The sequence below is a fragment of the Ursus arctos genome, unplaced genomic scaffold (genome assembly GCF_023065955.2).
Source record: "Ursus arctos isolate Adak ecotype North America unplaced genomic scaffold, UrsArc2.0 scaffold_15, whole genome shotgun sequence".
Classification (NCBI taxonomy): Eukaryota; Metazoa; Chordata; class Mammalia; order Carnivora; family Ursidae; genus Ursus; species Ursus arctos.
Genome location: NW_026622819.1, coordinates 39826862 through 39952020, shown reverse-complemented (window position 1 = coordinate 39952020; position 125159 = coordinate 39826862). Strand labels below are relative to the sequence as shown.

At 50.6% G+C, this 125159-nt stretch overlaps 4 protein-coding genes across 4 annotated transcripts; 1 reads left to right on the top strand and 3 right to left on the bottom strand.

Moving 5' to 3' along the window:
* Positions 1-20787: 20787 nt before the first annotated feature.
* IL17B (interleukin 17B) lies at positions 20788-26550 on the top strand (the record flags this gene model as incomplete). The annotated part of the gene is made up of 3 exons (XM_057312390.1): positions 20788-20895; positions 23729-24018; positions 26221-26550. Coding segments are annotated over 3 exons (630 nt in total), but the record flags the coding sequence as incomplete, so codon positions are not given.
* Positions 26551-31902: 5352 nt separating this feature from the next.
* On the bottom strand, positions 31903-43162 carry PCYOX1L (prenylcysteine oxidase 1 like). The gene is made up of 6 exons (XM_026510731.4): positions 43046-43162; positions 39053-39259; positions 37414-37588; positions 35571-35782; positions 33319-33459; positions 31903-32839 (listed from the first exon to the last, which is right to left on the bottom strand). The coding sequence occupies exons 1-6, from the start codon at positions 43131-43133 to the stop codon at positions 32181-32183; spliced, it is 1482 nt and encodes a 493-aa protein (XP_026366516.1). The 5' UTR covers positions 43134-43162; the 3' UTR covers positions 31903-32180.
* Positions 43163-45772: 2610 nt separating this feature from the next.
* GRPEL2 (GrpE like 2, mitochondrial) lies at positions 45773-56537 on the bottom strand. The gene is made up of 4 exons (XM_026510730.4): positions 56422-56537; positions 53780-53933; positions 52840-52921; positions 45773-49004 (listed from the first exon to the last, which is right to left on the bottom strand). The coding sequence occupies exons 1-4, from the start codon at positions 56496-56498 to the stop codon at positions 48640-48642; spliced, it is 678 nt and encodes a 225-aa protein (XP_026366515.1). The 5' UTR covers positions 56499-56537; the 3' UTR covers positions 45773-48639.
* Positions 56538-60434: 3897 nt separating this feature from the next.
* On the bottom strand, positions 60435-119656 carry AFAP1L1 (actin filament associated protein 1 like 1). The gene is made up of 19 exons (XM_026510727.4): positions 119541-119656; positions 93465-93593; positions 92361-92444; positions 91489-91586; positions 90262-90370; positions 86448-86573; positions 85580-85791; positions 83471-83650; positions 81357-81449; positions 78443-78536; positions 78048-78200; positions 76719-76930; positions 74882-75027; positions 74213-74285; positions 72321-72432; positions 69140-69304; positions 66576-66754; positions 64188-64316; positions 60435-61013 (listed from the first exon to the last, which is right to left on the bottom strand). Exons 1-19 carry the CDS (start codon positions 119554-119556, stop codon positions 60990-60992), a joined length of 2334 nt encoding a protein of 777 aa, XP_026366512.1. The 5' UTR covers positions 119557-119656; the 3' UTR covers positions 60435-60989.
* Between the last annotated feature and the right edge of the window lie 5503 nt (positions 119657-125159).

Below are 125159 nucleotides of genomic sequence, written 5' to 3'. Positions count from 1 at the left end.
TGTCTGTCCTCACTCTCCTTCAGTCTCCCAGCCCCCTGCCCTGCACCGCTGCCCCATCCCATCTCCTTCCTCGGGGCCAGGATTCCCTCCAGCACAGGGCCTTGTGCCACCCTGCGTGGGGTGGCTGAGTGTCCCCGAGGGGAGCGGGGTACTGAACCCGACGCTAGCCCTGACCTTCAGAGGCTCCTTATCTGGTAGGAAGATCTTCACCCCTGCCTCGTTCCTTCTGAGGAAAGAATTCGCTTCATGTCAGGAGGCCTGTGCATTTGTTCCCATCTTTGCCACGTCCTAGTTGGGAGGTCTGGGCACAGTTTTCTAACTGCTGCTCTGAACCTCCCTTCCTCCTCTGTGGAATGGGTAAAACCTGCCTTGCAGTGTTGCCGTGGGGGTTGGGAGGGGCACCTGCAGGCCTGGGGAAGGCTCTGGAATCAGACTTAGACGTGCTCAGCACTACCCCTGCTGCTTCCCGCGGGGGTGGTTGAGGGCGGGCTTGGGAAAGTGATCTCACATCTGTGAACTTCACTTTCCTCCTCTGTAGAATGGCGCAAGACACAGTCCCTACCTCCCGGGCTGCTGTAAAGACGAAATGAGACCATGCTTAGGAAGGGGCTAGCCCCATGCCAGCTTGTGAGTCAGCGCTCAGCAGACGTTAGGTATTATTTATGAAGGGTCATGATGCCAGACCCAACTCTCGGTAGACCCGCCGGGCCTTTCCTGTCATCCCCTTCTTTCCCGAACCAAGCACATGGGACCCAATCAGAAGCCCGTCCCTGGACAGGGAAGATCGTGGACGGGAAAGGCTTGGGACCCTCCCGCCCCACCCTGCTCCGTGTTCGAGTTTATCTCTCACCACCAACAGCTCCCGGGCTAAAGCTAAAACCAGCCCGATAGAACCGTCCGAATTATGGAAACTCCTCTTTGGAGACCACGAAACTTCAGTTATGCTTCTGTTACTCCTGCTACTGCAGAAGCATCAAAGATTTTTCTCATCAAGGCAGAAAAGAAAAACAGAAAAGCTTTCTACCAGTTGTAGAGAGACCCGCCACTTCACAACCCGAGAACCCTGTGCCTGGCCGAGCAGTGAGATGGCCGCTGGCGAGCCAGCAGGCCCTGTTACCAGGAAGCCCATCACCAGAGGTCAGCACAAGGACTTGAAGTGACCCGGAGACAGATCCTAGGACAGGAGGTGTCCCGGCACCGAACTATTTTAAAAGGCTAAGAAACGGCAGCCATTTGTGACTCAGTCTCTAGAAATCCGTCTCAGACATTTTGAAGCCTGTTTCTATTTCCTCGCATACCCTCTCTTGGGAGTTATGAGTGCTTTATGGTTATTAACCACTCTGTGAAGTGGCTTTTCTTTCCAGACTGTGGCAAAGCAGCCTTGAAATCCCTGCACTCCCAGAGGAAACAGGTCAATGAGGCCTGGGTTTAGTGTGTGTGAGTAAGGCGCCCTGGGAGGGGAAGGGGCTTCTTGTTAGGAGGTGGACATGAGAGTGTGCTTGGTGAGTTCTATGTCCTCCGAGGGCGGGTGCAGCTAGGCCAAGGGGAATCCCAACTGGGACGGTGAACCAGAGATTCACCGGACCTGGGAGAGCTGCCTTATCTCTACAGGTGATCAAGGAAGAGATTGAGGTGGTACAATTGGGACCTCCAGGGAGATAGAGTTTATATCTACGTAAGAAGGGCTTTTTAATTCAGTGGATCTACCCAGGATGGAATGGGCTAATGAGCAGTCTTGGGAAAGGGATGAGTTCTCTGTCACTAGAGGAATGTAAGTAGAGACTGGATGGCAAGTCCAGCCCAGAGATCCTATGAATTTTATCTCACACTTCGTGTTCTCACCCCCAACCTTTCCCTACCCACCTAGCCCAGACTTCATACTCATCTGACCCAAAAGGGATGACTCAGAGATGATGGGTTGGGAGATAATCATGGATTGAAAAGGGCCATACCCCTGAGTTAAAAATCAAGCTTCCTATGTTTTCTTTGGTGAGCGTAAGACTTTTGTGTCATTGATTGAGTTTGATTCTGAGAGGGAAGTAATAGTGAAGAAATGCTTAGGATTGTAATGAAGCCAATTTCTCAAAGACATTCTTTCCCTTTCTTTCTTTCTTTCTTTCTTTCTTTCTTTCTTTCTTTCTTTCTTTCTTTCTTCTTTCTTCTTTCTTTCTTTCTTTTTAAATTTGAGATGAAAAGAGAGAGACAGAGCATGAGCAGGGGGAAGGGCAGAGGGAGAGGGAGAAGCAGGCTTCCCCCTGAGCAGAGAGCCCCAACGTGGAGCTCAATCCCAGGACCCCGGGATCATGATCTGAGCCGAAGGCAGACGCTTAACTGACTGAGCCACTCAGGCGCCCCTCAAAGACATCATTTCATAGACAGCTGTCCCCAGGGTGTTATTGAGGTTAAAAATCCTGGTTCAGAAGAAAATATACGATATAATCCCATTTCAGCATATGGTGTACTACAATGAGATCCCACTTCACAGCCATTAGGGTGGCAATAATAATAATAATAATAATAGTAATAACCCCTAGATACTTAGATCGTGAACACCGATGCTCACAGCAGCATTATTCATAATAGCCAAAATGCGGAAACAACCCACGTGTCCGTCGGTGGGTGCAGGGATAAGCAATGTGGCATCTGGCACAATGAAGTACTAGCCGGTAAAAAGTACAGAATTCTGGTACATGTAACAACACGGATGAGCCTTGAGCACATCATGCTACGTGAAATAGGTCAGACCCAAAAGCACAAAGGCTGTGTGATTCCCCTTCTGTGCGATTCCTAGAATAGACAAATTCATCGAGACGGAAAGTAGAATCATGGTTGCCCGGAGCCGGCCGGAGCGGAATGGGGAGTTACTGTTTCACGGGTATAGTTACTGTGTCACTGCTTGGGATGATGAGAAAAGTTCTGGAAATGGATAGTGGTGATGGTTGTACAACACTGTGAATGTCCTAATTAGGTACTGAAAAATGGTTAAAATGGCCAATTTTATGCGACGCATATTTTACCAGAATAAAATACATGATGTGTCTGTTGGAGGGGTAAGTGTGAACGTAGCAAGGTGTCCTGCTGGAGGTTGAGTTCGTGTTTTGTCTGTCCCTGAGGCTGTTGCCCCGACAGACCGATCAGAAGGTCACTGGGAAGTGCCTGAAGGGCGTGTCTCTGGGAAGCGATGGAGCGTGAGCTTCCCATTGTCCTGGGAGAAGGAAACAGCCAACCTGTAACGGCCAGGTCGCACAGTCCTCCCAAACCTCGGCCGCGCCCTGGCACGCGAATGTTGGCAGGACATGGGACAGGCTTGCGTGGAAGGTCCTGGGTGCTTGGCTTGGAGCCCTTCCCTCGTCTGGGGGGATCAGCTTCTACCTCTGTGGCCTCTTTGGGGGTGTGGACTTGACCTACAACTTGGGATATGACTCACCGAGACCAGCTTCTGCCGGATGTTCATGTCTTTCTACCCCAGTCTGCACACCACGGCAGTGCCGGATGGGACTGGACGCTGCCCCTGCCCAAGACACCTGCAAGGACTAGGGGCCCCCAGACGCCTGTGAAGAAGGTGGCGTGAGCCTTGGAGAGAGCAGCTCTGCTGCTCATCTGACCTCTTGCTGTTACCAGCATACGGGCCTTGAACATGTGAACCCTTGGGACCAAATGGGCCACACTGACCACACCCTGAACTATGCAGAGGAACCCCCAGTAACACATGTGAGTATGCATGTGGTTGCACATGTGTATGAAAAGGCACCCTTAGGTTTTTGAGAGAATGTGGGAATTTGAGTGATTTTGCCTTACTTCATTATTGTTTTCTGCATTTGAGATTTTCCTGATTTATACTGAGCATCGATTGTTTTTCCCTATCAGAAGAAAGGGGAAGTATCACTTTTTAAAAGGCATACAGCATGGAGGTTCCTCAAAAAATTAAAAATAGAAATACCATTCGATCGAGTAATTCCACTGCTGGGTATTTACCCAAAGAAAAAGAAAACACTAATTTGAAAAGATATATGCACCCCTATGTTTATGGCAGCGTTATCTACGATAGCCAAGGTACGGGAGCAGCCCACGTGTCCCTCGACAGATGAATGATAAAGAAGAAATGCTACATCACCCAATGGAATGTTACTCAGTCATAAAAAAAGAATGAGATCTTGCCATTTGCAACAACACGGATGGACCTAGAGGGTATCATGCTAAGTGAAATAGGTCAGACTGAGAAAGACAAATATCATATGATTTCACTCAAGTGTGGAATCTAAAAAAACAAAACAAATGAATAAACAAACAGCAGAAACGGAGCCATAAGAACAGAGAACAAACGGATGGTTGCTAGCAGGGCAGGGTGGGGGGGGGAGGGTGAGCAGAAAGGGGGACGGGGAGTGGGAGACACAGGCTGGAAGAAGGGACGTCCTCAGGTCTGTTCTGCCCAAACCCTGTTGAAGCAGGAGACAGATCCACGGGCCCACTGGGCGCACTGCCTGTGATCGTTTCTTAGGGTTGTTGTAAGAAAGTATCAGAGCTGCGGGCCTTCACCAACAGAGTATTGTCTCCAAGCTCTGGAGGCTAGAAGTCCAAGAGCAAGGTGCTGGCAGGGTTGGCTCCTTCTGGAGGCTGCGAGGGACGATCTGTGTCCGGCCTCTCGTAGAGCGCTGCTGGTTTTCTGGCAGTCTTTGGTGTTCCTTGGCTTGCGATGCGTCAGCCTGCTGTCTGCCCTTATGTTCACGTGACATTCTCCCTGTGGGTGTCTGTCTCCAAATTCCGCCTTTTCATAAGGACACTAGTCATATTGGATTAAGGGTCACTCTACTCCAGTATGACCTCATCTTAACCAATCACATCTGCAATGACCCTATTTCCAAATAAGGTCAAATTCTGCCATGTTGGGGGGTAAAACTCGAACCTATGAATTTGGGGGGATACAGCTCAGCCCATAGGATGGTACTTGACGTCAGCTACAATGGAGAAGCGGAGATATGACGCTCAATCTAGAACTCTAGGAGGTCTGGGAAATGTTTGTGGCTTGTTGGATTCTGCATGAATGGAGGTACTCGAGGGCTGGGTTGGAATGGGTGTTCTGCCAGTCCACCACACCCCCCACCTAAATCCAAGATCCTCCACCCGCCTTCTCAGTCCTGGTCGTTTTGCAGCTGACAAAATTCACATCCCTGAGCACGTGAACCTGGGGTACTCAAAACAGCACTATCCTTAGAAACCAGGAGATGGGAGTCAGACCCTGGCCTTACTGACTTGTTGGGGGGACAGCCACAGCTAATCAAAACCTACCACCATCCACAATTCAGTCAACAAACCCTGCAGTGCTCACAGCCATCACCACACTCTAGAATCTGGGGCCACAGGCTGGTAATTCAGGAATTCGTTCTAGGAGGCTGTCCCGCTCCAATGTGCTTCTTTATTCTTTCTGTCCTGGGATTTTTAAAAAGATAATTGTCTTTTCCCAACCATGAGCAATTTCCTGCCACCACCATTTTTCCTTTTTGTGTCCTGGTTATTGTGTGCATGTGCAAGCCAAGCCCGACTTTCTCCTGTGATGACGGGTACATGATTAGAAGACAACGGAGCCAGGAGGCCAAGTTCTCCTCCAAGCTGTGCTGCTAACTTGCTGGGTGACTAGGACCCCCGTTTCCCCACCTGTAAGCCGGGTCATTACTTTCTGCCCACCTGGCAGAACTTGGACAGGGTCCGCAGAACTTTAGGGGAGGGATTGTGGTGTGTGGGACTGCACACAACACTCTCTTATGGAGAGGAATGAAAACTCAACTCTTAGTGGCTTCAAAACCAACGGGAATTCATTGGCTCACTTGACAGAGAAGTGCACAGGGAGATTCAGCTTTAGGCATGGCTGGATCCAGGGACTCAAACAATATTCCTGGAATCTGTCTCTGAGAATGGATCCTGGGAAAAGGAGGGAGGGAGGGAGAGAGGGAGAAGTGTGGTGTACAGAGCAAGATGGAGTCACTCATGTCAAGGAGTGACCCAAGCAGCCAAGGGTGTTGCAGCCAAGACCAGATATGCTGAAACCGGCACAAGCTGACGACACACAGAACCGATGACCCCAGGACCAGGGGACGTCTGCAAAGGCCCCAAACTGATTAAATCCCTTTAAAAAGGGAGAATTCTTGCAGCAAACTCTCAGACTTGCAAGACGCTGATCCTCTCACATCCGACCACATCAAAAAGGCAGCTGCAGCCGAAGGCTCTGCCCGATTGAAGTCCGAACAGAACCGCGATTCTCTGCTGCTGGGACATAATGAGCAGCATTGCCGAAAGCTGAGCCGGACAGACGGAGGCCTCATCCCGGCTGTGCACTCATGGACCGACCTCCCCCTTGTTGTAGCTTGTCTGTTGTGGGACTTGGGATAACGCTTTGCTTTGTGTGACGTGTAAAAAGCCACGTTAAACACGTAGGGAAACGTCACTGACTTTGGAATCTGGTACGTGCTTTATCATATGCTAACCTTGCTTTATGATTGAATAAAGCTGACATTGTGGAAAGAAGACACAACTCGTGTGTGTGCCTTCATAGCCTGCTTGCAACAGACAGGCGCTGTGAATATGCCCAGAAATAATTACGCTGTAAAGGAAACCGTGCCGAGGGATATGAGAGGTCTTGGTGAAGCGCAAGAGGGTTTCAGGAGAGGGAAGAACAAAAGCCTTCGTACATGCTTTATTCATTCGTTCAGGGTGTCAACATTAAACTCCCGTTCTGGGCTTTGCAGGGGACTAGGCCTGGGGCTCTCCAGGAGCTCACACGGCTAATGGAAAAGGCAGGGAATTTGGTCAGTACCGTAGGGACGCACCAGGCACGCCTAGAGGTCAGATCCAGTCTGGGAATCCGGGGGGCTTCTTGGAAGCAGGACGTTGGACTGGAAGAGTGAAAATAGGAAAGAGCATTCGGAACAAAAGGAACAGCATGAAGAAAAGCACCGGGCTCTGTTCAGAACTGCACAGAGGCTGACTTACCAGGTGACCCTGAGCACGTGATTTTCCCAAGCTGGGCCTCAGGTTTTCTGTTTGTACAGTAAAAGGGAGTGGACAGCTTGCTACCGAGGTAGGGAAGGAGAAAAGCATGGGACACACTGGATGGGGCTGCTTCCACCTCGGCAGGGAGAGACCTGACTCACCAGGTGACTTTCATGGCTTCACGAAGGCCACGGCCCCCGGGCCCAGCGCGGAGGAGAGGCAGGGGACAAAACGATACACCCCGCAGTAAGCAGTACTTATTATTTGAATAGGGAATATCTACACATCGTGGCCATCGGAAAGGTGTAAATGGCGTACGGTAAAACGTCGGTGCCTGCCCAAGCCCACCCTCTCATCCCAGCACCTCCCTCCCCAGAGCACATTTCTGTTACGCGGTTTTGCTTAGACTGGCAGAGGCGGGCTCTGCAGATGCTACCAAGTTCACCCCCACACACGTGCACCTACGGCCCTGGCGTGCTGTTTACACACGGCAGCACACCGTTCGCACCGTTCTGCACCTGACTTCCTTTCCTTAATCGCATACCTCGGATACTGAAGCCTGTCATTACAGAGAGGGCCGCCTCGTTCTGTCAATGGTTGGAGAGGGGCCCCCTGGGTGGATTTGCCCCACCGCAGGCCACCAGTCCTGTGTGAATGTAGGGAGGAGCATTTCAAAGCTTTGCGATCCTTTGCTAGTATCAACAATGCTGCGGAGCCCGTCCTGGTGCTTGGGGTAATTTGCATGGGGTGTCTCTGTCACAAGAAGGCCTAGAAGAGCCGTTGTTAGAGCCAAGGTCTTATGCGTTTGTGGTTCTCACATATCGCTCCAGTCCAACCCCCACCCCCACCCCCACCCCCAGGGGTGGTAACCAGTGTGTTCCTCTCTCCAGGCAGCCTCAAGGAGAGAGGGTAGGGGGATGGGACCCTGGGGAGGAGTGCAGCCCAGGGAGGGTGGAGGATGTGCTCCAAAGGGGGAGCAACCTGGAATCTGAGCAGAGACGGGGCCAGTGAGAAGTCCCTGGGGTAATGACAGCGACACAGGGGCTTGAAAAACCAAGGGTGATGTTGTGCTCACCCTGTCCGTGCCCTTCCTCCACCAACAGTTCCGTGAACGGCCTGCTGTGGCTGTAGCCTTGCTTTTCCAGGAATGGCGCTTGGGAGATGAAGGAGTGGGCGCCCTGCGGTGCCGTGTGTGTGTGTGTGTGTGTGTGTGTGTGTGTGTGTGTGTGTGAGAGAGAGAGAGACAGAGAGAGAGAGAGACAGAGAGAGAGAGAGCAGGGACAGGAGCTCAAGTTAGGGGCCAGCGCCTTGGAGAAGTAGACGTGCCAACTGAGGACTAATTCAGGAGGAACTTAAGTGCCCCTAAAACTCAAGCGACAGTAGAGAATTCCCCGCACCTGCCCAAAGTGTGGGTAGGGAGCTGAGGCCACTGGGTCTGGACATTAAAGAAAAGTGACATTGGGGCGGGCTGGGTGGCTCAGTCAGTTAAACGTCTGTCTTTGACTCAGATGATGATCCTGGGGTCCTGGGATCAAGCCCCACATTGGGCTTCCTGCTCAGCGGGGAGCCTGCTTCTCTCTCCCTCTGCCTGCCCCTCTGCCTGCTGCTCTGCCTACTTGTGCTATCAAGTAAATGAACAAGATCTATAAAAAAAAAAAAGGAAAAAAAGAAAAGTGACATTGGGCATGGAGAAGACAGTCACTTGGCTGACATGCCCAATGGCTGAGGTTCTCAGCACCTCTAAGTCTGGTGGTGTACCCCTGCCCCCCGGCGGTTCTTCCCGATCCCAGCCCACCAGAACTGCCAAGCCTCCATCAGTTGCCTTCTTGTTTCGAAAGGGCATGAGTAAGCTATTTGACTTTGGTTTCTGGGGGAGGTGAGAAAGGAGGTACTGCTGGGGTGTTTGGTGATGGTTGGGGGGGCTTCCCTGCTGCCAGTCCATCACCAGTCCATCTTTTGAGTTGGGCAATAGAGATCCTGGACCCCCACAGCCTGGGGTCTGAGACCACCAGAACGACATTCCTTCCTCGGCGCTGTTCTTTGACAGACCACCTGCCCCCAACAGCCTGTGCCCTAGACCCTGTCCTGTACTCTGTGGATCCTCCCACGGGTCCCCAAAGCAGGCAGACAGGTGGGACTTTTGGCCCCACTTTGCACATGAGTGAACCTGGGGTCTAGAGGGCAGCCCCCCAAGGAGATGCAACCTGCCCCCAGCATCGCCTCAGGGAACTTCCAGCTTCCAGCAGGCGATGTGCAAAAAAGCAAAGCCTGCTCTCCCACACCAACAGGACCCCAGAGGTGGCGGGCTGACTAAGGGGACATTAGGAGACATGGAGGGTGGACTGGCCCTCTGCCCCTTTCATGCTGTTGACCGCATATTACCAACAGCAAGTCCCATAGCGTTGGGCCATGTTGGTAAATGTTTTGTAAACATGTCTGATGCTTACTCTGTGCAAAAGTACCGAGGGAGGGGCTGGAAGTAGGGACAGATATATGTCACTAATCAGGGTGCCACACCACAGTGGGGGAATCCGGCACGGCTCGAGCCCGTCGGACCTAGGTTTGAATCCTGAATTTACCATAGTTTAATAATGAATTTACTATTTACTTGCTATCTTCACATGCCTAAATGTCCAAGCTGCTCAGAATGTGAAAGATTCAGAAAGAATGAGAGGTACTTTTGTTTCCCAATTCAGGAGAACAAGCAGGACTCAGAATCCTGGAGGCTGGGGGTCCCCTCACTCTACCCAGAGTCAAGGAGCACTAAGTTCCACATCCTGGTCCAGGACATTTTTGATTATAAAACCCTAGAAGCAAACAACAGTTGTTTAAAATAAATACATTTTATTTTAAGTAAGTTGTTTTTAAAGATTTATTTATTTATTTATTTTAGAGAGAGAAAGAGAGCGAGTGAGAGAGCATAGGGGGAAGAGCAGAGGGAGAGGGAGAGAGAGAATGTCAAGCAGACTCCCTGCTGAGCTGGGAGCTCGACAGGGGGCTGGATCTCATGACCCTGAGGTCATAACCTGAATTGAATTCAAGAGTTGGATGCTTAACTAACAGAGCCACGCAGGTGCCCCTTAAGTAAGTTGATTTTAAAAATAAATCTTTATAAATACTGTAAAGTACTATTTTACTACTATATTCTCTTAACAAATAAAAAATAGAAATTAGACAAAAGAGAAGTAAAAATAGAAGACCCTAATATTTTCCCTGAGCTTTGAATGACCCCCCACGTTGGAAACCATGAACCTAGCTCTAAGAAAGCACAGACGTGGGTTGTCCAAGGGACTTAGAGGGGCGTGTGTGGTAGCACATGTGCTAACTCGGGAACTGAGGCACTGGGGCATTTGGGACAAGGTGAGGGTTTGGGGGGTTTCCTTGAGTGGCAGGGGCCTGGGCTGAGCTTGCAATGGAGGCCTGAGTGAGGAGGGAAATGTATCTATAGGGTAGATGGGCTGGCCCTTGCATATCTTGGCCTGGGAGCCAGACCTTGGCAAGATCCCTGTACCCTGACTTGGGCTACATTGGCGGGGGGGGCTTTTCTCTTTCCCCACCCCTAGAGTCTCCTTAGATAACCCCCTTGCCTCCTTAGATGGTGAGCTTAACCATAGAGACTTAGTTACCTATTATATTATATTATTAGTTATGTAACATGAGGGTCTTCTCTTTTACTTCCATCTTTTCTAATTTCTATCTGTGTTAAGGGAATAAATATATTCCTGTAATAGTATTTTGCAGAATTTATAAAGATTTATTTTAAAAAATAACTTACTTAAAATAAAGTTATTTATTTATATAAGCGAGGAGCGCGAGCCAGCCCCTAGCCTGGAAGGGGGAGGAGGTGTGCTAAGAATGACCTGCTGTTGCAGGGGTTCAGTTTGACAGAGCACCCACAGTAACGTGATCCTGTCTCCCCCGCTTGCCCAGGAGCTCATTCCTATTCGCTGCTGCTGCATGTAAGGGTTATGCTAGGGTAATGGTTACTGGAGATAATTTCCAACTGGGAGCAACCTGGCTGGGGGGATTAGGGAAAATGAATGCCCCCTAGGCCTTGGCTTAAATCGACCCTGCTTGTCATCTCTCCCTTTGCTGCGGAGGCCTCTCCCTGCCTCACTGCCTCCACCCTGCCTGTGTCTCCCCGGCTGACACTCCTCAGGACCGAGGCGGATCCAAGCCTTCGTAAACCATTCAGGACTGTTAAAACAAATCCTATAATTAGAAGCCAGGTTTCCTAAACGAAGTGAAAAATGTAACGTTACCCTTTGTTTGTTCGCTGGGTGCTCAACGCATGTCCCATGACCCAGAGGAGCTGTGACTTTGGGTTTTCAAGAAGCCTTAATAAGGTAATGTTTATAAAGTTCTTAACTTTACAACTCTGTTGGAGGACAACTCCGTGAAATGAGGACAAGCCATAATTCCAAGGAGATTCCACCCCCATCAGCCCCCCATCCCAGCAGCGAAGAATGCTGTCCCCTCATCCTCTTCTGTGGTACGTGGAAAGCCCCAAGACTGGGACTAAAGGGAGTGGGTTCAGGCCTCAACTCTGACACTGGATTGCTCTGTGATATTGTATCCACCTCTTTCCATCTCTGGACTTGTGTTTCCCCATCTGTAAAAGAGAAGAGCTGATGAGACTCGCTAATTCTAAACGTCTCTTCTAACTTGCATAGTCTACGGTTTGATTTCTGTGTCTCTCCACCATTGGGTTTTATCTGAAGCAAGGATTCATCTCCAAATTTGACCTCCCTTCTCTGGACTTTCCAAAAGGTCTTGGTAACAAACCTTGAACAGAATAAATCTAGTTCGGGGTTGGCAAGACGCATAGATACACCTTTTCTGCCCCAGCTTTGAACCCTCAATCTTCTCCCTCATGAAATAAAATGCATGACAAAAAATGTGAAAATGACCTGTGGAAGGAAAAAGAACTCCTTAACTCTTCCAAAGAATTCAAACTGGCCGAGATGGGGAACAGTGGAAAGAGCGGGGGGTTGTGCTGTCTGGAGATGGTAGCCACGAGGAAGTTAACAATACTATGTTAACATCGTAACAGCTGACATTTATGGAGTTCTTGTCATGAACCAGACTCTGTGCTGAGGGCTTACAACCATCCTCTCTGTTAACCTCACAGCAAATCTGTGAGGTAGGTACTTTCTCACTGTCTTCATTTTACAGATACGGAACTGACACTTCAGGGTGCCTTGGTGGCTCAGTCGGTTACGTGTCTGCCTCCAGCTCAGGTCATGATCCCAGGGTCTTGGAATCGAGTTCTGCATTGGGTTCCCTGTTCAGCGGGGAGCCTGCTTCTCCCACTGCCTGCTGCTCCCCCTGCTTGTGCTCTCTCTCTGTCAAATAAATAAATAAAATCTTAAAAAAAAAAAAAAAAGAAACTGACACTTAAAGAGAGGAAAGAATTTGCTGGAAGGAAATAAGTGGTTGCAAAGACCATTCTTGACCTCTACAAACGCACGGCCTCTAAACGTCTGATCCCGTTGTGGTGCCTGGGGAAGCATCCGTCACTCTGGGCTCTGAGCGATTCCGCTGAGCAGAGCGCACTCTGGAGCGTCAGTGGGACTTGTCACAGAGGCAAGAAACACCTGTGCTGGAGTGAGCCTCCGCGATCTGGGGGATGTTTGTTACCGTAGCACATCCTGACTGACACTGCTTGTCACGGGCAGAAGGAGCAGCTTTGGTCTGCATGTTCTCCAAGAGCAGATTTGTCTCAGGAGACGGAAAGGAGCAGGGAAGTAGACATTTAAATCAAGCAGAGCCTGACAAGAGACTTGGGAGCATTTACTAGAATACCCTTGAGAAGCCAGCAAAATGACTGGAAATCCTGCTGTTGCTGAGATTTGAAGAAACGGTCTAAAACATGCAAAGATGTGTAGGGAATTCCGGAAAGATAATGTCAGAGCTGGGCCTGGGGTTGAGATAAAGGGATAGAATGCAAGGGAATCCCAAAGTGGAAGGCAAAAGTTGTGGGTACAGCTATGTAATCACCAGACTGAAGAGCCAAACAATCCCAGTTTGTCCAAGAGCACACTACTGGGGGAGAGAGAGACTGGGGTCAGCCCGACCCTAGAATTCTCTCCAGAGCTGACTCAGACAACATGGCCGCCTGGCACCAAGCCCTCTTGCCAGGCACATTTCCCTTCAGTGTAGGCTTCCTTACAGAGCACAGCCTGGCCACGTCACAGAGAATTTGGATGGACCTTGGTGCTCTGTGTATACTGCGTACTGACCCGGGTGCTCACCTCTGACCACTATGTCATTCCAAAGCTCAGTCCCCAAACTGGGGCGAAGGTTAGGGTGTTGGTCAAAAGGGGCCTCCGGGACCCAGGCTTTCATCCCACGCCCTGCCCCTTTTCTCCTCACTATGTTTCCCTTCCCTGGGCCTCATTTTTACTCTTCTGTAAAAATCTTTATATTCACACGGGTTGATACAAGGGAGTAAATAAAGTCATGGATGTAGAAGTGCTTTGTAAACTGTAGAGTGCAACACACACACAGAAGCTGTCACTCTCACCACCAGGCAATTATTGGCAGCGTCTGCTTGGGGCCTAAGGCTGCACCACCCCTGTCTCCCAGGGCCCCAAACCTTGAATTTGTCTTTAAAAAAACATTTTAAAAAAAAGTTTATTTACTTTTCTAGTAATCTTTACACCCAACATGGGGCTTGAACTCATGACCCTGAGATCGAGAGTCGCATGCTCTTCTGACTGAGCCAGCCAGGCACCCCCTTGAATCTGTCTTCTAACATTAGAACAATTATGGAGGCTTCTTTCCTGGACTTAGACTTTGGACCTGGTCAGATACCCCACCAACCATTTCTTCCTCCCTCACAAATACAATATTTATGAGAACCGAACTTTCGATAGAAATTTGGCAAGATGGTACATTCTGGAGACATTGTACCTGCTTCCACATGCCCTGAGAGCTGAGGTCATGGGCTCCAGCCATATTCACAGATGCAGGAGGTATAGGAGACTGAGAGGCGGGGCTCCCAGCCACAGTCCCTAAGCCTGGTCCCAATATCTTAATATTGCTGTATCCACCATCCTCTTTAAGAACATGGGCTCAGGAACTGTTCAAGCTGTTGACTGCTGTATGCCCAGTGCTGAGCACAGTGCCTGGCACATTATGTATTTGTCAGGAAGTGAGTGGACCCTCCTCAAGAACATTCAGGGCTCTTCACGGCCCATACCTTAAGGTCACAGCTCGTAGAGACTTACAGAGCATCCTGGGTACAAAATTTAAACTCCCACCTGGGGCAGCTTCTCATTATCCTCAGCTAACAGGATCAGACCATTGAGACAGGAGGTTGGTTGGGACCTCCTTCTAAGGGCCTGCACATTTCTTTTTTCTTTTCTTTTTTTTTTTTTTTTTTAAGATTTTATTTATTTATTTGATAGAGAGAGAGAGACAGCCAGCGAGAGAGGGAACACAAGCAGGGGGAGTGGGAGAGGAAGAAGCAGGCTCCTAGCGGAGCAGGGAGCCCGATGCCGGGCTTGATCCCAGGACCCTGGGATCACGCCCTGAGCTGAAGGCAGACGCTTAATGACTGAGCCACCCAGGCGCCCCGGGCCTGCACATTTCTGAGGCTGGTTTCTGGGTGGGGAGGCAGGCTGGGGACAGAGGCCTTGGCTACGGCCATCAAGTCTCCTCGCCAAAGGGCAGTGGGACATGTCTCGCTGCCTGTCCCCCAAGTGGTGGGTATGGGGGAACTCTCAGCGTTCCTCTTGTGCCCCAGCAAGCCCTGCCCTGGTCACAGCGGCCCCCACGCTCCTGAATCAGGCCCTGAGAAGCACGCGGGAGAATACGCCGTGTTCACAGTGTGCAAGGGGCTCCCACCTGATGACTCCAAAACACACACAGGCAAGACCCCATCCACGGATTTGCACTCACACGGACACCAAGACACACACAATGAAAGCATGGCTATTTGAGCCAGTGGCAGAAGCCAACATGTGAGGCAGACTCTGCTAAGCACCGTGGCTTTCTGCTGTGCTTGGGGAGCAGGCCTTTGAACCCAGGCTATGAAGGAATTCCCCTCCTCACCCTGCCTGCCCTGGAGGAGTCCCGTCCTGGCAACAGCCGGGAGAAACCACACTCTTGCTCCCCACCTCCGCCCAAGCCCAGGCTTCTCCCTCCCAGGTCAGGGCTCTGGGGGTCTGAGGAGCACATTTCGCATGCTGTACCCTTTTCCTGCTTCTGCTGGAGGAGGGGGCCTCCCGCCCACAATAGATGTAGACCTGCCCCGCGGGAGGAGGGGCTGACAGCTTTCAGGGAAAAGTCAGGACTCTGGAACTTGTAAGTCCAGACATCCTATAAACTCTGACGAGAGGATAAACATCCCCCGGGACTGAGGGGAGGATATGCCGGTGGGCAGGGGGCCCGGCGCCTCTGTCTGCCCCGGGGACAGGCTGTTTAGTCCACATCCCTCACGGGCCTCTGCGCTCCTTCCTGTTCCAGGTGTGGACAAGTGGAGGCAGGCAGGACAGCCCCACCTGGGAACCTGTGGCCTCGGACATAGGACTCAGACCTCTCAGGGCTGGAAGGGAGCTTTTAAAACTCAACAAGCCCAGCCCTTTCCTCTTTTTTCTTTTTCTTTTTTTTTAAGTAGGCTCCATGCCCCCATGTGAGGCTCGAGCTCACGACTGTGAGACCAAGAGGTGCACGCTCTACTGACGGAGCCAGCCAGGCACCCCCTCTTCCTGAATCTCCCCCGCACCACTCCCAACTGGTCTTCGGCCCTCTACTAAAACAACTCGGCTGAGGGGGAGCTCACATTTTCCCCAGGGCGGTCCGTTCTATGACTGGGACTCTGGCAGTTAACAAAGTTCGAGAAGAGCTGACCAGAATTGTTCTCTGCGGCCTGACTGAGCAAGAGCAAAGAATGATGTGTACCACAAAACTAAGAGCAGGGCCATTCCCTGAGCACCGTGCCAGGCACATGACATGCTGTTAAATCCCTCTCCTTTCCGGGAGGACACACACAGGCTCAGAGAGGTTAGGTCACTTGCCCAAGGTAACCCAGCTGTTGTGTGCAGGGGCGGGGGTTCAGGTCACTCTGGTTCAAAGTCAATGCTTTAAATATTAGTCTATACTGTTCTATTACCATCAAAAAGCAAAAATAGCGTACACACCCACGAAAATACCGTACACCCGACACGGGCACGGATAAAACCAACCAAATGACAATAAAAAGATTTGAAATTTGCCAAATATTAAGTACTGGTTGTGTGCCAGGCAAATAATACTTTTTATGATAAATCCATTTATTAATTTATTTATTTTTAAAAGATTTCATTTATTTATTTGTCAGAGAGAGAGCACAGGCAGGGGGACCAGGAGAGGGAGAACCAGACTCCCTACCGGGCAAGGAGCCTGATGCAGGACTTGATCCTAGGACCCTGGGATCAGGCCTTCGGCTGGAGGCAGACGCTTAACCGACTGAGCCACTCAGGCACCCCTGATAAATTCATTTAAACAAACTTAGGAGGATACTGGGGCTCACCAAGGTTAGAAGTGGTCATGGCCACATATGAGGGGCCAGGCAAGAGTCTGAGCACCATTTCTGGAGTCGGCCATCTCCCGCTATGCCGTCATTGGAGGGAAGTTCAGCATATGAAAGAGAAAACTTTTATAATTATAATTATTATTTTCAAGCACGAGAGCTTTAAAGAGCAGGATGTGTGTCCTTAGAGAGAGGATCTCCCTGCTATGAAGGTGTCCAGCTAAGGATGCTTTAAACGGGGACCCTACGCTGGTAGGGGCTGCACAAGACAACCCCTGGCTCTGAGGGTCTGTGGGTGGTGAGCGCTAGCAAGAGACGAGGTCCGGGGTCCGGGGTGGAGTCGATCTGTAATTCGGAAATGCGAGCTTGGTGTTTTCAAGGCTGGCTGCTGGGCAGAAGGGAGGCCTCAGGCACCCAGTCCCAGAGCACAAGCCCACCTCTCTGAGTCCTACCCTGACTCCCATTTCCTGGACTGCCTGCCATGGGGGAGGAGGCATTGGCACCTGGCCTGGGCGGAGGACCCTGCCGAGGTGACAGCCCCTCGGCCTGTCTCAGGGGCCGCCCATTCACCCAGGCCTTTCCCTTTTTTGAGAACTGGGAGCTTGCTGGCTGGGTCTGTTCCCACCAACAGTGTTCCCGTCCAGGGAGCTTAAAATAGTGCCTCTTGGCTGGGGCTCTGGAGTGAGCAGTGAGGCAGGCATTTGTGCAAATATGGGCCTGGGAGAAAGACTCCTACCCAGGAGGGTGGCGGGCGGGGTGGGCCGCATGGCAAGAGAGCCAAGACCTCCTGTGGAGGATGCGCCCTCCTGGCCACAGCCCCCCTCCATCTCGCAGCGGAGGCGCCTCTCAGTCTCCCGCCTCCCCAGACCTTACTGGGCCCAGCAAGTCTTTACCCTGAATCCCACAGGTCCTCCTGGCTCCAGGGTGGGCCCACTGGAAACGGGGCGGCCGCATTCTTCTGCAGATTCTATCCTTGTTCCCACCTCACAATGTCCTTCCCACCTCAGAACACTCCAGAAACATCCTCGAAGGTCCAAATCAAACTGTGTTTTCACAAGAACGGTGACCGCTGCAGCTACCTTTAATCGAGCACTTACTTTGTCGGGCGCTCTGCTAACTGCTTTCACGTGCGTTATCTCATTTGATCCTCACAACGTGCTAGCCAGGCCAAGTTATTATTCTCTCCACTGTGCAGAAGAAACTAGGGCTCAGAGAAGTCAAGTGACTGTCTCAGGATCACACAGCTATGGATTGGTAGAGGCCGGATTCAAACTCAGGTCTGTCAATCTCTAGACTCGGAACTCTCAGTCCTGGGTAATCAATCCCCCGTCCTACGGGTCCCCGCTGCTTGGGCCTCCCATTCTCCATTCCAGCATTAACACTCCATATTACAGACAGTGGTTTGAGTCATTGCATCCAATATCTTTCTTGTAAATACCTACTATGTGCCAGGAACATTGCTGGGTGCTGTGCTCATACCCTGGGAGCTCTCAGATCCCCTTGAGGACTCTGGTTTGGGCTTGGAATCAGCGACCTCCCTAGCATTCACAGTGCTGGGTGTGTGAGGGTATCAAGGTGAGGCTGAGGCAAGCATAGCCCCTCCTTGGTGACCGGCTGGACATCGCTGTGCCTCTGCTTCCCCCACTGCAGGGGACAGCAGGTACAGGAATCAGACAAACTTGCTTTGAATGCTCTGTGACTTTGGGCTCCCTGAGCCTCAGTTTCCCCATCCGTAGATGAGGCATAAAATTAGGACCTCGCTCCAGGGTGGCTGGGAGGATGTAATGACCCAATGCACACGAAGGACTCCGCACCGTGCCTGGCAGTCAGTGAGCACGCGTTAAGCAGGAGCTGTTACTATTACTCATTGCTCTCTTCTGAAAATTGCGATGTCTAGCTGACGAATGCCTAGGGCCTAGCACCTGGTAGATGCTCCCATGTGAAGGGGGTCACTCACACAGCAGAAGCCCCCCTGCATCCCGCCCCCTCACTCTCGGTGGCTGTGCCCTTCCTGCTCTGGCATGGGAGCTGTCCCCGGCACTAGACCCTAACAGTAGGGTTGCTCGGGCGGCCAGGGGCAGGCAAGGGACCCATGCCCCCTCCCCTGGTCCCCTCATTTTCAGCATCAGGGCCCACTCCAGGGAAAGGGAGGGGGGAGAACAGCCAGCCTTTTCCTCAGGGCTTGCTGTGCTCCTTGGGGCTGTGTGGCTTTCTGGTGGCGCCATCTGGTGGCGAGCACAGCACTGCTCACAGTGGGCCGGGCAGCCCAGGGCTCTGGTGGCTCTGAGTTAGACCCCCCCACTGCCCCGCCCTCTCCAGCCCTTCGGCCCCTTCCCTCATTTATGAGTGCTGGCCGGCTCCCTTGAAAACAGACCTAACGACCCCAGGGCAGAAGCCCCTGAAGCCTGAGTTCTTGTGCCTCCCCCTCAGGCCTGGGTTGGGTCCAGCGCTGGTCGGCCAGGGTGGTCGGCCAGAGTTCACACTTAGGACATCCCTGAGGGCAGATGACCCTTCAGTGGTTTCTAGAAACCTAGGCTGGAAGAAGGGACTGCCTTTCAGGCCTGCGACGGCCCAGGAATGGGAAACCCCGTGAGGGTCACTGGGCTGGTCTATGATGCCCCAAGCACCTGCCTGGGTACCCCACAGATCCCCCTCCCCAATGGGGAGGAGTCTGCTCCCCCTTCCCCACCCCAGTCCCAGCCTGGCCTGGAGCTGTGGGTGTAAACTTTGGGGGAAGAAGAGTAAGAATTAGGAGGCTGAGCCCCCCTGCTCTTGCGCCAACAGGCCTGTGAGCTTGGGTGAGGCTAACCCCTCGCTGGCCTCTGTCTCCTGTGGGGAAGTGGGGTGGGTGGGGGAACGAGGAGAGGATGTGTAAGGACTCTTGTATCCCAGATGGGCTCCTAGTTAGGTGCAGATTCCCGGGCCGGCGTTGTCAGAGCTCTGAGGCCTGGAGCCTGGAATCTATGGACAAGCACCAAAGCTGGAAGCCGGGAGTAAGTCCTGACTTTGGGATACAGAAGTGAGAGTGTGTGTGGCCAGCAGGTAGGAAAGTGTGGCAGTTTCAGGGGTCCTAGGGAGAGGAGGAACCCCCCGGCAGCCATGTCCCTGCCTTTTAATTTCCCTTTCTGTGGATGCCGGGGTGGGGGTGGGGTCCCCCCAGCTGCATGCTGGTCGGTCCCCCTGCCAGCAGCAACAGAAGGGTGGCGAAGGGGCTGCCCCCAGCCCTCACCCCCTCACGCTTGCTCTGAGGACAGTGGCGGTGGGGCTGGGGCCGCCCGGGATGGGAGTGGGGCCCTTGCTGCCTGAGGAGGTATTTTCAGAGTGCCCCTCCCTCTGGAGTTTCCAGCGATAGAATAGAGTCCTGTCTAGTATTTGACCAAATATGGTGGTATCTCTCGACCAGCCCCAGCCTCAGCCAGTTTCTCAGTTACGCTGTGGAAACCTGCCCCGGACAGATTAATCTTGTGACATTCAGGAGCGCCTCGCACTCTGTGTTCTCCCCCTCCGCCGATTCCTGTAAATGGCCAGGAAGGCCCTCAGTAAGACGGTGCAGTTCTAGATGTTTGCTCACAGTGTCCCTCCCTGTCCTCTGCACGCTCCCTCCCACCCCTCCTCCGCCTCCCTGGGTGGACTGGCTGGCTCACGTCGTCGTTGTCGGGCTGGGCTGTTCACTTGAGGTGAGAGACCTCGACCCGCGGGGCTGGTCAGTTCAGCGTGGGATTCCAGGCCTTGCAGACCCTGGGGTCACCCGAGCTCACCACAGTGTGGCCGGAGCCTGTGAGGCCCAGAGCTCTCTCAGGAGGGTGGGCCGAAGGGGTGAAGAAGGAGGGCTGGCTGAGCAAGGAGAACCGTGCTGGCTCTAATGCTAATTAGAACGGCTGATGTTTATAGTAACAGTTATGTGATTATTTCATCATCACCATTTTCATCATAAACAGCTAAGTGTTTATTGAGCACTTACTACATGCCAGCTGTCAAACACGGCTTATTTCCTTTACTCCTTTTAACAGCCCCAAGCAGTGGCCACTCTGACGACCCCCCATTCTAGAGAGGTGGGGAGTGAGACTCGGAGAGATTTCAGGAAGAAAGGGGCCAGGCCACTGTTGATTCCTGGACGTGACTCCCATTTTACAGAGCAGGAAACCGAGGCAGAGAAAGAGTCAACGTCACAGAGAGCCACACAGGGGCGGGCCGCTGGACTGAAGACCCTCGGCTCGGGGTGGGGAGCACTACGTCGGGAAGGCCGGAAGCAGCCATGAAGGCCTCACGAATTGTGACTTGGCCCGCGTGAGAGCACAGATTCAGAAACATGCTCACGGCAGCCTGGAACCGTGCAGAAAATATCCCAAGACAAACAGCACGGGGTGGGGAACAGAGCCCTGCAGCAGGAGCAGGTATGAATCCCAGCTCTGTCGTCTCTAGCCCACTGTGCCATCCCGGTCAGGTCCCTTCCTCGCTCCGGACTCAGTTTCCCTGCCTGTGAACTAAGTGGGTGGGACTCTAACGCCCCCCGGGGCCGTGGAACTCACCTGAGGCTGGCTGAGGCCGGGGTGCCTGAGGCTGTTTCCCTGGGAGATGGGCCCCGTGTCCGCTCCTGGCCGGCACACTGGAGAACATTTGCTCTCCTGACCAACGGACAGCCCGTCCCTCCTCCACCCTCACCCCCTTGCCATCCCCACAGCAAACGAAGCTGATTGTCTTAGCTGGCCCTGTGGGTGCTGGCCGGGTGGCTAGCCGCAGGCCACAGGCGGGGGTGCCACCCGCCAGGGCCCCGCTGGACACACAGGGCATTGTCCCTCAGTCCACAGCCCCTGGGCACCTCGGCCCGGATCCTGGCCCGCCCCCCACACCCCTCGCCGCCTGCCACTGCGCCAGGCCCAGCCAGCTGGGGGCCCGGGGCTCGCAGCTGATGACGAGCCCACCCAGCCACCCCCCAGCAGCCCCCTGACGAGCTATAATTGCTTCGCTCCATCCTGTTGCTGCCATTCTCTTGGCGGAGGCATCTGGGCTTCCAGGCGGGCAGCAGCTGCAGGCCAGCCGCCTGGCTCGCGGGATGGACTGGCCGCACAACCTGGTACGTGGCGCTTCCCCACCCCACCCCACCCCCACCCCATTTTAGGGCCGGAGTGTTTCGTTACTTCTTTCCTATTGATTAATGGCTGCCTCTGTTTGGCTTGGAATCTGCAGAGGCGAGCTCTCCCTCTGCCGTCTCCCCCAGGGTGAGAAAGAAACAGAGACGGGTCTCAGAGCCCGCAGCCATGGCCAACAGCTCCGGCTCCTGCACTGGGCTCAGCCCGTCCACAGGGAGGCCCTTTCAGGCCGAAGCCATCAGGGCAGATTCTGGCAAACTCCGTTATCGGGGGTTTTTGCAAAGAGTCCCCGGGGTCCTGAGATCCAGGCTGTGTGACCTTGGGCGAGTCCTTTTGTTTCTGTTTCCCAGGGAAGGGGGGCTTTGATTCTGCTCTGGGTTTCTCTGAGTGGGGAGCCAGAGTTTAAGAATGCCACGCGAGACGCTCAGATGAGAAAGCCGGTGGTTAAGGAGACATTTTTCTGCACCAGAGTCCAGGACCAAAAGGGAAGAATTCAGCGACATGAATCTCTGTGATGGATTTTGTGCCTGGCAGCGGTGCTGCCAGGAGGGGCTATGCTGAAACTTGTTTCCAAGGGTCAAGACTTGCGGGGTAGCCTGGATAGTTCAGGTGTGGGCCGTGCAGGTGGTGAGGTGAGTGACTCAGGGCAGGTAGGAGCCTGGTTAGATTCAGGGACCCGATGAAGCCCTCCTGAAGATTCCTCCCTTCTGCTGAGCTCTGGGCCCCATCCAAGTTCTGGTCCTTGTCTCCCAGGCTTGCTGAGGAGTCTGGGTTCTGCCAGGCCCCCGGGGCTTCTCCTGAGCGAGCCAGCCTTTCCTGATGCTCCCAGTTCTGCGGGAGGAGGGGGATGGCGGTTGGTGAGGTTGGATACGGATGGGTGAGGTGTGGATGGCGGGCGGCAGGCAGAGGGTTGGCTGTGGAGAGGGGAGCACAAGTGTCATGGCGTCCAATGGGGATCCTCAGCTGCGGCCTGCTGTCTCCCCACCTTCCTCTCAGGCCCCCACCTCTGCACACTATTTCAGCCTCAAGGTTTCCCCAGCAAAGCTCTTCACCAACTCAAACCTCCTTTCGTACTGCCCCCCTTCCTGTGAGATATTTAGACTCCCTCTGCCCACATCTGCCTCCCTCTTATTGCTTCAAACCTCACCTACATGCCCGCTCCCCAGAAAGGCCTTCTGGGACCAATCTACTGCCACCAGGCTAAGCGGGGTGGCCCTGATCGCTAGCCACACGCAACCCGCCTCATCACCATCAACAACGAGCCCGAGAGATTTAGGGACTGGTTTCTTGTCCACCGTGTGCTCCCTGTTCCAGAGCTACCGAAGGGCAGGGTTGGCGGCAGCCGTTCCCTGACCCAGCCACAGGGGTGTGAGATACTACGTGGAAACTGTTGCAATGTCTGTCCACACGGGGTCTGTGCTCAGTGGGGGACAGACGTATAAGAGAACCACACACACAGACTATAAGCCTGCAGTCACGCAAGGGGTGTGTGGTGTTGGGAGCCCAAGAAAGTCTGCTGAGGCACCCCTAAGTGACACTGTGCTGAGACATGAGGGGTAAGAGGCATTTAGAAGGTGAGGGGAGGCAGCACACTGCAGGGAGCAGCCTGTGCAAAGTCCCTGTGGCAGGAAGGAGCATGGTGGGAAGAAGGGCTTCAGAAAGGGCCAGAGGCTGGAGCACAGGTGTGAGAGGAAGTCCTGGGTGATCTGAGGAGGCAGAGCTCAGTTAGGGTGTTGTTACCCTGCGGGTGAACGGGGGTAAGCTGGAGGGTGACATGATCAGATTTGCATTTCAAACAGCTGTCCTTGGCCGTGGCATGGAGAACGGATTGAAGGAGCCAGGGAAGATTTGGGGAGAGCGGGTAGGAGGCTTCTGAGGGAAGTGAGGCTGGCTGCCCAGAGAAGTGGAAGGGTGGGGAGATGTTTAAGGGGTGCTACAGGAGGGACTCAGTGACGACTGTAGCCCATACACGCACGTGTGCTACACGTGTGATGGCCTGGCGGGACCAGGCCGGGCATATGGCAGGTGACGGGGGCCCCCACAGAGGCTCTCTTCCCTCTCTCCTCCCTGGGCCCTGAGTCTTGGCCCAGAGGGAGACCTGGCTCTCCTACCTTTGACGTGCGGCCTTCTTCCCCAGCTGTTCCTTCTCACCCTCTCCATCTCCCTGGGGCTGGGCCAGCCCAGGAACCCCAAAAGCAAGAGGAAGGGGCCAGGGCGGCCTGGCACCCTGGCTCCAGGGCCTCACCAGGTGCCGCTGGACCTGGTGTCACAGGCGAAGCCGTACGCCCGCATGGAGGAATACGAGAGGAGCCTCGGGGAGATGGTGGCCCAGCTGAGGAACAGCTCCGAGCCGGCCAAGAGGAAGTGTGAGGTCAACCTGCAGCTGTGGCTGTCCAACAAGCGGAGCCTGTCGCCCTGGGGCTACAGGTAGGCCGGGCCGTGCTGGGCAGCTGGGGGCAAGCCGCACACCGTGCCCACTGTCCCCACCATTGTCCTCGTCAGACCTTGGATGCAGAGGCCGGAGCGCAGGTTTGCATCCCGGCTGGGCTTCTTACTGGGTGTGCGGCTGAGGGCAAGCTCAGCCTCCCGGAGCCTCAGTTCCTCGGTGTAAGTGCAGGGCTTACAGGTTCATTCTTCGTAGGTGGGTTTGTTTTTCACTTTAAAAAATTTAAATACAATTAGCCGACCTATAGTACATCATTAGTTTCAGAGGAAGAGGTCAGTGATTCGTCAGTTGCCTGTAACGCCCAGTGCTCATCACATCACGGGCCCTCCTTAATGCCCATCACCCAGTGACCCCAACTCCCACCCACCTTCCCTCCAGTGACCCTCAATTGTTTCCCATAGACAAGAGTCTCACTTCATAGGTTTTATAGGCTTGTTATTGAATGAGCTATGGGGATTACGGTTCACGTCCCCGCCGAAGCACCTGCAAGGCTGTCACTTCCTCCACCTCAGCCTTGTGCACGCTTCCCAGTGACAGTTCTTGCAGGTGGCATGGAGTTGCTGCGGCTGCGTCTGTCTCACGTTATACTGGCACCTTCCCAGGGCCCGCATCAGAGTCATGGAAGGATTCTCGGGGCCCACGCAATCACAGTCTCCAGGAAGAGGCCCAGGAAGTGCTATTTCATACATCTCCGCGCGGTTAGGGTGCGCAGCCAGGTTTGCGGCTCAAGACCTGCCATCCCTGCTGATGGGGTCGGGGTCTCGGCTCGGCCATAGCTCTCCTTCTAGGCACAGACCCTGGCGTGCAGAAGGGGCCGAATGTCTATGTGCTAAACGAGTAATGCGGAAACAGACTAACCTGGAAGGTCCCTCACTCACAAATCAGGCCAAAGATTTTTTTTTAAGGTTTATTTGAGAAAGAGAGAGAGAGAGAGAGCAAGACCAGGAGGAGGGACGGGGCAGGGGGAGAGCGAGAATCTCAAGCAGACCCCCCGCTGAGTGCAGAGCCCAAAGGGGGGCTCAACCTCACAACCCTGAGATCATGACCTGAGCCAAAACCGAGAGTCGAATGTTTAACCAGCTGAGCCACGCAGGTGCCCCCAGGCCAAATATCTCTTAGCTGCACAACTTAGGTCCCGAGGCTGTAGAAGAACATGTTCAAGAGAACTTTCTGTGACGATGTGAAGTCTGATCTTGTAGCTTCGTGCGGCTACCGAGCCCTTGTCACGCAGCCGGGGCAACTGAGGAGCTCGTTTCGGTCATTCGTTAATTTTACATTGATTTATTTTAACTGAAGGATGGTTGACTAATTCTGATCGACTTAAATTTAAATAGCCACACGTGGCCACTGGCTACCGTATCTGCAATGTGGCAATTGGAAAGGTCCCGGAAGATCCTGCAAAGCTGGGCTTCAGACTTGACTGTGGCCTTGATTTGGGAGGGGATCTTATAAAAATGCAAGTTTTGATTCGGGAGATCTGGCGTAGGGATGAGATTTTGCATTTCTAATAAGTGGAGATGCAGATGCCTCAGGGCCACCGTCACACGGCCTCCCTCCCATTTAGCAGACCAGAAAGCTGAGGCCCGAGGAAGGCGAGGTCACAAAGTGAGTGCCTACACTCTCAGCTCGAGGAAGGAGCCTGTGTGTGCTGTCCGTCAGAGAGCACCTCATGTCTAGACAGTTTCACCCACGTGGTGGGAGTGTGAAAAGTCTGTCTTGAATGAAGAGAAACGCAGTCAGAATAGAGTCCAGGTCTCCTGACTCCTCTTCTGGTGATGATTAAGCATCGACGTGCTCATGTCATTTCCTGTGGATGAACTTTCCCGTGAATATAAACACGAGGCGGGGGAGGGGGCGGGACACAGAGAAAAGCCTTCGCTTCTTTGCGATCCCACAGTACAATCTAGTGCTGGGATGGGCAACTTGGGCATGAAAGAAGGGAACTGGGTGACTGACTGGTGACCTTGAGCCTGGATAACTTTGAGGCGGCCTTGTCTTCTAAGATCTTTGGTTTTCTCACCTGGAACCCAGAGTTCATCACTGCCCAGGCCCCCCTAGCAGAGCACAGTCTTGCTGCGGCGATGAAAACCCCAGTTAGGAAAGGTAGGGCTGTGGGGGCATAGGCACGGACTCGCCCAGTCCTGAGCACCTGCCACTCAGGGCTCTCCCCTGCCTTCTCGCAGCATCAACCATGACCCGAGCCGCATCCCTGTGGACCTGCCGGAGGCACGGTGCCTGTGTCTGGGCTGCGTGAACCCCTTCACCATGCAGGAGGACCGCAGCATGGTGAGCGTGCCCGTGTTCAGCCAGGTGCCTGTGCGCCGCCGCCTCTGCCCGCTGCCACCACGCACCGGGCCCTGCCGCCAGCGCGCCGTCATGGAGACCATCGCGGTGGGCTGCACCTGCATCTTCTGACCCGGGAGCCTGCGGGGGGCCAGAGACCAGCCTCCCTGCGCTCCCACACCCAGCAAGGCCCATGAAAAGTAAACGCTGTCTTTGGTTAAGCAAGACCTTGGGTTTGCTCCTTGTGGCTCTGAAGCCGAAACCAGGGTGGGGATGGGAGGTTGCAGGGAGGCAGATTTCGGATCAATATAAAGGAGGACAGTCCATCACTCAGAGTTCTCCAACACTGAGATAGGTTCATTTAAAAATACCGTATTCATTGCTACCATGTAGGGCAGTCACATACTTCCTTTAATTCGGGTTTATAAGCCAATTTCAAGCAAATTATTGGAGCTTGGTTGATCTAGACCTATATAGGAGCGAGCAAGCACAACTCTCCCCAAACTAGTCAAGGACACTTACAAACAAGCTCTTAGGAAGCGGTGAGTCCCAGTGTCTGGAAGGGTCCAGCTACTGCTGAGGTTCTCTGGGTCCTGGGCAACCGATCCCGGCTCTGACTGGACTAAGTGACCTATTAGGTCTCTTTCCGCTCTGAGAGTCTCTGCAGGCAGCCTTAGACGCAGAGAAGAGACTCTGGGTTGCCAAAGAGTCGGGGTTTTTCACCCGGGCCAGCCAGGCCCTGAGACTTCCCTGTGGGTATGCATTTTTCTGGGCTGGGATCCCTCGCTTTGAACTAACACTCAAGAGTTGAGAAGCGCACCGGTGTAGGCCATCCTTTCCTCCGCCTTATGTGCAAAGGGATCCGGCTAGACGGCTTGCTGATATCAGTGATTCTCAAACCTTAGCTAGCACCAGAATCATCTGGAGGGCTCCTTAAAACAAAGGTTGCTGGGCCCCGCAGGCAGTGGTTCTAATTCAGTAGTTTCCAGGTGGGAGCTGAAACTTGGCTTTCCTTTTCCTTCCTCCCTTCCTTCCTCCCTCCCTTCCTTCCTCCCTCCCTCCCTCCCTCCCTCCCTCCCTCCCTTCCTTCCTTCCTTCCTTCCTTCCTTCCTTCCTTCCTTCCTTCCTTCTTATTAAAGATTTTATTTATTTATGTTAGAGAGAGAGAGCACGCATTCAAGAGAGCATGAGTGGGCAAGAGGGGCAGAGGGAGAAGCAGACTCCCCATTGAGAGGGAGCCCAACTCGGGACTCGATCCCAGGACCCCGGGATCATGACCTGAGCAGAAGGCAGATACTTAACCGAGCCACCCAGGTGCCCCAGAAACTTGGCATTTCTAATGCAGTGGTTCCCAGGTGACACTGATGCTGTTTGCCTAGGGGCCACACTTCGAGAACCATTGGCTTTTTTTTTTTTTTTAATTTAAATTCTAGTTAATTAACATACAGTGCAATATTGGTTTCAGGAGTAGAATTTAGTGATTCATCACTTACATACCACAAGTGCCATCCTTAATACCCATCACCCATCTCGCCCATCCCGTCCCCTCCATCAACCCTCAGTTGAGAATCAGTGGCTTATATCAAGACACTCTGCTGATCAAAAAGTCACCTCGGGCTGACTTGTCCTAAAGCCCTTCAGGTTCCTGCCCCCTGGATAACTCCCTACGCTTCCCATTAGCTCCTTGCAATTCAATCCTCCCCCTGACCTCCCAGCCCCTGCAGCTAGTCCTTAATCAGCTGTTCTAGGGTCTAAAAATACCTTCCCTACCCCAAGACAGCTGAGGGGGTGAGGCTATTTTCTGAGGGTAAGAATAGCTGGCACTTCAGAGATAATTTCAATAAGAGGCCAACAGCCAATATAGGGATAATTGGCTTGGCTCCTCTACCTTCGGTTTTAGCTCTGAAAGTTTTAAGAGTCTAATTCATGAAAGGGCAATGATTAGGTATGTGCCTGTCTGGGGTGGTAAGCAACTTACCTTTTTTGGTATTGTTCTAGAGTGGATACTGGTTAAAATTACCCCAGGAAGCTTTGGCCTGGTTCCAGACACATGGAAAATAGACTTCGTGTGCCAGCCCGAGCGGATGCCTTCCGCAGCCGTTCCTCCTCCCTGGGGCTGTTCATCTCTGAGGCCCCCGCAGCCTGCTCTCCCGGCCTTAGGACTTCAGCGGCATATGAGGGACCCATGGCCTTCAAGCCTGGTTGTGGGGTGAGGGCGTGGGAAGAACGGAGCTGCAGGAGGATTGCTCTAGTCCTGGGAGACCCTGGGTTCCCTGGGGCATGGGGACAGGGTGGGGAAACTCCTCATCCAGGTGGGGCAGGCTGTCCAATTCCTACCAGGCATCAGACACACGAGGTCCTCAATAAACACTGGTTAGTTTTCTAAGGATGCTGCCTTTTCCTCCGTCTGGGCTTCGGTATTCTCATCCGTGAAATAAGCAGATGGGATTTAGGATCTTTGGGGTCTTTTCCAGGGTTACCATTCTCCAGCTTAGGAACGTGGCCTCGTGAGCCTGGGCTGGCAGCTGGTCCTTCCCAGTCCCCTGGTTCAAAGGCAGCAGCAAGGAGCTCAGGACCTTTGGAGGTCCAGGGAGAGTGCTGGGTCTACACCATGCCCAGCAACCTCCTTTGGTTGAAGCCTACGTGTGTTTCATGTTTTGCGCTATCTGGTGAGGAAGCCGCACTCCACGAGAATAGGGGCTCCATCTGCCCCCTTCAGCGCTGCGTCTCCAGCACCTAGCACGAGGTCCAGCGCTGAAGAGGGTGCGGGGCTTGGGGAATGAATGGGTGCGTGCACGTGTGCATGGAGGCCTCTAGGGGGAGTTCAAGATCTGCCCCAGCTCCTGCTGCTCCTTCAAGGTGGCTCAGCAGCGAGATTCCTCTCGCCCCTGCCATTCCTTAGTCATCCCCAGCTCTGCCCTCCACAACCTCCCCTCCCTCCAAGTGTTGAAGTGTCACTTAGGTCACCTGCTCTGGGAGTGGAGTCCCTGCAAAGAGTTTTAATGTCCACCACACTGCTCCAGGACTACTGCGGAGGAGTGGGGCCTCCGTCCTTCTTTGTTTGGCAGATTATAGGGCTCTCTCTGTCTCTGCAAATGCCCTCTCTTCTCCCAGAGGGCTGTGGGCCCTTGGGGGCTCCTGTCCTGGTCTGAGAAGGCTAGGCTGGGTCCTGGGGCCAAGGCTTTCTGCTGGTCCCCATGCTCCCTCCTGCTACCTTCAGGAATCTCTGGATTTTCCTTGCAGGCAGAGAGGGGGTGAGATCCAGCTCCTAGGACTGGGCGTGGGGAAGCAGGCCAGCAGGAAGTGTGGGCATTTTGGCCGCAGTTGGTTCTGAGCTGTTCAGGCCTGTCTACCCAGATAAAGGAAGTTCCTGAAGAACGAGCCAGCTCCGCTGCAGTCAGGCTGGGGCACAGAGCCAAGGCCGCAGCTGAGGGCTGGGGGTCAGGTGTAACTGTCCTGGTTTGCCCCTTCTGTGTGCACAGCCTTAGGACCGCGAGGGAGGCATGGTTATCAGAGACAAGTTTGAAACAGGCCTTGGTCCTCTGGCCCAATACCGATGCTCATCAAAGACACCATGACAGCCCATGGCATCTTCATTTCCAACAGAGACCATGAAAAGATGTCATCACAGATTGAGGCCACTGGCCTTGAGAAGAGGGGAGGGCACAGCCCCATCCCGCATGTGGTTGACATCGAGGGTCTCTCTAACACCCTTTCCACGTTTCCAAATTTGTAGTTTGGATGAGACCCCCTCCGCTCCAGGGGAGGGACTTGACTCTTCTAAGCCAATCAGCTTCGTTGCACCCCGTGTCCTGATGACTGGGCTAGCAGCGGAGTCGTAAGCCAATCAGCACACACGGCATTTGCTTGGCCACAGCGAATTGGTTCAGCAGGGGCCCAACTGGCCCAGAGCCGGCTTTGGTTCACAGGCCCGAGAGACCTCTTGGCAGCCGTGCTTGACCAGGAGAGAAGAAATGGGTCTGGCACGGCACAGAGCTGATGCTTGCCCCGTGCCTGGACTCCCATAACCCGTAAGACCTTTTTATTGCTGGGGCCAGTTGAAGGTTGGTTTTCTACTGCTGCAGCCAAAAGCATTCTTACTGATGTGCCAGCTTCGCGGTTCCTGTAATAACCGACAGGTACGCGCTAGGTGCACTTCAAAGGCCCCATCTTCTTCACTGCCACCACTATCACCTCGGCACAGCAAAAACTACTTCGAGGCCAGTGTGGGCCTCCACCTACTTGCGGGGCATTTTGCCCCGTGCTGAATTCAATTTTTTTTTTTTTTTAAGATTTTATTTATATATCTGAAAGAGAGAGAGAGAGGGCATGCGCCAGCAAGGGAAGGAGCAGAGGGAGGAGGAAAGAATCTCAGGCCGACTGCACTGAGCACAGAGCCCAAGGTAGGGCTCTGATCCCATGACCCTGAGATCATGACCTGAGCTGAAACCAAGTCAGATGCTTAATCGACTGAGCCACCCAGGCGCCTCTGAATTTAATTATTTTTAGGGAGAAGCTCCAGATTTAAGCCCTCTGAACTCACCAAGAGATCTTGGGTGAGTAATTTCCTCATGCTGGGCTGTTGTCACCATCTCTACAGAAAAAGGGAAGTTCGATGGATGACCCTGGGAGCCATTCCTGTTAGGAAAGCACAGTATCAGTTTGGCAGTGCTGTGTCCTCATCATTTCTGGGCCTCCCCCCAGAGCCAGATTTAATGGGTCTGGGTGGGAGCTGGGCATCGGCCTCTGTTTAATCTCGGAACTCCATCCTGACACCTTTCATCCTTTCTTCTGCTGGGATGAATGTCTGCAGGTAAGGTAGGGCTGCCCTCCACCATCTGGGAACTTGTATTCTTGCAAGAAAGATCCACCACATCACTCTTCAACCTTTGCATAATGGGTAGAATGGTCAACTCTTCCAGGTGCCAAGGAAAAGCTTTCCTCTTCCTATGGCCTGGTGTATTTCCCTTTTTCCACTGGTGGCCAGGAAGCTCAGAGTTATACTAATGGCTTCACTAACCATCTCAGTAACCATCTCTTCCTTGGGTCCCACCACCGTCATCTCTCCCAATATGCAGTGTGGTTGAGAGGCTTGGGTGGTGTCTAGGTACCTAGTTAAAAACTAGGACATATCCAGCACATGCACAGGAAATAGGAGCTATTATCAAGTCTTATGTTTTCTGATCTTCCCTTCTACTTTATTTTTAGCCATCTGGTACATGTCTCTATTTTTATTAAAGATTTTATTTATTTGAAAGAGAGAGGGCAAGAAAGAGAGAGAACGAACAGGGGGAGTAGCAGAATCTTAAGCCTACTCCCCGCTGAACGCAGAGCCTAGAGCCCAACGCAGGGCTTGATCCTAGGACCCTGAATCATGACCTGAGCTGAAATCAAGAGCCGGCAGCTCAACCGACTGAGCCCCTGAGGCGCCCTGGTACATGTGTCTCACTGTAGGTGCCGCCTGGCCTACGTTTTGGGAGTAGACCATGAAAAGCAATAAAGAATGTGATTCAGCATTCTCTGTCCTGTATTTCCTCCCAGTTATCCCCATCTTCGAGTTAGGAAACCAAGTCAGAAGCAGCTGGAGAGGATGGATTTTTATTTCTTCTTAAAAAAAATAAATAAAATGAATAGAAGCCTGAATTTCCTTCCCTTCTCTTTTTCTCCCCTTAAAAAGAAGCAAACGCTGTGAAAGTCCTTAAGATAGAGAGGCAGAGAGTGGGCCACCTGGACCCGCGCCGGAAGGAGCAGCAGCTGCACGCAGGAGGACTGGCGGCGGGCGCAGCCTGCACGGCCGTGGCCACTGTGGGATGAGCCATCTTCAGCAAGGGTGGGCGTTCCCGGGCTCCCCCCGGAGCCCTCATAGCTCCGTCTTCACCTTGTGCATCAAATCCTTTTGGTCGATCTTGTCCAGGTCCTGGTACCAGCGGTTGTAAGCCAGCAGGGCCACGTTCTTGGCAGCCACAGCCATCACCTCCACGGAGCTGGCCGCCCACTCCAGGGCATTGAGGTGGAAGAGCTGGTCGTGGAGGGCGAAGCGTGGGAGGGTGGCGTGGGAGCCGTACAGGGGGTGCGCCTGCCACTCGGCTGTCTGCACCGAGTAATAGGAGCGGAAGAGGGTCTTCAGCTGGGACCGGAGCAGGGGCTTGGGGGACTGGACTCGCCAAACGGCGGCCTCCTGAGGCTGCTTCCGCCGGAAGTTGGCCGAGATGTTGACGGGACAGATGTTGTCCAGAGAGCAGAAGAAGTTGGGGAAATCTGTAGTGAGGATGCTGGCAAAGGGGAAAAGCTTGGGGTCGGGGAAACCGAAGTAGGAAGAGTTGAGGTAGCCGTGGACCAAGGAGACCACGGTGGGCTGGAAAGAGCCCTGGGCGGCCTCGATGGGCGGGTCGAAGCCTTCAAAGGCGATGGAGCTGCTGTTGTCCAGGTGCAGGGGCGTGGCGATGACCACGATGTCATAGAAGTCGGAGCCGTTGCCCGCCTCGTTCTCGTACTCTACATAGTACAGGGGTTTCCCTTCTGGAAGGAGAGAATAGAGCACAAAAGTCCACTTATTTCTTGCCCACTACCCACTGATCTCCACCTGGCATCCAGCGCTGAGGGTCTGAGGCTCTGGGGGCAGCAGGGCTGTCAGGATGGTGGGTCCTGGGCTTTCCATGCTGGCGTGGCTGCAGAGGGAGCACTGGACTGGGAGTCAGGAGTCCCGAGCTTTTGCTGTAGCTCTGCGGCTGACTAGCTGGAGGGACTGAAGCAAGGCTGAGGCTCAAAGTCGTCCATGGTCAATCGAACGGGGCTGGCTGAATGCTGAATGCGAGACTCAGCTTTCTGGCTCTGACATTTGAATCAGGACGACAGTGCCCTCTGGTGTCAATGGGCAGTGCTGGGGCTTCCCATTGGTTTTTTGGAACCACGTGGCAGCCTCAGGGTTTAGGGAGACTGGTGGACGTGTTCCCGGTCTAGGACATGGAGTAGCGACGTGCCCTGCTCTGCTCACTCACCTGTATTTTGCAGGGTCACGGAGGTCACTGTGGCATGGATCACATTGGCCTTGGTGAGCTTCAGCAGACCGGAACAAACCAGCTTGTTGCCTCCCTCCACAGACCACAGGCTGCCCTGGGCCCCGGCTAGCGACATGGCTCCTGGGCAAAGGGGGAGAGTGGCCAGTGGGTTCTCGGAATCACTGGGCTGTGGGGCTGGAGAGTCCAGCACCATCCTACCTGCTGGGCCTCCCTCTCAGGCCAAGACTCCCCCAGCATGGGCATGGAGGGACACACATACACGAATACAACAGAATTCACAGGGCTATGACGCGAAAACATGCTCAGTGCAAGAGCCATCGATTAAAGATCACAGATGATAAGATTCGTTCCTACGGCCTGCCCAGAAGGGGCAAATCCCCGGAAACACAAAGTGTATTTACGGCTGCCCAGGGCTAGAAGGCGGGGGGTTGTCAGCGAGGCGATGGCTACAGCTATGGGGTATCCTGGAGGCCGTGAGAATGTTCTACCACGGATTGTGACAACGGAGGCACAACTCAAATCCACTTTACATCAGTGAATTGGGGGCACCTCGCTGGCTCAGTCGGTGGAACGTGTGACTTTTGATCTCAGGGTTGTGAGTTCAAGCCCCACATTGGGTCGTTGGGCATAGCGATTACTTAAAAATAAAATCTTTAAAAAAATAAATGGGTGAATTGTGTGGTATATGAATTGTATCTTGAAAGATACTCATAAGCTACTGGAAGAATGAGCAGAAGAGCCTCGCTGAGGGGACACTTGGCGGGACCGCAAGGCTGGGAAGGAGCTAGCCATGCCAGCAGCCGGAGGGGCCCCATCCTGGGCACGAGGGGGGTGCTTGTCAAATACAAACCTTTTCATTCATTTATTCAACAAAAATGGGCTGAGTGCCTCCACTGGTCCAGGCCCTGTTCTAAGGGTTTGGGATACATCAGTAAACAAAGGAGACAGAGCTTCCTGCCCTTGGGAAGCCGACATTCTAGTGGGAAGAGATGGAAGAAGTAAATGAGATAGGCGGCTAGAAGCAGACACTGCAGGGTAGAGGGACGGGCACTGCTGGGGGCAGGAGGAGGCGTCCACATGGTTGGGAACTGTGCGGTAGGGTAGCATCAATGAAAAGGAACATCTGCACAAAGTCAGAGGTTACCAGGGGAGCAAGAGTTTATCACGACTGTGTCTCAGGGAAGAATGTTCCAGGTGGAAAAAAAGCCCTAAAGCAAGAGTGCATCTGGAACGCTCCTGGGCTGGGATGAGTGAGTGGGGAGGTGGTGGGGCCTGGACCATGGAGGACCTTGCAGGCCACTGGAAGGACTCTGGCTTTTACCTGAAGGCAAGTGGGAGCCCTTGCAGAGTGTAACACATAGGTCTGATCTGATGTGTCTTTTGTTTTGAAAGGGTCATCCAGCTGATGTACTGAGAATAGCCTGCAAGGGGAAGGGGGGCAGTGGTGGGGGAGGGGGGCTTGGCAGGGGACTTGCAGTAATCCGGGTGAGGGATGCTGACAGCTCAGACCAGGGAGGAAGCAGTGGTGGGAAGCAGTCGGATTCTGGATATATGTGGAAGGCAGAGCGAATGAGATTTCTTGACATATGTGATGGATATGAGATAAAGCACGAGTCCAGGTTTTGGCTGGAGCAACAGAAAGGGGCTATTACCAACCAGGCTGGGGACACTCTCAGAGAGACAGGCTGGAGGGGAAAGGTCAGGAGCTCAGGTCTGGCCACCCTGAGTGCCCCCGGGCGCACCAGTGGAGACATAAGGGTAGCACCTGACATGTGAGCCTACAGTCCTGCAGGGAGGTCTGAGCTGGGGGTCATGCTTGGGAGTCAGTGGGTGGAACTGTGAGTAGCTGAGAGGCGGACCAAGGGCTGAGCCTGCACCTTCCATGTCGGGGGGCTAGAACAGAAGCACCCAGCCTGCGCTGGACGATGGCAGGCTGTGCACGTGCCCGCTTGCCCCAGTGGGGCAGGTCCTGAAACCAGCCCAACCAGGAGTGGTGGAAACACATTGGACCTAAGATCTGAGCTTCGCCTCCACCACCTGAGAAGTGGGGTGAACATTACCTCCTGCCAGCCTGGAGGACCAATGCCAGAATCCAATGGAGTTGAGGCAATAAGATGCTTGGGCAACTGTACTGAGCCTGGTAAGTGTGAGGTGGGTGCGGGGAGCCCAGCCTACTCTGGGCACTGTGGGCCAGGGAAGGGCAGGAGACAGGCCGAGGGCCAGAGGCTCACCGGCAAAGGCGGGCATCGCTGCAGACTGGCCATAGCTGGCCCGCAGGACGGCGGAGACGACGTCGTCGATAAAGCGCTGAGTGACGCCCACCTGGAGCAGGGACTCGGCCACGGAGCGCTGGGTCATGTTGACGAAGGCAGACTCCCCCAGCGAGTAGAGCAGCTCCTCCACGCCCGAGAAGGCATAACCATGGGCCTGGTACTTATAGATCCTGGGAGACACGCAGAGTTGGAGCCCATGTACGGAACGGCCTTTTGGCTGACCACCCACTCCCGGCTCACCGTACCTGGGAGGCCCAGCCGGGCCCCGCCCCTCCTCCCCATGTAGGGGGTGAGAGAGGAGGCTGGTTACTTGGCCTGTTTGCTAACTCTGGTGGGCCTTTCCCAACTATAGGGACAGTGCAGGAGGTAGGGCAAATACTCTGGAACCCCACTAGACCTGGCTTTGCATCATGGCTTTGCTAAAGGACAACTCTGGTACCTCTAAGAGCCACTCCCTGCCTGAGGACACAGTCCTCACCCAGAGGGGACTGCCAGGCAGCAGGCCACAGCCCACCCCCACTGACACATCCCTCCCTCCAGCAGTGTGGGCTCCACGCTGGCTTCTAGGGCCATGTTGGACCTGATGGCACCTGCCTCATGCCAATGTGGTCACACTCTGTGCCAGCCCAGCCTGGCCTCCCTTCTGGCTCAATCTGACAGGGCTCCCATGCACCCCGAGTTCCCGTCTCATCCCTCCACAGCTCCCCCAGTCTCAGGGACTAGTAGGTGCGGGGACTTGTTGGCTGATGGATTTCCAGAGGCACTGGTCTTTGAAATGCTGCCTCTGCTTGGGCTGCTTTGTCAACGTGTTGAGTCTGGTTATAACGGGACATCCAGACAGAGTTCCTCTCCCATGAAAGAAAAAAGTCAGCGTTGTCCATTTGGGTAAAATGGACAAGGGAGAAAGACATAAGAAAGAGGGGTAAGGACATTACGTTTGGGGGACATCTGGAAAGTAGAAGGTAGAGATGCCATGAAGAGCATAGGTGTGGAGGTGGAGAGAGTGGTGAAGTGCCAGGACCCAGCAAGGAGGCCGGGGGGCTATCCTGAATGTCTACGTCTGGGCCAGGAAGCAGGGAGGACCATCAGGAGAAAGCTGGAGTGCCAGTGGCGAGCGGGTGAACGGTGAGAAGTGGACAGAGTGACACTGGACATCTGAAGGAGTGGGGGAGGAGGCCGGGGCCCAAGGCGGCAAGAGGTGATGAACAAAGGAGTTTGTTCGAGATGGGAAAACTGGGGGACGGTAGGGCTTCTAAGTGCACGGCCCGGGGCTGTAGGAGGCCTGTAGATGTGCTTCATTCAGCTTATTTCTAAGATGAACTGGTTGCGTGTACTGAAAAACCAGGAGATTTCACACATCACTCTGGATTTCCAGCTGCTTCTAAAAAACTGGGAGACGTAGCCACAGGAGGTGGGCATCCCACATGGCCACAGCTGGCTCTAGCAGAGTGCTGGCCTCCGCCTGCAGATGGGGCCCTACTCCTTGGGGCACCCCACTCCCCTCTCTCCTCTTCCACCAGCTGCCTCCCAGGTAGGCCCTGGCAGGTGGCTGCATGGGCAAGCCCCGCTCCGAGCCCTCGGTTTCGCGGAGGGAAGGAACGCAGCGCGACCACACCGGAGACCCATCCCCGCACGACGGCGGCCCGGTCCTCGCGCTGGGGGCTCACCCAGAGGCAGGACTGGACCGTGAGGGGCTCTCCCCCTTCTTCTGCTTGACGGCTGGCTTTCGGGCCAGCCGGCTCCTTCCCCATCCGCCTTCCTCGCTCCCCCCGGCACCCCTCCGCGGCCCGCACCGCCGTACCTCATGAACTTCTCCATGACCTCCTCCACCCACATCTGCAGCCTCAGGAAGCTGATGCCGTAGTGCCACCAGAGGCGGAAGACGTTGAGCAGGTACCAGTCCGTCTCCTCCAGCACGAAGTGCTCCCCGCTGAAGACGGCGCTCCTGCCCACCACCTCTCGCCGGGGCCGCAGCCCTAGGGAGACAGCGCGGAGCCCCTCAGGTCCCTCTCGGAGGGCCCCCCAGGAGATCGAGCGGCACCTGAGCGACACTGAGGGTCCTCCCGAAGGATGCAAGTGGACTGGCTCCTTTAAAGGACTAGGAACACACGACGGTCTGTTGATGCTGCCGGCTTAACACGGCCCACGAACGCACTGGGCAGGCTCGTCGATAAAGACGTGGGAATGAAAATAATGTACCCATTTACAGTTGTTGTTTTTCCCAACAGGGATGCACTCCGCCACGAGTGCGGGAAATTCAGATGTCATCCCGGAATGTCCAGGGACTGACTGCTTGCTCTCGGATGGCAGCCCTGGGCACCAAGACCACCTGGACAGAGTCCCAGCTCTTCGCCACCGTCCCCACGCGACGGCTTACGGAGCGCTAAGGCTTCAGCATCTCGCTCCGGCCTCTCTCAGCCTGGGGAGAGGCAGAACAGGCGACAGCACCCCCAGTTGCAGATGCAGAAATCGAGGCTTAGGTTGTAGGACCTGCCCCAAGTCACAGGTGTTTGTTTCTTCCCCCCACCCCTTCCTGTCCCTGAGCCACTGAGTTCCCCATCGCGGAGGCCACATTCCCTCAGCAATCCTTCCAGGGATGTTTCCTGCCAGCACTCCTAAGAATGTATGTATATATCTAGGAGTTACTCCTCCGCCCCCACATACCATACACGGCTCTGCACCTTACTGACATACTGTGTCTCCGAGAATGTTCTATACTTGGGCCTAAAGGACTTCCTCAATCTGGCGGAATAGTCTGCCGTGTACTTAAACAGTATCTACTCTCAGATCCCGGAGGGTGGGCAGGTGGGTATTTTCAACCTTCTGCTACCTCAGACAACGCTGTGATGCATAACTTTGTTTGGATGCCACTTAGCACGTCTGCAAGTACACCTGCAGGGCCACTTCCGAGAAGTAGAGTTTGTGTGTCAAACACTACCCCTGTTTGTGGTTTTGCTAGATGCTGCCGGGGTTGAATCCAGCTCTTACTCATTCGCGGCGGGGCCACAGCAGAGGGGTAGACACCCCCTGAGCCTTCATTTCCTCAGATCTAACACCTGTCTTGCAGGAGGGCGGCTGGGTAGGGAGGATTGGGCGTGACATAATGCCCACATCCCACCTAGAAGGATGCCAGGTACCTGGCAAGCCCACACCATGTGGAAGCCGTTATGATTATGGCTATCGACAGGCAGCAAATTGAAAGGGAAAGAAACTGGCTGGGGAGTCAAACCTGGGTTCTAATCCCGGCTCTGCAACTAACTCACTGTGTAACCTCAGGCAAGTTCCTTCCCCTCTCTGGTCTCAGCTGCTCCATCTGTAAAACGAGGAGATTGGGCTACATGACCTTCTGGCCTTGACCTTCCGGGCCACGTGGGAGGAGCCCAATGGCTGCCGCCAGCCCTGGGCGCAACACACGGGGAGCCCGGGCACGGTGCACTCACCCAGCTGCTTGACGAAGTCCTGCATGTGCAGGCTCAGGGAGTGGAAGGAGGCGGCCCCGCTCTCATAGTGCTGCTTGTTGACAGAGATGGTGGCCAGGCGGCCGCCCACAGTCCCCTTCTCGAACACGTCGATCTGCACCCGGGGGCCGAAGTGTTGCTGGAGGAAATGGGCCACTGCAGAGCCCCCGATTCCGGCCCCAACCACGGCTGTCAGCAGGCCCGGGAGGCAAAGGAGGGGAGAGAGAGAGAGAGCACAGGCAGGCGTGAGGCCGCAGGTCCCACCCTCACCGCCCCCTGGGTTCCCTTGCATTTCACAGTTTTATCACCTTTCAAAAAGGAAATTTGCAGGCTAGTTTTTAAGTAAAGCTATTTACAAAGAGCAAAGGACAATCTGAAAATTGTCACCTACCCTAACACTCATTTTATAATGAAAAAGACACATTAGCAGGAAAGAATCTCAACATTCTGGATGGTCATTTAAAGAGAATACATTTAGTTTTACACACACTCATTACCTTGTCCCTATTTTTATTTCACTCTGAATTGGTGAAAACCCGGTCACTGCAGGTACTGTTAGGTGAGATCAGTGTTTGGAAACCACTCCTTCATCTGGGGGTTGGCAAACTACAGCCCGTGGGCCAGTCCTAGACGGGCGACTGTTTTTGCAAACAGAGCTCTCCTGGAACACATCGCCCTCTTTCTGGGGCTTGTTTATGGCTGCTTTCACGCTAGGGCGGAAGAGATGAGTAGCTGCCACAGAGACTGTACGGCCTTTGCAGCCTAAGGTATTTACTCTCTGGCCCTTCACTGAAGAAGTCAGCCAACCCTTGCTCTAGGGCAACCTACCCCCTGACACTTTAATCACTTCTACATCGGTGTTTGCCAAGACTGGAACGCACCCTGGGAAGGGCTGCTCACTACCGTGCAGGGCGCTCTATGCCGGTTTGGACTCTCGTTCCAAAGTTTCACCTTTGATGTCTTTGGGGGATCTTATCTACTGTCTTTACTACGCCTCCTGCTTTCCTGCTCTTTGCAAACTTGGTTCATAAGTCATGAGTGTTCTCATCCAAGTCGCTGATAAAATGTTCCGCTGGCGATGTGCGCTCTGAGGGGTACTAGGCACAACTGTCCGGACAGATCCCGATCTAGGGGCTCATACTCAACAGCACTGCGCAAAGACAGCAAGGCAGCCATGAAGCGACTGAACCGGACAGCCACACCGCCTGCAATTAGAGACACAGCTTTCCTCTCATCTGGCAGTCTGTCCAAACAGAAAAGGAGAAAAATCTGGTGTTGGTTTGTCCTTACTAGACCCCTGCTGGAGCCATGACAGACCCCTAGCTCCTGTAAGGAGGCAAAAAATACACGGTTCTTATGATGGGCCTCCATTTACTTATGCACTCCCTGCCCCAACTCCAGCACTCCACCTTCTTGTCTGCCTCGACTTCTTTGGCTGTGGAACTCACGACTTTGCTCTCTCACACTCGTGCCTTGGCCTACGTCGCTCCCTTTGTCAGGAAGGCTGCTGCCTTTTGCCTCGCTGCTTCTATGGCCCCATGTGCAATTACAGCTTGACTTGCCTCGCTCACAGAAGACAAGTCAGGCGTCACTCCCACTTATTGCTACAGCACGCACTCCTTCCCCGGGGCCTCGTGCTTGCACACTGCGCTCTACTGGTCCGTTTAAGGACTGAGAGCAGCTCACGAGGCCCCCAGATCCCAGCAGGCAGTAAAGCTAAGTATTTGTTGCATCTTGAAAAAACAAACCACCTCCTCCTTTTCGGTGTTTACAAAGCCATTTCCAAGAGTGCCCTTAACCTTTTTCAACCAGTGTGCTCCCCTCCCCTCCGTTTGCGACAGAGCCCCAGATTACCCATTTTTCAGAGGAACTAATATCACGAGGCCTGGAAGCTGCCCATAGGGCTAGAGGGAAGCAGAAGAGCTCACCTCATTGAGAAGCAGCTCATTCAACGCCCACAAATCGACACCCACTCCCTGGTCCATGGTAAGATGTGCTAGGGCACCAGAAAATCAAGCAGGGCTTTTGTCCTCCTGAGCTCATGCAGGGAGTGGGCAGACTCATGCACAGTGAGCTATGACCACGTGTGACCAAGTGTGACCACAGGGTTCTAGGGACTCCTGAAGAGGAAGCAACGAATTCTGCCAGAGCATGTGAAGACACAGGCGAAAGTAACGTCTAGACCAGGACCCTGGAGGACAATCGGCTTTGCCGGGCAGCGGAAACACATTCTTCCCGACGAGAACAGCGCGAGCACAGGGGTGTGTGGAACTGTGGGGGTGGGGGCTAAAGGGTCCCATGTCACACTGAGGTATTCGGATTGGACCCTGCAGCAGTCTGGGGGTGAAGCCATCGTCACAGGAAGCTCCCCATTGTCGTGCAGAGTCCAAACCACCGCAGGCGAACGGACGCTTCTGTCAGACAGCTGAGGACAATCAAAAAAGCTACTGAGCATCTCGGCATTGCCAAGTGTCCTGCCCTGGGTAACCCCTGGGGCCAGGGAGGCAGGGTCGAGGCAGGCAACCAGCTCTGCACTGCTGGAAACAGGAGTGCTGGGAGGAGGCCCTGCCCCTTCCCCAGGGGCCGGTGTGAAGTGTCTTGCTCTGTTGCCCCTTTTTGAGAGATGAAGGGAGTGCCCTGCACCTCCAGACACAGCCTGCCTAACTTCCCCATCCTTCGGAGACTGGCTCAACATCCACCTTCTCCCTGAGGTCTTCTCTGACCACCCTAGCTCTCAGGATTTTCTCTCCCCTGAAAACCCTAAACTCTCAGTCCCGAACTGATTTCTGGCGGGCTCGCCTGTCTTAACCCTTTATGGCCTCAGCTGCGGTTTTATAATCCAAAGAAGCCTTAGCACTGTAGTAGCCGGGTCTGTGGTGCTCCCACGGGACACGCCTCGCTGCCAACAAGGGTGCAGAGGGCAGCTTGTGGAGTGGGGACTCTGTCCCCCCATACTAGAAGCCTAGCATCTCTGCCTGTGGGAATCTTATATGTGAGGGACAGGAAAATCTTGAGGAGTCCTGTCGAGTTAAAATGACAATTGTTAAGAGAAATAAACTGCAAACAAATATGGAACTCTAGTCATTGAGATGCATGAGGAAGTATTTAGCAAAGTGTCCTAATGTCTGCAATTTATTTTGAAATGCATTAAGATGTAAGATGAATTAATGGGGGGGGGTGATAGTTATGTAATAACGCAAGTATAGGAGCAGTTTGCTAAGGGCAGAATCTAGGTGGTGAGTACACAGTAGCTCAGTGTATATCCAGTTCTTTCAACTCTGCTGTACATTTGAAAATCCTCAAAATAAAATATTGTAATAAAACCCAAGATGACTGCTGTTAAAAGTTCTCCACTGTCATTCAGCAAACTGATCGCCAGCAGACCTACCATGGGTTCTGTCTCCTATTCTCCCTGAGGTTTTGGTTTAGATATTCCTTCTAGGAAGCCCTCCCTGAGCCTGGTAGATGGACGAACCGCTCTTCCTATCAGGGTACCTTCTCAGCCTTACCACTGACTTCCCTGTATTGTGCAGTCTTGTCTCCACACAGCAACTACGGAGCTCTGTGCCTGCTACACGGACGGCCCTCAATAAACCTTTATGAATGACATCACCCAGACCCGGTCCTCTCTGTCATCCATCGGGGCACCTGGCGAAGAGCCAGGTCTACCGCGGATGCTCAATGCCCCTGGACCTTCTGGTGAGATCAGTGGCCAGTCCGGTCCCAAGCTTGCTCTTTTCCGCCCCAGGGAGCCGTCGCCACATGCCCATGCCACCCAGGATCAGCACCTTGCCTACCGCCAGTCCCCTTCCTCGCCCAGTCTCAGTCCCTCGCCCCTTCTCCAGCCAGTTCCTCTGACGAGGACCCTCCCTCGCCCAGCTTTCTTCTCCTTCCCCCACCCGGTTGCTCCCGGCTACGATCCTTTTCCCCTCGCAGCCCTCCCCTGCGCAGCCCCGCACCCCGTCCTTCCCGCACCGATTTTGCTGGGCCGGGCGTCTCCGCCTGTGGCGGCGGCGGCCAGGAACGCGGCCAGCGCGGCGAGGAGCCGGGCAGCGCGGGCCATGGCGGGCGGCGATCCGGACAGCACGCCTGGGCTCGGCGCTCGCGGGTTGGCGCTGGGCTCGCCGCCCCGCCCCGGCGCCCCACTGGCTGTTCCGCCTTCAGCCCGGCGGGCCCCTGCCTGTCATTGGTCGAGCAGCTGTCTTTCTCCAGCGCGAGGCGCTCATTAGCTGCATCCCTCTCGGGCAGGCTCTCTCGGTAGCCGCTTCCCCGTCCCGCCTCCTGGATGCGGCTTCCCCATTGGCTGGCTCGTCCTGCCCACGCGCAGGTGTGCGCGCTCCGGGTGCCCAGCATCAGGACCAGGGCCCGGCTGCTTTGGAGATTCATGCCAGAGGCGGCGGACCTCGGGTCCAGTCCAACCCCTGCGGGTTCCTAGCTCTCTAACGGCCGTCTCTGTGTCTCCTTCGGTTTCCCTGCTCCCCCGTTCTAGGTGGTTGTGGCAATCACGTGACATCAGGGACGTGATACCGCTTGGCAGTATCTGCCACTGCAGCAAATTGCTGACCAAGCGTGTGCGGCCATGGTGGCTAGGCGCTCCCCTCCGCGTGTGTGGAAGCAAGGGTGGGTGCTTTCGAGACTGCTGTCACTGGCGTGTATTTGCAGGTTTTACATGCAGCTTGTGTCTCTGCCTTCTGCTTAACAAAAAGGGAAGGGTTTCATCCAGTCTCCTCTCAGAGGGAGGAAAGGTAGCAAAGGAGGGAGAAGCTCCCTTTTTCAGCCTCTCAGAAAACAAGAGCAGCTCAGTGTGGTTAGTTCATTACACAGTGAAGGACAGAATACTCTAGCCGAAAATAAAGTTGGGGATGAGTTTCAGGATAAATAAGGAAAACCTTTATTTATTTATTTATTTATTTATTTATTTATTTATTTATAAAGATTTTATTTATTTGACAGAGAGAGAGGCAGCCAGCCAGAGAGGGAACACAAGCAGGGGGAGTGGGAGAGGAAGAAGCAGGCTCCTACTGGAGGATCCCGATGCGGGGCTGGATCCCAGAACACTGGGATCACACCCTGAGCTGAAGGCAGATGCTTAATGACTGAGCCACCCATACCCCCCGCCCCCGGGGAATACCCATATTTAATTCAGTCAGATTATGGCTAAGAGAAGAAACCGAAAGGCTTCAGAGGATAGTAAAAGCGCATACAGCTGGGATTCTAAGTCAGCTCTCTGAGTCGTAAAAGGGCCAAACTGGTTACTAGTTATGTGGCAGATGAACAAACATGCGTTTCTTATAATCTTAAAATCTTTTTGGCAATGTTTATGTCAGAATGTGAAACTTTTTAAGTTCATTCCCAATGACTCAGGATATTCCCTTAAATTTTTTTGTTAAATAAGCATTCCTCAATTACTTTGTGCCAAGTGCTCTTATGTGCTGACTTAATCTGATTCTTGTAGCTTTTTGGTAGGGTAAATTTTATTAACTCTAAAATTCCACTTTTTTGTCCCCACAAAAAAGGCCTCACATATTGATTACTGGACAAACCTACTTGTGCAGAAGCACAGGAACAGAGAGAAATCATTTTCCCCATAAAACATATCTATTGTTCAGGTGGTAGTGATGTTTACATTAGACCAGGAGTGAAGTTGGGTGACTATCAATTACCTATTGCTGCATAACAAACCACCCTAAAACTTAGTGGCTGCAAGTAACAGTCATTTACTTTGCCCACAAATCTGTGCTTTGGGCAGGGCTCGGTGAGGTCAGCTCATCTCTGTTCCATCGTGTCAGATGCGGCTGTTCCGCTAGGGGCTGGTTGACCCCCTTTCAAAAGGACTCGAGATGGCTGGCCAGATGGTGTTGGCTATCAGTTGAAATCTCAGCGAGGGCCCAGTTCCACTCCACGAGCTGTTTCAGTTTGCTTTTAACTTGAAGGCTGAGTTCTAAGGGTGAGCATCCAGAGATAGGATGGTTTGGGTCCAGAAACCAGCAGTCACTTCTACTACATTCTATTGGTCAACCACAAAGCCCAGATTCAAGATTTAGCGCCATGCTTTAAAACCTCCACAGCGAACTTGACCATGTCCAGTCTGAGCAGATAGTAGTAAAAGTATACTTACTAGCACTGGGAACATGGGAAGCAATGGATCAGGGAGCCACGGTGTACAGACAAGACTGGAAGAGTAATGAAATCCAAGGCCAACTTGCTGGAAAGGCTGGCTCCAAAGAGGGCCATTCAGCCAGGAGGCTACGTATGTAGAAGCGAGCTGAGCAGATGTATAGACAAAGCCAGGCAGAGCTTGGTAAGGACTCGTGGAAGCTAAAGATCTGAGTAAGGCCACATGTCAGTAACCTGGCTGAGAGGATCAGAAGTCCAGCAGTTCAAGTGAAGTGGTTGAAGCGGATACGACAATTAGAACCAAGAAGCAAGTGTAAGAAAAAGGCGATGCCAGAGAGGAAGGCAGAAACAGGAGTCCAGATCTAAGAAACACATAAGAATCAGAATGAAGCAAGGCCAAGGAGGTAGGAAAACAGACAAGACTTCGACACCAAAGCAGGATTACAATGAAAGTCTACACTGCATCCATTTGGCTGGGCCGCTGTGGGATCTCAGGGTACCTCTGCTGAGTGTCGACAAGGCGGATCAGCAGTCAATGAAGTGACCATAACGTCAATATATAGGCAGACAGAGACACTAGACACATTTACCACAGTTACGTCAGTTCAGGTTTTATTGAAGTTGCTTCTGAATATTCTATTTCACCCTTAGTTTTTCCTAGTTGACTTGCTTTAGTGTACAAGAATGTTTCTCCACTTAGATCCTTTGCCATGAAGGAGCACCAATTTACTTATCAGTATCAAACAGATTCCCTTAGGACAGCGAAGAAAATCTGTAAAAGGTTTGTAGAATCCATGCACTAAAACACCAGGGCCCCTCTTCAAGTGAGCCAAAGCTTCCTTACCTATCTGCAAGCCTACAACGTCTTTTCACTTTACCGTCAAGATGAAAGTAATGAAGAGCACAGACACAACTTTCTTGCTCCTCCGGTCTAAAAGTGTGGATTTCTTGTATTACAGGTAGAAATTTTAACACAGAAAAAAACAGAAGCTTAGAAGGAAAATAAGTCACTGTGATTAATTACACTTTTTTTTTTTCAAAGAGAAGCAGCACTTAACCAGTTTTCCCCTTTCCCTAGACTTTAGGCAGCTATAAAAACATAGGCAAAATAACATGTATAATAAAAAGTAATAAAAATAAATATTTGAGGGCCTACTGTAGTAGACAATTTACACATTTCACTTAATCCTCACAATACTGTGAGGGAATTATAAGCATTGTACAAACAAGGAAGCAGGCTCAGAAGGGTGAAATGACTGGGGCCCAAGATCACACAGGTGACTGGGCTGGGATTTATGTTCAAGTCTATGCCTCCAGAGCCTGTGCTCTATTATGCTGCTCTGGCTCCCTAAAGCCCAACTTTTTGAGATTCTTACCATTATAGCTCCATCTTCTAAATTTGCACTTTTAAGTCTGCATAACTACTGAATAATAAAAGAACCTAAAATTATTCTCAATCTACTTGCTAAAACAGGAGGTTGCAAGGAATATTAGAAAACTCTTCAAGTACTTGGAACGTTCCATACCTAAAATTATGGTTGTTCTAACTCACTGATAATAACAGCTAGTGATTCCAGAACACATAGGTAATTGTAATTGGCTCCTTTTCTTGTTGTCACCATCTGTCAATCTCAAAGGAATGAAGGCAAAAAGAAAGACAAATTCCTATTGTGAAATCCGACTGCTCATTAAATTTACAGCATGCACTTAGTGGAAAGCCGAAAGAGGTTCTGGTTTTAAAATCTTACCACCAGTCTTTTGTTTGCTTCTTAAAAGCACGCATTTTTTTTTTTAAGTATCTAATTCTGCTGGAGGTGGCAGGGCCCACTGGGGGATGGCTTTATTGACACATGTGTGGAGTGTGCTAGAACTATCTATGATGTCTTCAGAGGATAACTTTTAACACTCCACAGAATGGGGTTATAAAGTTCGAGTAGAAATGGATTTACTTTATGGATAACTAACTTAAAAAACCTGAACCTATGCAATCTGGACATCTAACAATCTTTGTCCGCTGGGGACATATTTGCATGTTCTTTATAGAACTGTTGGATCTTAAATGATTAAAGTTAATATCTAGTTACTCCTTATTCAAGTTCTCACTGAAATTTAGTTTACTAGTTTTAGACATTTTTTGAGTCCAGTCCTAAAGATGTTTTCATGCATAAGCAGCTGAAAGGGTGAGATGAGATCATCATTAAGGCCTCTTCTAACATTAAGATCCTCATAATTGACCTCCTTTCTAAAGTCTGATTGATAGGTCATTCACTTGCTCATTTATTGAACAAAACTTTTACAGAACACCAGCCATAAGCAAGACTAAAAAAAATAAAAAATAAACACATAGGCTCATTAATTCTAGGAGGTCAATAAAAGACAGCTAGATGTTAATATACCTAACACAAGACAGATACAAAAACTAGAAAATAAAGCTTATCAGTGTGAGAGGTAGTGATCTGTGAGTACCAAATAAAAAAAATTCAGCATAACTAAATGAAATGAGAAGTCACAGAAACCTAACATTTTTGTCCTGACCACCTCCCTGCATAATCTAACAAAGAATGATGAGGCAAATCTGACAAAGTGGAAGATTTAAGGGCTAGTGGAAAGAAAAGCTATAGGTAAATTACTTACATAGGCTGATTTGGGTCATTACCTACTGGTGCTGCCTTGGTTTCCCTGAAATGATTATATACCCAGGGAGGCTGAAAATAATTGGAAGGTAACTCAGCAAAGAAAACACAAGGTTTCTTGGTCATACTTGCTTGAAAGGAACCTGGTATCTTGAATTTCTTGATACTCCCTGCCTTCCAAGTCTTGCCTGAGCCTTAATTAGCCCTTGTAAATGGGAATTGGAAAAGGACAATGAGTGTGACTATGGTGTACCTGGCGGGGACTACAAAGACAAAAGATGGCTAAAAGGAAAATAAAATAAAAAAAGGGGACGTCCTAAAAATCTATGTGTATAAAAACCAACCCAAATGATCTAAATTCATATAACTCTAAAGCTTTATCATCTAAGTACCCAGATGTTGAACCAATCCCTACCATCTCCTTTTCCCATGAAATACAAGATCCTATATAATTCCTGTTTTAGGGACCATCAGAAACATTTAGTTGAAAATACATAAACATGTCCTCATTTCCACCTTTTAAAAGGATTTTCAATTGACAGTCATCAGAGTACCAATTTTAAAATAATTTTCTTAAACATATTTGGACAAAGGCCATAGGATCACTTGTCACATTGTTCAAATGCCCAACGGCAAGACTTCTGATGAGACCAAACTGGTCACATTAAATCAGTAGAGTATCTTAGAAATAAAGCCAATATGACTAAATCCAAAACAGATCACATGAAGTACCTCATGTACGATACAAACCTAGTTTAATAAATAAAGGAAACACAGGTGACTGTACTCTGGGAGAACATTCAGTTCCTCATGGCCCATTCATAGTCTTCTCTGAGACTCCACTGCCACTTCCACCCGGGCAAGTCTAATGGTGCGGCCATGAAGCTTGTAGCCATCTTGCCTTACTAATGCCACGGTGCCAGGCTGTACCCCAACACCAGCTGGCACATGACAGATGAGTTCATGCTCGTGAGGGTCATATTTGTCACCGACGGGTGTCATCTTCTCCAGGCCATGTTTGGCAAACACACTTTTCAGCTTTGCTTCTAAAAGTGATAACCCTCGGAAGATCTTCTCCAGAGTGAGCTTCTGGTCTCCAGGCTCTGTTTCCTCAGAAATGTACTCTGTAGTCTTCTCCAAAATGTCTGCCACCTCTACCAAGTCCTTACAGAAACTCTGAATTCCTAGACAAACCAGACACTTTTATTGTCTGTGAGGAAATCACTTTGTTCCTGGGGGTGGAGCATGGGGAACGCCCAGATGAGTGGCTAGTATACTTGACATCCCAGGAAGTGGGAAGATTGCCACACAGGACTCAGGGATCGTCATCAACGATTACTACCTTAACCCAACTGACAAACCAGTGTTTCGCTTGGAAGGCCTATGACTGGGAAGCCTACTACGAAAAGGGAAAAAATGATTAGAACCTAAGAACTAGGTAAGACTGCATGCAGGAGGCTCAGAAACCCGTCCTGTAAAAACTGATCACTGCTTCCTGTGTTTTCATTGCTATTCACCTTTACTACTACACCTTTACTACTATGCACATTTTGAAAATTCTTGTACATCTTAATTTTGCTAAGACATGCATTCTAGGTAGGGGCAAGATATTGGCATTTCACGGGGCAGGGGGCATTAATACAAAAGTTAGTCGATAAGACCGTGCTAAGGGAGACTCAAGAATGGTTTATTCTTGAGGAACAGGGACAGGAAAGTAAAATACTCCATAGATGAGATGAGTCTCCAACTGCCTGCTTGAAGTTACATATACTTACTGGAGACAGGCCACAAAACTTTCAAAATCTTTTTAGTCATATGAACTGTTCTAAAAGTAAACTCAGTTGTTGAGAAACCTCATTACTCCCAATGCATCATCTTGATTTTTCTTACAGAAATGTTAAGGAATGTCATCATTACAGATATTCTATGATAACAGCAAAGCCCTGGTGGGAACTAGTGAGGGGTGAAGGACTTTGTTCTTCTGGTTTTAATCCAGGGACAGTTTTGTTTTCTGTTTTTTTTTAAGATTTTATTTATTCATTTGGGGTGGGGGAAGAGTGCATGCACAAGTGGGATGAGGGGCAGAGGGAGAAGCAGACTCCCCGCTGAGGAGGGAGCCGGACTCGGGGCTTGATCCCAGGACCCCGGGATCATGACCTGAGCCGAAGTCAGTCACTTAACTGACTGAGCCACCCAGGCACCCCAATCCAGGGGTGCCATGTGTCAAAACAGGCAGCCAACTTAACTGTATTCAGAGGTAAAAAGGAAGATCACCCACAGGGAAGTGAAGAAGAGATGATAGAAAAGAAATTTCCTAGGACTTGCTCGCCTAGATTCTGGAAGGAACAACTGACAGAGGTAGGAATTCTATCTTTAACTTCTGGGTGACAGAGATCCATTATGGCATCTTGAGCAAAACAAGTGTAATAGGATTCAAATTAGTCAATAATAACGTACATAAAGGATTTGGGGTGCTGGGGCATGAAGGAATGCTGGTGTGACCTGGTATGGGGTAGGAGAGGAGGCGAAGGAGAGGAAAGAGTAAAACCAGCAGACATTTCCAGGAAACCATACTTGGTGTGATCAAAGCTCCACAAGATACCTCCCCCACCTCCATTGGCGATGGCAGCCATAAATATTAATGGCTATTAATGAAATCAGCTGAAAAGGTAGAAGAGATTTGCCAAACGCTTGAGAAGTATGCCGATTAGATCAAAACTTCACCCAAGAGAAAGGAATGTCTCATAAAGATCAATCAGGGGGTACTAAAGGTATCTCCCGGCTATTAAAAAAAGACACATACTCTAATAGGAATTTTGAAAGCGGTAAGCTTCTGGGCAGACTTGTACATTGTCACGGTACAAAGAACCCTGGCTTCTGTTCAGTCAAGTGGTATGCATTTGGGTAAACAGAAGCCCAGGTTCTCTTGTCTGTATAGCGAGGGGTTCAGTCTCTGATTCTATTCTAATTACTGTTATTTCAATAGGAAATTGGTGTCTGCACCATTTCTTGGGAGTGGGGGGTGGGGGAGAATCTTTATTCTTGGCCACTAGAAGGAAATGGCTCAAGCAAATGACTTAAGTGGCATACTGCTAGACACATTTTGCTCTCTAAATAAATTAGATTATCAGATTATTTTGCGCTTAGCTAATATTTGTTTGTTCCTGGGAACCTTATCAATTCTTGAGGAAACTGATATAACTGATACAACCCATCAAAGCTTAACTTCTGGTAAGCCAATTTACCTGCTCCCTTCAAGCAGGCAAGTCTTCCCCAGGTACCAGTTGGTTTATTTGCTACAGAAATTCCTTGTAGCTCAAAGATCAGTGAACTTTTCCTATCAAGGGCCATACAATAAATGTTTTAGGTTTTGTGGGACAAGAAGGAAAAATCAAGGATCTTCTGTAGTTGATTATTTAATAAATGAGAAAATTTATTTCTACAGATTTTTAATGAAGAAATTCAGAACTGTATTTATGGACTAACACACAGGCTGCAGTTTGCTAAGCCCTGTCCTGATGGTTGGAAATAAGACACGAAAACTTGGATGAAACATCAGTAATACAATTTGGGGGTCAGTACTTAGCTGATACTCATACATAGCCTTGAAACGTGATGCCTCTAGCACTGAATGAAAAGCAGAAGGCTATGCCAAAGCACTGGGGCCAGACGGAATGAGACAGGAATGAAGTGAACCCTATGCACAAATAGCAGATAAAATCCAGGGAACAGGAGCCAGTATGACATAGGGGAAAGAATAGACTGGGGGTCAGAAGACAATGGACTCATGTCTCATCTGTCACCAATTAACTTTTTTCAGCTCACTTGTAAAAGGAGATTGGACTACATACAATCCAAGGGCTCCTCAAGCACCTTCATTCTATGTGCAGTGAAAGTATAACGCTCTGTATGAAATTGTGAGCAAGGTGAGGAATCAGAGATTTGCCCTCTACCCTTCAATCCCTATTGTTAACACTTTCATGAACACATTTGGGACAGCATGTTGTGTTCAGAGAAGAATTTCTGAAAGACTTTATTTTTTTATTATTATTTTTAACGTGCAGCCTTCAAATGTATATATGCATTTATGATTTTATTTTTAAGTAATCTCTACACCCAACGTGCGGCTAAAACGCCTAACCCAGAGCTCAAGAGATCGCATGCTCCACTGACTAAGTCAGCCAGGTACCCTGCAAGACTTCAAACTGACCAAAAAGATTACTCAGTCATCAGTGAAAAAACAGTTGCGGTCTAGTACAACTTCCAGAGTTATCTGCTTCCATATGGTCCAAGCCTTTGGTCCAAGCCTTTGTCTTTGAGTTACTTTATAACTTAGTAAGTTGTAAATACTGATCGTAATGCCAATGATTTTTGTCCATAGTAGTGAAAGTTGTTGATTATTGCACTATGGGTATAGACTAGTTCTGCTTCTATGAAGCAAATTTTAGCATTCCTGATTGTCCATGTGTCTTGTTCTTTGGATTCTCCTCTGAACATCTTAATGATTCACTTGTTTATTAATGAGTTCAACAGAACTGATTGTATAAGCACTAGAATGTTAAGTGTACATGCTTGAAAAATAAAGTAACAAGGGTTTTGGTCAAAACAAAGGTAAGCATTATTTTAGCGAATCGTCCACCTGGCAACATTCCCAATAAAGATCTCGGAAAACATAAGGCAAGAGTGGAAGGGCAGGGTAGGATTGGTTTATGACCTAGATGTGTTTTTTACTATGTTCAGTTTGGAAAACTGCTAGTAAGTGTCCTTAAACTAAAAGGTTTTTTTTTGTTGTTGTTTTTGAGAGAGAGAGAGTGTGTGCGCCTGCATGCGGGGTGGGGAGGGGAGGGAGAGAATCCCAAGCAGGCTCCATGCCCAGTGCAGAGGCCAATTCGGGGCTCAACCTCCCGACCAATATCATGACCCGAGCAGAAACCAAGAGTCCGACGCTTAACTGACTGAGCCACCCAGGTGCCCCAAACTAAAAGGTATTTTCATTTTTATCACGAATAAATCTCTCACCAAATATCTTGGCATCTTCTACACATCTCTGGGTTCGCCGCCTTATGTTTTCACCATCGGCTACAGCTCTCTGGTATCTCACCTGACACCAAAAGCAAAGTCAAAATGATCAGAAAATACACGCTTGCTGATGGAAAAGAATGTTTTTGTTCACTTTACAAACTTCATCCTTGTGATAGGTTTTTATAAAAAAACAAAACAGGAGCTGTAGGAATCTTAGATCGGCTACTACAAATCCCAAGTCAAAGCAGCAACCTACTCTTTACAGCAGTCCTGATGGGCTGTCATTTAGCCTCCTACTCTGAACACTTAACAACAGTTTTCAAGCTCATTATCTTGAGAGAAAGCTTCCTTTTTCACACACAGCCAATACCGCCACTCTCTTTCCTTCATTGAACTGAACTCCAGGACAACAAACAGTAAATTTTAAAAATGTGTCATCTATTTGAAGGCAGTTAGCTTAGCTCCTTTAATCTTCTCCTCTTTCATTCTTATAATCCTTGATTCCTTTAATTGCTCCCCCGAGACATGCTTTCCTACCTCCCTACCATTCTGGGTGGTCTTGCTTTGGAACTACTCTAATTACCGCCCTCAAAGCGTGTTTGTCACCCGGGTACGGGAGAGTATGCCAGATATAGTCTGACTGGCAGAGTACAATGACAAACGACACACTTATACAACAAATATCTCCCGAGTTTCTACTACATGCCAGGCACTGGGAAGGTACCACAACATTAGCTATTTGTAAGTACTGTGACATCACATGTTTTTAACTACGATAGACTACTTTGTCTAATATACCTAGCAGGAGGGTGGAGATGGGGGAGAGGTAAAGAGCCAACGAGAGGAAATTTAATATAAAAAACTGAGGCAAAAACTGTACGTGGATATTTAAACCAGAGAAGGGATGTGATGTGAAGAACAGACAAAATCTACTCACTGTTAGGTCCTGGACTTCCTTCTCCAGTTTCACAGCTTTAAGCTTTAAGGCTCGTTCTGCAAGAGAGGGCCCAAGCTCATCGGGAGGGTCCTCAGAACTGCAGTCCTCACCAGCAGTTCTCTGGGTGGCAGTACTGAAAGGATGTGGGCATCCCCTAAAGTGGGAGGGAGGGGGCACATGAAGAAATGCCATCACACACAGCCAAACTGCTTGTGGTCACAGTAACAACACCAAGACTTATAAAGGGCTTACTAAGTGCCAGACACCATTGTCAGGTTTTATGTAAATCATCTTTGCATCTCACAGTGCGTGAGAGAAATTATATTATCATCTCAATTTGTTTTTTAAAGATTTTATTTTTTTGAGACAGAGAAAGCACGAGTGGTAGGAAGGGGCAGAGGGAGAGGGAGAAGCAGACTCCCAACTGACCAAGGACCCTGATGCGAGGATCCTGAGATCATGACCTGAGCCAAAGGCAGGCACTTAACCGAGTGAGCCACCCAGGTGCCCCTATCATCTCAATTTCATAAATGAGAAAACTTAGGCTCAGAGAGGCTTATGACTTGCATAAGATCACACAGCTAGTATTCTGTTGAATCAGGATACTGAACACAAGGCAGCAGAAAGAGCCAGAAGTGGGGACACAAAAGTCAGCAAAAGAAAACCAAGTTCTAATTCCCAGAACCAGCAGGGTAATATCAGAAGCGGGAATTCAAAACACAAAGCCATACATTTCTGCTTCAATCCTTCATTTTACACATGGGGAAAATTAAGCCCAGTAAAAGGCCTGTGTCAAACTGGAGTTAGGTCTAGAATTCTAAAGTTTTCATGACCACAAGCTCCTAAGTAAGGCTCTTATGAAAAAGAACCTGTGTTAAGAGAAATTCTGAGTTGGGAACTCACTTCTGTGTAAAATCAAGTCAATTAAATACTTATAAAACACTATATGTTCCAGACTGTGAACTATAAACAGGTGAATAAAATGGATCTCTGTATTCAATCATGTTTGTAATCTAGAATTTCAGACAGCTCAAATATCTGATATATAGTTATTTACAAAGGAAAAAATTTAGAGCAGGGACTACTTTACAAATCTTGGATTGTAGGAGTTCTGACTCCTCCTTCAAGGAAGTTTCCATAACACTTCCTGGATTCCCATAATTTGATTTGAAGTAAAATCAACAAAATCACTGTGTGAGTACAAAAGGTCTTTAAAACCTTTTGTACCTTTAAAACCTTTTAAAATAATTCACTCATATAAACTGGCATATATCGAAGAGCAGTCATTGAGGTGACATCCGTGCAAAGATTTAAAGCAGGTAAAATGAGTTTGTTTCAAGAACGGGGTGGGGACAGTCAGTAGAAAGCTATGGGCAAGATGGCTTTTATGTCCCAGACTTTCCAGGCCAGGCCTCAACTCAATTACTACAATCTGGTGTCAGATTGTATATGGTTCCACATTTTTGGTTCAGAAAATATGGTCACCACAGATCTGGGACAAATCACACAGGGTGAAATACCTCCTTCCAATCCTAACAAACTACACTTATCCAATTGAAAGTAGGTCAAAATACTCCCCGGGCCAGTTTAAAGAGAAAATGGTCAAAGCCCAAGTCTGAAGAGGAGAGTTGAGGCTGATCCCTTGAATTCCTCCTGCTCCAGAACTGGAGTGAGGGGAAATTTTAGATGGGAACTTCTTTCTTCTGGTCACTTCCCTACACCACAAACTGGCCAAAAGGTTTTTAAAAAGCCTGAAACCCTGAATTCAATCTTGTACCCAGGTGCTAGGTCAAGTGTGTTAAGATAAAAAGGTGACAAACGGTTAGGAGAAATTCCCGCAAAGAAATTCCTCGCAGCTTAATTTACATTCCAGAAGTCCAACCTTACTTACCCGACAATTCACTCATTTTTATTCTTTCTGAGGAAGAAACAGTCTAACAGGGAGTCGTCCCTGAGAATAATTAACATTGCTCGCTAATTAAAATTCTAGAGCCCTGACTGATTTCTAATTTGGGTTCCACGATTACAGAGTATTTGAGTTTGGCAAAGTTACTGAACTTTTCTAAACCTCAGTTTTCTCCACTGAACGGGAGAATAAATAGAACTACCCATAGAGTTCCACAGTCGGCATGATAAGTAATCAATAAAAGGTGCCGCAGCCAATAGTGAAGAGCAGCAAATAGAACTTTATAGACTCCCGAGGGCAGGTGGAAGGGCCGTTTTGGAAACCAAGCCGACCGCCCTCCTTTTACCAACAGGTAAAGTGAAGCCGAGATGACGGGAAAGGGGGGAAAGGACTGGCTTAGGGTCACACAGGGAGTGAGCGGGGAGAATCCCAATTTAACTGCAGACACCCCCGCTGGAGGGAAAGGGGCCGGGAGACGTACATCCCCAATTCAGTCGATCCTCGGGGCTGAAGAGTTCCCACCTCGCAGGAACGTGACCTCGGCTCTTTCTTGGCCTGACAAGGAGGCGCGGCTGTGTGCCTCAGTCTCCTTCTCTGTAAAATGGGGCCGTGAGCGCCGGATCGGACAGCCGAGAGGCTTGGTGGGTCATTTCGCGCCCTCCAGCCCACAACCGCCCTTCCAGCTTGCTTGTCCCGCACAATCCTCAACTCCCGACCCGCGGCCTGCCTCGCTCACCTGCCTTCGGACGCGGCACTCGAGGCCAGGAGGCGCTGCACCAGCCGCGGGACCGCCCATACGGACCGCGCAGCCATATTCCCGATCTCGGCTGACGGAGGCAGCGCACGCGCACTTGCTCCAAATGAAGAGATTAGCGAGATACCACGCTTCCCGGCAGACTTTGCGGGCGCTCCCAGCCCGGGACCCGGGGCAGGAATGCCACACTTCCGGTTATCCTGGCGCGCGCGCTGCTCCTGCCTATCCGGTGTCCCCGACGGAACGCGACACTTCCGGTCCCCTGCGGGTGGGCGCGTAGGGCGGGTTCCTCTGGCGGGGCTTAGGGTCCGTCCTGGTCGCGAAATCCGCGGCCAACCCAGGGGGGTCGCAACTGTACCTTCAAGGAGTTTACGCGAAATTGTAAACAATAAGTGAATGCAAACGCGACTTAAAGTCAAAATATGACTGGTGTTTAAAGGTGGGGGGGCGTGGTTCCCCGGAAGTCTAGAATAGGTTGTGGCCGAGTGTGGGCAGTTTCACCGGAGGAAATACTTGAACTGAAAGCTGAAGAATGAGTAGATGAAAAGAGGAGGAAAGTGGTTCAGGTAGAGGTAAACATCATCTAACAAGACCCAGTCAAGAGGGAGAGTATATTGCGAGTAAGGCGCTGAATTATTGGAGAAAAGAGGGGCAGGCAGCACAACAGAATTAGCGGAACAGATCACGCGAGGGATTTAAAAAACTTGAAGCCCGACTCCGCCATCACTCTTACCCGCTTTTTTCCTCCAGGTCCCTTGTTTTCTGACTTCGCTATGTTTTAAAATGTGTATTTTCTCATTTCCCTTCGCTAGAATGTGAGCTCCATGAGGGCAGAGATTAGTCGGTTATTGCCAATGAACGATGGAACAGTGTCTTAATGTAGTACACACAATTTTTGTACAATGAACTTGAGTCTTACTCTGATTGCAATGGGAACATGTTACAAAACCTTTACATGTTTAACGGATCGTTTTGCCTCCCGTATGATAGAGATTGCTGGGTCTAAACAAAGAGGTAGGGAGACAAGCTATTGTACTAGTCCATGCAAGGGAGGGCTGTATTCTGTCTTGAAGACCCCTTAATAGACCTTTGTAACACCCTATCTAAAGTAGCTACTATTTTAGGTGTGTCCAGCACATTTCTGGTTCCGTATTTGTTTTTTATTTGTTTTGTTTTCTTTTTGTTTGTTCTCCCAACTAGAGTTTGAGCAAGGGGGTGCGTGTCTTGTTCACAGCCGTGAATTTCTGCAATTTCTGACATCTAGTATAGTACGTATACATAATAGGTTCTCAACAAATATTTGTTGAATGGATTAATGGTTGATGTCAGTGGAGGTAGGAGGAAGTGGATCAATTTTAGAGAGATTTAGTATGGAAAACAGTCAGGAAGTGAGGATAGATTGGTGATTGGGGTTGAGGGCACTTGGAGTTGCCAAACTAGTTACTGGATAGTCCCTAAGGTCAAAAAAAATTATTTAAGGAATGAGAAGTGTGCCGTCATCAATCTAAATCTTCACCATAACATGCTTACTTTTACTGTAGCTATTCGGGTCAGATATTCTCTCTGCTTGTCTGTGAGTTCCCTGAGGACAGAGCTGGAGACTTTTACATCTTTTTATTCTATTCAAGGCCCAGCCCAAATGTGTTGTAACCAACACCTGATGTTTCCTTTTGGCCTCAGAACGGCAACATGGGTTAAGGAGGGATTATGATCCCCTTTTACATTTGAGAAAAGTGAGGCTCAGAGAGGTTGGTACACCTGCTCAGGGTCCCCCATTGAGGATCCAGGGACACTATAGAAATCTTACAGTCCCAACACTTGGCAGTGTTGGGAAAGATGGAGCTTCAAATCCACCCTAGAGCCATGAGCCTATACTTTGGAAAAACAAACAAACAAACGAAGCAAGGCATTTTAACAGATGAGGACTGGCATCTATGCTTTAGCCATTTTGTTTACACTTCTCTTAGCTAACTAACTTACACCAAATGTGCTGAGTATGTACATTCATCATTCATCTGTTTATTAAGTGCTAGTGTGCTTCTGAATGCTGCAGTGCAAGGGGAGGGGGTGGGGTAAGACATAGATGAAATGGAACCTTGGAACTAAGAGGAAGGACTGCTGGCTCCACTAATTCCGAACTGTGGGCTCCTGCAAGTTACATAACCCCTCTGGGCTTCATTTTCCTGAACTGAACTGAAACCGAACAATTTCCCGAACTGAAAACTGGGATAATAGATAATGCCAGGAAAAGTGATTAGTTAGCACCAGGACTGGCTACACAATTTAAAGGGCAAAAGGAAAATGTGACACCCCTTGTTCAAAAATTATTAAGACAGTAACGACAGGGTGCCTGGGTGGCTCAGTCGGTTAAGCGTCTGCCTTCGGCTCAGGTCATGATCCCAAGGTTCTGGGATCAAGTCCCGCATTGGGCTCCCTGCTCAGCAATGAGCCTGCTTCTCCCTCTGCCTGCCACTCGCCCTGCTTGTGCTCTCTCTCTGACAAATAAATAAATAAAATCTTAAAAAAAAATTTAAAAAGCATAACAGCAGAGCATGAAACCAAGCCCAGGACCCTCCTAATTCTTGTGACTGCACAGGTTATGTGCCCATGAAGCTGGCTTTGGCTAACACAATACCTGATGCATGAGTGCTCAATAACTTTATTATTAATTCTGTAGTAGTCCCCCTCTCAAGGACTCCCAAGATCTGTCGGTGGGAAAAAATGTTCAACCCCAAAATAACTGCGTGAGAAAGAATACACGCTGAGGACATAATTGGATGTTGGGTTTCATTCCAGGATCCACATTTTTAAAAAGAACATTAACAATCCAGATTTTGTGAGCTCTTTTTCACTGGAGATGTTTAAGTGGAATCTAGATGAAAACTGTCAGTTATGGATTAGTTGCTTTTTAGCTTTTTGATGGCTGTGATTACCATAAAAACATCGTTTCTTCAGTGGAGAGAACACAGGATTTTGAGTCAGACATTTCTTATTTAGCTTAAGAGCCACTATTGACTGAGCATTTCTATTTCTCAGATAGTGTGCAAGATGCTTCTTCCCATGTACTATCTCATTGAATTTCCCCACTAGTCTTGGGAGGAAAATGGAACTGTTAATCTGGGTTTCATAGATAAAGAAAACAAGAATCAGAGAGGTCAAGTGACTTTCCCAGACTCACCAGCTGGTCAGTGGCAGAGGCAGTGCTCAAACCTAACCCTGTCTGGATCCAGGCTCATAAGCCCTGCCTCTGCCACTGACCAGCTAGGTGATTCTGGTCGGGTTATTTTCCCTGCTCTGGTCTCCACCTACCTCAAAGGGTGGTAAAGTTTGGGTAAGGCAAAAGTGTATAAAGCCCTAGGTAAGGTGAAGTATGTGAAACCTCCAGCAAAGTGTCCAAAGGTCATTCTGGGATTTTCTTTCTCCTGGAGCTAACCTTTGAGCTCTTGACGGTTAACTGGTTTTATCTTTTTTTTAGAAGGAAATGTAAAGACCTAAAAATTGCCTACACTGTTGAGAAAGTAGTGAGTGGCACAGCAAGGAGACTGCCCAAGACTTGAGGTCCTTGCTTCCCTATGAAAGTATCAAGTGTTAGTAAAGGGCACTCCTGGCAGAAACGGCCCACCGTCCTTTGATTCTCCCTGATAGTTTGACTTGACAGCAGATACGGAAGTGCAGACTGGACAGCCCTCAAGGGCAAATATCAGGATAAAGACATAAAGAGCTTCACTTGGATTTCTAGCCCGAGTTCCTGGAGCCTGAGTGTCCTATGAAATAGATAAAGGACTTGACTGAGCACAAAGGACCCCACCGATGCCTGCAACATCCTGTGAGAAATCCATGTTCCTGTCCCTATCGCCGTGACCTGAAAATAAGTCCACGGCTGAGCCTCCCCTCGCCCGCTGTGTATCAGATCTCTAATTTGAAAACAACTCAAACACAGGGTTCTGGTAGCCGCATCTGTCTGGTTCTGAAGCACGTAAGGAATGATTGCAGAATTTGCGTGTTGTCTCTAGTTTTTATCACCTTTATGCAGGCAGGGAAATTCGGTTGATTTTGCGGCCTCTTTACGTTGCCCAGAGGTTGTCAGTGATGCCCAATCAATATGAATCCAATCGGCACACGTGTGATCAGATGATCAAGGCTTGTCTCTTTGTACTGTACTGCCTACCAATGCTTCAGCACTGTCTTCCTTTGCCCTAAAGCCTGGGAGTGGGACGCTAGAATGGGATGGAATGGCTTAATCACATGTGCTTTCATTTCTTCTTCAGAAGTGAGGGCAAAGACATTTAACAAAACCTTTACAACCGTGCAGATTTCTATCTCCCTCCACCCCCGTTTTCCACCCTCTGGGAAGTTACAAGGACGCCCTCCATGTCCCTCTTCCCTTTTACTTCTTCCCTCCCCATATTCCCTGTAATCATGCAGACAATAAAGGCTGGTCTTTAGGGTGCCCTGAAGAAGCTACTTCCAGTGTCCTGGTGTCTCCTTGTGAAAAAAGTGTTTCCAGTACAATCTTGCATTTCCTTTGGAATGAAATCTTCATCCTTTTTCTAGGTCTTCTTCATTTCCCATTCCTGAAGTCCAGAAAGACAAGACAAATCAGGTTGCTGAATATTCTAGTGTGACTTGCAGGATAAAAACATTCCACTGCACCTAATTACATAAAGATCTCCACTGGACAGATTAGAGAGCCACGGGTCCTAGTCTCATCCTCCTTCCGTAGCTGTGGTAAGTCCTTTCTCCACTCTGGGGGGCCTCATCTTTATGGGGGCTCAAATATCACAAAGTTTGTCTTTCTCAGACAAGGAAACTGAGGCCAGTCTCTGCTTGGCTCTAATGCTGGGGTGGGGTGAGGTAGGAGGCTGATGAAAGAGAAACCAAAGCAGTTTGTTGGGGTGCCTGGGTGGCACAGCGGTTAAGCGTCTGCCTTCAGCTCAGGGTGTGATCCTGGAGTTGTGGGATCGAGCCCCGCATCGGGCTCCTCTGCTGTGAGCCTGCTTCTTCCTCTCCCACTCCCCCCGCTTGTGTTCCCTCTCTCGCTGGCTGTCTCTATCTCTGTCAAATAAATAAATAAAATCTTTAAAAAAAACAAAACAAAAAACAAAGCAGTTTGTTAAGGAAGGGTGGAGGCAGGCAGCCTGCCGGGCTCCATTCTTTCCCCTGGAGCCGTGTAGGACTTCGTCTGGGAGGGATACTGAAGTCCTGGCCAGTAGTGAATGGCTTTTACCCATAAATGATGCATAGGGTTTTCAGCTCTGGAGGTGATGGTGTGAACCAGGATTAAATGGGATGGCTGGAACATTCTTGCCGGGAGGATTCCCCACTCCCAACCTGCTGGTCTTCTCCCAGTCTTCACCATCTAAACTGCAGTTGCTCAGGGCAATGACTTAGGAGTCATCCTCGATTCCTTTCTTCTCCTTATCCTCCACATCCCCATCAGCAGATCCTTCAGCTCTACCTCCAAAGCCAGACATTTCAAATCACCCCCACTACACCTTTCTCCTCTCGCATCGAGATGACTCCTAACTGGTCTCCCCTGTCCCCTTATCTGTTCTCAACATTGTTCCGGAATGGCGTTTTTTGTTTTTTGTTTTTTTTTTTTTTAGAGAGAGAGCATGTGCGAGGCAGGGCGAGGGGCAAAGGGAGAAGGAGGGAGAATATCTTAAGTAGGCGCCATGCCCAACACTGGGCTCGACCTCATGAACCTGAGATCATGACCCTAAGATCACAACCTGAGCCAAAATCAAGAGTCGGATGCTTAACCAACTGAGCCACCCAGTCACCCCCAGAATGGTCTTTTATTTTTTATTATTTTTTTTATTACTTAAAAAATTATTTATTTTTTATTTAAAAAATTTTTAAAAAGTCTTTGTCACGGAGAGAGCGAGCACAAGCAGGGGGAGCGGTGGGCAGGGGAGAAGCAGACAGAGGGAGAGGCAGGCTCCCCACTGAGCAGGGAGCCCAATGCGGGACTCCATCCCAGGACCCTGGGATCATGACCTGAGCTGAAGGCAGACGCTTAACCGACTGAGCCACCCAGGCATCCCCAGAATGGTCTTTAAAAAGGTAATTCATATCCATAGATTGTTTGCTCAAAACTTGCCAATGACTTTCCATTATGTTAGAACAAAATTCACGGTTCTTCTAATGGCCTAGAAGGATCAAAGAGAAACAAACTGGCCCACAGGCCATATCTGGCTCACTGTGTGTTTCTAACATGCATCAGCTAAGAATGGTTTTTACATTTCTAAATGTTCGAAAACAAGAGAATAATAATTTTTCTTGACATGTGAAAATTTAATCAAATTCAAATCTCAGTGTCCATAAATAAAGTTTTATTGGGACACAGCCATGTCCATCATTTGTTTACAAGTTGTCTACTTTCCTGCTACAGTGGCATAGCTGAGTCACTCTGAAAGAAACTCTGTGATCCACACGCTCTCAAATATTTACCTTTATAGACAAAGGTGGCTGATATCTAGTCTAGACGATCTAGCCTCTGGCTGGTTACTTCTCTATTCTCACGTCCTAATGCTCAGGTGTTTGTTTTCCAAGTCCACAATTTCTTTCTTTCTCTCTCTCTTTCTTTCTTTCTTTCTTTCTTTCTTTCTTTCTTTCTTTCTTTCTTTCTTTCTTTCTTTCTTTCTTTCAGATTTTGTTTATTCATTTGAGAGAGAAAGAGAGAGAGAGCATGAGCAGGGGGGAGAAGCAAGGGGAGAGGGAGAAGCAGGTTCCCTGCTGAGCAGGGAGCCCGAAGGGGGGCTTGATCCAAGAACCCTGGGATCATGACCTGAGCTGAAGGCAGATGCTTAACCGACTGAGCCACCCAGGTGCCCCTCAAGTCCACACTTTCTTATCCCCAATTCTGAAATCCAGAAAGCCCTGAAACCAGATTTTTTTCCCAAGTGTTTTGGCACAAACTCAGCTGGGGGCAAAACCTGATCTGAACTGATGTGAGGCTGTTTATAATCTACTCCACGTGGTGTGACTATTCAAATGCCTTCTTGTAGAATTCTTGACATGTTTGCTTTCAGGGTACTTCCTGAGAACTTGTTGGGGTTTTTCAGCATATGCAGTAAATGTACTATATTACCTTTCTAAAATCGCAGAAGTTAGGAACACAGCTGGCCCCAAGAGGATACTGGGCCAGTATCATGGAGTGAGCCTGGGGCTTAGAAGTGGAAGAGGCTGGTTTGCATCCCAGCACAGTGACACCCTGCATAATCTTGGGCAGGTCCTGTTACTCCCTGATCTTCCGTTTCCTCGCCTATGAAACAGAGACTTTCCTGTCTCAAAACCCACTGTAGGCTCAGAGACCAGAAAACTAAGTTTGTTAGGACTGTGTATTAAAAGTGAGTAAGTAGGGGCGCCTGGGTAGCGCAGTCGTTAGGCAGCTGCCTTCGGCTCAGGGCGTGATCTCGGCATTCCGGGATCGAGTCCCACATGGGGCTCCTCCGCTGGGAGCCTGCTTCTTCCTCTCCCACTCCCCCTGCTTGTGTTCCCTCTCTCGCTGGCTGTCTCTCTGTCAAATAAATAAATAAATAAATAAATAAAAATCTTTAGAAGTGAGTAAGTAGGTCCTGAATGAGATTTGAGGATCTTCTCTGAGCAAACTTCCTGATTGACTGCATGGATGTATTGGCAATTCTCTGCCTTTCTAACCGGCTGATTCTTGAGTTCTTGGTGAGGTTCCATAGAAAGGAGGCTGCCAGATCTCTGGATTTTAATTCGCTGAGCTATTGCTGTACCTTGGCTTTCTGTAGCACCCTTCCTTGGCTGGAGGTTACGATGGATGGGCTTCTCTTCCTCAGCTCAGAAATACAGTTGACAGGGACAGGTTGCTCTAGGGCATTGTTCTGGGGTTTATTTGCAGTTTCCTGTAGATGAGAAAAAATAGTTACATTGGCAAAGCCTAATGCTAGCTACCCACACCTGGCTTGCCCTCCAAAGAACGCAAATAGAAGGCGCTGCGCACACACGCCAGCACCAAAAGGCAAGGGGAGGCACACGCTTGAGGGCCTTGGAATAAAAGTAACGACGTCTAAAATCACCGAGCCCTCACTATGCACCAGGCTTTGCGTGGATTTGCTCATTTAGCCTTTCCAAACCTACGAGGTAGGTACTATTATTAGTCATCCTATTTTATAGATAAGGAAAATGGGAAGGTCAAGTCACTGCTCAAGGTCGCACAGCTGGTGAGTGGGAGAGCCGGGATTCAAACCCTACCGCCCTCTCTCTTCACCTCTCCCCTGTATTTCTTCTCTTCTTCTACAGTGCTCTCACCCCTTAACTTTTCCAGATAGTTGCTCAGTCCATTACTGGATGTAGTTACTGAAGTGCAGCATATTAATGGCTAAGCCTGCAGGGAATTTGAGAAGACTTCTATCTCCAAAGGCCATCAAAAAGGATGGCAAGTGGTGGGAAAAGCCCTCTGGCGTGTGAATTTCAGGGCACACTGGTGGAAGGAACAGCTGGGATGAGTGAACCACTTCCAGCTCCTCCTCCAGCCCTCTGAGAGTTTGCCTTTGTCCTTTAAGCTCTTTGTCTGTCCATGAGGTTGGAAAACCCCGTGGAGAGGAAGCAGGGGGTCAGAAGGAACAGCCTGGCTTCCCAGACGTGGGATGTGGTCTGACCAGGCAGTACTGCGGCCTCAGACAACAAAGGTAAGAATACAGTTTCCAGTGACAACTCAAACTCATCAGACAAGTTATTTCATCTCTCGGAGTCTCCATGTCCTTGTCTGAAAGCAGGCATAACTTTTATTCATTCAACAAACATTCGTGGCACTCCTATTTTGCAGACTCTGTAAAAGGGCTAAGGCTATAATGATAAAACAGACATAGTCCAATTTTTAATAAAAATACAACCTAATGGGGCAGACAGACATTAGACAAGTAAAGACACATAAATACACACACACACACACACACATCCATATACATATGTATACACAAACTGTGGCTAAGTGCTATGAGAAAGAATAACATGGACTCGCGGTAATTTAGACCAGTGGTTCCCAAATGGGGGCGATTTTGCCCTTCCAGGGAAAGTTTGACACCTTCTGGAGACATCTCTTGTTGTCAACGGGGTGTGGAGCTACTGGCATCTAGCAGGTAGACGCTTGAATGCTGTCAAGCATCCCGCAATGCATATGGCAGTCCCCTAGGAAAAGAACTATTGGCCCCAAATGTCAGTAGTGCTGAGGCTGAGACATTCAGATGGAGACAGAGATCAGCCAAATTCTCCCTGAGGAGGTCTCATTTGGGGTGAGAGCATCTACCTTGCAGGGTTGCTTGGAGCACTGGAGATAATGGATATGCAAAACCCAGAGGATGGCTTGGTACACGAGGGACCCTAAGACAGGGCACGCGTACTGGGGCTAACGCCGGGCTCTGGAGTCAGACTTCCTGGATTGGGAACCTGTCTCCCATACAACGGAGTGACCTTGAGTAAGTCCTTCAACATTTCTGACCTCCATTTCCATTTATATCCAGTGGCGCCAATACACCTAGCCCTACAGTCCTGGAATGCCGTGAAGATCGCATGAGATAATGGAGGTTAAAATGCGGGCCTATGGTTATTGTTCAACACACGTTTGTTATTCTTTTTTTTTTTTTTTTAAGATTTTATTTATTTATTTGATAGAGATAGAGACAGCCAGCGAGAGAGGGAACACAAGCAGGGGGAGTGGGAGAGGAAGAAGCAGGCTCATAGCAGAGGAGCCTGATGCGGGGCTCGATCCCACAACGCCGGGATCACGCCCTGAGCCGAAGGCAGACGCTTAACCGCTGTGCCACCCAGGCGCCCCAACACGTTTGTTATTCTTATTCAACATATCGTAGTTATAATTGTCCGTAACCCAAAGGCTACTTCTAAGATCACATTCAGGATAAAAGGTGAAGTGGCAGGTGCGGGGGAGACAGCACAGGCCAGAACTTGCTCTGGGAGTCCCCTTCCTAGCGGCGCCACCTGCTCGTTGGGAGGCTCTCTTCTGGCATGTTCCGCTCCCCTTTGGGCATCCACCTGCTCATGGGCAAGCGAGCACAACTCCTACCCCCAAAGAATGATCATGAAGGTCTGTAGCACTGAGGGGATTAAGAAGCAGCTGCCCCTGGCCCAGAAGGGCATGGACTCACCCCACTCTTGTTCTTGCAGCTCACGGAGAGCCCCAGGGCCGGGCCGCCTGCCAGGGACTGCTGCAAGCGCTCCTTCACAGCCACCAGCCGCAGCTCCAGGTCGATCCGGCGCTCCTCCTTTGCCCGACACTGAGCTTCCAGGGCAGCCACGGCCTCCTCCAGATCCTTTAACTTCGCTCCTGTGTCCAGAGACATGGGTGAGAAACAGCAGAGCCTGGCCTGGAGCCTCGGGGAATTCGGCAGGACCTCAGGTTCTGGTCTGTCCCTCCCAGAGGGCTTTTCCAGCCCTTAGTCCCGATTCAGAGATGGATTTTGGGCCTAGGGTTCCAGCTCCATGCGGAGTCGTGTGGTTTTTCCCTGCCCTGTACCGATTTCCCCACCTTCTGGATACAGAACCCTGATTTTCCCCTGGGAAACCACCTTTCTCTTCCCATTCCCTCTAGTTTGGATGGAGCTGACCTCACTTTTACTTCAAGGGGTTGGCACATAACTTAGACCTGGCCCATAATCCTGTCTCCATTTTCTGGTCATAGTGGTTGGTTTAGGGATCAAAGTTGGTCCAATCAGAGTGAATCCTGAGGCTTTTGTGGGGTCCATTGAGAGGAGAAGTTTTCTCTGCTGGGGCTGCTGTGAGGATTGGGTGAGGGCTAGAGCTGTGCAGCCATTATGCCACCATGAGGGGCACGGAATGAAGCCAACATAGAGGAAGCCGGAAGCCAGAATTGTACTTCCTGGTGACATCATTTAAATCCCTGGAACTTGCTATACCTGATTGCCCAGTTTTCCAATTTAAATTTTTCTTTTCTTTTTTCTTTCCTTTTTTTTTTTTTTAAGTAAGGTCTAAGCCCAATATAGGGCTTGAACTCATGACCCTGAGGTCAAGGTTCGTATGCTCTACCAACTGAGCAAGCCAGACACCCCTACATTCTTTTCATTTCTTTTTTTTAATGCTTTTTTTTTTTTTGAAATTTCTTTCTTTCTCTTTTTTCTTTTAAAGATTTATTTATTTGAGAGAGAGAGAGAGACAGAGTGCAGGGGGAGGGGCAAAAGGAGAGGGAGAGAAGCAGACTCCCCACTGTGCATGAAGCTCAACGCTAGGCTGGGCTCTGGGCTCAATCTCATGGCCCTGAAATCAGGACCTAAGCCGAAATCAAGAGTCCAACACTCAACCGGCTGAGCCACCCATGTGCCCCTCTTTTCATTTCTAAGCCAGTTTGACTTTGGTTTCTCTTACTTGCAACTGAGTTATAATAGAGGGTTTTACATTGACCACGGGTTGCTACTGGGATTTTGCTGCTTTTCAATCTAAACTAACAAACCTGTATTAGTATCTTACCAGGTTTAAAAGTTAGTTTCATTCATTCATTCATTCATTCATTCATTCATTCATCTATTCAATAAATACTTATTGTGTGCTTAGTGCTTTCTTTGTACCAGGTACTGTTCTAGGTCCTTGGAATAGATCAGTGAACAAAACAGGCCAAGATCCTTGCCCTTATGGAGCCCATATGTGTGTGTGTGTGTGTGTGTGTGTGTGTGTGTATATGAGAGAGAGAAAAAACAATAAAAATGATAAACATAATAAATAATCAAATGTTACAAAGTGATGTGCTATAGAAAAAAACTGAGCAGGATAAGGAGGATAGTCAGTCTGTTCCAAACTTTGTTTTGACTCTTAGAAAGTTCTGTGTATTGAGACCAAACTGCCTTCTTAAGCTTCCCTCCCTCAGATTCTGGTTCTTGGCTACACAGAAGAAGCCTTAGCCTTTAAGCTAGAAGTTCTCTGTTAGATTCATGGATTCCTAGGCAATCTGTGGGTGAACTCTGGGGGCCTATGAGCTCTTGGCTGCTGAAACTGTCTGCAACACTGTGAATTGTGGGCTTTTTTTTTCCCCCTTGGGAAAAGGGTCCATAGGTTCCCTCAGATTCTCACAGGGCTGTGTGACCTTGGATGTATTTTATAAAGGACAAAGCTTCTGTTTCCTCAAGCATGCGTGCAAACCTCAGGCTGAAAGTATGCCCAACTACAGCTATAGAGAGAATTCAAAGGAAATAGTAGAAAGTGGGGTGCAGAGGAGCCCAGAGCAGGCTGGGCCTGCAGGAGTCATGGCCCTGGAGTTCAGAAGAGGGTCCTGGGACTGTCTCTGTCCGTCGTTCCTAGCACAAGGACCAGTGTCTTACACGGTTGGGTGCTCAGCACTTCTGTGAATGAGTGACTTAATGGGAGGTTCAAAATCTTCTCTCTTATTTCCTTGATTCTAAGGCACACTCTGTTTTCCACATTTTAACATCTCTAAAATCAGATTGAATTTTACTACATTAAGCGTGCACATTTTGTGATGCTTTTTCATCCCTTACCCAAAAGCAGTTGCTTGATTGACGGCACTTTCATTAGTCAGGAAGCATGATGACCATGATGTTGAGGAAGAGGAGAAGGAGGAGGAAGAAGGGGAGGAGGGGGAGAAGCACACAGGGCTTGGATAACCAGGTGACCTCTGCCGTGGGAGGTGTCAGGGCTGAGCCCGCCCCCTGCTTGGGTGCCTAGGACATGCCCACGTAGGTACCTGGGTTGTTCCGAAGGGCTTCCTTCAGCTCCCTCTTCTCCTGCCTCAGCGCCATCAGCTCCGTCCGGATTGTCTCCTTCTCCTTTTCCAGCTTCTCCTTTTCTACCAGGTACCTCCGGGCATCCTCCTCAGCTCGGTTCTTGCCGTACTTATACTGATTGGCACCTGCAGAGGTATAAGGCAGGCAAAGGCCCCCATTTCTGATCTCTGGTAAGGGTACTTGGGTGGCCTTAGCATCTTTCTCAGCCTCAACTTCTCCGTCTGTAAAATGGGAATACTTAGATCTCTATCCTTAGTGTGTGAATCGTCCAAGGAAACAGGAGCAAAAGGGAGGCAGCAGAGCATCGGGACTAGGAATAAGGGCTTTGGAACGAGGGAGACCAAGGTTTGTGTTCTCTTTTGCCCATTACTAGTTGTGTGACATCAGGCAACAATGAATAATGGTGTTTCTGTGCCTTCCCCCAGGCCTTGGTTTCCTCTTGGTTTCCTAAATTTGTATGTGGACAAATTTACCTCTTAGCATTGTGATAAGTTTTGTTTTTGTTTTTTTAAAGATTTTATCCATTTATTTGAGAGAGAGAGAGCACAGAGGGAGAATGAGAGGGAGAAGCAGATTCCCCACTGAGCAAGGAGCTGACGTGGGGCTGGATCCCAGGACCCTGAGATCTGAACCAAAGGCAGACGCATAACCAACTGAGTCACCCAGGCATCCCAGCATTGTGGTAAGTTTTAAATGAAATAATTCGTGAAAAATACTTGGTAGTATCTGGTGGAAGTACTTAGTAAATGTCAGATAATGATATGAAACAAATTTTGTGATGTATAACACACTTTTGTTTTAAAAGGGCATTTTACAGTCAACTCTCAGGTATATAGAAGACAAGGAGACAGGGACATACAACTCAGAGGTGCAGAGAATCAAGACCTTGGGCTAAACTTAGGCATTGCCCGTTTTATTCCTGGAAAGATATTCCTGGAAAGTGGGGGGAGAGAAGGGCCCAGGAGTCTGTTGCAGGCTCTACATTACGGTGGACAATTACAAATAATTACGGTAAACATTCACCAAGCATTTACTATATGCTAGGCCATTTACATTCATTTCCACTTAATCTTCATAAAAACTTACTATTATTAGCTCTATTTTGTTGTTGGGGAAACTGAGGCACAGAGAGGTTGGGTCTCACTGCTAATGATGGCAAAACCCGGTTTGAGTGCATATGTGTCTAACTCTGGGCTCTGTGCCATGCATTACTGCTCTAGTTGGGACAATGCCATAGTCCAGTATTTTAGGGAAATTTTTATTTATTTATTTATTTGTTTCAGACAGTTACTCGTAGCCCTTTTCAGTTGGTGGGGCATGGAGTTTGGAATGATTCCCTTGGTTTACTGATAATTGGGGTCTTGTCTCTCTAGCTCTTGTAGGGACTGCAGTAGCAAGGGGTGTGCAATGCAAAAATCAATTCCTGTCCCAACTACCCTGTAGTTGAAGCCTAATCATAAATAAAGCATGGAGGGCAGAGAGGGGGACCCATACTTCCCTCAACTTCCCAGATACACAGTGGCATCCCAGGGGAGTTTTCTCCCAGACTGTTGGATTTTACAGACTGGTAAACTAAAAATAAATGGGTAGACCAGCAAAGTGTTATCAGGGTTCTGTTGTATCAGAGAAGGACCTTAAAACCCCCAACCACCATCTGTCATTCCCAATATTTTACCTCTTTTGTATATCACTCAGTATAACATTTGATTTGAAGAAAGAATCCATCTTGTTATCTTTGTTATTGTTGCTTGAATGTTTTATGATGTCTTTATCTTACATGCTTATTTCAGTTTACTTTTCCATTTAATTTAATTTAATTTAATTTTTTTTAATTTTTATTTTTGGAGAGAGAGGATGAACATGAGCATAAGGGAGAGGGTGGGCGGAGGGAGAAAGAATCATAAGCAGACTCCATGCTCAGCACGGAGCCCGATGTGCGGCTCGATCTCAGACCCTGAGATCACAACCTGAGCCAAAATCAAGAGTCAGATGCTTAACCGACTGAGTGACCCAGGCACCCCTACTTTTCCACTTGAAAACGGACATTCCATAAAGGCCTGTGTTTCCAGTGGTGCCGATGAGAGCAGAGTGTAAGGAATGTGACCCAACCACTCTCTGACTGTGCAGGGGGAAAACTCAGGCCCAGAGAGGGGAAGGGACTTTTCCAAAGTTAGTAATTTAATGATCGAGTGGGGAATGGAATACAGATCTCCTGACCCCCAGAAGAGATTATCTACATTAATGAAGTGGCGATCTAATAAAGAGAAGTATTTTTTAAAATACATCTTCAAAAAGCAAGGAATAGAACTTGACTTTGTTCATGGGGCAGGGGGAAGAACTGTGGAGCAGTAACTAAAATGCTCTTGGAATATGCTGTCCTACAGGAAGCTGGTGGCATGGATCACGCAGCAGCAGAGATCAGTGCTGGAAATCAAACAGAATGGACCAGAGTCTGGCTTGCTTAGCCTTTATTGTGCAGTGTGGCAATCAGGCAAAATTCACTGAGCTCCTATGGGGTGCTAGGGAGAGTGCAGGCTGGGACACGGAGGTGAGCCCTGCCTTTCATGGCAGCTGCCTCGAGGGTATTTGGAGGGGTTCATTTCTCCACTTACTCCCCCAGATCAGAATTCATAAATATTTTTAGCCTTTGGAACAGGCAGAACTTGAGGATGAATTTTATATGTGTATATATGTGAATCCATATATATGCAACATTGCAGCCTAAAAACACGTTTGGCCTTCGTGTTAAAATTTTCGAAAATCAGTTGCTAATATTAAGAAGTCAGTAGATTTCCTATAAAGGCTAGATTCCCGGTCCCGAATAATCTGCAAACCAGGGCTGCCCCGCTGCATGGGAGCCGCTGGCCGGAGCCGAGGCGTAGCCACCCGTGCAGGTGGAGCCCGAGCACTCCAGTTTCCTAGGGGCTTCCCGACCCCATCCCCTGTCGTCCCCGCTCGGAGGCCACAGGCTAGCTGTCCTTTATCACTAGGCTGGCGCTGTCATTTTTCTTATGGTAGGGTATTCTCTCACATCTCGCTTCACTCATTAATTTACTTGCCTGCTGCCTGCAGGAATCTGATTTGAGATCCCCGACCCCGTGGATTGTTTCTATCCCTTCCTCGTTCCCACCCAGAACTCACTGGAGGCATGGCGCTTGACTTTGACCTGCGGATCCACTCGATGGGACTTCTCACTGCAGGAGGAGGCGTGGCGTTTCACCTGGGCCCCCACGGGACGCTTGGGCTCCTCGTCCTGTGGGAGATGGAGAAAGGAGGTGAAGTACAGGTAGGTTCAGAGCCCTCCAGGCAGGGATATATTCCAGTCCAAGTGTGGTGGGTGAGCATTGCAGGACCTCTAAGATCGTGGCCTTACATTTTTAGACTGGGGCTGCACTCAACAGTTTATGGACTACTTCCACCAGCATGTGTCATTTCCTCCTCATACCTTCCTGTTGGGGGCTGCAGAAGGTGCCCCTAACCTGGAATATCTGCTGAGAGGGGAATCTGGAAGTCTTAGCGGGCTCTGGGTGACCACAGCTGATTTATCATAGATATTTCTGTCTTCACGTCATTTGGAAGTATCCTTCAAACTTTCTGAAATTGCTAAATGTAGAGTTCCCAGTTAAGATAAAAAGTTGTGGACGACATCAGCCAATGGTGGAAGTTACATAACTTAATAAACCAGCTCTACATTTTTTAAAATATTTTATTTATTTATTTGAGAGAGAGAGAGAGGGAGGAGAGAACGTGTGAGTAGGGGGAGGGGCAGAGGGAAAGGAAGAAGCAGACTGCCCGCTGAGCAAGGAGTCAGACCCGGGGCTTGACCTGAGATCATGACCTGAGCTGAAGACAGACACTTAACTCACTGAGCCACCCAGGCGTTGCTAAATTGGCTATACATTTGTGCATGAAGAGTATTAAGAGCACTCAGAATCCAGTCAGAGCTCAGGGAACCAAGAATGGGATATGATAATAATATAATATAATAATGATATTGATAACAATCGTACTAGTTACTCCGTGTGAGACCTTCCAATGTCTATGTGCTGCTAAGCTCTTTCCATACAGTATTTCACTTAGTTCTTGCAAGGACCAATCAGGTAGGTGTTAGAGTATTCATTTGAAGCCAGGAAGTGAGAACTAGAGAAATGAAGCCCAAGGTAACCCAGATTCAACCCTGAATCCAAAGTTCATGCCATTAGGTACTAAGCTGCCTGGTTACTACTCTCTGCAACTGAGAAAGATCTCAAGCTGCATCCATTGGTTCATCTGAATCTGAAAAAGAACATATAAGCAGAAGAAGGATGGCTGGAGAAGTTTCTAGAATAGGGAGTCTTAGAGGTGATAGTTTGGTGTCATCCGGCACTGTCCAAGGCAGGGGTCCTGGCGTGCAGACATGTGTGCTTTCCATGGCAGCTTGATCCTTTTTCTCTCCTCCAGCTGTGAGGCCTGACCCACCCACCAGTGTCTGATCAGAATGTGGCTGTCTGGCTCTCCCGTGGGAGGAAAAGACATAGGACACGCTGCCAGAAGCAGTCTGTTCATGTGATGGCTACCGAGGCCTCACTGGCATCTCCTCGATTTAGTGAGAGAGACAGGGAGACTCTGTCCTGGGAGCTGAAGCCCAGACTGTGACGCCACCAGGTGATGGTCTATGGGAGTGGCCACCCAGTTAGTGCCCCCCCGCCCCCTGCCCCCGAGGCACCACTGAGTCAGCAGCATCAGTTCCCAGAGCAGTGACCCAGTGGAGAGCCCAGCACTTGCTCAGACCAGCATAGTGCTTTGCAGTCTACAGAGTCCTTTCCTCTTCCTGATCTGGGGAGCTTTTCGCTGTACCCCCCTGCCTTCTCTGCCAGGGATTCCTTACCTGGAGCCATGATCTATGATAACGAGGGTCCTCCCTCCCCTTCCAGCTGCTGGTTAAATGAAAATTATCCCTGAAGCACAGGAAAAAAAGGAGCAGTACCAGAGAGAGGGACGAAGAGCTAATCAGTGGCCTTTGCCATGTTCCCAGCCCTCCCAAGGGAGCGCACCTGTATCTTTTCATAAGGAACATCGTCGTACACACGGGGCTCAGGCCATTGATCCTGGCAGGATCTTGCGTATCTAGAAAATACAATGAAGATGGCAATGATGACGACATGTTGCGGCTTACAGAGCTTTCCTGTCTACTCTCATTTGATTCCGTGATGGGTGTTGGGAGGTTAGTAACAGCAACCATGCCAGGCAGTGCTGGGCCATGGCTGTGTTAAGGGCCTCAGAGGCAGGGACCCACACGATTCTTACAGCAACCCGAGAGGTGAGGAATTCATCTCCTCCATTCTGTAAGTGAGAACACAGAGGATCCGAGATGGCAAGCAAACACCCCAAGCTGTTGGTCGTGAGAGCCGTGACTTGAAGCCGGCTCTTCCAATGCCTGTAGCAGCCCTGCTGGCCGAGGGTGGGAGGCGCTGGGGTTCCGGGGCCTGAGAGCCGAGCCCCCGTCACTCACGGAAGGGCTTCTGCTCTTTTGCTCATTGCATCCACAGCTTCCCCCAACCCTGGGCTACCTCCGTTAGCCAGCTCTCTCCTGCCTGCTGCACCCACTCGGACTTCCCAAGGAAGCAGAGCCCTCCTCAGCTCTTCTTCCCTTCCCGCCCAGCGCCCATGGCCAGACTCAGAGCTCTGAGAGGCTGCGGGGGGCTGCGGGGGGCCGGCCTCACAGGAAGGAGTTGCGCCCTGCACTGACGATGCTGGTTAAGGTCTCCACGTCCACGTAGTCGTAGTGCAGCGCCTCGGGAGTGACTTTGGAGCCCGTCTCCACCAGCAGCAGCCCAAGCCAGCGGCCCATGTCCTCTGAGCAGTTGGCCTGAGGGAGAGGAGGCACAGGTGATGAGTTCACTTTGGTACTGTTAGGGCCTTAGGCCACCTGCTCACTCTAGCCAAACCCGTATTTGTACAGTACCGGCTGTGTACCCAGTACTCAGGGGTCCAAGAGGAACAGGGCTGCAACACCCATCCAGAAATCCAAGTGGCTTCCACCCTTTCTTGATTCAGGTTTTGGCTGTAATGCCTCCTCCTCAGAGAAGCCCTCCCTGACCAGCTCTCTAAGACACACACCTTCACTCACTATCCTCAGAGCCCTCATGACCATTGAGATGTGAAAACAGCATCTGGGTGTTCCCTGAAAAATTTTTTTTTTAATTTACTTTTTTTCTTAGAGGAGACTATTTCTCACATAACCCAATTGATATTTTCCCCCTATAACTGCCAATTATTTGTAGTACTAGTATACAGGAAATCCGCCAAGAAGTTGCTGGTTAACTGAACCATTTATGGTTAAACGAACCATTTATAACCATTTATAACCATAGTTCTAGGTAGTTTTCATTTAAACAGCATTCTTACAAAATCAATGGAACACACAAATGCTAGACTTGAATAAAGGAAGCATGCTTCTTGCTGGAAAGCTCTGTGTTTAATTTAGGAGAAATAAGGGACCTATCTCAACCTATCAAAAATAAAAGTGAGTGACAGAGGCAATATTTCTTGAAATTTAAGAACTGGCTGAGACAGTGGGTACTGGGCAAAGCAAACAAGATCAAGAGGCTGGGTTTTTGTTCTAGGATCAGACCAAGAGGCCGCTGACCCCCTTGCAGCCTTGAACCAAGCACCCGGCTGCCCCGGTCTCAGTTTCCCTGTTTGTAATGTGAGGAGGTAGTTCTTTAATTTTCTTTCCAGTGTTTACATTTTAAATCCTAAACAGCCAAACGAGGGACATGTAGAGGAGAGGCTCCACACGCATCGTGCAGGACCTCAGAGAGGAGGGCAAGTGCCACTGGGTAGGAACGACCGTGAATGGGGAGAATGAAATCACATTTTCATTCAGCCATTTGTTCAACAAATAGTGACTGAGCCCTTAGTATGGGCTGGGCATCACGCTGGGTTCTGGAAAAACCAAAAGTATGCAGAACAGGCACGGTTACTGCCTTCACGGAGCTTAAAGCTTTCAACTCAGTCTGGAGAACACCTTTCTAGAAATGTAGCTGCTTGGTGGGAGGCGCAGGCTGCTTGAAGGGCAGCGGTGTATCTGAGGGGGCCGGCCACTTGGGGGAAAGGTTTTAGAGGGGAGTCCAGAATCAGACCCAGGTTAGATCAGACCAGATGGCTTTCAGGCTTGGGATTTTAAGACAGGGGAGAATAAATAAACTTTGGTTCTAGAGTTGCCAGATTTAACAAATAAAAATGCAGAATGCTTTGTTAAATTCCACTTTCAGATAAACAACAAACACTTTTTCAGTGTAGGTATATCCCAAATATTGCATGGGATATACTTGCATTAAAACCATTGTTGTTTATCTGAAGTTCTAATTTAAGTGGCTGCCCTGTATTTTAACTGGCAATTGTTCTTGGTCCCTTGGCAGCAGGTGGGCTTTCTTTCCCTTCTTCCTCGGTCCCTGTAATGTCAGTTAGCAAGGCCCCCAAGACAAAAGCCCACACCCAGGCCGAAGCTCCTCTCAGCCGCCCCCACCAAGAACCACCTGGATTCTCCGCTCTCACCTCCAAGATGGCAACCTCCTGCCGGTTGCGAAGAATCCTGAAGGCAAATGGATGTCTGGGCCCGAAGCCCGGGGCCACCTCACAGCCTCGGAGAGCAATGGCATTCACATGGGTCCGCAGGTCTGTGTGATCCTTGTGGAAGTACAGAGTGCTGCATTTCAGGCGGCACCAGCGTTCCTTCCAGCCCTGATTCACCAACACGTTCAGGTAGCCTGGGCGGGGGACACGAGCAGGGTGACCTCCTGACAGCCTAGTCCTGGGGAAGCCCAAGGTGGGGGCTGTGAGTCTGCATGGGTCTACACCCTGGGGACAAGCGCCTGAACAACCCTCGTTCTCTAGCTGGGAAGAGCCCTCTCTTTCTGGGCCTGTGGCCTCTGGTACCCTCTTCTCCCTGAGTTTCATTTCCTTATCTGAAATGGGGACTGATAACCACATTCGTATACTGCTCCACAGCCTTTGTACCATACCCAGCTTGGTGAAAAGGTCAGGGGATACTGTAGAGGTGAGTAAAAGACACAACTACTATCCCTTTTGCCTTTCCTCCGCCTGAAATAGCGGCACTATTAGTGAAAATAATGGGGGATGCTGACACCTGGTGGCAGCATGTGGGAACAAAAGTGTCTAGCCAAGAGAAAGAATTCTACAATGAGCAAGGCACAGGCTGATGACCAATGGGTTTAGAATTCACTCTCAACACTTTAGATTTACATAATTTTTCCCCATAACATGGACTGATTCACTGGTTACAAAAGAATTCTTTACAGCCATGTGATTCTATAATATTTTTTTCAGGTTTAACGGAACATAACTATATATCCAAAATACAGAATTTTCTGTTGGGAGTCCAGTACACGGAACACTGCATTAACGAGAACAGAATAATATGTCTTCCCTTCCAAACTATGTTCAACCCACATTTATAACCATGTTTAACTCACACTGAATGCATTTGTAAGTACTCAAATATTTTTATTCACGAAATTTCCTTAGAAGACTGGGTTGTAACTTACACACCTGGCATGTTATGTGCTGGGAGGAAATCAGATACTCTCCTCCCGTCAGAGTGGAGGAAACTGAGATGGGCAGTGATTGGAGCTGAGGTCACAGGGAACACAGAGATAGGGGAGTCAGGTGGCTTTTCCTTTTGCTGAGTGTTTGGGCCTCACCGGAGGGAAGTGATGGAAAGGCATGGATTGTTGATGGAGTGGGGGTTAGGTGGGATTCTCTCTGCCCTGGGAGCAAGGTGGAAGAGGCCTAGAGGGTTTTCTGGGTCACCCCAGGGGCCCACAGCAGCACTGTCTGACTCTCCTCCCGGTGCCCAGGACCCACCACAGCACGGAACCTCCTCGTCGGGGCAGGATGTCTGGGGGTCGTCAGCCAGTGGCTTCTTCTTGGAGAAGCTGATGATGCGGGTGATCTTGCGGCCCGCAGCCCTGCTCATTGAACCCTTCAGCTCTGCCAGACTGCTCTTCTTCCCTTTGCCTGTTGCCATGGTGATGGGTTAGGGGAAGGGAGGGAGCCCCAAGTCCCAGATTCACCCACCCCAGCCTTCCCAATGGCCCTTTCAGCCCGCACCTGCAGCCTGGCTGCAGCTGCAGGTGTGGACAGGCCAGGTGACCGTCCCCAGATCTCCAGAGTGGTCGGGACCTGCTTTGCACCGTGTCCCGGTGCAAGGCCCCTCCCAGCTCTGGCATTCTCCAGCCTGAGCCCCCAGAGGCTCCTACCGTGGTCACAGGCCTCCCGGCGGCCTAGAGTAGAACAGTTGTCACCCATGCCCAGGCTGTCCGAGTCTGAGGTCTGCTTCTCTTGGGACGGTCTCTGGGGAGGGACACAGACAGCCCCATGTCAGAGGGCACACTCGGAAGCCCCCCTTTGTTGTTTCAATCCCCCCAGCCTCTGCACACAACGATTGCCTAACAAATATTTGTCAGCCCCTCTCCTGAGTCTGGCACTATTCCAGGTAGGTCTGGGGAAGACACACTGGCTGAGGACTGTTGTGCCTTCAAATCTCTCACTGTGTCTGGGGAGCCAGGCACCTAGTTGTAATGCACTGTAATAAACTCCTAGGATTTCCCATATTCGGTAGGAGACAGGGTCTGGGAAGGTATTTAAATGGGATACTCATATAATGCAACTGGTTTAGGAAGTGACCTCCGGTGGCATCGTGGGGACAGACTGTCAGCCACATAAGAGAGTGTCATCCTGGGCGAGGTGAAATGTGGTAAAGGGAGGAGCTAAGATGACAAGATGTAGAAAAAGGGATGATGAGTTGGCGTGTTCAAAATAGTTACGGCAGCACTTGTGAGCGGTGACAACAGAGGGGTTGTCATGGTCCTGACTCGGTAGGAGGGCGGTGAAGACAAGCGCATGCGCCATGGCAGCAACTCCATCACAGCCAACACGGCTTTACTCCTATGCCAACTCTGGCCCCACGCCGGTCTGCCCAGCCATTCATTCGCTCACTCAGACAAGGTCTATTAAGTGCCTACTACGTGCTAGGGAGGTGGCGAGGCAGAGTCAGATGGACCTCGGAAAAAATTCCGTCCTTGGTACCACCTGTTAGTCACGGCAATGCGGGAAAATCCTTTCCTCTCCCCAAGGCTCAGTCTTCTCGCCTGCATCACACCCTTTCCAGGGAGCCAGCAGACGGTATCAGCTCTCACGCTTGCGTGGTGTGCTGCCACCTCGCTTTGCAAAGCTAAACGGTGCCAGTCAGACTGGGGACAGGATTCAAGTGGCACCAACCCACTTAAAACGTAGAAGAACAGAGCTCTGAGGCCTCTCCACCTTTCCTGCCAACGACTTCCCAGACCAGGCTCAGGCATGCTTTGCTATAAGCACAGAACTTGGGGGCCTGGAGAGATAGGAGAGGCCTTGGGCTCCCCCAATTTCCAAAGGCTGGAAACATGGCAACTGTCAGAATTGGGATCGATCTGTTAAAAGTATAAAGGCTCTCCCCTGCAAATTGTGAAACACCGTACGGTTCTATTTGACCTGCAGTGGTAGACGGATGGTAAATTTTTCATCAAGCTAGAACGCAAATACAAAACACACTCTGAGCACTTTGGAATGGACTTAACGATGGTGACACTTCGCATGCAGGATTCTGTGGAGAGACACAGCCACCAATACCACTCACTTCAAAAATGCCACCCTCAACCTTTGAGCTGCCCTCCCCCGGACCCTCAGCCGCAGGAACGCTCCTCTGCACAGGCTAGCTTCCCCTTCTTCCACACACACCTGGGCCTGCACCACGCATGACCTGCAGGTGTGGGCATGTGTACACACGTACACACTGTCCACGTTGCGTTCCTTCAGTCCCTACGAATGGCAAGGGCCAGCCTCAGCCTGGCATGAGAGCCCCCTACCGGCCCTCTCCCCGTGACTGTCTGCTGACCCCACATCTTTGCTTCTGCTGCTGCCTTGCAGCCCCTGACCCTCGGCCCACCTCCGCCCCCTGCAGTCTCATCCATTCTTCAAAGCTTAACACAGATGCCATCAAACCACCCCCTCTCCCTTCACCCCTCCAGCCAGCATGAACCCCCGTCCCCTTCACTGCAGCTGGAAAGGTCCTGGAAAGGACCACTCTAATAGGCCAACGGGCCTCCTTCTGTCTGAGTCCAGCCACACTGGCCACCTTCATTTCCAGGCTTCCTCCTGCTCCGGGCCTGCTCCCTCTGCTTGGAATGCCCTTTGCCTCCCCTTCCTTACTAGCTGTTCACCCTCATCATAAATGTGCCCTCTCGGAGAAACTTCCCTGATGCCTGAGACAAGAGCAGGCCCCTGGCAGACGCTCCCAGGGTACCTGGTACTTTTCCCTCCCAGTGCTCCCGCGCTCCCGCGGGGGAGCGCAGGGTGCGTGTGTGTTTCTGTTAGCATTGTGCCTGTGTGCCCAGCACATTGCCTGGTACACAGGGCTCTCGAACGACTCGACAAGCAGAGCTCAGTTCGCCCCCCTTGATAGATGGGGTGGCGAAGTCATCGAGATCCAGGCATCTGGTTATACATCCTCACTCTGCTTCTTCGTAACTAGGGGACTTGGGCTAAGCCTCTCTCTGTCCCAGCTTCCTCATCTGAAAATGGAATTCATCAAAAAGTTGTCATAGAAATGAAAGTAGGTAATACATGTAAAGCCTACGGGACAATGCCAACCACACAGTCATATTCTAGAAACACTAACCTTTATTATATCACGCAAGACTCGTGTGTGTAGGTTTGGGGCTTGATCACCCACCGGCACCCAGCAAAGCGAAGGCAACTATCGCCTTTTCCCGGCTGCCTGAGCAAGTGACCACTTCACTCGCATCCCAGTGGGGCACACTCCTCTGACAGCTTCCGATTCGCTTTTCATGGCTCCATTCACCTGTGGCCTCCCCCTATTCTGCCGGGGTTAATTACTCCCTCCTCTGGCTCACAGAGTGCCTTGGACGTGGGTGTTCATTCGTTCACGCATGCATTCATTCAGTAGATGTGGACTGAGTGCTGACCGTGGGCCAGCTCCACGCTGGACACACATGGTGTGTATGGTACCGCTACAGGGGCCTGGCTTCACCACTGGCCCGTGGATCCCCCCGGGGCAGAGCCTGTGTTCAGTCTCCGCTGCCTGGCACAGAGCAGACCTCGTGGAGACAGACGTACCTTGTCTAGGTCCAGCTTGCACAAGAGGACTGGGGATCTGGGCACGTCTGCCCCCTCTGTCGTCCCCGCAGGCCTGCTCACCTCTCGGATGACCTGTGGAGAGGATACACGGCTGTGAGCAGCTGGGCAGGGATACTGTGGAGGCAGAAGGAAGAACGGGGTCTGTGCAGTCAGGGCCATCAAGCAGCGGGGTTGAGATCCCTGGGCAGAGGGGATGGGTTGATGTGGCCTCCTGCACATTGGGGTTCAAACAGGCTTTCTGCTGTGTCTACCCCTTGAATTGAAAAGAGAAGGGGCTGGGGAACAAGAGGCATGGCTTCTAGACCTGGCTCTGTTGCTAATCAGTTGTGTGGCCCTTGTGAAAGCCACTTGCCTCCTCTGGGCCTTGGCTCCCCTGTCTGTCACATGGGGATAATACTGTCCTCTGCTTACGTCCTTGGGTTGCTTTAAGACCAGTGAGATAGTGGGTGCGAAGGGCCACATGACTCAGGATGCCCCACACAAGCACGAGGGACTGGCTCCTGTGACTGTGCGGAAACTTTGCAACAGCCTGCAGGCAGCCGGGCTGTCCCCTCCGTTTCAAAGACGTGGACATGGAGATTACAGGGCACTCACTCACACAGCAGTAACATCCAGACCATGAAATAATAGCGGCCATCACCTGTTGCTCACCCATCGGAGGTTTTACGTGGATTATCCCGTTGTGTATTATCCCGTTGTGTCCCCACAGCAGCCTCGAGGGTCAGAGACAACTGTGATCCCCAAGTCACAGAATAGGATGATGGGGCTCCGAGAAGCGAAGCCGTGGTTGCCTGCCCTGAACCTCTGGGCTGATGACCTCCCCGTACCAGGACGTCAAGACAGTCTCCAGTCCAGGCTTGACTCCAGTCTCAGTCTCCAGTCTAGGGCTCCTTCTTCTGACCCACCCGCCCCTGAGGGCAGAGGCTCCCCCAGCAGGCAGGTTCTCTCCCTTCCTTCCCCTCCTGAGACAAAGATAATGAGCAGCACTAAACCTCCCAGGGGGAGAGCTGGTTATCACAGGAAGGAAAGGAGGGTGAGGCGGGAGGGAGATGTCTTGTTTCTTTGTTCCAGCAGAAGATCAGAGGAGGAGGGAGAAAGGTGTTGAGGGGAAGCGGACAGGGTGCGAGGACACAACCGGCGGTTGGCCCGCGGTAAGGGACTGGGGGTGGGGTTTCCACCACCATCACACAGTGATCACTTACAGTTACTGGGCACTTCCTGTCCGGCAGGCACTATGTTAAATGCTCTCTAGAATCTTGACATGAACCATTTTACAGAAGCGGAAACTGAGGCAGAGACCGGCAAAGTCACTTGCAGAAGATCACATAGCCAGTAAGTGCCACTTAGGCCTGGGACCTGAGCTCAGATCTGTGTGCCACCAAAGTCCTCCCTTGTCATCACTGTGCCACCCTGCCTATGGCCCTCAGAGTAGATTTCCTTGGTAGCTTCTAATCTTGGCCCCAGTGACTTGGTTGGGTGACCTTTGGCAAGTCACAGAAGATACCTGGGCCTCAGTTTCCTCATCTGTAAAATGGGAATGATAAGAGTCGCATTGCAAAAAGCAAAGGAGGTCAAGTATGTAATGATCTTAGCACAGCGCATGGCCCAGAATACGTGCTCAGTACACAGTAGCTAACTGTTCTGCAATCGGAGGCAAGAGGTGGAAGCTGGAACACAGGTGGGGGTTACGAGGATACACATTTCACCTAAGACAGGAAGGATTTTTCCTTCTTTTATTTTTTAAAAAGGATTAGCTTATCTAATGATAAAATGTGTTTCCTTCAAAGCTAAACTCCCCATTCCAGGAGGCGTACATATGCAGGCTGGACCCGCCCACAGTAAGGAGGTTAGAAAGAGGATTCAGATCACGAGAAGGAAGGCAGTACTCCAGCCTGAGGTCTGTCTCCCGGAGATGTCTGAAGCCCACTCCCCATGTCAGCCCTCGCCGTCCAGGCACTGGGCTCTGATCGACACCCGTCCCCAGAGCAAGGCCTCTTCTTCCAGGGACTGGAGCCCACCTGGCTGAAAGCTGGGCCTGGGGGAGGGGGAAGGAAGGGCAGGAGGGTGGGCCAGAAGGTACAGGTGCCACGTACCTTCAGCCACTCCTCGGCTTGCTCCCGGCTCTGTAGCGCCAGCACCAAGACCTCGGTGGCCCCCTGGGAGAAGCGCAGCTCGTGCCTTCTGTGCCGGCTGTCCTTGGGCACGTAGGTGACGCTGCAGACATCCAGCGCCAGCCTCAGATGCGGCTGCCGGTCCTTGGAGCTTTTGTAACACTGGACAGGGAGAGAAGGGGTCACCCTTCTGGGGGGCAGAGGAGGGAGATGCCCTCGCACAAAGGGGGAGCTCGACCTCTCCCCCTGCACCCAGCCCAGCTGTGGGCACGGCATAAAGACAGGGGCTGTGGCTATTCAACCCCGAGAAGAGAAGCCTGGAAGGGGGGCATCTCTGGACAACCTTCAGATCTCAAGGGCTACCGAGGGGCCCTGGGGGCACGGTCATCTATTAGGAAGAGGCAGATTTTAGCACAATACTAGGAAGACCATTCTAGTCTAAAGAACCAGAGAAGAAACAGGCTGGCTTGGAAGGAAGCCAGCTCCCTGCTCTTAACGCGCTTCCTAGCACGAATGTGGGAGAGAGAATTCTAGCAGAGATGGAGGGCCGGGCTTGGGAAGTTAATAGTTTTCAATAATGATTCTCACTTCCCAATTCTTACTATGAAGTCAGCATTACCTTGGTACAGAACCTGACAATGACATTACAAAAAAGGAAAATGATAGGCTAATCTCAACATGGTTGCAAAAGCCCTGAAAAAAAACCCCAAAAAAACAAAAAAACACTAGCAAACAGAATCCAGACACATATAAAAGCATACTGTATCAAGACCAACTAAGGTTTATTCTAGGATTGCAAGAGTGCATTAGCCTTCAAAAACCAACCCTGTAATTCACCATATTAATAGAAAATAAGGAGAAAAGCCGCATATCTCAATAGAAACAGAAAAGGCATTTGGTAAAATTCTCCATGCATTTATAATATAAAGTCTTAGCAAACTAGAGATATAGAGGGGAGCTTCCTTCATGTGATAACAAGGAGCTTCTACAAACCACCCATAGCAAACATCAGCCTTAAGAGTGAATTATTGCAACTTTCCCTTCGAGCTCTGGACTGAGACAAGGATGCCGGCTCTCACCACTTCTATTTACATTGTGCTGGAGATCCTAACCGATGCAATATGTCAAGAAAAAAATGGCATAAGGAATGGGAAGAAGTAAGTCATGACCTTTGGACTGCCTCTGGCCTGGGTGAGTTTTTCACTGCTCCAGGATGAGAAAAAGTCATGTTTCAAATGGCTATATGTTGGGCAAGCTTGTCAACAGATTTTGGGGGTAAGGAGCTATTAAATGTTTCTGAAATGATGTCTGTATTCCTACTCTGGAATTAAAGGTACATTTTCTTTTATGAAATGATGGTGATGAGAAATGGCAAATTAAAAAAAAACAACAAGAAAGCAAGTTCCATAGTAAGTGCTGCATGGGCTCCGTTTTAGAAAAGGCAGATGTATGGAAATGAGAGTGGAAACATGGATATTAAAACTTAACAATGGTGAGTTCTTTGTCAATGGGATTTTAGGTGGCTTTAAAAATCATTTTCATTATGGTTTTCTCTAGTTTTATATATAAACACATTTAGTTGCATCATGAAAACAATAACCATTGTTTTAAACTGATAAAAAATTCATTCCTGGGGGCACCTGGGTGGCACAGCGGTTAAGCGTCTGACTTCGGCTCAGGGCGTGATCCCGGCTTTATGGAATCGAGCCCCACATCAGGCTCCTCCGCTATGAGCCTGCTTCTTCCTCTCCCACTCCCCCTGCTTGTGTTCCCTCTCTCGCTGGCTGTCTCTATCTCTGTCGAATAAATAAATAAAATCTTTAAAAAAAAATTCATTCCTGGTGAAGCAAAAACTTGGTAAAGTCTATATCAGGTCTTGGAGTGTGCGTGTGTGTGTGTGTGTGTGTGTGTGTGTCCATTCTGCTCTAGTGGGAAAGGCCTGATCTCAGAAGCACTGAGCCTCTTCGCACAAAGCAAGAGGAACAGAGGAAGATATCCCTGCGCGCGCGCACACACACACACACACACACACACACACACACACGTGTAAGTCCACGTGAGGCCTAGAAGCACATTTCCGCGGCCACTCACCAGGAGCTGGTCCTCCTTGATGACGGTCAGCTGCTTGGCCCACTGCCCGAAGCGCTTTTTCCGCAGCAGGAAGGCACATATCCTGCAGTCCCTCACCAGGTGCATGGAGGCCTCCTCTGAGGGCCACTGGTGCGTGGGCTGCGCCCCTTTCCCTTCCTCTTCCTCCTCATCATAGGACTCGTAGGAGCTGCTCATCGGGTCAGAGTCATTGTCTGCGGGAGCCACAGGAAGGGACCCGTTACTGTGTCCTCGCCTGGGAGGCACCTTCTTACCCTTCTGCAGGTGTCCTTGCTCTGGGATTTGAGAACCAGGAGGGGGAGGGCATGGTGATCTCTACACTCTCTCACGGGCACTGTGTTGTCTACATTTACCAGTGGCTTTGCGATCTCGGTGACTTCACTTCTCAGAGTTTCGGTTTTCTTATCGGTAAAATGGTCACAGTCAATGACAGTATCTACCTCATCAGGCTATTAGATCAGTGACGGCAGAGCGTTCAGCCCAGGGTCTGGCACTCGGTGAGTACTCCACTAACACCAGCTACTGTCATACCCCGTCATCTTCGTGTCCTTAGTCTCAGGTGATTCTCACAGCACCCAGCAAATCCCCATTGTATACAGAAGGCAACAGGAGGCTCCAAGAGAATAAATGACTCATTCAAGGCCAGTCACCAAGGGTCAGGGCAAGGGCTAGATCCAGGGCTCCCGACTCCCATGCTGGTGGCCTTTCCACTGAACCCTGGGGTCCTGAGTACAAGGGCTTGGGCCTCTGTGGTGACCTAGAGGGGCTGGTATGCACGTGCGTGCCTACGGCCAGGGCCAGGCCTGCTCTCTGAGGACGGGACCGTTCTGAACACCTTGCCGGTACTTACAGGAGTTCTTCAGCTCCCCGTTCATCCTGGTCGCGGGGTAGCTACCGTCCGCATCCTCGTAGTAGCCATCCATGATGGAGTGGGCTGGGCTGCAGCCATCTGTGGGGTTGGCAGAAGGAGCGGCACCTTGGAGAAAAGTGGGCAGACTGCAGGGGCCGTGTCTGGGGAAGACCCCAGACACCCTGCCCCTCCTTGGGGAAGAGAGAGTGCAGCTCCCCCTAGCTCCCTGGCCAGGGTGAGGGGCTTCTTCTCTGCCTGTCATCTGCTCTAGCTCCCCAGAAGCTCTCTGTGCTCCTGTCACCAGGAGCTGCCCTGCTGGGCCCTGTCACACCTCCAGGCCTGTGTTCCTGCGATTCCATGTGCTCTCTTAGCTCCTGCCAGAGAACTCCTGCTCATGCTTCAATACCCAGCTCAGAGATCTTTCTTCTGACCCTCTCAGACAGAGAATGGGCAGCACCTCCTCAGTGATCCCACAGCAATGGTGTGTGTGTGTGTGTGTGTGTGTGTGTGTGTCTTGGTCACAGCCCTAGTCCCTGATCTGCAAGGAGTGGTCTCCAGCTGCCTGGGCTCAGCCCCCTTCATCTTCTGCCACCTCAGTCCTTCTGCTCCCTTCCTCATGCATACGCGCCCTCTCGGGACAGTGATCGTCCTAAACCTCTGTGACACGGAGAGCAACTGGACTAGAGGAGCGAAAGGTTGCGTGTACAATAGTGAACACAGCACACCCCCACCCAGGGGGCAGCACAGAGCCGGGATGGGGGCTCTCTGAAATTGTATTCTGCATCGGAATTACCGGGGTCTCTTTAAAATGCAGATCCCTGGACTGTCTCCCTAGAGATTCTGATTCACCAGTGTGGGATGAGCTGAGGAATCTCCATTAAAAAAAAAGCCCTATTTAATAGGGCATTTAAAAACACATACAAATAGAAACTATATGGATTGGATTAAAAAAAAACAATTAAGGTTATTTTGATGCAGATGGCCCCTGAGGGCACACTCTGAAGGTCAGTGGGTTAAGGGCATGTGCTTTGGGTTTGACCAGATTTGAGGTGAAATCTGTCACGACCATTTATTGGCCATAAAAGCCCCCAGTTTCTCTGCATTTCAGGGTCTTCGCCTTACAGTGATGAGAGCAGTTCCCACCTCGGACTAGTGATACAATGCACATAAGGTCTTGGCACATAGAATGTGCTAGACAGATGCCAGATGTCATTATTATTCCATCTCCGTTGACTCCTACATTGCAGGGAGGTAAGTATGAGCCCCATTGTACAGATGGGGGCACTGCGACCGCACAGCATTTGTTAGTGACAGAGCCTGCATGAGAACCGAGGTTGTCAGCTCAGGGAATAGATGCACATCGCCTCTTCCAGGAAGACTTCCGTCACGCAGTCCAGTTGGCTCTCATACCACACTGTTCTTCAAAGTGCTGCTCTGGGCTCCCAGCCCCTGCCATGCATCTGTTTCCTGAGGACAGCAGCACTCAAACTCCCAGTGCCTGGGATACCTACTGCTATCTCCCAAGTGATGAACACAGCCTGCCTTTCCCAGCAGGTCCTCTGAGGCCTCACATGTCGGCAACATCGTGTGAGATGGATGGGTGGGAGCGGAGGGGGGCGGGTGCGAGGGGGAAGAGGGAGGGGACACCCAGGGCAGCGCTCTTGAACACCTGGCAGGGCTGGACCCTGTGTCAGAGGAAGGATATTCCCTGATGGGCTTGGCGCCCTCTCCCTGGTCAAGTTCCCGGCCTTTCCTGAGGCCCGCCCTTCCCTCCTGCCCCAGGATCCCCGCTGCCCCATCGGAGAGGAGTGTGAGCTCCCTGGGGGGTGGGGGGGTGGAGGAGCCTCACCCGTCCCAAGGGCCTGGACCTGGGATTCAGAGCCAAGCAGCCCTTTGTCCTCACCTTTCTCTCCTGGCTCAAGTGGGTAAAATAGAACAAAGTCACCTGCTTCCCATCCAAACAGCTGCCTGCAGCCACACAGACTGCAAGACTTTCAAGGCTAAAGAGAGCCACTGATCACCGGGGACAAACCCACCATCTCACTTGGTTTTAACTAGTTGATTAATCCTAACAATAATATACCGCGGTAGCCCAAGGAGGCAAAAACCCAACTGTCCATCAACTGACTGAACAAAATGGGATCTATCCATTCAGTGGACTATGACGTGGCCGTGAAAAGGAGAGGAGTACTGATTCACGCAGTGATGCGGCTTAACCTTGAAAACATTATACTAAGGGAAATAAGCCAGACACCAGAGGCCACACGTTGTATGGTTCTATTTATGTGAAATAGTCAGAATCGGCCAATCCACAGAGGCAGAAAGCAGATTGGTGGCTGCTGGAGACTCAGGGGCAAAGGGGAACGAGAGCAACTGCTTCATGGGGATGCGCTTTTCTCCTTGGGTGATGAAAACATCTGGGAACGAGGTGGAGCCCATGGCTGCCCAACACGGCGAGGGTACTCAATGCCCCTGATTGGACACTTTTAAAGTGGTTGAAATGGTCCGTTTTATGTTATGCATATTTTGTTACAATAAAAAAATATATGCCCATGGTGATAAGCACAATCAGTACAAAAGAGTATGAATAGGAAAATAGGATATTCCCTTCACCCAGATTTCTATTCATTTCCCACAGGGAAATACTGTTCACAGCTTCTTGCATATCCTAGAAAAATTGTTAAAATGAATGCATGAGGGTATTCTGTGTTTGAGATTTTTTTCAACGAAGGTTTCTTGGGATTTATTTCTGATCAACACAGACAGGCCCATTTTATTTATTTTTTGGCAGGTGGAAAATATTCCACTGTGCTCCTGAATGACAGCAGAGCACCACGTCAACATTATCTTGCAGAAGTTCAACTACAAATGCTGGGTCACCCGAAAACCGTAATACAGTCTCTTGTGTGTAATGGTTAAGTTCCTATATCCAAGCCAGTGGCTTATCCGATCCTCAAAGAAACAGCTCTTTGTTTTAGTGCCGGAAGGAAGCCCATGGAAAGGTGAGTGCAAGTCCAAAGACTCTCCTTTGTGGCCGATTTAAGAGAGTTTTCAAAGGTAATTTGTACCAGCGCCCTCTAAATTATTTTCTTGTGTTCACCTATCAGTAAAAATGTAACTTATAATGTACTTCCATTTATTTATGGGTCAATTATGTATGTACAGGAACAGACCGCTCACAGGCACTATGCTATTATTAGATTGTAAGTGCTAGAACTCTGAAACATTCACAGAGAAATTTTAGAAAGAAGTGTTGAGCTAAATATAAGTAAAGCTTCTAGTACTTCTTCCTACATCGTTTCGTGAATTCCCTGGGGCGCCCACACTCCACTCGGAAGACCTTTGATTTCGGCCATGTGCTTTTTTATCCTACGAGTTGACTTTACAACTTAATCTGCCCATAAGATGTGGCCGGGCTGGAGTAGACACCGGCTCCCCGGGTCCACCGAGGAGGAGCAGCCGGGGAACACCAGCCGCAGTGCTTGGAACCAGGACGCAGGGGCCGTCTGTGTACTTCCGACCCCGCACATTTATATGCATGTATCCAGCCGCTTTCTTATTTTCAGGGTAGGGAAGGGGATGGTCCAAGGCTGCACAGATGGGGGGGAGGGGGCCGGAACCAAGCCTCTGATCCCCTGGGGCTACGCCCACTGGCCTCCCCCAGGCCTTCATTGGAGCGGCCAGGGGCTCAGGCAGCTCCTCCCCAGGATGTGGCCAGCGATGGGTGGGTGCCGGGCTTGGAGCTCCAGCCCTAGCAGGCCACACGGGAGGGAGCTTTATAGGAGAGGAGTTCCCCGGGGGAACCAGAACTTACTGTGGGAGCTGATGTACTCAGGGGACTTGCCCGGTCCCAGGGGAAGGGCCTCCTCATAGTAGTCCTCTGGCGGGGGCCTTTGGGGAAGCGGTGGAGGCAGGTCTGCTGCCTGAAGGGGGACAAAGGAGGCAGATAAGACCAAGAAAGCCAGGAGAGCAGAGGGAGCGGGTAGAGATGGGAAGGAGGCTGGGGCAGAGAGAGGCAGGAGCCCCAGGAGGCCGGCCGCAGTCTCTGAATGTGAGGCTGGAACTTCCGACAGAGTGGCAGGAGGGCCGAGGCGGGGAACCCTGAGGGTTTGCTAGCTCCTCTATTTCTTGCCCGACTTATTTCAGCATCAGGGCTTCTCGGTAAGATCTAGAAGTTTTGTGGAGTGCCACAGAGACGTAGTGAGGCTTTTGATTAGGTAAGCACATGCAGAATGATCAAAACCAGCTGTGAGTTCTGCAGTGCTCTGCAGCCACGTCTACACACCTGTGAGAGGAACAGCAGGACACGTCTGTGGAAGACACATTATCTAGTGAGGCAGCACGGCCTCATGGCTGGGAGGTTAGGCTCTGGGGCCAGGGCACCCCTGCTTCACCGGGATTAAGCTCTGTCACTTACTAGTTGTGGGCACTAACGTGTCGCTTACGCTAAGCCTCAGTTTCCTTACCTGTAAAATGGTGATAATGGGGTGCCAACCTCATTCCGTTATTGTGAGCATGTAAAGGACATAGTGAGTGGTCAACAACTGGTACCATTGGACGGTGATGGTGTTAGTGAATTACGCACTTGATGGAGAATGTTTGATGTGATTATGGGCCCCTTGCCTTAATTCCGTGGACATTGGCTGGGAACCCTAGATATGACCCAAACCTTTATTTATAAGTGAAAAACAGGCTCAGAAAGGGGAGGTGATTTGTCTAAGATCACACGGCAGCAGGAGGCGGGCAGAGGGCAAGAGCTTTCCCCACACTCCACGTTTATCATGGCAATCAGAGGTTGGGACAGGGAAAGTCCTTTGTGCCTGAACGGACAGATCAGTTCACCATGTCATCCCTGCTCAGCATGGGCACAGGGAGCACATCATGAGTCACTGAAATGTTCTCACAGCCTGTTTCTCCCCCTAGAACAGGGTCCTGCATAGCCAGGAGGGTCCCAGGCATTAAGAGGAGAGCTTTCCTGGCCACTTCAGAGGGACAGAGGGCTGGAGGGCCAGAGGATGTGAGAACCCAGGCCATGACTCACATGTCTCAGAGATGGGCTCTTGGCTGGCTCAGGGCTGGCTCCTTTGCAGGGCTCCCCGTCATCCTCTGGCATATCCCGGAGGTCGCTCAGGTCACAGTCTACCGAGGGGCAGGCCATTGGGGCAGAGAAAGCCAGGGATGAGCATGGGAGAATGGGAAGAAGCCTGGATCTGGTCTCAGGAGGCCTCTACCAACTCCTTCGTTGGAAACCCTGGGCAAGCGACTTTATTACTCTGAGACTCGGTCTTCCCCTCTGTTTACTAGTCCCAGTAATCCCTCGCCTTGCCTGTCTTCCAGGGTTAGCAAGAGGGCCAAATGAGATAATATCTCGTGTGGTACTTCAGAGATTTTCAAGAAGCAGGTTATGAAGGCACCGTGTCTTCCCTCAGTCTCTCTATCCCGGAAACTTTTACCTGACCTGCAGCTTTCTCAAAGCAGAACAGTGCTGTCTTCCCTCGGGATGGAGCAGGGGTCGCACATGCCCTGCCCGCAGCCCCGCGTGGCTGCTCCCATGCCCGTGGTGCCGCTGGCAGCCCCCCTTTCTGCTGGGGGGCAGGACGGCTCAACCCAGGGTTCAGGCGGCCACCACGAGTGGGTGTGAGCAGCAGGAGAGACAGGACCTCCCTTGGCCTGCGCGCTCCTCCCTACCTTCCCTAAGATCCCGGGGATGATTTCCTGTGACCAGAGTTTGACTAGACTTTCAGACCTGGCAGGTCCCAGAGAGGCCAAGGGACCTGCCCGAGGTGACTTGGCGTTGCAACGTTAGAGCCAGGCCCACGACTCATCTGAGGGCCCTTCTGGAGGCGGGGGCAGGAGGCTCACACACGCAGGGAGAGGACAGCTCCCAGCCGGGGTTGGGAGAGGGGGGCTTACCGAACTCTTCAAAGAGGGACTCCACGAAGCTGGGCCCGGAGTGGAGGTCCGCTGTGTTCACATACAGGTAGGAGACTTCCTTGGCTGTGAGGAGATGGGGAGCATGCCAGCGGTGAGGAGGGAGGGGATCTGAGGACGGCCAGGTGTCCCCCTCCCGCCGCTGGGACTCAAACCCGCTCAGGACGCGGCACCGTTGACAAAGCACGTGCACATCCTCAACAAGTTCCCTAGTTTTCAAAATCTGCTCTGATCTTTACAGCATCTCCTTCTTCAAGTGAAAGGCTGCTCGGAGTCCAGTGTAGAAAACAGAATAGAAGGCTGCTCTGGGGACGGCCAGGGGACAGGGCCAAGCATGGTTGGCAAACTGCCGCCCCTTCCACCCTCCCACAGTCCTGTGAGGACCGCTGATGACATCAGCCTGTTTTGTCACTGGAAGTGAGCCTCGGAGAGTCACCCAGTGGTGGCGCCCCCCATCACTCAGGCCCCCAGCATTGCGGGACTCAGTACAGCTTGTCGGACTTTACTGGGCTCTGGGCTGGCCTGGGGTGTCGAGAAAAGGCGGGAGTGGATGAGGAGGCCTTACTGCTGAGCAGACAGTGGGGCAGACCAGCTGTGGGGGCTAGTGGGAGGGGCATGACGCAAGCCACCGGGCCGGGGTACGCCTGGCAGAGGGCTGCGTGCGAGGCGTGTGCTGCGTGTGAATGTCGTGGGTGAGAGTACGTGGGGTGGGACAGATGGGCCGTGTGTCCCGTGTCACGTGAGTGCATATGTGAGAGCATGCTGGTGAGTGTGCGGCGTGTGTCACGTGAGAGGACATTTGTCACGGGTGTACTATGCCGGTGAGAATGTGCTGTGCACACGAGTGTGGTAGGCGGTGTGCGTGTGAGTGTGCGTGGCAGGTGCGTACGTGGCTTTAGTGGGTTGAGGATGGAGGGCTGCAGAGAGCACGGCCAGGGTGGAGAAGGAACAAAGCGGATGAGGACACCGGCCAGGCCGTGAAAGTGTCGCGTGCCACGCCGTGAGGCTTAGGCTGCCTCGTGCCACGGCCCCAGGGGAGTTCCTGAAGGTTCTTGAGGAGCCCGGGGCAGAGGGTGGATGGCTGACCTGGGAGGGGCTGCAGGCTCTGCAGGATGGAGGCCACAGCCATCTTCTTCTCCAGGGCCGTGTCGCTGAGGTACTCGTGGTCCAGGAGGCTGAGCAGCCCCGTGAGCTCGGGGAGCAGCTGCTCCAGGGCTGAGGAGGAAGCACAGCCAGGGCTCAGGGTCAGGATCCCGGCCCCGCCCCCACCCTCCCCAGGCCAGGGAAGTGGGGCCCGAGGGCAGGGCGGGTGCAACAGGGAGACCTCAGAAGCCCTCCCACAGCTGTCCCAGGGCTGGCCACCCGCCTCCCGAGAGAGAGCTCTGCTCAGTTAGCCATGACATTGCTCTGGGCCTCCCCGCTCCGCCTCAGACCTCATTCGGTCTTGGCCTGAGGCCTGACGCTCCCGGGTTCAGCCTGGCAACTCTGAGCACAGGTAGCCTGAGCAGAGGCTCTTAGGCCTGCCTTCGTCCCAGCATGCCCTTGGCTCTCCAGGCCCAGGGGTCCTTCCTCACTGTGGCTCGAGGCTCAGTACAGGTCCCAGGCGGGAGGCCCTGGCCATCCAGGACACAGGCAGGAAGGGAGCCTTCCTGTCCCATCAGTTCATACACTTCAATCTCTGGAACCTTCTGTTTCCGGTGCCTTGGTGGGAGCCAAACTAAACATTAACCCTTCCCACCCCAGGCCCCTAACCATTTTCACCAGTCTTTCCCTGCTTTACCAGCGTTTTTCAAACTTGAGTGTATAGAGGAATTACCTGGGGATCTCCTCGAAATGCAGAGGCTGGCTCAGGTCGGGGCGGGACCTGAGATTCTGCATTTCCAGTGAGCTCCTGGCCGATGCAGACACCACTGGTTGAGACCACACGGAGTTGCAAAACCTTACAGCACACGGTCCTTTAAAGACTGGAGCATGCCGCAGCCATGATATCATTGCTGTGTCCCCGTCCCAAACAGTAACTTGGGACTTGGTTCGCCTTAGACCAGCTTTGTACAGTAGTACTGTCCTGCTTTGCAACTTGCCAGTATTAGTGCAGAATACTAAAAGCCAACCATGTTGAACGATTCTTGTGAGCTGTGTGCTAAGCCTTTCATACTTATCACCTCATTTAAGTTTACTACCAAGCATTTTATGGCTCAGAGTGGTTAAATAACTCCTCCAGGGTCACACAGCCAGCGGAGCCTAGACCGGCCCTGGCTCCCTCCCTCACCTCTAACCACAGCACTAGATGGCCTTGCGGTATTTTCTATAACCCTACCAACAAATTTTGAGATCGGTCCCATGATCGCACCTACTTTTTAGAGGAAGAAACCCAGGCTCAGAGAAGAGACGTGTCTTGCTTGCAGTCACACAGAGGCCACCGAAGAGCCAGGCCTTCAGCTTATAGTCTCTGGACTCCCAGCCCCATGAGCTTCTCTCTACCCTGGGCCCTCCTAAGGAAACCACCAGACTCCGACTTACAGTTACAGGGTCTGGGTGTGTTAGACGGGCGATAACATTGTGCATAAGAGAGCCTGCCCTGGCTTCAAGTTCAGGTTCCATTCATTAATTGTGGGACCTTTGCAAGTTACTTAGCCTGTGACTCAGTTTCCTCCTCTATACAGGGGGTAATAATAGCACCTGCCTTGGAGGGTCGCTGAGAAGATTAATTAGGTCACGCATGAAAGTGCCTTGCCCTGTAGAGAGTAAACGCGCACCCCAAGTCGGCTCTTGCTTCTGCCCTTGTATTTGCCATGCCGATCTGTGCTGTGTGGGTCTCTAGGAGTGTCTGCTCCGGCAGCAGGCTGTGAGGCCCGAGACGGGGTAGACTGTTCTGGGAATCGCAACTTCCTTCACATCTAGTCTGGGGGCTGCTCAGCGCCGGTGCTGCATGTGTGTTCGATGAGAGAGGGCATGAGCAGATGACCATGCCAGGACTCCCTCCAGCCCAGGACTTTTTAAAAAATAGAATCATATGTATAGATAGTGGCACTTGGTGGAAAAAATGTGGTGGCCGTCTCTCTGTGGCATTCCGTCATCACCTTAGATGTGCCGGCAATGAGCCAGAGGCTGATCCCCTCAGCTGCCACCTCATGAGCTCTCTCTGCTGCTGGGCTCTGAGATAGGGGCTGTGCACGCCTCATCTGTGAGCAGGTCCTGCGGGGAGACCTGTGTTCCAGAGTGTTCCAGAAGAGGACTGAGGCCGGGGCACAGTGTGAAAGACGGGGAGCCAGGCTCAGTCCATGGGTTTGTGTGATTCCTAGCGCTGTGGAGTCGCACGATGCCAGAGGGCGCTCCTGGCCTCACAGCCCCAGTGCAAGGGACCTGGAGGCCCTGCGGCCTCCACAGTCCCAGCCCTGGCAGTGCCACCTGAGCAAGGCTTCTGGGTCGGTAGCTTTCTCACCTTGAAGTAGGAAACCACTTACAATCATAAAGTCATCTTAGGTAAACTGTGGCTGTTGCAAAGGAAATCTTTACAAATGGAATCACAGACCTCCCCGGCGCCCTCGTCAGAAACACCTCAAGTCAGTTAACTCGGTTCGAAGATATTTACTGAGCACTAATTATGTGCCACTTGGGGGATTTGAAAATAAATAAGATATTGTTCTAGTGCGTACGCTCCCTCCCTCTCTGTCTCTGTCTCTCTCTCTCACACACACACGGACCCACGCGCAATTACTCACGAGCAAGGCCGTGGTAAACGCTACTGGGAAGGCACCGCGGGGGACCACGGGAGCTTTCTCGTGGCCTGCAGCCATGGCTCCTATTTGAAAAGTCATGACATTGCTCTGCTATCATGTGGGAATGTCAAGGCTATGGGGGGCAGTGACTGTTGATCCCTCTGAAACTTTTTGGCATTGGGATTCCTTTGCACATTAGAAACTTATCAGGGACTCCAGAGAACTTCTGTTTTATGTGGGTCGTTGTTATCAATATTGACTGCATTAACAATTAAGGCTGAGAAAATTTTAAGCCACAGAACACACAGGCACACAAGCCAGGGCCTCCAGAGCTACCGTGTCATCACACACGACACAACCTCTGGAAAACTCCACTGCAGACAGAGACAGAATGGGAGTGAAAAAAAGGCATAATGGTTCTGAGTACTACATAAAAGTAGTTTTGACCTTCGGGACTCTCAGGAAACATCCCTAACCACACCTTTCTGAGAATCGCTGTCCTTCAATGATTGCTGTCTTGGCCCTGTGTCCATTCCTCCCTCCCTCTCTCCCCACCTCCCTCCTGCCCTTTCTGTCTCTCATTTCGCTCTGAGGTCCCAAAGATTTCTTCTGGCTGTTATCAGCCCGAGTTATCATGTGTGGCAGCATTCCTGCTTCTAAAAGCTCTCCTGCTTCTAATTTGAGGTTTGTTGCAATTGTTTCTAAAGTAAGAACAATTAGGTTCCGAGTGAGTTCTTTGCTTTGAGAAATGGGAGTTTTAATACCCAAGCTTTCTTCACAACCCTTTAAATTTTTTCCCTGATCATTCATGGGATGCCTAACATGGGACCCTGATTCTAAGTGTTCTTGTTGAATGGAGACGTGATCACAAAAGTCCAAACAGAGCAAAGGAGAAGGGGGAAACTGAGTGAACCTGGGAGAAGCAGATAGGCGGTGAGGAACTGCCCAGTGCCTGTGGTGGCGTCTGTAGCCTGGAAGGACCCGACAGGCAGCAGGTGGCCAAGGGAGAGTCCCACAGCGTTTCCCAAGTCGGCTGGCGGAGGGAGCGTGAACACGGGGGCGGTCTCAGCAAACAGGCGAGAACCCCTCCCCAGGGCAGAGCAGTGACTGTGTGCCGGGCCAGCAGGGCACACCCTCTCATTTCATGCTCATAAACTGCACAGGAGGGATGTAGTGTTGTGCTCTGTGCCCCACAAGGAAGGGAACGGAGGCTCAGAGAAGCGAGGCCACCCAGCCGCTAAGGGGTAGAGCCAGGCCTCGAGCCCAGGTCTGTCTGACTTCACAGTACACCCTGTGCTGGAATCTTCCATCAGAAAATGTAAGCTCAGAGCAGCGGAGGCCAGGCTGGGGCAGGGAGGAGGCAAATAGCCCCTCAAAACCCTTTTGCTGGGGGCTCTGGGCCATGACTTCGACAGGGTTCCTGACCCTGGTGTCCCTGCACTGGGTGGGTGGAAGACCCTTACTGGGGGGCTGAAATTCTTGCTCAGTGGGTCTCTAAGCACCGGGCCTGTTTGTGAACTTCAGAGCCCTAACTGTGAAGATCTCATAGAAGAAAAGCAAGCAGCTCAAAGCATCTACCCGACTTAACAGCAGGATCTCACTCCAGAGGCCCCTTATACCTAATGGGTATAAGAGGCCTTTCAGCCAGTGCGTGGCTCTTCGAAAGCAGTACGGAGCTCTCCTCCCAAAAGCTGGCTTCGGGGGCAATGGATGTGGCAGTGCCTTCCGTGGCAGCTTTGTCATTCATGCAGAGAACTGACCACAGGGTTTGAAACGATCGCAGAATTTAAGAGAAATCCTGTGTGTACAGTGCGTATGGCAAGTGGTTCTGCCAGGCCTCCAACAGACCGCCGGGACAGCAGCCTCAAATTTTAGCAAGAATAAGACTCCCCCAGGGGGTTGTTGGAAAGGCTGATTCCGCGACCTTCTACCTGGGCCTTCTGATTCCGTAGACCCTCTACGGAGACCCAAGATGCTGCATGTTAATAAATACTCCAGGTGATTCCAAGGTCCAACCGTTGAAAGCTACTCCGCCAGAAAACACATACTGGAAGGCACGTCCGTGAACGTAAGGAACGCGGGAAGGCCTTTCTCGTCTGCTAAGAAGTTATCATTAGACCTCACCCTTGAAATAACTGCAGGTGGGAGTAAGAGCTCGCACAGACTATAAATAGCCCGAGCATGGAAGCTTGCTGAGAAGAGCGCGGGGCTTGGGGCCCTGGGGTCAGACATCGCCCTGCGACTCTGGAACCGCACTTCCGAGCTGTAGCAAGACGGCATGCTGGAAAGCTCTGAGCCCTGGCCTTCTCGTCCAGCGCGTGAGAACGAGGGGAGGCCAACCCCGATGCTGGCTGAGCGAGGCGGTCCTGTCTGCGAAGCACCGGGTCTTCGGGGCTGGGGCCTGCACTCAGCCAGGGCCGCATTAGCGTGAGGTCTGCTCTCTCCTAACCCTCCCCGGAACCCAACCCAGCTGCCTCACGAGCACCCCTCAGGTAGGATTCGGCGACGGATCTGCCATAGTTGTGTAACAAGCTCCGTGAGGACAGGGACAGGGTCTCAGTCCTAGTAGCTGTCCGATCAGCATTTATTTAGTGCACATGGTGATTTTGATGACCTGGGCCAACCTTCTCACGCAGAGATGTGAGAAGCGGAGGTCCAAGAGCTTATCTGACTTAGCTATGGTCAGCCAATTGAAAATCAAAGGCCCTCGTGTTAAATTCACGCAGAGCTTGCTAGTTAGCGGAGTCATCAAAGAGTGGCCAAGAGCTCGGGCTGTGCACCATCTGGCCCCTCCTAGCTTGGCCGTCTTCCAGCTGGGGCCCCGGGGAAATTTCTGAACTCGTCCAAGCTCCCCGATCTTTATCTGCAGGCTGTGGGGGTAATCACACTAACTGCTTCACACGGTCAGTGTAAAGATGAAAGGAAGCCACGCACAGGGGGCTCCGGGCACTGGACAGGTGCCTCACCATTCATGTGTGACCTCCAGAGAGTTTCGGGTGCAGGGGCACAAGGGAGGGGAGGGAGAGGGTGTCTGGGACAAGAGGACACGGGGACTCTGCAAGCCTCACCACACGGACAGTTCATAGCTCTGGGCCTGACACTGAGCTCAGGGTGGCTATGGCAGTAGGAGGTGGTATAACCCCTTCCCGCAGGGGGCTCATACCCCAAGGACCCCCCCCCCCATACTAGATGAGAGGATATCTTTCAGCTGGAGGGGAATCCTGTCCCTGCTGCCCGCAGTCAGGAAGGATCTCCTTCGCCAATTCCTAACCCGCCCCCCGCCCCTCATCTTCACTCCTGGTCCAGGTCCTGTCTGCTTTCTGAGGACAGACTGGGGCATCGGGACAGCATTATCCTGTATGTCTACAGTTTATTTAGAACCACGAATACATTTCATTGATCTTGTTTGGTTTAGCTGAGCCTTAGGGAGGTACAGTGAATTCCAGGGAGGAAAAAAAAACACAGGAAGAAATGGTTTAATCACTGTTTATAAAACTTCAATCTTTCACTAAGTGGGACAGACAGGCTCGGAAACCCAAGATGGTTGATAATTGTTCTTTGGGATGCAAAAAAGTTTGCCAAATAAAGTTAGAAAACTATTTTAAAATATATTTAAGATTAGACCACTAAGTGCTGATTTGGTACTGGTGAATACCCAACTAAGACTAAGATCAGTTTTCCCTCTGCTCCTCCACCCTCCCCACTTACTTTAAATCAAAATGAGATGGCAAGGAGCAGAAAATAAGCCACTGGCAAAAAGCCCTGTTACTTGCTCCCAGGATGGCAAACCCCCAGGCAGCATGAATGAAGCTTTCAAGCCAAAGGCCTTTATCATAGTTGGCAGGGGTTCTAACGCGAAGGCTGGATTTATCTAGAGATCTCACAGGTAAAGAGTCTAATTTCCATAACAAAAGAGAAGTGAATAATTAACCTTCTGCAAACCACAGGAATAATAAACCCTGTTTTGTCACCTACCTAGTCAGCCTCGTAGACGCCCTGACTTGCGGTCTCATTCCTGGGCAACCTTCAGACTCTGGAATTTACAAAAATGCTTGGAAACAGCTTGCAAGTTACAACGTCATTAAATGTAAAGCAGTGGGAAGAAATATAATTTCTCTTTCCCCCATCTTCCTTAATTGACAAGACTCTTTAGGACAAAGTTAACTCATCCTTCTTTGTTTTCAAAGTCAGAGAACATGCAACAAGCATGACTCAAAAATGGAAAATAGAAAAGTTGTCAGTATGTGGTGTTTACAAAGGGCTTACATGTTTTGTTTACTCAAATTTTCTTTCTTATTTTCCAAACAGTAAAATAACCCAATTTCCAGCCCATAAAGGCTCCTGAGCTGGAGAAAGTACCAGTGCGTTACTTTAAAAATTTTTGATCATGATTTGAGAGATCACTTTCTGTATCCTGTGCTTTAACAAGCTCTCACAGTAATGACGTATGACCCCATTGTAGGGCGGAGAGGCAAGGCACCCTGGAAAGGAAAGCAGTTCACTTAGCAGGTGTGACTTCAATGTTTGGGTGGGGGGAAGGGAAGGAAGAGGAACCCTTTCCTGTGGCCTTCCAACTCTGCAGGCCCTTCCAGAGAGACTTCCCTCCTGGCTGCCTTCATGCTCCTTTCCTCGGCCTCTTAACCCAGGGCCTTTGCATATGCTGTTCCTTCCGCTTGTCAGAACTCCCTTCTCCTGCCAAACAGTGATGCCCTCTTCAGCTCTCTACTCACTCATGATAGCCTTAGGGAAGTTTCCCGTGTCTTCTCCATCACATCTGTCCCCCTATTTTACACTATGATAGCATCACTCTCTCTGGGGTATGTGCCGTGGTGAAATGTTACATTTAACTATGCATTTCTTCAATTAACATCAACTTCCCCCACTTAAGCCTCAACTCCTTGAGGGCAGGAATAGCACCAGCTTTTGCTAGTCCTTGACACAGAGTACACGCTTAAGTTATTTGTGGAATGAATGAATGAATTCTTGAAGCAAACTTTAGAGTTGATAGTCTAGCAGTGAATGTGGTTTAAAAGCCATGTCTATAATAGTGGATCAGCATCGTAAAAAGATGCTTAAAAAAAGAAAGAAAGAAAGAAAAAAACACCAGGTAACAATAGTCCTGGGGAACAGAAGGAAGCAGAAGCCCAATTTCCTACTTGGCTAAGCTCCCCAAACCCTATCTGGTTGAGCTTGTATCCCTTGTGTGAATACGGCTGCCAACAGATTCAGTGATGCACGCCTTGCAGTCGGCGGATTTTAATCCTAACATAGAAATTGGGAAATAATAATGAGCAACATATATTAGGCACCCCAAACTCCTTGAGTTCAAGTCCTGTCTCCTCCACAATCCCCTCCCCCATTGCCCAGCCGTGCACCTTCGGGACACTTACATTACACCCCGTGCCTCATGTACGTCATCGGTGACCTATGAGCCTATGTACCCATCAGTGGGAATGAGCCCTAGTGCATGAAAATGTGCCTAGTACAGTGCCGGGCACATAGTAGGTTCTCAATAAATGTTGGCTGTGTACATTACTTTCATTGTTATTCTGTGTCACCCTCTGCTTGAAAAGATTTACATGTATTACTTACACAATTTAATTCTTCTTCTTCTTTTTTAAAAATGATTTTATTCACGTATTTGACAGAAAGAGAAGCACCAGTAGGCAGAGTGGCGGGCAAAGCGAGAAGCAGGCTCTCCGCTGAGCCGGGAGCCCGACATGGGGCTTGATCCCAGGACCCTGGGATCATGACCTGAGCTGAAGGCAGATGCTTAACCAACTGATCCACCCAGCTGTCCCTACACAATTTAATTCTTATGACAAGGTGGGCCAGCCCCAATTCACAGAACTGCAGATTGCAGGACAGCAAGAACAGGGAGGAGCTTTTCAGTGATGTTCACCCCAGTGGTCCCTCACGGCACTGCTCCTGGCTTGCCGGCTCTGGGTTAACTCTGCCCAGAGGCCCCCACCTACCTACAGGCGAGGCCTGCAGAACTGCCCCCTCACTTTGCGGGTGCAGACATCTCTCCTTCCCCTGTGCACAGTCTCTTCCACGTTGCTGCAAATCTACCTATGGGGGGCCTCGGGGACATCTCACTTCCTCCGAATTCAGAAGCACTTCACTCGGAGCCCAAGTGAAGGCCAAACGGGGCACAATGGCGGAGGGAACCGTGCTGGTCGGACCAGCATTGTTGGTCACTAAAACAAACACTTCCTGTTGTCCCAGAGTGTTTGGGGAAGACCATGGTTCATGTGGGCTGGAAAAGAATGAAAAAGGAGCAGCAGAGAACCCCAGCTTCAAAGCCAATGCCTTGGTGCTGACTGCTTTCCAGGAGTTAAATATAGCCCCTGGGTGAGGGAGGGCCGGGGGAGGTCACCTTGGAAGGCTTTTGTGTGTGTGTTCTTAGCCCATGCCGGAAACTCAAGATCCTTTATGCTGAAGAGAATAGGGCTGGTTTGACTCCACAGGCCAGAAGCACAGAATCCTAAGGGAGGGAGGTGGGAAGGAAGAGGGGGTGGACTTGGGGGTTTGGTCTGAGAGGACTGGTTTGGGGCCAGGCCTCCCATCTGCTAGTGCAGAATTTGGGGTAAGGCGCTCAACCCCTCTGAGCGTCACCTTCCGCTTCTGTAAGGAGGGGCCCAGGAGGCCCATGTGTCAGTTCATGTGAGGAAGAAAAGGGTCTGTAAACCGTGGGGATCATTATTAGGGATGCTAGGGTAGCACACTTCTCTGATCTACTGTTAGTTCAGGAAGACAGGGAGGCTGGAGGTCAGGGAGGTCACAGGTCAGTTGGGAAGCAGGTCATGGGGGCCTTTAATGGGTCTCTCTTGGTAGGAGCCAGCCAAGGGTGACAGGCTCAGGGAAGCCCTGCATCTTAAATGGCCTTTCTAGCAGCAGTTCTGCCCAGGCCCCTCCATCCACCAGCAGAGCCCTCGTTCTGCGCACCTGGTGTCCCAGCCCTGGGCCACCAGGGAAGCCATTTCCAGACAGGAGGGGGTGGGGCAAGCCACTGACTTCCGAGGAAATAGCTTTTGGCTGTGGGACTGGGCTCTCCCAGAATTGTTCCTTTGTCTGCAGATTCCTCCCTGTTTAGCTCACAAAGGAAATGGTTCCAGGAGGAAGTGGAAAACTGTGACCCACACACGCTCACCCCCCGCCCCCTGCACAAGATGGCAGCTGCTTCCGTCTGAGGCAGTCTGCACCATCTCCTTCATCAGACGCACAGGAGGCAGAAGCAGTCCTGGGAGGGGCCTGGGATACCCGATGATAAAAGCAGGTAGTATTTTTAAGCTCTTAAGTGATGTTTCAGATGTTGTTCCAAGCACTTTGTCTAGATGACCTCACTTAATTCTCAAAATGACCCTGTGAGGTAAATACTGTTTTCACACATGAACCAAATGAGGCTGAGAGATGCCCAGTTGTTTGTCTAAAGGCACACAGCCAGCAGAACCCAGATTCAAACCTAGACCTAACTCTACAGCCTAAGCTTCCAGTTGCTGCATTGTAATAGCTTCTGGCCTTCTTCTTCTAACGGGGGTGCTCTACCCCCAAAGCTTGCTGGAACCAGCAGTGAGCGCCTCAGGACTTTTCCCACTGGTGTCCATTCACAGGATGGGTGCCTGGCCTGAGGCCTAGATGGGACGGGGCTTTCTGCTTCTGAGAAGTTTGAGTTTGAGGACCCATCCCACCAATAGCCTGGGCAGACACGGACATCTGGGTAGGGGTGTGCAGATAATGCAGTTAATAATAAAGATATCCAAGAACGACATGAACATTTATTGAATGCTTCCCACAAGCTGCGCACTGTGCCTGATGCTTTTATTTCTTTTTATAAATAGAACTTCAGGGGGTGCCTGGGTGGCTCAGTCGGGCATCCGACTCTTGGTTTCTGCTCAGGTCATGATCTCATGGGTTGTGGGATCAAGCCCTGAATCGAGCCCGCCATCGGGCTCTGGGCTTCATGCTGGGGAGGGAGTCCGCTTGAAGATTCTCTCCCTCGGTCCCTTCCCCAACTCATGCACGTTTCCCTGACCCTCTAAAATAAATAAATAAAATCTTTAAAAAAAATAAATAGAACTTCAAGTGGATAAGAATTGAGTTAATCCTGACCCTTGCTTCATGAAACACTGTCTTCACTGATTCAAGCATGCTCCACTTCTATTTACTTATTTATTTATAGAATTCTTTATTTTTGCTAATGGAGTAGGGGCCCACAAATCTACCATTCAAGGCAAAAGCCGGGGTCCAGACAATATCCTACATCTAACTACGATCCCATGCTCGTTGCCTCTGCTACCTAGTCTAATGGCCATCCTGACGGCGGTGTTTGTCACATCCTTGCTTTCCCTTATATGTAGTGTCATTGCAACTAGATATAGCCACAAAAACTTAAAAAAAAATCTGTAGTTGTTTCTAACTTTATTAAAAGGGTATAGAATGCCATAGGTAATCCTTTGTGACTTTTTCTTTACTATTATCCTGCTAAAATATGCCCACACTGTTGTCTGTCACTGTGTTCATTCATTGTGCTGTATGATATTCCATTACTGGAATGTTCTCTGCGGCCACATGCTGTGCCTATTACTTCATTTAATCTTTGCGGGAGCCCTATAGGAGCTCTTCTTATCCCGGTTCTACTGACAAGAAACTGAGGCCTTCAGAGGCTAATGAACTTTCTGGAGGTCCCAAGTGCCAGGTTTGACTCGTTCTGGCCTCCCACTGTCCACTGTATTTCAGTGTAGAGGAAAGAACACAGGATCTAGAACCAAAAGCTCGGGGCACAAGCCCCAGCTCCACACTTACTGGCTGTGTGACCCTGGACTAGGTGCTGCATGTCTCTGAGCCTCGATTTCCTTGCCATTAGAGTGGAGCAATGACAGGTTCCCTACTTACTTCTCATGCCTGTTGTGAGATTCAAATCCGACCGTGTCTGTGAAAAGTGAGAGCACTGAAGTGTTGTCAATCAGTAAATTGTGATTATTAGTATATATGCCATGTGTTCCCCCCTCTCCCCAAACAAGCAACACAACCTCTGTAGGATTCAAGAGATGAGACTGAAGAACCGCATCCCCACTCTGAAGGTGAAGGATTAAGTGACAGCCCACAGAAACCTCAGTGTGAGAAAAGAACCAGAAAATCATCAGTCGACGCCTCAGGCTGCATTACTAGGAACATACTATGTATTTATCCTTGTTACATCCAATGGCATTTTTTTTTAAAGTTACTTTTTACTATTTCTTACCTATTTTCACTATCTGAGACTCCCCCCCACCCCCCACCCCGGTGCTCTTTGTTCATGGTATTTCCTCTGCATGGCGTGTTCTCTAACTGCTGCCAAATACTGACTGTCTGACCTTGGGCAAGTTACTTAACTTCACTGTGTGTCCTCATCTGCAAAATGGGGATAATGGTCATACCCACCCCGTACAAAGGGATGCAAGCATCACCTGTGGCTTAGCCTAGCCATTCTACGTGGGGGTTGTTGTGCGGACCCAGGGGAGTACTGTTCGGTCTTAGAGCAATTCCTGATGTGTACCAAGTTGACTCATTGTTATTTAAAATCTCTCATACTCCCCAGATAGTGCCCACTCATCTTTCAAGGGTTGGTTGAGGTGCCACTTCCTCCAGGAGGGCTGTCCTGCTTTCCTAGACAGGCGAGGTCATCCTGTTATACCCTCCGGAGCAGATCACTTGTTCAATATCCTTCTTCGTTAGACTGTGAACCATGAGGGTAGAGCTGGTGCCTGATTCAGCATGTGCCGCTGTTGCCCAGGGCTCAGCACAGTAATGGGTACACGGCAGGTGCACTGGGGACACATTAACTGACAACCCAGAATTCAGAGAAGGACCACAGACTAGGGAGAAGACTAGGTAAGTCTCACCTAGGACCACTGCCTCCAAGAGCAGAAGGGTTCATGGGGGAGGGGGGGAGTAAATCTGTCCCCTGGGGTCCTGGGGGCACTGGAGGGTAGACCTGGACCAGTGGGTGGTAGCTCAAGACGCACTAACTACAGAAATCTGAACTAAGAAGAGAGGCAGATGTCCCTTCCAAGAGGGGCCGAGCCCCACTGGGACAGCCCTTTGGCAGGGAGGTGGGGAGAGGGTCAGTACAGTGGGGAGGTGAGACACCGGGCCAAGTGGGGTGAGAAACACCCAGAGTCAAACCTGGGATTTGCCTTCCTGAGCCTAGAGACCCCACAGAGATGACGTCACCTGAGTTGTGTCATCTGTGACCCCGAGACCATGAGAGTGCTCCGCTCAGAGGTCGTGGTGAGCAGGAAGGGAGGTAGCAGATGGAGGCCTGAAACTGTGCCAACACCTGAGTCCTTCTGTGAAGGCTGGTTGGTGGTGTCAGCCATCACAGGGGACACAAGCATCACCTGGGGCTTAGCCTAGCCGGTCCAGGTGGGGGGCTAAGGTCACGCCCACAATGCCCTCCCTGACTACGACCAGGCGGGAAGCCCCTCCTCCCTCTGTCCCTCCCTTCCCTCCCCTGCCTGCAGAAACCTCCCACTGCCAACTCTGGATTGGATGCCGACCAGGTGCCTGGGGCTCCAGTCCATGAGGAGCCCAGCCATCCTGGGGCAGGCTCTGCCAGACCCTGGGGCTGCTTCCTGCCTCCAGGGCTGGGGTGAGGCTCCAAGAAAGTGATGGCGGAAGGTCCTGGGGATGGGGGTCTTGAACTGCGGAGAGCTCCAGAAGAAGCCCTCTGCTTCCACGTTAGACCAGCAATTCTACACAATTAACTCTATTTGAAAATGGATAGACTCTGAAGCTTTATGTTTCCCTGTTCTTAACTAAACACGGAGGTGAGTTAATGTTATCCAGTCTGCTGCTCGTGTCCACTTCTGAACTGCTCACCTCCTTCCAGTCTCTCCCTTCCCGCTGTCACACGAGCTCACTGCTGCCTCTTACAATTTCCCCCAATGGCAACACTTAAAGACCCCGCTCCTGCTCACACCCGGCCAGCTGATAGCTCCCCAGGGCCCCGTCGCCAGTTTCCTCTGTGACACGGATGATGAGAGACCTTCACACTGCTCCCTACGGCTTATCCCCAGTTCCCCTGTCACTCCATCCCTTCCCAGGATGGGTGGGCCAGAAGCCAGAAGCCAGAAGCCAGAAGCCAGAAGCCAGATGCAAAGCGGCACACAGGGAACTTGGATTCCATTCTAATTCATTAAAAGGCGATCATTTACGAACCCGTATTTTAAGTATTAGGCATTATTTTTTTTAACTGAATGCTTCCTATGTGCTGAGTGCTTTCCTTGCATGAAACCAATGATCCCTGTAGGGAGACAGGAGATTGTGATCTCCGTTTTTAGTTGCAAAACTGAGCGCCAGGGGATTAAGCAGATGAGGAAAGCTAGAATTCAAACCCTGGGCAACCCGACACCGCAGCCAGTGCCCGGAGCTCCCGCATTATGCTGCCTCTATTATTAGTTACAAATCCCAGCAACCCAGCCTCTCAGGGACTGGGACACGCCCAGCCGGGGACCTGGAGGATAAAGCCCATCCTATCCAAGGACGACCTCTACCTGCTTCTCTGGGCTGTAGACACGCCCACCCCGTTGCAGCCCGAGCACACTTCTAGGTCTTTCTTCGTTTCAGTCTGGTGTTTTCTTTACCTAGATGCTGCCTCCCCAGTGTTTCTGAGGTTTCTGGCTAGAAAATGTCCCTTGAGCCCTCTGGTCCTTTTAATGTATTCTCTGATGGACACGGAGCAGATATGACCTCATGTCATGGGCATGGGTGCCTTGCTAGGACACTCGGGTGCGGGGACCCTGAGTTTCCCCTCCATCACCCCTCAGAGCTGCACCTGGTTGCCGGCTGGCCTTGAGGAAACGCGATCGGTCTTGCTGGCTTCCCAGCACACTTCTAGATCAGTTTTCTTCTGGGTTCAAGTGGAGCTAAAAAAAATTCCCCTTGGTTTCAAATCAGCTGCATCTGCTCTCAGCAAACCCTTCAACAAGAATGGGCAGGAAGAATAAATATTTATTCTACAAATGAGTAAATCTGATTCCATCTTCAAAAGAAAGCTGCAGTATAAATTATCATAATTTCTTCATTCTAAGATGGCCTTGATTTAAAGATGTTTTATCTGCCTCATAACAGCTTTTTGGGGGGGAAAAAACAGAAAAATGAACTAATTGATATGTCAGCTGTGAGACCTGTTCTTTTTTTTTTTTTTTAAAGATTTTATTTATTTATTCGACATAGATAGAGACAGCCAGCGAGAGAGGGAACACAAGCAGGGGGAGTGGGAGAGGAAGAAGCAGACTCATAGCAGAGGAGCCTGATGTGGGGCTCGATCCCATAACGCCGGGATCACGCCCTGAGCCGAAGGCAGACGCTTAACCGCTGTGCCACCCAGGCGCCCTAGACATGTTCTATTTTTTTAAAATGTGTCTAGGTGTCAATAATTTTTTAAAAAATATGGTCTAATTCAATTTTCATTTTATTTTATTTTTGTTTTGGCTCTGGTACTCTCAGAAACAAAAGCTCCCAAGACTTGCTTAACTACTGCGAAGCATGGCAGGTATCAGCAAGGTTTCCTGGTCACCTTGCAGCCCTGTGTAGCCCTGTGGGCTGCTGGGACAGCGAGGGCACGTCATGGCCACCCACACTCTAAGGGCAGCTCTGAGGCCCGCAAAGCCAACGGACTGGTTTTCTCCCCAGCAGAGATTATGTCTAAACTCTGCAGATACCTCGCGACCATGTTAGTAGTTCCATGAAAAGCCGACTGGGAGTCCATCATATGACCTTCGGCAGAATGCTGCCCCTTGAACCTCAGTTTCTCCAGTTGTAAAACAAGAGTCATAGGATTAGGTAGGCAATTGTCAAGCGCTCTTCTAATAGAAGTTATGGGAACTGTGTAGCTTCCTTAGGGGCTGCCTCGGGCGTAGGAGGGATGGAATGGACTGTACCTTGTTCGCATTCCCACTTCACTCTGAGCAGCTCTGTTGCTTAAGATTTTGTTTGCAAAAGGATTCTGGGACTAAAAGTAGTTTGGAAAACATGAGTAAATGGCGTTCTGGGGTCCTTCCAACACTACTCTTGAATACATACTCCTGTATTGTCTAAAAGATAGAGCTTCCTTTCTTAGGCTGGACACCCTCAGAATCTTTCTTACCACAGTGCTCTAGGTAGATACTCCCAAACTCTATAATCTAATCCAAGGGTTGGCAAACTTCTTCTATAAAGGACCAAATAGTACATATTTTAGGCCTTGCAGACTACCTATGGTCTCTGTTACAACTACTCAACTCTGCTCTTGTAGTGAGAAAGCCATAGATAACACATAAGGAATGGGTGTGTCTGTGTCCCAATAAAACTTTATTTACAAAAGCTGGTGGTGGGCTGGATTTGATCCGCAGGCTGAGGTGTGCAGATCCCTGCCTTATAATACTTCGACCAGAGAGGTAAAGAAACTGAAGCCTAAGGAGGGGTTCTAGGAGCTGGGTTTGGTTGGGATCCCTGTCTCCCGGACAGTGGATACGCTTCCACGGCTCCACACAGCTCACTTAGCCGTGACTCTTAGCCTGATCTGAACTGCAGGCATCTGGGACTACACCTCTGAGGGAATGGTGCCTGGAAAAGACATGTGCCCCACTTCTCTCTCTCAAGAGATCAGTTTTCCCCGAGGTTCTTAGAGGGCTATAAAAAGCCCCTGAGCTTGCCTCCTGCAGGACATGCTGCCGATAAATTCCCCCGGCGCTGGAATGACCGCAATGTGGTGCCACATTCTGCCCCTGCCACAGCCTGACAGCTGTGCCAGGGAGAAGAATTACGTCCGGCTGGCTCTGGACCTCCACCCTCACTTGAGGCGAGGCTGGGATTCCCCAAATGGAATTTTAGATGGAGGACAAGCCCTGCCTGGGGCCTCTTTCTTAGTTCCAGGAGGATGAGAGCTTCTTGAATTCTAAACACCAGAACTCTGAGGGCCACAGTGGGAGGAGTGGAAAGGGAAAGAGATAAAATCTCATGCCAGCTGCCTGGCCATATCACTCACTGACGGAGGGTGTTCCCTTTCCCTCCCCAGCTTCCCCGCAGCTTCTCTGCCCCCACCTTGAAATCTGGACCTAGTAAATCCTTGTAGTGTATCTAGCAAGTCCTTCCTGTAACTGACTCGGGGATGACCCTCCCGCATTCAGTGAAAAACTGAGGTTTGGAGGTGGGCAGGGCTGCATAAATAAGTGGGCCTTTCTAAGCCTCAGTTTCTTCATCTGTAAAATGGGGATACTTTAAAAAATATGTACAACACACTTTTAGTTATCTAGGAAAGTAAATCACGGGAAATAATTTTAAAACCCAACAGAGGGCAGAGTCACGATAAACATTCTTACTGAATTCCCTTGGGGGGCGAGATGGCAGTGCTCAAAAAAGATAAGTATCGCAAATAGATCAAAAATTTCTATGCATTTGCACACTGACATGAGCCCCATTCCTTCCCTGGGAACATACTTCATGGCCTAATGCAGAACTAGGTTTTGCCATAAACTTTTCTTTTTTAAAGATTTTATTTACTTATTTGACAGAGTGAGAGAACACAAGCAGGGGAGCAGCAGAAGGAGAGAGAGAAGCAGGCTCCCCACTGAGCAGGGAGCCCGATGTGGGCTCATGGGATCGTGACCTGGGATCGTGACCTGAGCTGAAGGCAGATGCTCGACCGAATGAGCCACCAGGAGCCTCTGCCATAAACCTTTAATACAAAATCGTATTCACATTTTTAGAATTCACATACATGCCCAGCTATACACACGGTACAGACACTCTTAACTCACAGCTGTAGGCAGCGGTACTGGATGGAATTTCCCCCCACGAAGCAAATGGCATATTTTATGTACAGAAAGACTAAAATGCATTGAGCTCATGCTCGTGCGAGCATGAGAAGACCCCGCGTGCAAATGTAGCCCCTGACTCCTGGTGAGCACTCGCGGGCTCTGCTTATAGAATATCTGCTGTGTGTGAGACACCGGGCATGGGAAGACAAGACTGTCTCAGACGAGACACTCACAGATACTTAGCAGGGGCATTTCAGTTAGTGCAATAGAATCTTCTAAAGACTGAGGAGGCCGGAGGAGGTAGAAGGGGGATGTAGCAGGGATGTTTCCACAGCGGGGTGATGGTGAGCCGGTCTCTTTCCAGGAGGGGGAATAGCAGAGACATCTTTCTGAGACTCAGTTTTTGTATCTGTCCAACGGGAAGATGTCTCAGCTGCCCACTTCACAGGGCTTTTGCCAGAGTTGAGAGAAACTACAGAAGAGAAACTCAGGTTGGAAGGGTTCACAGAGAAAGGATTTTAGTGGGTAATTCCGTCTGAATGTCCCTATGACATAAGTTCCTTCTTGCCCACAGCAACCCCTGAGTATAGGACTGCGGAGTGAGAGCGGGTATGATTACCAGAGGCCACGTGGGCTCTGAACGAAGGCTTCACAGTGCTCACCATCCCAACACTATGTTGCCATGGACACAACCGGTAAACGTGGAAATGCTCCTAAAAGTTAGAAGTGTTCTAAAAATGTATGTTCTCCTGTTGCAGAGCGAGTGGCTGAGCCAGGGCTAGGCTGTGGGATTCTGCTTCCATGGCCGGACCCATGTCTACTCTAGCACCATGTTCTGGGACATTTATTGGAGATTGGTCTTCTGGGGCTAGAGTTCACACACCCTGGGAGCCCACAGCGGAGGGCAGGGTGGGGTAGGGAAGGAGAAGCCCCAAGATGAACAATGGCATCTCTAGAGGTCCAGGGGGCACAGGTTTTTATGTTGGGCGGAAGGGGGAGATGTGTTCAGATATATTATGTTATGAACTACAATAGAAAAATTGCTTGGCTTTTCAAAGATAAAGTGAGACATTTCAGAAGACTACTTGGGGTAAAAGATCCAGACCCTTGAGTCCCACTTGGCTGAAAAGTATTAAAAGACAGTGCTCGCGATAGCCACAGGGAATGCAGACAGGTGTTTGGGCAGGGTCAAGGATCATGATAAAAGCAGGTCACTGCTCGCCGCAGTGAGCCCATCAGACTCAGCTGAGAGCTGTGCAAAACGCGCACGTACCCACACCTCCCTCCAGACCCACCGATCAGATCTCTGGGGGCATATTTTCAGTGGGCTCCACGGGAGAGGATTCTGATCCCAGCTGGAGTCAAATGGACAAGTCAAGAGTGGGCCTCGGGGCAGGCTGGAGAAGGTGAGAGCAGAAACAGGAAACTCCCATCGGGTGGAGGAGAAGAAGCCATCCAAGACATTTTTCAATAAGAGTCAACAGGATTTAAGGTCTTACTGGATGAAGGATGAAAGCAAAGGAAGCAATGAATACGGATGAAATCTATGTTTCTGTGTCCCTGAAGTGAGACTCATTGAAATGGAGAATCCTGGAGCTGAAAGTGGCCAAATCCAACTTCTACTCTATGAATTTTGTATTTTTTCATTCATTCCCTCATCATCTCAACAGACGTCTTTCGAACATTTACTATGTGCCAAGCATGACCCTAGGTGCTAGGGGAAGAGCTGTGAACAGAGGTAAGAAGGGCCCTGGCCCCACAGAGCTCACGTTCACAGCCAATTCAATCCCACGACTGATTATAATTATGAAAATAGCAGCCACGGAGGAAGAAGGGCAAGGTGCCGGCGGCCCCTGGAGAAGGGAGCTGGAGCTTGGGGGATTGGGAAAGATGGCCTTGAGGAAGTAGGGTTTGAGCGGACTGCGAAGAGGAGCAGGTAACAGGTGGAGGTACAAGGACCAGTGTGTGCAGACCCCACAGCAAGAGACGGACAGGGACCCAAGGTACAGTGGTGACAGACACAGCAGGGCCTTGAGGGCGGCCACAGGGATTATAGTTTATATCTTAAGAACACTGAGAATGCACGAAGGGTTTGAACATGATCAGATCTATAGTTTAAGTGACCTTCGTCAATGGCATTAGGTCCTCTTCTTCCTGATTTCCATCCTTAGGCGTAATTTACAAGACCCGTTAAAACTTTTCACAAAGCGTATATTTAAATAAAAGACAGATACTTCAGCTGGAAGTCCTGTTCCCTGCAGTTCGCAAAAAGGCCATGCCTGTAGAAGCCACTTGAATATTACGTGACAGTTGTTCTTTGCCTATATATTACTGTGGTCCCGGCAGGGGCCATTCTGTGGTTCCCCGATCTGTGGCCATTTAACCTCGGCTTCCTTATGTCCCTGGGCAAGTCCAATTCTCATAGTGGATAATTCTTTTCATTCGTCTGCTTCTCCCAGATCAGGCCCAAATCGGCCTCTGTTTGATCTCTTGTACAGCCTTCTGGAGAGGCATTCTATTATCTCTTCTGTAGGACTGATCCCGTGGCCCCCTTTCCAATGCAGTCTTGTTCACAAACAGCCCCATTTCCTCCAATAGCTTCTCACGTGGTTGTGTTGTTAACAGAAAAAGAGAAACAGGAAGGGTGATCTGATTTGGTGGTGAATAAGAGGAGTTCAAAACTGGGTCATTTGGAGGTTGAGTTGACCTCCGGATGGAAATGCACCCCAGGCAGGAGGTAAATAATGCAGAAGTGGACCCAGCTCATGGCTGGAGGTGGACACTGAGAGTCACCCTCACGGGGGCGTGGCTCTCTACAAGAGGGAGTGGAGAGAGAGGGCTGAGGTGGTGCGGGGAGGGGGGCAAGAGTCCTCAAGGAAGAAAAAGCGAGTGAGCCAGAGGGGAAGATGGAGAATAACAATTCGTGAGCACCTGCCATGGACCAGGTTCTGGGCACTGGGCAAATACTACCACAGTCCAGTTTCCCAGGTCTGGGGGTCATTCTTCCTGCTTTGCAGACCGAGGGGACAAGACTTGGTTGGGTAACTTGCCTGAGGGCAGGAGAAGCACAGAGACCGTGAGCACAGAGAACAGAGGGCTTGGGGGACAGGAGGAGAGGCAGGAAAGACTTCTGGGTGGGATGGAGCAGTGGATATTTAACGTAGACTTATTTGATTCCAAAACCCATGCTTTCCTCACCTCCACCAAGTAGTAGGAATACATTTTGAGGAGTCAGTAGTGGGTCAATAGCGCTACAGAGAAGTCCAGGAGATGGAACTTCGAGGAGGTGAGAGATGAGACAGCATGGAGCCATTTGTGACCCTGAAGAGTGGGCTTTCTGCAGAAGGTGGGATTGGAAGGGAGAATGCCGCGGTGCAGGGAGTTCGGGGGGACGGAGCTGGAGGCTGACATGCTGACTGTGTACTTGAGAAGTCTGGCCAGGAAAGGAAGGAGGAAAATGCATAGGGGTAGAGAGAGAGAGAGGAAGAGAGAGAGAGAGTGTGTGTGCACGTGTTAGCGGGGACTTTACTTTTCTGTTCAGTTGCATGTTTTTTTCCGAAGGGTGAGAAAAGTAGGAGAAGCTGATGGTATCCAAGCATAGGATTGTTTTTCCCAAGCAAAGATCAGAATGGAGTAATGATAGACTTCTGGCAGGGGTTACGGAGGGAGGAACTTACTTGGCAGGGTGCTCAGCCATGTGAGAAGGGGGGTTTGAAACTGGTATTTGAGGGAGAGGCAGAAAAAACCTTGACTACAATGGAGAAGCCAAACACCATGGAGGCTGAGTGGGATAAGGACATGGAAGCAGTGCCCTGTTACAGCAGAAGCCTCTACGGGGAAGAGAGTATGGCCCCATATGACCACATACACCCATAGCAGAGAGTGGCTGAAACCCAAGCAACTGTATTTGGTAAATATAATAGCTATCACTCCTGAATGTTTCCTAAGAGCTAGCCTACGTGTTTTACCTTTCCCCATGACATTGCAAATGAAATGAAACTAAAGGTCAGAGAAATTAATTTATCCAATTTATACAAGATCAAACAGCTAGAAAGTCGCAGCCAAAACTCAAACCCTTGGGGCATCTGGTTGGCTCAGTTGGTAGAGCATGCAACTCTTGATCCCAAGGTCATGAGTTCAAGCCCCACGTTGGGATTGGAGCCTACTTAAAAAACCAAAACACCTCAAACCCACATTTATCCATTCTCTGAACCATTCAGCTTTACTGAGTCTTGAGGCTGACAAAGATGATGTCACAAAACATATTTGGATGGAAAAGATGAATATGGTTGAGTATTCCTTTCAGAAGGCCAGTAATGGATAGGAGTAGAGAATGAACTTGGATGTCAGGGAAGAGGTATGTCTGCATGGGAATTCATGGCCTTGGTGGTGGAAGTTGGGTGGTAAGTTACTATACAGAGCTGAGTCTAGGAGTAGCTACAGGTTGCTTGGCCCATGGAAGCTGGATAAGGAAGATGTGGCCTTCCTAACATGGATCTCAAAGCTGGTCCAACAGAGGCACAATAGTTAGAATGGGTTCTTCTACTATCTCTTGAGCAATAAAAATCTTATTTAATGAAAGGCAGAGTTTCAGATTATTTCCTGAGTTGCCCAGCAGATAATGTAATCTCCCAAAGGATACAGACTGCAAAAGAAATTCCATCTTGGGTTGAATTCAACTCGTTGAAGAAGACCTAGCTGTGAAGTGGAAAGGAAAGGAGGCTTGGGGAAATCGGTGGCTTCACATGAGACTGGCAGATCAGACATAACCTCGGACATTAAGAAGGCATATGACAAAATCAGAAAAAAATTAGACCAAAATCTTGAAAGAGAGGATGGCTTGAGAAGACTGGAAAGTTTGCAGAGGCAAAATTATGAAGACACAGCCGGTCAGTAGGCATGAATAAACTGGATAAATAAGAGAAAATGGACACATTGGCGTACATATTAATATTTTCTCAGTCACTCAGAGATGTTTGTTGGACGGTGGTCCAATTATTGAAGGTCAGAGATGGGTTTTCAAGAGATAAGCACCACAAAGGAGCTCCAGGATACAGAGAAGATTAGGACACAGACCCTGTCTTTGAATTGGACACAAAGCTGTCTAGCTCAGTCCTTAAAACAGAGTAGGGACTCAAAATCTGTCATCAGAGTTAGACCAGCTTGTGCAAAGACCAAGTGAAGCTTTATAAAGTAATTTTATTATGTGGCGTCTAATGAAAAAAGACTGTAATTACAATAGCATTTATTGAGAGGGTCCCACAGGCTAGGCATTGTTTCAAGTATCTTCCATGCATTTAAGATTTACAGCAACCCCAAGAAACAGGTATTATCAGTTTCTATATTTTTTTATCCTTCTATGAAGACAGAGAATTAGTTAATTTGTCCTCTAGAAGGTGGTGTCTATGGCCACCAGTCTATGATTCTCTTTGTATGATATTCATGAATCAGGAAATCCTACCAGAAGGGATTTCATCCTAAGTGGTTTCTTGGTCTGTTCTGGCATCATATAAATCTTGCTTTACTCTTGCTTTACATATGGTGTTAGAAGAGAAGTCCTAATTTCCAGGTTTATTTTCATTCTTGAGTTGGTTGACTTTGGTGGTGAGTTTTTGTGCTGTCATCGCTGCTGAAGATCTGAGCAGCACAGCTGAGGTGTGAAGGAGGCAGCTGGAGCTGGAGCAGGAAGACATGGCGTCCAAGCCTCGCTCTAGGGCTTGGGCAGGTCACCTGCCACAGCGGAGGCAGTCAGCAGTAAGCTTAATATCAGGACTTTGGTTCAAACCCAGCTCAGTCCCTTACCCAGCAAGTGACTGGGCAAGTTCATGTCAGTGACCCACCCCTGCTGCTCTGGACTGGAGGGGAGCCCCCTGACATTCATATGCGGAAGCCCTAGCCTTCCAATGTGACTGTATTTGGAGACAGGGCCTTTAGGGAGGTAACTAAGGTGAAATGATGCCATAAGGGGTGGGCCCTAATCTGATAGGACTGGCGTCCTTATAAGAACAGGAAGAGACACCAGAGAGCTCTCTCTCCTCCCACGCGCATAGAGAAGATGTCAGGTGAGGACACAGCCAGAAGGTGGATGTCTACAAGCCTGTAAGAAAGGCCACACCAGGAACCAACCTGATCTTGGACTTCCAGCCTCCCAAACAGTGAGAAAATAAATTTGTTGCTTAAGCCACCTGGTCTGTGCTATTTTGTCATGGCACCCTACCAAACTAATACACCTGCCAAGCCTGCTTTCCTATGATGATTTCACTTGCTATCGTTATTAACACTGAAGTGTAGTTTCCTCCCCGGTATCGGGGGCACGACAATCCCATTCCCCTCGCGGTAGGTATGGGGTTGAAATGAGACCTCTTCTTCTTAAACCTTCCCTGACAACAGAAGTGAGTGCACACACCCACCTGGGGACAGGGGCACAACAAAAAAGTTCTGCTGGAATGCCTTTTCAAGCCTCATGTTTTATTTCGAAAATGTATACGGGTTTCACATTCTAATTCATATATGGTTTAATTCATAAGATGAATTCAGAAGATGTTTGCCGTTATTTATCAAGGTAGACAACTTAAGATCTAGATAGATAGCCTGGTCTTGTGTGTCCCGGCCACATGACCACTTCACTCACATTGTGAGAAGGCCTTTGCAAGTCACAAAGAACTGTTCTGAAGCATATTCTCTTTTAAAAGTCAGCAGTACAATTAACCAACTTAGGGTGCACTACCAAGTGTGTTTCATATTATTAGCTAACGAACTGAACCGCTCTTAGTGAGCTCCTACTGTGTGAGAGGCACTGTGTCAACAGAGTGACCACACAGATCCACTCCCTGCCTTCTAGAAGCTTCCATTTTTGCAGGGAAGGTAGGTGCAAAGCATATAGTGTGATAACTAACTCTGAGTAACAGCACATTGAGACAAAAGCTGTGAAGGAGAAGGAAGTAGGCTGGGAAAGCCTGCAGCATGGGCGAGAGCTCTCGAACGTTCTGAGTACTGACAGAGCCCCAGGAAGTCCGGCTTCCTAGGAAGAGTGCTCTGGAGACAGCCTTCCTGAGTGAAGTGTGAGTTATTAAGCATTTTAAGCTAACTGAATTATTGTCACCCTTGGTCTGTCTAAGGAGGGCGCAGTTGTCCCACAATTCTGAGTAGGCTAGCTATGGATTTTTGTACTGGGGACCAGACGGGATGATATGTGACAACTTTCTCTACGTCAGGGGTGCGTGGTGGGCTGTTTGCTTTAAATGTACCCTGTGGGAGGTGGAAACCGAGGACTGACGGACGTCAGAGGTGCCTCTTCTCTGTTTTTCCTCCCTGGTGAGTGTGTAGCTCTTTGTAAACATGTCCGGCAGTCAGTTAACAGGTGAGAACTGCTGTACAAATCACAGCCTCAGTCTCCAGAGAGCCAACCGGAAGCCCCGTCCATTTCCTGCCTGACCTTCCAAGTCTGGAAGGAGAAGGTGTATGCAGTATTTTGTGCTGGGACAAGGTGGGTGGAGAAGGTGTCCCAAGCATCTTGAACTGGAAGCTGGGGTCCCCTAGAGCCCTGGGGAGCCCGTAAGCCTGGCTGTCCCGAACTGGGAGTACTGGCCAGCTTATCCTGAAACCTGCTCACGCACTCATCCCTGACCCCCTGCCGTCCTAACTGCTTCCACACCCCTGGTCACTGTTCCCGCCCCCACCCCCCACCTTGGGGGCCTCAGCACAGCAAACAGGCAGATGGAGGAAAGGTGTGAGCTTATTAGGGAGGCAGAGGAATTTTCCATTAATAATAATAACAACAAGAATAATGCTTCTCACGTCAGCCGCTTTACCAAGCGCATTGGCACCTGTGATCTCTCCACCTCCAGAGGCTGGAGGTTTGGACCCTGGTGTTCCGATTCCCAGCCTTAGGCACTGCCCACATGGCCAACAGGCCACTTCTTTGCAGACACATGCCTTTTGAAGTGTCTAGGCCTTTTTTAAAGTGCCCCCCCTCAAGTGCTGCTCTCTTTTCTCATGTCAATTTACACATGTCCTCCCCAACCCCTGAAACTTCTATCAAACACACTCAACTGCTGAAAAAGCGTGGGAGCAAGAAAGGGCCTCGCAGAGACCATCAATCCAACTTTGTCACTAGTCCAGAGAGGGAGAGGGATTGGGCGAAGGTCACACAGCTTGTCAGAGCAGAGCCCGGGCTCCGACCCCCACGCGCACGCTGGCACGCCCGCCTGTCCCTCCTCCCCTCAATGCCCTAGGCAGCGGCAAACTCGCGGGGCGACGGTGGGGGCTTCACACGTCCCGGTGTTGGGGAGTGTACCTGCCAACCCCATCTTACCCTTCCAGAGGGGCACGGGGTGGGAGGAGCTCGCTGTCCTCAGGAATCCTGCGGGGCATTCTTTCCTGAAGTTGACTCTGAGCGTGTGGAACGGGTCTTCCACACAGGAGGCCACTCGGCCCCGGGACGCGAGGGACTAGTCTACACCCGAGCTGCCCCGGCGGCAGGAGGCACCTGTCCACCCTGGCCCGGGCCTCCCACCCCCGACCCCGCGCCGGCGCCCGCTCCGACCCCTCCTCAGCACCCCCACCCCTCTCCCTCCTCCTCTTCCTCTCCGGCCCCTGGACCGCCGTTCCCCCTCCCCGCCCCGCGCAGGGGCCAGTGCGGGCGCCGCGGCTCCTCTTACCCCGGCCTCGGTCCATGGCGCCGGCGGTCCCCGGGCGCGCGGAGCAGGGCGCAGCGTCTCCGGCGGGGCAGGCGGCGGCCGGCGCTGCGCTCTCCAGCCCGGCCCCGGGGGAGCGCCCTCCGCGCGTCCCCTCCCCCAGACAGGATGCCCGCCCCGCGCCCCCGCCCGCGCGCGCCCGCCCCGCCACGCCGCTCCCGGAATAGCCCCGGAGCACGCCTCGCCCCCTGGGCGGCTGGCCGGCCGGTGTCCCGGGCCCCGCACGCGCCCTCGCCCCGCCCAGCCTCGCGCGCGCCCCCGCGCCCGGCCCGCTGAGGCCCGAGGTCCCACTGCCCAGTTCCCGCGCTCTCGCTCCCGCGCGGCACCCCCCAGCCCCGCCGGCGCGGTCTTCCGCTCTGCTCGCCCTCGGCTCGCGATGGGGGGCTCACTGTCGCACCTTCCAGCGCATTCCATCTGCAGCCTGCCCAGACTGTTAGAACATGTCCCCCGCCCCCCACCTCCCCCGTGGAGTCAAAACCTCTCCCTGCAGCTGCCACTCATTTCCTGACTCTGGGTGTATGGTCTCCGTTCGACACGTCTTGCCTGAGCACTTTCTAGTGGCAGAGAGCAGCCCGGGCGCTACGCGGGTGCACCGTCAGTAACGGTGTGAGAGCAGAGTGAAATAATAATAACGGAGAGCTCCAAAAAGAAGATCGTGGAAGACAAGGACACACAGAGACGATTAAAAGGTGGGCAGTGCTTGGGACACTTCCAACTTTTGAGATTCTTTGTGTATTAACAGACGAAGAAATATCAAAACGGAGGGACACAGTGGAGTGGAAGTGAATACTTTTAGCATACAAAATATAGTGCAATGTAAGTGTGCTCTTTCCAAAATAATCACGGCATGGAGAAAAAATACTGCTGTGGCCAGTGTGGCTGGCCCAGGCACGGGAGTTAAGTTTAAAATTGTATGAGGAATGTCAGCTTCTTTCATCCTATTAGTGTATCTCTGTGAAAACAGGCATAACTCATTTACAGACAATATCAAATGTCTAAATTGAAGACCTTTTATAAGGTGAAGTCCAAGCCCAGTTGTCCTCCTAGACCCCCTTCCTCCCCAGGATGGACCAAGTCTCTGTTTTCAGTTTTGACTAGGGAACTCCTTTGACTTAGAACGTCCTGGCATTGGGAACCTTGTGCAAAGGCAGAGAGAGGAGAAACAGCTTGGGAAAGAGAATCCCGCATCTTCCTGAACTGGGAGTCTTTTCTCCATTGCTTTTATGGACACTTGTAATTAATGCTGCCTTCAAAAAAGTGCTGTGTTGTTTGTAGTGTGTATGGGTGAAATGTGGTGTACTGAAGAAAACAATAGGTTTTGAGTTTGAAAACTTGTGTGTGATGTCTTGTTCTATGTATGAAGTGCATAAGACTGGCTTGCTCATTGTGCTTGGGGAGACCTCTTATTGACCTCATAGGGCTGTTGAGAGGGCAAATGAAATGATGGTACAAACCCACTTTATAAACCATAAATAGCTATAAAAATGTGAGCCATTATTATTTTCCAAGTTCCTCTTTGTTCCTGCCTACTTTTCCAATTTGAAAAGGTCAGTTTAAATTCTAAAGCAGACAACCAACAATTTACAAGTGGATTAAGCTCCCCAAGTTCACTGTTGGAACTCTGAAACCCTTGGAAATAAGGCTGTAAATGGCAGTTACGTTCCTAGGCTAGCTCACTAATAATTTTAAACACATAATTTTTAATATGCAAGAATAAAATAATATAAAATATAACAATGGCAAAGGCAGAGGCTTTGGTAGATTTTTAAAAGAAATTTCAGAAAATTTCAAGGACTTGGGTTCATCAGAGAATTGGAACAGAAAAGTCAAAAGGGCTAAGCAGAATTTATATGGATCTGTGGAATAATTTATGGGGTGGGATTAACTGAGCTGTGGACCCGGTTAAATGTATAAATGGGAGAACACAGTCTGTGCACAGTTCTGCTAAGGATTAACAAAAAGAAGGGGTTCTGGAGGTGTAGTGGTTCTGGTTTAGATAATTACTCATAATGCCCACTGGGTGGCACTGTTGACTAAGTTGACTACAGCTTGGTTGCTGTCAGGCTCACCGAATGAAAAACCCTGTTTGTGGGTTCTCAAAGTATAACTATATATATTTTTTCTGTCCTTTTCATTTAATGGGGTCTATAGGCACCATAAAAATGACACCACATTTCATCAGTTCACTTAGGATTATGTGTTGCATTCTGTGCAAGTTCCTATTGGGAGAACTAACATGAAGTAGGAAAGGGCTCTGTCCTCAAGGAATCTACAATCTAGTAGAGGAGATAAATATGTACAAGTTATTATGTGAAAAGTACCAGAGGAGAGAGAAAGTGCTTTTGGAGTTCATCAAGACAAGGCAAGAATTTCTTGCCAATCACGGAGACAGTACTGGATGACGGACATTTGGGTGAGCCCACAATGGGGGGATTACATGACAGGCAGAGCAAACAGTGGGAGCAGAGCCCCAGAGATGGGAGGCCGCAGGACATGCCTGCAAAGCCGTTTGGTTTGGCACGATTGTGGGTGGTAAGCACTGGGGAAGGGCTGGGATGGAGATTGTGGATACCCCGTTTCCTCCTTCCCTTCCCATGTCTCTGCGTGAGTGCAACCCTCGGAGAGGATTTTTTTTTTTTCTTTTTGCTCTGTATTAGGCTTGTCTGGGGCTGTCTAAAGAGTTCTGTGTGGACAGCTCCAGCTCTGTAAAAAGCTATCAAATTTGATCCCGGTGAACAATACCAGGAAGAAAGCTTTCAACTCCCTCGTGCTCCCAGTCTTGTGAAAACAAATGATACTCCCCAGTCTCATTCTCAGCTTATCAGGTGAAGCTGGGAAGCCCTGGGAAAGAAAAATTTGGAGGCTAAAGATTCTGCGTCCCAGTGAAAGAAACATACTCTATCTAGCCTTCTACCCTGTCACCTTGCCTCTAGGTCCGTTTGCACCATGGCCACCAAAGTGAACATTCCGGGACCCCAATCAGATCCCCCGTAAAAATACGTGATGGGCCTCCCCTCTGCCCTCAGTGTAGAGTCCATGTTCCTTATTATGGTGCCTTCTTCATTGACCCCCTTCCTCAGGGCAGACAAGCCACTTAGGAGACCCTGGGAAGAGTAAAGAAAACCACAGATCAGCTGTTCAGACCTGGGTTCTTGAACTGACTCTGTTGCTCTGTGAATCTCAGTTCTTCGGCTGGGTTGTCAATGTTTAATTTCCTACTTGCTTCTCTCCTTGGCTTTCCCTGGGCCCCCAGATTGCGAGCAGTGTGAGGGTAGGTGCTGCGTCTTACTCCCCGCTAGATCCCTACAGCCTAGTAGCACCTGGTGAGTGATCGTAAGTACTGTGGCGTGAGTCCGTGAGGAATTGCTCAAGGGCTCCTGAGGCTTCCTTTGGTGCATGTGTCCTGGAGGGTGCTGTTTATCCTTTGGGAGGGTTTGTTTGCTCAGTTATTTGCAGGGGGAAATGAGAGTGCATGAGGGGTTCTGCAAGCACTGCGTCTGCGGCCGTCTTGCTGCATGCTGCTATGGGCAGGCAGCCCAGCCCACCGGACTTCTGCTCAGCTCAGGGCCCCTCTCCCAAGCTCCTTTGTGCAGAGTGAGCCGCAGAGCCCCCTGCTCGAGCGTCTGCCCAGGGCTGGTGGCTGGATGAAAACTTCTCTTGTTCCACTCGGCACAATGTCACCATTATGGCCCCTACCCAGGGAAATGACACATGTCTGCTGGTCTACCCCGGGCCCCGGAAAGCAGATAGAGATCTGGGTGGTGGCTGCTGGGAGAAAGAGAAAGAGTTTCATGGATGAAAACCCCTCCTTTGGTCTCACCTTCAGATTTCTGTTCCAGGGCCTGGGGCTCCTACCTGTACCCAGGCCACCGGGCTCGGCTTCAGTGGTGAACGGAGCCCGGTGAGCTGGTTGTGTCTGGAGGAAAGGAGCTTTTGTTTTTATGCCTAAAGGCTGCATGAAGCCTGTCTCCTCTCATAAGGTCCTTTCTCAAAAAAAAAAAAAAAAAAAAAAAAAGGCACCCTTGGCTCCTTATGTGAGGCTCACTCCCAGAGTGCCTGAAGGGCCAACCAGGGGAGGGGTGTGTGTGAGTGGCCAGGGGAGCACTCAGGTCCATGGCAAAGGAGAGCCTTGCTGTGCCATCAGAAGGGCCAGTAGCCAGCTGCCTGGGGCCAGTGTGGCCAGCAGGAACATGGGCCTAGAACGGCCACGTTTTTAGACTTTTCTGGAAAAACCCAGAATCCAGCTTTTAGTGTAAAACCTCTTGATTTAAAAATGTTGGTAATGAATTCCAGTTGCTTGAAAACATTGCCAGATGGTCTTCATTTGGCCTGCAGCTACCTTTGTGGAACCTTGAGGGAGATTACAGTCTTCCAGGGAGTCTGTCCAGCGGGGTGCGTCCACCTGACAGTCCGAGGTGTGTCCAGCCCCTAACACTGCGGCATGGGCTAACTCTGTTCTGAGGGGCTGCATGGCATGCCCCGTCTTCACCTCCGTGCTGCAGGATGAGACCGGGCTGCTGAAGTCCAAAGGGAATTTCTGAATCCCGGAACCAGAAAAACTTCAGAGCAGAGAGAAACTGGAAAGGTTAGGCGGGATGGTCTCTTCATTGTCAGGTAAGGAAACTACAGCCCAAAGGGGGGAAGAAACCTTACCCGAAAGCACACAAGGCCTAAGTGGCAGGGCCAGGAGTGGTGTCCAGAACTCCAGACTTGAGGTCACTGGAGCCACTCTCCCGCCCCCATAAATGTCATTTTCTGCCACTTGTGAGACACATTGGGGAGAGCAAGATGAAAAGCCGGATCTTCAACCTCTCTGAACCCTTGGTGACTCATCTTTAGATCATCATCTAAAAATCGGGGGCTAACAACAGCTCCCTCACACGGGGCTGGGAGGCTTCAATGTGACCGTGTATGTAGCGTGCTTGGTGCCTGGCCTGGCACAGAGGAAGCGTTCTCCAAATGCAGCTCACACTCCGGTTAGGGATGTCGTTGTACAGTGGCCAAGTGCGCGGACCTGGGGGTGAGACATCCCTGCGTTCAGGTTCAGGCTCTTCCGTGCACAGCTGTGAAACCTTGAATGAATGACGAGCGAGAGCTCAATCTGCTCATCGGTAAAAGGAGGGTGAAAGAAGTACCCAGAGGATTAAACAAGCTATGTCAGGTGCTCAGTCCAGCGCCCGACGCATGTCAGTGTGAGATATCATTGTCATCAGTACGGGTTTCCTCTGCAGAAGTGGTCAGATGCTGCTGGACATGTTAAGGGAAACTGAAATTGCAGCCACACGCCCAGGCTGCCCCCTGCAGGGCGGTTTATGGAAATCAAACCATTGGAAAGGAGAGAGATTCTGCCAGGTTCCTCCTTCCCTTCAAGAACACCTCATATTCTGAAGTAGGAGGCAGACAGAGCTTTCGGCTACTGTTGCCCACAGGGTCTGTTAAGGGGTGGACTTTTGTGTGTATATTTTTAGAAAGTGAAACAGCGCTGCTATTTTGTCAGAAGGACAAATTGCACGGGACGATTTCTCCTGGTCCGGGTGGGTCAGACCCTGTCCGTGAGTTAGACAGTAAATTCTGTATCCACAG

Bases quoted from the DNA above. Each gene is read 5' to 3' on its own strand.
- PCYOX1L (XM_026510731.4), bottom strand. From the start codon at position 43,133: ATGGCCCGCGCTGCCCGGCTCCTCGCCGCGCTGGCCGCGTTCCTGGCC. The intron at 35,783-37,413 runs GTACGGCGGTGC...CGTGTCTCCCAG, and splicing joins GTCATGGAGAAGTTCATGAG to GATCTATAAGTACCAGGCCC. The intron at 33,460-35,570 runs GTGAGCCTCTGG...CCCTTTGCCCAG, and splicing joins AGCGATGCCCGCCTTTGCCG to GAGCCATGTCGCTAGCCGGG.
- AFAP1L1 (XM_026510727.4), bottom strand. The intron at 74,286-74,881 runs GTGAGGCCGGCC...TGTATTTTCTAG, and splicing joins GCAGGGCGCAACTCCTTCCT to ATACGCAAGATCCTGCCAGG. The intron at 72,433-74,212 runs GTGCGCTCCCTT...CATCTCCCACAG, and splicing joins TTCCTTATGAAAAGATACAG to GACGAGGAGCCCAAGCGTCC.
- GRPEL2 (XM_026510730.4), bottom strand. From the start codon at position 56,498: ATGGCTGCGCGGTCCGTATGGGCGGTCCCGCGGCTGGTGCAGCGCCTC. The intron at 53,934-56,421 runs GTGAGCGAGGCA...CTCCCACTTTAG, and splicing joins AGTGCCGCGTCCGAAGGCAG to GGGATGCCCACATCCTTTCA. The intron at 49,005-52,839 runs GTGAGAGATTTA...TGGTTTGTCTAG, and splicing joins AGAAGATGCCAAGATATTTG to GAATTCAGAGTTTCTGTAAG.